Raw genomic sequence first — 144,179 nt, 5'->3', positions numbered from 1 at the left:
AAGGAAAGAAAAAGCTTGTGATTTGAAGGAAAGATGTGCAGGTATTGTCCATAGCTATACTTTGAGGCACTTGCTATAATTAATCTTTCTCTTCAAATCAGTACTATTGTCCTCGGCCTCACAACAGCTGATAGAGAAATAACTGATCAGCAGAATTTGCAGAGTATTTGTACACACAGATCTTCTGTTCTGACAGAATTTCACTGATGACGGGAGTAGCTGGTAGATTTCACAGAAGGCAATGATGTTTTGGTGAAATCAAAACAGTGATAGTTTTGCCCTTTGATTAGATAATGTTGATCTTATCTAAAAAAAGTCCAAAAGGAACCTTGAGGCCGATATACTACAAAATCCCAGAATAATGCAAGATCATGTAATTCCTTTTATAAATTGCTGAAACTCTGACAAAATATTTAAACTTTGCCCCTGGATCTTTTACCAAAATCCTACTTGGCAGTCTCAAGTTTGTGGTTAAAAACCTTCTTCTAATTTCCAGTCTTAGTACTGTCACAGCTAAATTACGACTTTCTTGTTTCACCACTGTCCTTCAGTTTAAACACCTGTATTATCTTCCTGGTGTTGAATGAAAAAATACCCTGAAGATATTTTTGTAAAGAATATCTCAACCTTTGATTCATTAAAAAAATCCAGTTGCTGTCACTTGTTTTATAAAAGGCTTTTATTCTTCTGATCTTCCTAGCACACTTGCTGTGCTTGTGTCCCATTCTAAATCCTTCTTCCCCGGACATGGACAGCTACTGTTATACATGGAGCCCTACCAATGGGTCGTATAAAGGCACTATTATTTCATTCCCTCTTAGCAGATATATCCTTCCTTGCCTATTTTACAGACACATCACATGATCAGGGTTTCCTGTGACTATCCAGCGTACACAAGTTTTCCTCCTGTCTTTCTCAACAGATGAGCTCCCAAGTTTATAACAGAGATTCTAGTTATTGGTTCCTAAGTGTATGACCTTATGTTTTGCACTTTTGAATTCCTTCCTGTTTCTATTACTTGGGGCCTCAAGGTCATTCAACTTTTGTGCTAATCCCTTCCTTATCCGGCTCAAATGCTGGTTTCCCGTAAAGGCTGTCCTGAAGTACGATTATACTTTGGTTTAAGTCCTATATGTTTCTTTGCTCTCATTTCCCATTAACCATCCTGTCTTTGCCCTTATGTTCAGTATAATTGCTCTTACTAAGAAGGAAAGCAAAATATTAATCTGGTCTGGGACTATATTTTGATTCTCTTTAAACTGTACCTAGTCGTCACAGCACAGCATAGTCATTCTTTACTCCTTGACCTCTTCTCCCACACAGATACAGGTCTGGCAAATATGCTATTGGTTTTAACTTTTTTTTTTTCTTTAAAGATACAGCTCAGTTTAGCTTTCAAAAATCTGTAATTTATCTCAGTATATCTTGGCTTTCTAGGCAGAGCTCTCTTTACTGACCTTTTCGCTCTATGATTAATTTTTAATATGCCCCCCTCAGGCTTCAAGACCTTTCTTCAATTTTTTGCTTACCTACAAGCTCCAGACAGCTTTCACACAGGCAAACACAAGACTTGTGCTTCTCACCAGTTTCCTTCAACCCTCAGTTCAGCAGAGACCCGCATCAATGCAAGTCACAGGCAGCATTCGTGACTGCTGTGTTTCAACAGACCTTCCTGAGAGTCATGAGAGTCCATGTGATGCACAAAGGATGTTGACATGTATTTGCAGGGTGACTTCCCATGAGAGCCTGCTCTAACAATAGTTTGGGGATTTGCAGGTGTAAGATTTCAGAAACAACAGGACCAGAGCAAGGGGAAAATAAGCTCCGGGAAACCCTGGTCAGGGCAACCTGAATGATTTTGCAGATCTACTAGTGAAAAGCAGGCTACTGAACTGCAGATGGGAACTCCTTTGTATGGCACAGGGTAAGGTAATTAAGGCAGCGTGCAACCCAGGTTTCTGCTATTCCTATTGATTCCAGTTTCATCTGTTGTGTGAACACTTTAAGACTACTCATTTTATTGTTAAAACATTATATAACTATTTCAGTGTTTTCTTCCCCTGACCTCATCTATTTCTAGCTGGGTAAGACACAATCAGTAAATGCATTGCTCTTATTCTCATTAATATTAGGACACATTTTCACCATGATGTCTCTTCTCTTACTCTTCAGTACTTATTCTACTGGTACACCTCCATTGATGTGATCTTCCTTCAGCTGTGCACTAAACCTATGTGTGAATTTACACAAGTTTCTTCCAAGTGTATCCTACCTCTTTTAAAGACCTTTCTATTGATAGTTCCATTCTTAATACTAGATGGCCCATTCTCCAAGTGCTCAGGCAGACAAGATTTCCTGGTCAATTAATATCTCCCACTTGTTCACCATTCCAACACCTTTACTTACACAGAATGGTCAAGGTTGGACGGGACCTCTGGAGGTCATCTAATCCAACACGCCTGCTCAAGCAGGGGCACCTAGAGCCAGTTGCCCAGGACCATGCCCAGACAGCTTTTGAATATCTCTAAGAACGAAGACTCCACAACCTCCCTGGGAAACCTATGCCAGTGCTCAGTCACCCTCACAGTGAAAAGTTATTTCTTCATGTTCAGAGGGAACCTCCTGTGTTTCGGTGTGTGCCCATTGCCTCTTGTCATGGAACTGGGCACCACTGAAAACAGCCTGGCTTTGTCCTCTTTGCATCCTCCCTTCAGGCATTTGTAGATATTAATAAGATCCTCCTTGAACCTTTATGCTCCAGTCCTTTAATGACCTTAGTGGCTCTTCATTGGACTCGCTCCAGTATGTCTGTGTTTCTCTTGTATTGGGGAGCCCAGAACTGGGCCCAACACTCCAGGTGTGGTTTCACAAGTGCTGAGCAGAGGGGAAGGATCGCTTCCCTCCACTTGCTGACAACACTCCTTCTAATGCCCCCCAAGACACCATCAGCCTTCTTGCCACAGGAGCACATTGCTGGCTTGTGTATTCATCGTATCATGTACTTGTCACTAAAACTATCTGCAGTTCCTGATGCATTCCTATAAATTATTTGGGACACTTTCTGAATTGTCTCAGTTGCATTAACTATTGCTTTTATAACATTCCCACTCTTCTTCCCCGCACCCCCCCCCCCCCCCCCGGCTTTTCAATTATCTCCTCAGTGTCTGTCTAATAACTTTATTCCTGTCCATTGTGACATTCTTCTCTTTTTTCCAATGTCCCAATGTCCATTCTTCTCTTTTTCCCAATGGATATTTCCTCTTGCTGAATAACTTTGTGATATATGTCCCACTATCTTTTTAATTGCAGCCAATCTTGGTTAAACTTTTTTAAAAATTGGTTCTTCCTTTTTTAAACTTCAGTAGTTCTTCATTAATACTCTTTCCACACTTTTTAAAATCAGCATTTTAAATTTAATAGAATGACTAAGAGTCCAGCATCATCCACATTCTTTGCAATGCCTGGCTGAGTCCAAGTATTAGGTGTAGAATACCTTCTGAATTAATTTGACTGTGCTAGAAGAAAGCAACATTATCTTTACTTCCTGAATATTTTCCTTGCCAGCTATTGTTTCCCAGATGGTCTTAGTCATTTTAATGTCACATGATATATGCTTTGCTTTCTCCCAGTCTTTATTTGATGTTTTTTCAACACTCTGTGTTCCCTCTTTTACCTTAATCACAACATTAAGCCTTCAGCATCCAAACCACTAACCTTTCTTTCACATGAAAAAACACCAATATATAATATATGAATTGCCACAGCAGATGAAACCAATGGTCTATTTCTTCCACTGTCTTTTCTTTGAAGTGAGAGAATACCAAACGTTTCAGAAAAGAAAAAAAAGTTAAATAAATGCCTACAATGGCTTGCAATAGAACATTATTGAATATTTTCTTCCAGTGCAGGAAGTTACAGATGGATAATGATTTGAAGCATGAAGGTATGCATCCTATTGTAATACATATATTGTATTTTATCAAGTGTAATTGCAGAAATCCTTAACAGGTGTAAAAATCCTCCTGAAAGCCCTGCTCTGCTCTGTAACATCTTGTGCCAGGGAGCTTCAGAGCTCAGTGTGCAGACGGTGGTTCCCAAAGTCTCGTCCATATACCGCTGGGGTCTGTGAGGCAAGGGCCCAGGGTCTGCAGCACGTCTGCAGTCAGCCTGTGCTCTCTCACAAGTGGTTATACAGGGCTCCGGTGAGCCAGGAGAAATTCCTACATGTTTGGCTTTTATCAGTGGTGCCAAACTATGCCTGTAAACACATTCTTACCCTTATTATTTTTGAATGCAATATTTAAAAGGAAAATCTTTTAGATGTTCCTATGCCCTTCTATTGTGAAATAATTCACACATTCAAGCAATCTCCTTCCAAATTATTGACTATTGTAAATGCTTGTCTTGTCAAATCTTGTTCTTTCATAGAAAAATCATTCCAGGTCTCTTATCATTCAAATTGCCTTCTGCTGGATCTTTTCAATACAAGTGACCAAAAGTAATGCAGTATTATAGGTAAACAGTAAAGTTATAATGTTTAATTGCAGAATTAACTGTTGACAGACATTTGTAATGTATCTTGTTTATTTTTCTGTACATCATGGCACAATAAACAGTTATTTTCAGTTTCAGTCAGTGGAAGAAAATTTGCTAGGCCTTTTCCTGAGTGGCTGTATTCAATGTAGAAGCCATCAGCAACTCTGATAACTTGAAATCATCCCTTCCACTATCACTGACCCTGAATTTTATTTTTGGAAATTAATCTATTACTGAGTTGCCAAATTACCTATGTAGCTTAGTTTCTGTAACAATGTTTATAATAACCTATATAATCTGCATGGTTCCCACTTTTGCTTAAATAAAGTCTTCACTGAATTTTAGAAATTCTGTAGTGAGGTCCAATCAGATAGGAAAGAAATATTAATTGTGTGTGAAATTATGAGATTTAATACAGACAATTTTTTTAAAAAAAGTTCATAGATTATGTAGCTTGGATTCTCTGCTACAGGCTCATGAGTCACACCAAAACCACCAACAATCTTTCCCAATGCAGGACAAGTCTTAAAATGCTGGCACATTCTATAAGTTCCTTAACAGCTTTTTCAGATACCACATGGTCCTCCGTGTAAGACAAGTTGGAAACGTTGTCTGTGAAACTAGTATCTTTTCTCAGGGAGAACAGTAAAAATAACTCAGGAGCTAAATTTATGCCTATAGTTTTTGCTACAAGTTATGCTCCAGAGCAGGAAGGGTCTAATGAGGACTCTGACAATGAAAGGGATATACATATACACTTTAACATAAAACCAGATCTATGTGATCTAATCGGCTATTGCCAGTAAGTATTTGGGCTGCTATACAGTGCCTGTGAAATTATCCATAAATTACAAAAGTTCACAGTGGAAGTGCGTTATTATTGGTTTGTATTCATGTTGAGTAGCTGCTTAAAATGTTTGTTATCCATTTAATCAGGAAGCAAACCTCCCTCCTGATCTGTGAATTACTCACTGGTCAAATGCCAAATCACCATCAAGAGCCAACAGTAAATAACCTACATGATTAGCTTTTAGCATTTTAGGGAGTGGGTTTTGATCTCAAACGATGAGTACCATATGCCTCATTGCCTTGTATGATTCCTGGAGTGCTTTTCAGAAATTAGCATTACATTATATTTTTATGACACAATTACTTTCTCTATTTTTATTCCTACATTTTGGATATCTGAACTTTACTGCGTAATATGCAGAACATAGAGAACAGAGAGATATATCTAGTTCGTTACTGCATCTCTGTAAACAGCCAGCATGGGTGCTTTAGGAGGAACATAAGAGCAAGGCAACCATATATACTCCTATATATAATTTCCCTGGTTTTGGCAATCTGTGACTCATGGACTTCCTCAGGCATGAGAGATATGTTTGTGTTTGATATCTTTTGATATTTTTTCCCTCTGTGAATTTGTCAACTCACTTTTTGAGCCCCAAACAACTCTTGTCATCTAAACAGCCACATGATGGTGAGTTTCATGGCTAAAATATGACCTAAATATCTCCATTTGGTTTGCTTTATTTTTTTGGGTTCTTTTGTTTTCTGTTTGTTTGTTTGTTTGAACTTGCCAGTGTGTTATAAGAGAGCTGTTGAGTCCTCACAGGTATCACAGCGTTTATTTGCAGAAGTGAAAGTGTATGCTTGCACTTTTTTGAAGGCCTAAGAAATCATGAAAAGCAGATGGGAGAAGCCTGAATTGCTGCTTGTTGAGTAAAAGTTAAGTCAAGTAGCAATTCCAGGATCATGCAGAAAGGATGACTGGACTTGCAAGACAAAGTATGTTTTCTGAGGGTCTGTGGAAGATTTCTTTTCAGGTTTGCAGGCTCCACATTTTTACCATGTGAACGATAATGCAATCAAAGCTCAAAGGAAAAAGGAAACAACTCTAGCCACTTTAGCAGATGACTGGTATACAATTAAGGGATGTATACAACATGAAAGCTTCATGCTAGATATGTGTTACTTTAAATGCATGTTACATATCCTTGGGTTTTTTTCCTGGAAATTAGCAAGATATCTAACTATTTGTCCAGATACTGTAACTGCTGCTGGTTATAAAGGTCTGTTTTTTTATTGTTTGTTGGGTGTTTTTTTCTTTTCCTGGGTGGAGTCTGCCATTCTCTTCTGACTGTAAAGAAACTATTCAGGCTGAGTGGACACTTTAAAGGTTGAGAAAAAAAATCTATATAAATTCAGAAGCATATGTCTTTACAAATGCAAAAAAATATTAAAAAGTAATTAGTTTGTACTAAGCTTTAAAAATCCTAGCTGCATCAGTAAATAAGGAAATTTGTTTAAGGAACACCAGTAAATCTATTGCTTGATAATTCTGTTAAAGGAATGCTGAAAGTATTTTCAAAAGCAATGCAGTTTGCACTTGCAGTCTTACCAACAAATTAATAAATAGAAATATTACTTTGGTGCAATGCATTTCCCTCTTGCAAAATCAAAAAAGGTTAAAACTGTGCTTTGTGTTTTATCAGTGACAGATGCTGATGTGAACAAGTAAAATGTAATAGCTGTATATGTATTTTTACTTCACTCCCTTCCCACTATATCCACGCAACAGCTCTTAAAATTCAGGTTGAATGCCTCATAAACTAGCATATTAAGTAACCAAGCCACCAAAATAATATAGGAAACTGTTCTTAGTAAAAGATATTTTCATAACAACAATTTAAAACAGAAGAACAGAAATAAGGACCAAACCCTTTACTAAGCTAATAGGCTCTTTATCAAAGGCTCTTTGCTCTTTTCTCTTGCTCAGAAGTTCTCTACATGGTTATATATACTAGACAGGGAAAGAAGGCAGTAAGAAATCTCTTGTTTGCTGAGCAGTATTCATGATGACTATACAACAAGATTTGGGCTTCAGAAAAAATTGCACTGAAAAATCAGTGGCTGTATTTAAAACTGTGGCTTATGTCACCTTCTTGAAAAGCATACTACACTGTTAGTGGACAAAATCATGAACAACAGCAAACAACAACCATTCATGCAGAGTACATTTACCTACTGCAAGGTGCAAGGGAGAGAAAACTGAGAAAAGGGCAGTCATATGCAAATTGCTTCTATACCCCAGTACCAACACAAACATGAAAATATTATGAACCTTTGAGCAAAACTGGGAAATGCACAAATGCTGCATTAGTCAAAGAGAGGCTGACGAAAAGTTTTGAAGCAACTGCAAGATTTTTTGTATGAGAAACACTATCTAATTTTCTTCCCAAGCTTGTATTCTGCGATGCCTGTGCTACATTGGAGTCTGTACTGCCAATTCCTTTCTCGTGTTCTGCAATACCACATCCCAGTGTGGCTGCCTGGCTGGCTCTGTCATCTACCACTAATCCCAACCGAGAGATAGTGCCTCAGTACAAGAGATGATGTGATGCTACATCATGCGTGACATTATACACAGCCAGGGGACTTGGGGGACCCTGTGTTCACCTGATTGTACTGATGCAAAACCCACTGTGTGCAGTTTTATACAGAGCATCTCTGGGAAAGTGAGAGCACTATAGTATCAGTAAGTGCAATTGCTTTTCTGGGAAAGTTTTTTTTTCTCAGATACAGCAATTAAATGCAACATGTCTTCACAATATTCACTTTTCCACATCAGTTTTTGAGCTGATTCAAGGAAATTAAGGTTTACTTATAATGCCACATGCCATAAAACGTCATATCATCACAATATTTCAGCCTCTGAGATATCACTGCTACCTCCTGCGGAACCCTGGTGAAAACGTGCTCACGCTTATATTTAACACCTCTAGCACCTGAAAAGTTTATTTTTTCAGTGTAGGCAGCATTTTGTATGTAGTTTCTTATTTTATGAATGCTAGTTTTGTGGTTGCACCACTGTGGGGCTGTGGCTGCAGTGGTGATTACTGTTTGTCTTCACTGTCCAGTGTGTCTTTTTTACCACTTATACAAGCAGCCTGATGTTGTGGTGGGGATAGCAGCCAAAGGGTAGAATGTAAAATCAAATATACAGAAGGCGATTCTGTGCAACTGCTTCTTAACATATTAACCTATAATTAGCCAAGAGCCACTAAGCTACAGAAGGGAAGTTTGAAACAGAGCATTGAGTCAGCTGGAAAGGATAGTTCATAGCTCCAATAACCTCTCTAAAAAAGTTCACCTTTCCCTTCATGCAAGCACTGAAATCTTTTGTTTTGCAAACCATTTCCTCTTGTATACCTACACACCCACATATCTCAGCAATACTTAGCTACCTTTTCCTGGTGTGAGCTACTTTTATGCCTCACTCTCAGTCTGTTTTGATTTGGATTACAACTGTAAAGCTACTGATGGTGCTTGAGCTCAACCTCTGAGTGGCAAAAGTGTGTACATCCCTTCCACAGATAACCTTCAGGGTTATGTTGCAGCTTTTCTAAGAACAAGGGATTCTTACTTGCAAATTATCTTTTGTGTGCTCTTTCCTTTCAGACTTAGGTGCCAGCAAGCCATGGTGAACCTGGCAGCCATTGGAATCATAACTTATCAGTATCTATGTGACAGATGTCATACTGCTAAAATTTCCTATCACCTTCATCTAGGCCATATGATTCAAGCCAAGAAAAAAGTAGCAATCATTCACCTGTACTCTTCTGCATTATAGCACTATGAAGAATTAGCCAAGTCTTTGTCAATACTGGAAGAAATTATGTCATTTGAATTGCTCACTGCATAAGGGAAGCTATCAGAAAACCGAAAGAAGTTTGTGGAGTGAGGTGCTTTCACATTTTTTTCATTAAGTATTTTCTAAAGGAAATTGTGGATGTTACAATCTACTGTTGATTATAGCGGTATGTAGTGGGTTTGCATGGCAAGGTTTTGGTATCAGGGAGGCTACAGGAGTGGCTTCTGTAAGAAGGTGCTAAGTTTCCCCTGTGTCCAGTGGAGCCAGTGCCAGCCAGCTCCAAGATGGACCCACCACTGGCCAAGGCCATCAGCAGCGGTGGTGGTGGTTGTGCCTCTGGGATAATGTATTTAAGAAGGGGGGGAAAAGATCTGTGCAACAAAACTGCAGCTGAGGAGAGAAGTGGTAGAATATGTGAGAGAAGCGACTCTGCAGACACCCAGGTCAGTGCAGAAGGAGGCAGGAGGGGCTCTGGGGCTGGAGCAGAGGTTCCCCTGCAGCCCATGGTGAAGCCCATGGGGAGGCAGGCTGTCCTGCAGCACATGGAGGTCCATGGTGGGGCAGATCTCCACCTGCAGCCCATGGAGGACCCCACACCAGAGCAGGTGGATGCCTGAAAGAGGCTGCGACCCCGTGGGAAGCCCAGGCTGGAGCAGGTTTGTTGGCAGGACTTGTGACCCCATGGGAGACCCACGCTGGAGCGGTCTGTTCCTGAAGGACTGCATCCCATGGAAGGGACCTAGTTTGGAGCAGTTTATGAAGAACTACAGCCCATGGGAAGGACTCACGTTAGAGAAGTTCATGCAGAGCTGTCTCCTGTGGGAGGGACCCCACACTGGAGCAGGGGAAGAGTGTGAGGAGGAAGGGGCAGCAGAAGCAACCTGTGATGAACTGACTGTAATCCCCCATTCCCCGTTCCCCTTATCTGCTCAGGGGGAGGAGGCAGAGAAACTGGGAATTAAGGTAATCCCAGGAAAAAGGGAGGGGTGAGGGGAAGGTTTTTTTAAGTTTTGATTTTTACTTCTCATTATCCTACTCTGATTTGAATGGTAATAAATTAATTTCCCCAAGTTCAGTCTGTTTTGCCCGTGACAGTAATAGCTGAGGGATCTCCCTGTCCTTATCTCGACCCAGGAGCCTTTTGTTGTATTTTCTGTCCCCTGTCCAGCAGAGGAGGGGAGTGACAGAGTGGCTTTGGGGGGCACCTGGCATCCAGCCAGGGTCAACCCACCATGTGGTAAGACTGAAAGTGCTAGAAATTAGTCCCCTGGCAATGTAAAGAAGATGAGGAACTGACACAAAGTACAAAAAATACTGGCATTCACTTGAAACCATTACTCAGTGAAGGCAAATTTACAAGAAATGTAGCAGTCAGGAAGAAATGTGGACGGAGGTTTGCAGGTAAGAGAAGTTTGGAGGTATCGCCAGGAAACTGTCCCATGGGGAATCTGGCTAAAACAAGAACTACAGTTAAAATGTCTTTGTGAATACTCTGTTTAAGGAGATCTGGCTATTTGTAGAGACATGAAGAGGTTATTCACGCTGCCTAACTTCAGGCACCTAAACTAGGAGTCTGACCTCCTGTATAGTCAGTGCAGGCTTCTTTAGAACACTGGTCAAGATGAGGAGGTTAACTTTGATGATCAAAGTCATCTTCATAATAGATGTATTTGTCATAACTGGTGAAATAGGGAAATTTAGCCTTATTTAGCTACCTGTCTCAAGTGTTCTCAGTTAGTTGTGAATAATCTCTATCAGATGCTGTCACATGAACAGTCAGCCCATTTGCTCATGAAGCAGAAACCACATTCCAGCTGTGACCATTTGACATAGTATTAGCAACATGTGTTCTGAAATTGTCACTTTGATTTGCATAATTAACAAATGGATTATTTGTGTTATTACTGATAACTAAGTCTAAATTAGGTTATTGAAATAAATTGACTCCGCTTTGTGAGGAGAGTGACAACCATGCTTCCCTAATGAAAACATTAATATGTAATGAAAGGACAGAATAAGATTTAATTAAAAAGTTATATAAAGGAAGACAGAATGAAAAGGCAGAGAAGTAGCACCAACTAATAAATGCAAATGAGGTGTCTTATTCAACACTCCAGGAAGGAACAGTGGCAGACAGTGACAGTGTTCCTTTTATTTTAAACTACAAAGAATTACCAACTATAGTACAGCCCTGACCTGGAGGAAAATATTCTTGAAGGTATGAAAAGAAGATGATGATGCAAAATCAGAGTTCTATGTTAGATTGTTTAAAAGATGGCAAATTATAAATCCAGGTTCTATTAATAGTTTTCTGATAACTACAATTAATTCTCCAAAAACAAGTATCTCTCTGAAACTATATCTGCATAGATCTAAGATAGTCTTTTAAGTGAGGATTATCTCATTAATGAAATATTATTACAGATTTTCTTTTAATAGGGGAAAAAAAATTGAGATGCATTGAAATCAGTTTCCACACCAGGAGAACTTGGCTTAAAAATAATGACATTTAATTCATCACGGGTTGTTTTCATCAGCCTTTTCTCACCAGTGCATCCATTTACCTGTGAAACATCAACAATTCTTTTAGTGGATTTAAAGGCTAACCAAAGAATTTTCTTCTATCCATCTTGTTTTCCAAGCTTAATAAGAAATCTATGGATTTTCTTCAAAGAAAAATCATCTTTGAAATAGGTACAATTAAATGGCACACCTGGAACTCAAAGCAGTAGAAATATTATAACAACCATACCAGTTTGTTACTATAGATGTAAGATCACTGAAGATGCTTTCAGAGAATGAAAACATCTGAAAAAAACCCCAATGCAGACTAAATTTTTTCCATTCCTTACAGAAGTCTGATGGTGCTTGCTGTTGTTTTTCACTTACTGATATTCCATAGTATGTCTAATAACAGAAATCAAAAGTCAAGAATATCAAAGCCAGGTTCCATATTATATTCTGTAGCCTAGTGAGAAACTGAAGAGATGGGTCTCAGTCAAGCAGGCAAAGAGAATTGGCATGACATGAGAACGTGGCGACACTTGAGAGACACAGTGTTATCTGTCAGAAGCTACATCCCTTCCCTACATGCTATGCAGCTTCTACTTCTGTTTATTAACTATTTTGTAGCAGTGATATTAAACTGATACTGTACTGCATTGCATCTTGAAGAGTAAAGACAAAAGTAGACATTTAAAAAAAATACAGGCACTTGCCATTTAACAATTGAACTTTTTGTAAAATTGTCATCTGTGTAACAGGACCCAGCTGTCTTCTGTCTTTGCTATATTTGGCATTTATAACTGGAGAAGACATGTTTTTCTGAGACTCATTCAATGGTATTAGCCTGAATTACCATGTCAGGTTGGTGGAGAAGGAGGGAAGGACAGTGGGGAGAAGATGATAAAGGCAAGGAAAGTGAAAATATAGACAGGGAAAAAAATGCCTGCCCTGTTCCACAAATGAAAGGAAAAGGACAGTGAGAATAAGAAAAGCAACAGGGAAGAAGAGTTCAGGCTCAGAAAAGAACAAGAAAGCTGTGAAATGAAGAGGACTGAGAGAAATCATTCTGGCAGGCAACAAATGGCTGAAACAATATTGTGGTGAGCAAATTGTGGAAAATATATTTAAAGGGCTAACTGAAGAAAAATACAGAATTTGATAAAATGTGATTGTAAGTTCACAAAATATGGGATATAGTATTAAATACTGCACAAAATTAATTTTGTTTTCAATACATTCTAGTTAAACTTCGTGAATTCCTTGTACATGGTATGTAACTGTTCATAAGCTATTTACACAAGCCCTCTGGAAATGCTTTAAAATGTATCAGTCCCGATTAGACATTTTTTAGACTCTATCAAGAATAGATGGTTGTTCACAAGATGTGAACTGCCAGATGGCCTTCTTGAGGGTTCCCCAGGACAACTGGATACTTTCCACTCTGACAGGAGATGTGTGCATCTTGCCTTGGCTTGTGTTACCAGATATACCATGAAATTAGGGAAATCACTAGAGGTCCCAGGCCTGGTTTGAAGAATATCTGCAGTCCAAGAAAGGATACAGGCTTCCCAAAAATATTTGGGAGTAGCAGCTTATATGGAAGGAAAGACTGGGAGCAGGCATGAAGATACCTCTAAGAACTGGCAAAGGCACTGTACCGAGAACAGCAGCCTGGCGACGAATGGAAGTTGGATAAGCAGTTGGATATGGGAATTGTGAAATATAACAGAAATATTTTCACTTGGATATTTTAAATCACCCTTCTACACATGAAATATATATTATAATTAAAGATTCTTATAAAAACGCTTTAAAATTGGAAGGACTTCAACCTTTAGTTTCTTACAGCAGTCTCTATAGATATTACCAATGCCAAACCATCTTTCCTGCTTTTAACACTGTTTCCTTTAGGTGCCTTTGTCCCTTAAACTGTCTTAAATGTTGGAAGAAACTGCTTTCCTAGCAGTTTTTAAAGAAATATGCTATTTATTATACATCTGGAAATAATGCATTATATAGCTCCCAAAGACCATTTTTTTCTAATTTATATTGTGGGAACCTTAGAAATTTCAGTTATTTTTATCATGATAAGTTAAGTATAGATGTGAGTCTTGCTGACAGGTCATTTTTCAAAACCTTATATGACAGTGAACGGGTGGTCCTGATGTCAGGAAGTGATTGTGAAGGGGAAACCTGGCTGAGAGGAGAAAGCACATAGAGTTAAAATTTGCCCAGTGTCAGGTGGGTCACCACATTAATGCTGTGTGGCTTTTTATTATGGTAATATTATTTTGATTATGTGGCATGCTATCATTCATACATAGTGATTCAGTTGTAAAGTCATGTGTTATGAAATAGTTACAGGAAAAAAATGCCACAATACATAAAAAATGTCATCTACAAGTTTTCACCGAAACCACAAGGATCAGGTTTCACAATCTTCCTAAAAAAACTTTCAACCTCTGAAAATTGTCTGAGCATATTTACCCCAGGCATAAGCATCTTTTAATGAACCCCCCCTATTATGCACCCTGACAACTTTGCACATAAGTGGCAGTATTTTGCCATTTCACTGTTTTTCAAAGTGCTATGGTGAGATTATTTAAAAAAACCCCAAACCTGCTGCACACTTACCAGATTTGTTATAGAATACAGAATATATTACAAACACCCAAATATTCAACTATTAAAACCTTACTTTCCTAATGCAAGATCAGACACCAGAAATTATGTGCTACTGACAAGCAACAGCAGAGAACACAAACACAGCAGTATTTTGATTTGCTAACTGCAAAGGACACATGAACTGTCATCAGTATTTGAGGAGTAAGTCCTTTTTGCCTCCATTACTGAGTTGATATGATTTGCGCAGAGGAAATGAAGGAATCAAAATCTCCCCTTTCTACCCGTGCGCTCACATGTGGGGAAGTTACAGGTCTAGTTCATTAGTGATAATGGCAGCAGACTGTGACACCTTCCCCATGTAGCACAAGTGTCCATCTCACTGACCCCCAGATATACATCTCAATTGCACCATCACACCATGCAGGCCACAGACTCCTTGGCATCCTCTTTGATGTGGGCCAAAAGCCCCTGAGGAAGCCTTCTAAGTATTTGTGCCCTGCAAGATTCAGACTGTGATTCCAGCAGTCCTCCTGCATTTTGAACATTTCACACCTCCTCTGTAGGCAGTGTATTTCTCGCATGGTACAGACTAATTAAAATGAAGCCACATCAAATTTCTTTTCCAAAGGAAGCAAGCTCTGAGTAAACATTGTTACTTCCACTTGCCTGCATTGAATTTATAGCATCCTCAGGAGGACCAGTTGCAAAAGACCACATGGCTCATGAAGTTTATTCTCAGATTGGTCAGGTACTACTGCAAATATGCCAAGACCCCAAAGCTCTCATCTACCCAGTGCCTGTCCCTTTTCCCCCCTTTTTTTTTTCAAGGCAAGAAGGAACTGTGGTGTGAAAATATTGCAGTCCATACCCTCTGTAACTGTCTTGTTTGCATATATAAATATTGCTTCTTTAAGAAAAAACAGACACTGGCACCAGTGTAAGAATGTATGTTTTAATATTTGTGCACATACAGATAACAGTCTGTTTAGAGCAAGAAGGCTGAAGAACAGGCACACACAACTGGCACAAAAGGGGAGCTGACCTTTCAGTATTTACCCTGGTGGTGTTTTCAATGGCACCTACTCGGCTGACGTTGGCGACGCTGTTTTGGAAAGCGCCAATAGACTTCAAATCCGAAAGCTTCTCTGCAAAACATTTACTATATTGCTTGCTTGAACTTCCTTTTCTGGGGCCCCACATTCTGTAAGCAATTAATTATGTTTTATAACATAAGCATTCAGAGAACAGGTCAGTGTTTTGATGTGTATAACCTGCACCCCTTTAAAGGTGCTATTCCTTCAAAGCAGCAACTCAAATCCTCACATACCCTCCTTTAGCTGTAGCTGTAGCTGTGTGGTTTTGCCATCCACTGCAGCAGCTGTGGATGCAGCATATTCTCCAGACCTTGGCAGCTGTGCTCTGTTTTAACTCTGTTTTTCCTCTGGATCAGAGGAAAGAGATTTGGAATTACTGGATGCAGAACAGCAGGGTGTGGAAGACTGATGATACAGGAGATTCCTAGGAAAAAGGAGTTCTCTATAAACATCGCTTTATATTTTTCAGCCACCTGTATACCCATGCCCATGCTGCTGCCAAATGTAGAATTTTTTGATGCATAACCCATGCTACAGAAGCAAAAAGGTGGTAAATAAATGGTACATCTACTTAGAAATATGTGCTCGGTTTTTCTGAGAGGTAAGGTAGGAAGTTAGGGAATTGTAAAGAGATTGCTCCTGAGGAGGAGTCAGAAGTCTCTATACGAGGCGGGTAAGTAAATGCAATAACAAAGTTGAAGAGACAGAAAATAAAGGGCTGGGTCTTGCTGTGAGAGAGAGGGAGGGGAGGGTCTGGTTGCTTGTTGGTGGAAGGACACAGTAGAAGTGTAGAGGGAGGGGGGAAGTGTGGGACTGGGACAGAAGGAAGCAGAGAGGAGAATTTGGTACTTGCCTGATCTCATTCAATCAACGTTTGACACCATTAAGTTTAAAGAAGAAATGGGGGAAGAACAGTGCTTCCTGCACAGCCTGCACTCCAGGCACAGAGCTGGAAGCTGCTGCTGCTGGTGAAGGTGGCAGCCCGTCCACATCACATTATCCTTGTGACAGTCTTACTCTTCTATGATCATATCTGTCTCTCCTTGATACAACCAAATGTGCCATATGGATCAATTCCCCAAGCCACCATTGCCTCAAAAAGAGATATGGCATCACAGACCTTTTCCTGATACTGGAAAATATTTTACCCAGTGTGAGGAATGGAGTATTTAGAGGTGCTAACAGTCAAGGCTATGCACTGAATTGTAAATGACTGGCAAATAAGCTATTAATTAAAATAGAAATTGATTCCATCTTATGGGATTTAAGGAGAAATAAGATTCTCACAAGGTCTCTTCTGAGTGCTCTTTTAGTACAGCTAAAGGCAGTATTTTAATTTTCAAATAATCCAACCCTATAATTAAAGTTACATTTTTGCCACAAATTTTAAAATATTAATGAAACTTGAATAAGTCTGGCTGAAGTGCTCCCGGGCAAAATACAGAAATATGCTAATAAGCACCTTCTTCAAAGATCTGCTTATGAAAGAGCCATATTCAAACTGACAAAGTTCATTGCTTTCATTGTCCTTTGTAATTAGAATTAAATCTTCCTTTATGAATCAATTTTTAAAGCATTCCTTTCTTTCATGTGCTTGTGAAATCATATACTTGATTACATTTATCTGGAAATCTACAGGAAATATAATATAGTAAAAATTTATAATCTTCAAATCTTTGTTTTAAACATTTTGTTGATTCTTGCCATCTAGAACAAGTTGCTATTGAAGACTGAGGTGATATGTAGGTGACATAAATAAATAAGTGGATCACAACTGTCCATGCTGGTATAATTTATAAAGACCTGTTTTGCACAGCAGGGTATGAGTAATTTTTATGGAAGAAAAAAAATTACTAACAACCTTTAATAGAAGAATTAGCATGCTTAGTCATGCCAACGTAAAATCAGAATTAAATATTCTTACTGATCCTTGAACAGCGCTGTTTCAGTGTTCCAATTGTACTATAGGGATGTGGATAAAGGTAATTTCACCTGACCTTTAGGCCATGGTATCACGAGATATTAAATGACTCCCAGCACCAACTCAGATTTGTAATAGCTAAATAATACAGTTTTCCTGTCTGATCTATATGCCTGTAGTTCAGATTTGTTCTGGAGGGAAAAAACCAAAACAAAACCAAAAAACAACCAAAAAAGAACCCCTGAGGTAACTGTTCAAGATGTTATTCTGTGTTAGCTAAAACTACCCTGTCCTCTAGGTGTACTAGCTGTACCACAGGCATGCTGTCCTCCACTGTTCCTTTGGTTCCTTTGCTTTCTGGTGCTCCTGGGGGCTTCTGCCCCCCAGATCCCTTGAAAGCATCAATCCTTTCTCTAGGGGAATGCAGCCTGTGGTCAGTGGAATTATGATGCCTCTGTCTGATTCTGCCCACATTAAAAAGGCATGGGATTCAGCCCAAGCAAGGCCAGAGACTTGTAAATCATTCTGTATTTCACTGCAGGTTCTGACATCGCACATCTGTACCTAGGCAGAAGTGCTGGATGTACCAGATCTCTAGGAGGAAGGTTGCTGCCACGGAGCTGCTTACTAGGGTGGCATGGATGGTATGAGATAGTACAGATACTGATGCAGATGATTCTGTAGTGGCACAAGACCATGCTTCTCAGATGAAAATTCTGTACCAGTGTCACTGTCATCCTTGTTCTCTTCCAGTCATAAGAAGCTTGGTGTAAGTAAGCAGACCTGTTCTTCTCCTCCACCTCTCATCCTCAGCATGGTGCACAGCTTTTAAGCCCCAGGAGGATGTGGGAAACAGAAGCTAAGTTCAAAATAGGGGTACAGTCATGACAGAGGTTGTCCCAGGGTGAAAATGGGTTTCTTAGAGCTAGATTGCTCCAGGCCAGTCAAGACATCTGAAGTCTTCTGGTTATGCTGCAGGAAACTGTGAGTAAAGAAGAAAAGCAGCCTGTGTAGAAGCAGTTCCATAGGTCCCTTTTCATATGTGTTTGATTTAAAAAACAAACAATTGTGTACATAACAGGCACAAACCGGACCCAAGCATTTCTGTCAGCAGGAAAGGCAAACCTTTATGCCTTGCACCATTTCTAGCTCTGAGGCCAGGGCAGTACTACTTCCTATACTTCTCATCCCCATAACCAGCTGTACATCACTTACAAGAGCTCTGAACCTGCAGGATTTGGACTACTGAATTGCTAACGGTTCAAGGTACATCACAGCACTGGCCATACCAGTGCTATGTAACTCACTGCAGTTCTCAGCTGCTTCTTTTCTCAGAGTTGGGACCTTCTAGTTTTGCAGGGTGATAGTGCTGCTGAAATCTGATGATTTCATTTGAAATTATGGTTTGTCACTATCTGCCTTACTGAAACTGAGAAGGATAAATGCAGCAAACATTAATAGGACATCAAGTCTGATATCAATGCATCTCTGCCTTCCTTCCAGTAAGCAAAGTGCATATTTCATATACAGTCATTCAATAAAGGCTAGTCTGGAATTTAATGGTGATGTAATATATAGAATCCAAAGTTGATGTCTTCTAGATACCAATAGTATCTTCTTCACTGTCAGTGGGACTGCTAGTTTGTTCAGTGGCCAAAGTAGCTCAGCACAGATGCCTGTATCATTTTTCTCAATCAGTAGCTATCTCTTCACCATTGTAGAGTGATGTACTGTCACCAGTCATTGCTCTCCTTATGTATCCAAACACTTTTAATAGGGAGTAGAGATGAGGCCCTGCAGATACCATCACTGGTAAAGCATATTTGCAGACTGCATGTGCCACAGCTGTGCACGGTTTGAACTGCACAAGCCATGCTGGAAACCTACAAAGTCTACAAAACTCTCGCCACCAAATTAATGATTGACCCATCCCTGTGGGTCTGGTGATATAACAGGTGACCAGCTGGAGGGAACAAGGTTACCAGTTGTGCCAAGATGTCTCCAGGAGGCAGAAGTAGGCTCTGCTCCCCCACTGTGACTAAGTTTGGCTGTAGGTTAGAGGCATGGAAACCTCGGTACCTGTGTTGCTAAAACAGCACAGGGGCTGGAAGATTAGGGGTGGAGGTGGTGGGGCCCCATTCTGGCATCACACCCAGGTGCTGTTGTGACCTTGATGCTCTAACAGAAGATGGGACAGTGCAAACATAGAGGCCCACTGGAAAGAGTTGTCATCCCTCTGTGTCTTTTGCAGAGCCCCAAGGTGGGGGCCAAGTCTCTCCCTGGCAGACCAGACAGACAGCTGATAGTCAGTCGGTCAGTGCCTCAATGGTGAGTGGAGGTGCTGATGACACAATGGTGAGGGAAGCACCTCTGCAGCCTCCCCAGCCAAGAGCTCCACAACTGGAGGAACAGCAGAGGAGTTGTTCCCTGCAGCACTCTGTGCCTCTGTAGCCAGCTCTGTCTCCTGGGCCATAGCCACTGGCCCACAGGTTACCTTCTCAGGTGCTTCAAGACTTTTCCCACCTTACTGAAGAATGTGCTAGGTCCATGATTTAAACTCGCTGGTCTTGTCCTTTCCCCCAAGATAACTGGCTGGGGGTCTGGACTGAGCCATGTGACAAGGTATAAAGAGAAAGGATCAGAAGGCAGGGGAAGGAAGGAAATGGTGTACCCCCTAGCAATGATCCTCTTCCACGCCAGCCACAGTTTCCCCTAGTTTGCTGTTAAAGAACCCTGTGTGGCTTTGTCATCTCCAGTCTGCTTTGCTGGGTGTAATGGGAAGGGTGTAGGTGTTTGATTTCACACCTGGGTGGGCTTTTTGGATAATGTTATAAAGGAAAGGTGACATTCAGCTGAAGTGAGTCAACAGTAATGATGTAGTCAATGCTACCCACAGTCTGGGGCACCAAAGCTGCTCCTTGCCACACCAAAGGGCTGTCCGTCCTGAGGTGCTCTCAACAGCCAGAACAAATACCACCAAGATGCTCTTGCAGAACAGTTCACTGGGTAGAGGGATCTCTCATTGACAAAGAAGGGTGTCAAAGAATGTTTCTATTCCTCTGTCATGCTGTGTGCTGCTACTGGTATTTGGATGATGTTTTGCTGGCAGCAAGTGGGCATGTGGTAGAAGGTATTGTATTTGCACACCTGTGGGAGAGGGCTGGGCAGTGAAACTGGCCTAGTGAGGCTAGAAAAGGGAAGAAGAAAGGCAGCACAAGGGAGAGAGAAAAGGCAGAAGAGGGGGTGAAGACTACCTATAACCACAGAGACTCGAAGGGGATATACTATACACTGAGATTGCCTTCTCCACTGCTACCAGGGTGTTACTTCCCAATGCAAACAGACCACCTCCTACATCTTAGAGAACTATCACCATAGCTGCCAGCCCCATCCTTTCTGCAATGTCTGTGTGGGTCTCAGGTTGGGGCAAGACAACACGATCAGTAAGGGTAAAAATTTGCCTTAAAACCACTGGCACATACAAACAAACAAAATTACCTAGATTTGCTCCAGGGGAGCAAAAGAGCAAGGTGAAGCATGGGGGGAGCACGACAGAAGCCAAAAGGCAGGACTTTTCTCTGTCCTTCCCCTTTCAAGGTAGGGTAAACTGAGGAGTCTAGGTGTAGCAGGAGATACCGTTCCTGGCAACAGTGACAGTGGCTGCAGCAGTTCAGGTGGTAAATGCTTGACCGTGTCCTCAGCCCCTGTGAGGAAGCAGGGTTTTCCACTTCTGTGCTGCTGTGGCCAGCATGCCCTGCCATGAATGCAGGCAGTGGGGCAGGGCTTGTTCTTCTGCCCTGGCTGGCCTCTGCTGGGCTGCAGCTCCATCTGCCAGGGGAACAGAGAGCAGAAAGCGGCCAGCTCACCTGCATGCCCTGCGCAGCCTCCTCTGGGGCCTACCTTGGAGACAGGGCTCTGGTCTTGATGGGCCATTAGTCTCACCCAGCAGGGCACTCTCTATGTCCTTCATTTATTCTTACTATTCAAAGATCTCCTATGCTTTGATTTAGATGTTCAGAAGAAAAAAAAAAAAATTGCTTCCAACTGCCTCAACTTTGCATAGCGCCTCTGTGGTACTGTTACTGTGCCAGCCAGCTCAGACAAACAACTGGGATGCCTGGGGAGATGGAATTTACTCCTGGGGCGGGGGCAACCAGACCAAACAATCTCCAGCAGTTTCATTGGAAAGGTCTTGGTTCAGGGACATACTTCTGCATAAATTCTCATTTTCAAATATTTTTCTCCTTTTTTATTTTGACTCCTTACTGTAAATCATATGTTGATAAAGATGTTACTTTTAACAGTGGTGCTGAAAAAATACTAATAGTCCTACCTCACTTTAGAAAGGCTGATACGACTAAGTCAAGCCATTTCTTTTCCAGAGAGTAAGCAAGGAACTAATGACTCTCACAAGGTCAAACTGGACAGGACTGCACCATTGCAATTAAACTGTTAAACCATCGAGCCACTGCAATGTTAAATGCTCTGTTCTAACTGGCAAGAAGGGATTCAGACTTTGGTTTGCTCCCTCATACATGCAGAGCAAATGATTCATACATATAAATTTATAATCGTCAGTCACATTTCATAAAAAAACAATAAGAAAAAGACATGTCATTTAGTACTAGGTTTTGTTCAGGAGTTATGATGACAAAATCTACCTATCTTGGAATAAAAGGTGGTTTTGGGGCATAATGCTTCAATCTTGTCTGCTGCAACACTGAGCACAGAACAACATTTAACTAAGTTAATTTTATGGGACAAATAGTTGGAGACAATAAAAACCACCAACAAAGTTCTCAGTCCTATTCCAAATCAATCATCAGCAAAGAGACTTAGAACAAAGTGTTTCTTTGCTTAAGGCTTGAATTTGTTGAAGCTGCCTGTTTATATCTGTTCAGGAAGGAAAAAAACAGCATGGTCATAAGTCCCCTATTCCCCCAGAACAGAAAAATGGTGTGAGCTTGGCAGTGAGCAGAAACAGCAGACTAAATCAACAAGAATATATAATGGTACTGTACACCTGCCCCAATTATCACTTTATTTCAAATACATTAAATGTAAATATTGTTCTTCAGTGTGATTTCATTTTTCCAGAAGTGCCCTCATTACTGGGTTACAAAAGTGTTACTACACATCTTCCTGGCTCAAGGTATACTTGATTATTTTGTGAAATAGAAGTGACAAAGAATGCCATCCTGACTTACTGCAATGTACAGGCTGGGGGAACTAATCAAGGACAATCAAGTTCATATTCCTTTAGAGAGCGGTGGAAATGCAAACGTACTCTTTCAGATGCTGGCTGTTTATCACTTGTGGTACTGTGTAAAAGAAAGGGGAGTATGTATTTGTCTTTTGTTATATTTTATGAATGGCCATACTGAAACAATGAGTGTATGGACTAATATCTAAATGTCAGAGACTGTTTCTGTGAGAGTCCAATTGTTCTCCATTTCAAGAGGTTTTTTTGTTTGGTAAACAAAATACTTTTTGATCTTTGTATGCTTAAGAGTAAAAGGGAGCAAATTCACCAGGTTTGTAACAAACAACAGTTCAGAAATCAGAATGATTTCCTGTATCTTTATTTTAAAAAGTATCTTCAAAGTATTTAAAATTATTTTTCTGAATGATAACCTGCTTTCCATTCACCTCAGCTCCCCAGTGGCCTGCAGCTCTGACATTTCTCCATTGGTTAAAATCTTTCTTGGTTTTCATATTAGTTGCAGAATGTTAACTGCTGATAACTTTTGTTCATCGTTGATCTTGGACAAAATCAAACTAAATCCCAAACTGTTCTTAATCTCAATTAGAAGCAAAGTAGCAGCTCCCCTTAACAGAAATAATTGCTTCCCATTACTATAAATATACGAGAATGACTTTTGCAAAGTAATACAATGATAATATAGTTCTGTCCTCATGAAATCATTGTATTTAAATTTTAAAATGAGACTTTTTAAACTAGTAATGTAAAAGTAAAATCTTCATGCCATCTATTCATAACAACTATAAAAAATTAGGTTCAAGTAATTGTTCTAAAATAATTGCATGACTTTATTTCATATATTTCGTGTATCTTTATAGCCCATTTTATATTTGACTACTTTTACAGACCTTTGTGATTGCTTTTTCAGTCACTTGTGGGAAGTAGCTGCTGAGGATGGTGCAGAAAAACACCTCTGCCAATTTTGCTCTTCATCATAGTGATGGATAATACATGATGATAATGATGGCTTCTTTTTCCAAAGGACTGGAACTGTGGAGTGCTATGAATACCTTTGTTAAGTGCTGTTCTTTCAAATATTTTTCTGAGAGACAGAACGGGAAACCATGAATTTTGTGAACTCTGCTAGTGAAATACCAAAAGCAACGGATATAAAATTTTCTCTATGATGGTACAGCATCTAAAGATGACCAATGCTTGAATGAACAGCATGTTGCACAAACTGTACTAGAAAATGCATAATGATGGCTGTTGATAAAAGGAAATGCTTGGAAATGCTATCAGGTTCATGCAAAATGCCCAGGCAGTTGTATAACTTTTGACAGATGATATGGGATCTTTACGCATCTTTGGGAAAGCTATAGCCCGTTGCTTTTTTGTTGAGTTCTGTCTCTGAATTACCAATATAGCTGTGCTGCTCATGAATAAAACAGTTCACAAGGTCCTCAACAATGGATGTGGGCAAGATATTTTTGGCTGAAGGAGTCAATCTATCAAAAGATCTTGCAACACTGGGATAATTTTGTTTTGGACAAAGGTTTCCCACTACACCCAGAATAGCATAAATACCAACACCCATCATCTCTTTACTTCAATTGTTGTCCTTTCGAGAAGCCTTTTGTGACAGTTTTTTAAACCTGACTAAGCAGAAAATCAAAAAATTGTAGGGGCACTTTGGGCAAAAACTCAAAGCAAGACTTTGAACACAGTTCCTCCATTTTAGCCACCAACCTGCAGATGGACATATTTACCTTTTCTAGCTCTATGTCTATTTAATTGTAAAATGGAACAGATTAAACAGGAGTCACCAAAAGCAAAATCAAATCAGACCACTCAGCAACATGGTGGACATATTAGATCTCAGCAAAGGAGCGTTCAAGAGCCTGCTCCACAGCAGGAAGATTAAATTTGAAAACTGGTCTTCCACCTTACAGACATGTCTCCTGGAAAGTTTCCTTGGCTGTTTTTGTGGGAGTCTGGAGCAATTTGCCACATGGTTAGGACAGATAGGCAGAGAGAAGCCTGATTATGAAAGTCACTGGAGCTTACATGCCTGACAGCAGGTTTGTGAAATGTGCTGTAACATACACCTCCAGCGGTTGAACTTCGGGTATACAGCCGGTTTTTCTGGCCAAAAATATTCCCATGATTATTAGTTGCCTATCAGACCAGGCAACAACTAAACACTAGTTGTAGGTCTAAGTTTTGTAGGAAGGGGGAAAAAAAAGAAGAACAACAAAAAAAAGGCAACAGCATCCTGTAATGGATCAGACTTTTTAATAGTTTGTTTTGGTCAGTGCAGTGCTGTGATACTGTAATGTCAAGCAGCAAACCAGCAGGTATATTAACTAGAGATGTGTAAAATCAACAGAAAGATGGCCTGGATTTTTCTTTTTCCTTCTGTTTGCAATTAAAAGCCAAGCACTTGTAGTTTAGAAGAATTGCTAAATATATGTTTATATGTATTAAAGTATTTTTTTCTGTCTTTCTTACTTGGTGATGTCACTCTTTCTTAACCCAATTATCCACACATGGGGGCCCTGTGTATTATTTCTGTTAGGAAAACAAATTGATGATGAAGTAAAATAACTTTCATTCAGACCCTTGTTTATTTACAAAGACTGCTGGAATTCTGTCTCCTCAACCCCAGGAAGACTCAAACAGCAGAAGGTACTCTTTCCCTTAAACTTTAAATCATTTTCTAGCCAAAGTGTAGGCAAAACATCTTCCTTTCTATGATTTTCTTAGTACCATATTCTCAGTGTTCATCCAGTTTGCACTTGGTGACCCCTTACTAATTTATTTCAAGTGTTGGGTGCTTTTTTTTCAATTACTGTTGTTGTTGCTCCAGCTATTCAGAAAACAGTTACTGAATCTGTCTTTCTGCATATGCCCTTTCTGCATGTGCCTTTGGGAAGGAAGAATACTTAGGTTTAGTTTCAGGAGATGTAATAGTGCTTAACTGTTTGTTGTAACAATTTTAAATTATGGATGGCAGTTATATCCTCAGTGTCAGAGGATTTAAACCAATCCAGAACAACAAAAAAGGAAAAAAGGGTCTCCTCCAAGCTGATTAAGACAACAGATCAGGGCAATTATGTTCAATTACATACACAAAATGAGCACATAGGTCAAAATATCATTTGTTGAAGTCACAACACTTTTACATGGTCACAAAACGTACAGCCATAAACCATACACAAAGGACATAGTCGCAGAGTGTAAAGGATTTATTCACTTGCTGATAAATTAATTGATAACAAAAACCCCTTAATTTCAATGAGGCCTATCTCTTCTTGTGTTAGTAAACCTGCATTACAATACAATAAGGTCTTCAATCTGACAAAGACCAAATATGATCAAGTGCTAAGAAGTATGCTGAATACTCAAAACGAACAATGGAAGGTGACATTTGATCCATATTCTGTTTGAAGCCCAGCAGATGTCCAGTGCTGACAGAAAAGGGCGGCTACTGTGCTTTCCAGGGATTGATGGGAACCCCATGAATTTCTTCACTCCTGAATTTTTCAGTTTCTTGCGTGCAACCATTAACAGCTATAACAGCAAACCATTTCTGCTGCTGTATAATGGAGTAGCACTTGTGCCTGTATACAGAATAAATGGCTCGGTATGACATATATTCTTTACTAGGTGATGATGGTGAAGCTGTGCCTTCATGGTATAGAGCCTACATCTTGGCCTACAGAGGTCTAAAAAGGATGGAAGTCCATGTAGCAAGACAAATGGGATGTGAGTGTTACAAAAATCCAGATCTGTTGTGTAGACTCCAGCAAGTTCCTTTGTTTCCTTTCCCTTCCTTCAAAATCTTTAGGATGGCCAGACCATACATAAGTAAAGCTCATTCTTCCATACCAAAATTTACAGATGTTAAGGCATCCTGGTGCATAAACCCTGAAAAAAATTGTGTCTAGTCTGTGTATCCAGCTGCAGAGTGCATTTTACCTCACACAGTTTTGCTAGGAAAAGTTTGGTGCCCAATACTTGGGTGCAGAAGACTAATTCCCAGCATTGCAAAGCGAAAGTCATAAAGATCAACCAATATAGCACATAACAATTTTTTGCATATCACAGTGCGTAAGTAGCAGGGTAGCTAGGTATGGCATCCTGCAAGACAGGTTAGTTTCAAAGTCTTTATGTAAATTACAAATAAAACTGAGAAAGAGAGTACAATAAGAAGCAGTGTGTTACTTGCACAGCATTGTTTCTCTTGGGCCCATGAAGTTTGGAAGCATTTGTAGAGCCAGTCTGAAGCCAGCTGGATTCTGATGAATTTTAACCTCAGCCTCACAGTTTCTGAAAATGAAAATACAGAAAACCTTTGCAGGCTGGTACAGCAGTCCTGTGAAGACTGGAAGCTGGTCAATCCTGCTGTTACCTCAATGTACCAAATTATACTAAATAAATGAAACATTGTCCCAATCTGCTTGCATTAAAAAAAAAAAAAAAAAAACAAACCAAAAACAACCCACAAACAAAAAAACCACTAACAACCCAAACTAAAAAAAAAAAAAAAAAACAACAAACATGCTAGAGGCCTTTGATGGAAATACAGCCAAAAAGTACGTATCTGATGCCTAGTCTTGCTGGAAACAGAAACGAGTGGTTACAAGCTTTTGAATTCTACCTCGTAAAGGAAGTCTCGTGTGGCTGGTCTGCGTCCCTAATGGCATTCCTGTCCCGGTACCTCCAGCCACACTCACGTGTCCCGGACTTATGCGGTGCTCGTGTGTGAACACCCAGCTTTTTCTCTTTGCCTTGTCTCAGCAGGGGCGGGCTGGCTTAGCATCCCCTCGCCAGCCACCCACGGATTGGGGCGGCAGGGGACGGGACCCCCTCGGCCTCCTCCGGCCGACGGCTTTTGCCGGACCGAGGCCAGCCTCTGGCGGAGGCTGCGGTCCCAGCCGGGCCGCGCTGCCCGCGGGCTCCAGGCACCGCCCGGGGCGCTGGTGCCGACTCCGCCGCCCCCGGGCGAGGACGGGAGTTGCGGCTGCGGCTGCGGGCGGGGGTGCGGGTGCGGGTGCCGGGGCCGGGCGCGGTGCCCGGAGCGCGGCGCGTCCCGCCCCGCGGGGGTGCCGGGGAGGGGTGTCCGCCGCACGTCACCGCCGCCCGCGATAAATGCCCGGCGGGGCGGGAGCCAGGAGGAGAAGCGTGGAGCTCCTCGGGGCGGCGGCGCTCTCGGCGGCAGCCCCTTGCCGCGGCTCCGCTGCTGGACACGTCCGCCCCCGCCGCGCCGCCCCCAGCGCTCCCGCCCGGCGCAGCGAGCGGGGCGAGGCCGCGCCTGCAACCCCCGGTCCCGGCCCCGACGCGGGCCTGGCGAGGAGGTGGGCGGCGGAGCGGAGCTGGCTCGGAGGGCGGAGGCGGCCGCCGCCGGAGCGGTAAGGGCGTGGGTGGGGGCTCCGCGCAGCATCCTCCTCGCGGCGGGGGCCGGGCGGGGGGCGGCGGCACCCGGGCACCGGGGAGCGGGTCCCCGCGGAGAGCGGGGCCGGGGCCGGGCCGCCGGCTGCGGGCGGCGCGCTGGAGGGCGCCGGTTCTGCCCCCTTGGCGGCTTTGTGCTTCCCGGCCGGCGGCGGGAGTCGCGCCTCTCGCCCGGGGTGAGGCGGTGCCCCCGGCTCTCTGCCTGACGCCCTCGGTCGTGTATTGGGCAGTGTCGGGCTGTTGTATTCTTGCAAGCGGCACTACTTTTCCTGAGAGTTCTCTGTGCTTTCCTTTGTTTGGCGAATGCAGTAACCCCACCGCCCCCCGTTTTCCTGTCCTGGTTGAATACCTTTAGTTTTACTAGTTTTTTGGAAATCAGAAACCAAAAGCTTTAATCAAAGGCGTGGTTTGAAATGCACCAAGAGGGGATATTTCATACCAACTTTACTGTGTCTTTCAGTTCACATTTTGGCAACGAGTGCAGGCCTTTTAACTTTTTTTGCTCTTGAATTCCAATACTAATACCGGGAGGTCTTATCTACAGTCTAATCTTCCTCGGTGCCTGGCTCCCTTTAGGCAGATGTGAACAGCCTGCTTTCTGGCGTGCAGGCAGTGACCTGTGCCTGCCTGTGTGCCATATACAACCACTTGAACAAACTCAAGTTAGTAAGGGTGATATAAGCTATCATCCCAGATCAATAGGTTATACTTGCTGGAGTAAAAAATGTTGCGCCCTGGTTTCTCACCCTAAAACAACAGTGGCAAACTGTACAAACTACAGGTTTTGTTGCATAATAAGCTCATACAGGCCAGTACCTCAACCTCCAAATTACATCGCTCTCTCTTATGCATTTGCAGCCAACAAACCTGGAAGACAGACTTTGCCTTGGAGCTAACTCCTGAGCGTTTTGAGATCATTCATCATGAAGTATGTAGTACAGGAATGGCTCAGAGTAACTACCTTGCTGTTCATAGCTCAAGCAGTTTCTGCAATGGCTCTTCCCAATGCCACGCGCTTAGAGGAACTTTTGGAAAAGTACATGGATGAAGATGGTGAGTGGTGGATCGCCAAGCAGAGAGGGAAAAGGGCTATCACAGACAGTGATATGCAAAGTATCTTGGATCTTCATAATAAATTACGGGGTCAGGTGTATCCACCAGCTTCCAATATGGAATATATGGTAAGGAAAAACTGATAGTGACATGCAGAAAGAAATGTTCTTAGTATAGTTACTGTCACTTTATAAACAAGCATACTTTGAGTCTAGCTTGTTTGTTTTCTCATTTAAGGCACTTGTTACTTGTTTATCTTTTTTTTTATACAGGGGTGAACTGTGAGATAAAAATGCCTGTTTGTGGTCCAAATCAAGTGTCATGTTCTACTGATATTAACAGGTTTAATCTCTCGCAGCTTTTCAGAATTTAAGTGGCAATTCCTTAGTATTGGGGGCCAATTTCCAAAACTGCATTACGCAAAATAGTTGATTATGGCCTAAGGAGTTACCATCTAAGAAGAGTACTGAACTATGAAGTTTTAAAATAACATGGATTGTCTCCCATGCTTCTAGGTTGGATGGAATTTCTCAGCAAAGTGAGGCCTCTCTAACAAGAAAGTCTATTTAAGTTGGCATGTGTTACTGGTGTCCTGTATGTTTCCTGTGTTTAACAGATTAATAATGTAATACATAATTTCTGTTGGTGTTTTTGCCTTAAGAAGCCTCAATATTTGGTTTGTAATTAGTAGCCTTAAATCTCCCATGGTTTTGAACTTTGATTTTGTGCCATAGTTCAAGGTTAACTCTGTGTCTCCTTGCTAATTAGATCAAATCAGGTCATAAGAGCTTTTAAGAAGTCTAGAAGTCTGACAAGAATATGCAACTTTTCTCCTGTATTCTTGTTTCTGCAGAAAAACTCAAACCTTTTTCTTGTGTCCACACTGTGTACTTTTTATTTGTCTTTCCAAACACCAGAGAAATAGCATTACTGTAGGTTGGGTTATCTATACCAAATATTACACAGGTTTCCTGACACCTTCCATTGTAAGGTCATGACAGAGGATCATATTAATACATTTCAAGATGCAGGTGTCTTTTCCAGTTTGGAGTGATGCCTCTCGGCTTGGAGATCTGATTGAACTGAGCATGTGTCCTGGAGAAACCATGCTTGTTTAAATCATGAATAAAAGTAGTTTAGCTTAAGTTTACTTATACGAGCATTGCTATATTAGACTAAGAGCTATCAGAGAATTAATTATCACATTTCATCTCCAAAAAAAGGGATGATAATGTCTAAAACCCTTTTAACCCTTTCAGTTACAATTTTCTGCACATATCCTTAAACTTTGTTTTGTTGTGACTTTTTCAGACCTTGTTACAATGAGAATAGGGAAGACTATTTTTTTCGTATGTTAAAATACCACAAAACTTTTTCCTGAGATTCTGCAAAAGGGTAGCTTTGTTTCTTAGTTATGTGCCTTTTCCTGTTCCTAATCCCCTCTACATTTGCCTGTGTTATATATCCTGGAAAAAAAGAATCTGGATGTACTCAACAGAGTTAGATTTTTGACATATATATTCTTCAAAGATTCCTCCTGCACTGCACACACTTTGGCTGAGACTTTGTGCTAGGTCTACATCTGGAACAAGTTTTGTTGTTGTTGTTGTTCTTTCTGTGCTCTCCAATGACCCCTGACCCAGACTACAAGTAGCATGGAAAAGAGATGCCCTGATTTTAAGGTCAAGGAGATATTCTTATGTCCTGTTACTCGGAATGGGACAGCAGCTTTCAAGAGAGTGGGATTCAGTTTTGGCCTAGTATCCAAGTGAATCAGGGATTGGGGTGGGTAAGAGTTTGGGATTTGTGAATGTAGAGGGTCTGGTCAAAGGGGTGGATACATATTCAGAGATGGGGACCCATGAGAAGGGCATGGAGAGATGCTGAGAATCTGGTCAAGAAGGTGTTGAGAAATCATTTGTGTGGAGGGGAAGGGCATGTGATGAATAGATGTGGTTAGGGGAAGAACTGTGACTCTCTGGGCAGAGAAATAATTGGGAGCAAGAGTTTATGGAGGGAGGTTAAGAGCACAGAAATTTGCTAAGAGGCTATTTAAAAAGACTAAACCTGGGAGTGAGTGGGAAGGGAGGTTGTACCTGGAGGAAGCAGGCAGGAGTCAGTATTGGGAACCGAGACAAGATGGTTTAGGAGACCATGGGAGCCCTCCAGCCCTCGGTTGCCTGAACAGAAGGAAGAACTGACTGGATTTCTGATTGTTTGAACATATATTTTTATGATACAGTTTGTGATTATGTGATTGGCCACCTTCTTTTCTATATGAGGTGTCAAAGGAATCAGGGCTGTTTTATTGCTTAATAAGAGTGAAATTAGAGTACAAAATTGTAAATGTGGTGTTGAGCCACAGACTGAATAGTGAAGAAGAAATGATACGTTATTAAGGAAGCATGATTTTTTTTGTGCAAAGGGATTCCTTTTGAAAAACTATTATCTGGTCATTATCATAATGCATATGTGCAAGAAATAAAATGGAGAGATAAACATTCTATCATTTCATAACTTCTAACAGATACAGCTGTCTTTTTGACCATAATTAAAACAAATGCCTGTTTTGATACTTACATATTTTTCTAGGTGCATATTAATAATAGGATGGGCAAGTTCTGCTTTTGCAGATAAAGAAATAAGAACTCATATATCTGGTTTTCCAAGGGTCTGTGACCTTTGGATCAGTTTTGTGAATGAAAAAAAAACTCAAACACCCAAGTACTGATAAAATTAAAACTGTACTTGACTATGTTTGGTAAAATAAAGGATGGGGATAAATAGGGATGTTGAATTAAAAAAAAAAAAAAGTTTCAGCAGATAGACCCATACCACTAAAAAAAATCCTTGCAATATGATACCAAAGGTGAGTTCCAGTGCTTCAGAATAGGGAAACAGTCCCTTTAAATGTTTGCCTGATGCTTAGTGAGCTAGATAAGTACAGCTGAAATACTTTTGTCTACTTTTGAGGTGCTTTATTAGTATAGACATGCCGGCAAAAAAATCACCTGCTATGGTCACAGTCATGTCACTGTAAGCTGCCCCTTGTACTAGTAAAACCTTCCCTTGTAAACAGAGCTAGCTCTGCTTGTGCAGGTGAAGTTTTATGTCTTACTGAATGTGAATGAAGGTGATCAAGGTCCAGGTGCCTCACTGGTACACCCGTCTCTCTAGAAGTCTGTCATAGAGCTGAGAAGTTTTAAGATCTCCAAGAGTGCTTGGAGCTGGGAGAAGGGTGTGTGGGGGCTGTGTGCTCTCATTGCACTGTTGGTGTGCAGCAGCTAAGCTAACCTAACAGGCGGCTGTGGCTGAAATGCCTCTGTCCTGCTCCTGCCACTGGCAGTATCTGAGTTGATAATGCGAGTCATCCATGTATTTAAAGAATCGGATTTAAATTTTTTAAAATGAATTTAAAAACTTTTTTCCCAGTCTGAGCCATGAAACTGGCTCCCTACCTGGCTGAATCAGCTGAGTAGCAGTGCTGATAAAAAGAGGGTGGGAATGCATAGCTATGGAGTAGGAGGGATGAAGAACCACACTTTGGGTAGGAGATACTGGTTATGTGCCTTCTTTCCAAAGTCCAGACTTAACTTTAAGTGAACCACAGGGCTAATGCCACATTTTGCTTCAAGCTGTGCAGAGGAGAAAAGCTTCTGAGAATGGTCTCCAGCATATAAGATCTTGGAAAATATATAAGGAAAATTAAAAGGTTGAATTACTGATTTTCTATATACTGTCCCTTTACGCGTTGAAAAAGTGTGCTGGGCTATCACAGTTCAGAGACCTAAATTTACTAGCTGCAGCAAGATTCACAGTAGGCTGGTCTAATGAACAGAATGTTCTCATGGTTGTCTGGCTGAACTTACCAGATGAAAAGTTCATCTTCCCAAGCACTGTGGCTCTGGTGGTGAGCAGTAATGGATTCCTAGGGTAAGAGAGTAAGAATAGAGCATGTGAAAAGAGAAAGTGCTGCAATGAAACTCCCCAGCTTCCAGCAAACAGCAGCTTAGGGATTTCCAAAATAGGCTGTTGTACTTTTTGTGTCCAGTAGTCTCAGATGGAATTTTCTTTTATGAATGTGAATGCTTTTGAGTCCATTTGTATTTTCTGAATCCATGGCATCATTGCAGAGCGCTATAATTTTAACCACACGCTATGTGAAAAAGTACTCTTTTTGCTTTTTTAAAAGGATCTGAAAAAAATCCTGTTCTTTTATTTGACGTCTTGTTTTTCTTTACTGTGAGAAAAAAACTTCCTCAGTGGTCACATCTTTGAGCTGAAGAGTTCTGCTCCTCTTTCTTGGAAACAGTTCTATCTGAAGAGCTATTCCATTTTGTTTTCCTTCTCTATCTGCTGTGGTTCTACTGTTTTCCTTTTAATTCAAAGGGAACAAACCGAACTGTTGACAGGTATGGCATACTGCAGCACTGCAACTTGATATAGTTGTGGGTTGTTGGGGGGTTTGTTTTTGGGTTTTTTTTGATTCCTAGTATTTTCCAACATTCTTTTACTTTTTGACTGTGGCTAAACTAAAGATGACATTTTCATAGAGCTATTCACGATGACTCCAAGATCTTTCCAATGTTCTAAGAGGACGCCATTTACTACAGTACATTGTAGTCGGCTGTAATCTCCAGCAATGTCCTCATTATTTTGCCTGTGTTCACATTGAATGCTATCTGTTATTTTGTCTTTCAGTTACTTAGTGTTAGTGAGTTTCTTATCTCCTGTCTTTTATTTTCCTGTCTTGTTTTTAACTACCTTAAATAGTAAATACCATTTTTCATTCCCTGTTCTTGAGTTATTGTGAAGAAGGTATATAGCAGAGGACCATGGGCGCATCTTCCAGAGAGTTTGAAAACTGATTTCATATTCTTAAATCTAGTTTTTGTCTTTCATTTTTTTCTTTATCTCATGATACCTTAATTTTACTCATTTATTAATTTTAAATAACTTAGGAACTTTGTAGAAAGCTTAATTGTACTTAACCATTTTCCATATGTTGTTGACACCTTCAAAGTCCAATATATTGGAGGAATTAGAATTATCCATATATTTAATGTTCTTTAATTTGTCCTATGAAATCATACCAATGGAAGTCAGGTTTTAGTCAGCAGTTTCTCAGGATCTACTGGAAGCGTTTTGAAATATTAACACCCACATGCTATTTTTTGTTACTGTGGTAACGAGGCCATTTTAAGAGAGGTTTGTACCACACAGTAATTCAGAAGTTTCATGATCAAGTTCATCCAGATCCTTGAAGGCTATTGTCTGGTCCTGGAAATTTGAGACTGTTAATATTTTCAGTTTCATCTAATGTTTCTCAAGTCTGATATAGATCCTTTTACTTGCCTTCTGTCTCTTTCTCCATATAGAAGGATTCTGGTGTGAGAACTTGCATTAAAATTCTCTGTAGGGAGCAGTAGTTCAAGAAATTCAGTTAACTCCACCGTGGCTTTATATGACCTTATGACTGCATGTCAGATCATTATTTCCTAGACATCTTCAATGCTGAGAGAGTTTTTGAATTGTCATCATTATGACTTAAATAGAAAAAATAATCTTCCTTGGGGTTGTGATGAACAGTTTGGTATGAAAATTTATGGCAGATGCAAGCTGTGTGTATTGTTTATCCTGCCATATGCTGCACATGGTTGTTTCCTAGGAAAAAAAAAAGGAGTAAGGTACATTTTCATTTTGGTGTGTACAAGAATTTAACAGCATTGGAAAGAAAGCAGAGAGGGATGACGTTTCCCTGCTGCCCTTCCAAAGCACCCAAACAATGCTTATCAGAGCACTGTATAAAATGCCATGTTTTCAACATTTCCCACCCTGGGCCATTGACACCCGTGTGGCCTTCACATCAGGTATGCACTTGGGGCACATCTGTATGGAAGAGACATCTGAGCTAGTACTGAAAACTGAAGCCAACTGGTGCTGGCATAGTCAGGTCTGACCAGAGCAGTGTGCTGTTGTGGCTCTGCAGCTGCTGTGTGTCCCTGCGTACTCCTTCATGATGCTGGAGCTGCCTGTGCCCGCCCAGCCTTGGCAAAGACCTCGTCTTTTAAGACAAAAATGTGAACCATCATGCTTTGTCTTATGCTTGTCCATGTATGTAATAATCTTGGTATATATATATTAGGCAGTACCTTCTTTCTGTGGTTAAAATTGTTATTTGGTGGATTGACTTTGCACAATTTTATGCACTCTACTTGCCATCAGTCCAACCCTTAAAAAGTATCATACAAAAGACTGTGACCAAATCAGGAAATCAGTACATTGGTTTGGTGTGGATTGATGTGGAAGGCCTTATTCTTTGTTATTCCATTAGAAAGCGTTTTATTGCGTTATTAATACATTCTTACCAGATTGTAAAACTTGAAGAACTTGTTTTAGGCACCATAACCCTGCAACTTCCTAACCTCTTGGTCTTTTTTTTTGTAAGCATCATTTGTGTATCATGGACTGAATTTTCAAAAACTTTTTATATCCCCAGTAATTTCATTGGCAGCATTGCACCTTAATAAATCTGAACATATTAATGAAAACTGAGAAACTGAGAATTTTTTTATGATTATCATGGTCAACACTTTAAAAATAGTCATTATTATTTGGATAGTGGAAATTTTTAGTTCCTTTCTATTCCAAACAGTTGTACTCTGCAAAAGTAAAGGACACTGCAAAAGGAAAGGACCCACCAAGAGCAATATTTACAAAAAACATTTTGATTAATGAATTGATAATGGATTCCATTTTAAACCATTCCTCTAGTGTTCATTCCTTGATTTCATACGTATTTTCCCAAACAAATGAGTAAGTCAAATAGGTCATGTGAGATCCTCATTCCATGCATGTCCCGTTGCTGTACTGAAGGTGTTCAGGTTCCCAGCTTGATAGACAGCGATGCATCTCAACCTGGTATTTCTTGGCACCTAGCCACACACTGCATTTTGTAATTGCTGTAATTGGAGAACATGAGTGTCCTCTAGGGAAAGGAAGTCTTTGCTTATTTATTTTTAGTTTTCCTTTTCACTAGGTCCTGGCAATAAATGCAAACTTGGGATGTCACTGCAAAGCACGTGCCTAGCTTATGTCAAGTTTTATTTTGCAAACTTGTGAAGAAAATAGTCTTCTAGAGATCCTCTTTAAAAAGTTCCGATTAGAATAAATTATTTTGTGTATCTGCATGATTGTTAGGGACAATTACGGATGTGTATCTGGCAGCAGTATTAGATCCATATTTTGTTCACAGGGGGGAAAAAACCCCACATCTATTCTTTGTGTTGGTATAATAGCTCTGAAGGTCTTAGTTTGAAAACCTTGATACTGATGTGCTGAAGGTGTTGATAACCATGGCTTCTATGGGGCCTTGTATTTTGGGAGGCTTGAAGGTTTCCCACCCCGTTTCAGTAACTTCATGGAGACTTCAGAAGAGGAAAATTAAGAACAACTCTAAGTATTTATCAATTTCTTAATTTTTCCTCAGGCAAATTCTTGCTGTTTTTAAATACAAATCGTTGGACTTTGCATCATATGAACCCACTAGTGGATAGAGCTTTTTCATGGATAATAGTAAAACATTGTTCATGTCATGATAGAGACTGAATAGGGATTGAAATAAATTTTTGGCTGTTTTGTGATGCTTTTAGATTCTATGATCTGCATAAGTCGGGATGTAGCAGTTTCTCTCTCTATGCATATCTGTCAGCTCCCAGCTGAGGTTTTTTGTCTGTAATATACTTAGGAGAATTGAAACAGCATTAGGAAACATAAAGGAAAGCCTTGTGGTGGACTTACACATTTTGGTGAATTTTACTGTGCTGGAAAGTGCCCTGTTAAATTTCCTAGACCTTTCTGACAGAACTTTTTCATGTCTCTGTTTAGTGTATCTTGTCCGTTTTGCCAAAACTCTTCAGGGACTCTTGGTTAAAAACAATTCCCATTCCCTTTGAGCAGAGAACTTCGGTTTGTGGAATCCCTTAAGTGGCTGGAGAGCACTTTGGGTGCCAAGAACAGAGCAGCTCTTTTCAGAGTGAACCTGCCTGCCTTCCCTCTGATTTTCCACTTTTCTGCTCCACTTCAAAGGCTGGTGGAAGTGCTTCAGCTCCTTTGCCTGTGCTCAAAGGCTCCTGACACTGCATCAAAGAACACAGTGACATTGACTTATCCTCTTATTCTCTCTGGCAGTTTTAGCAAAGGATTGTGCAATGTGAAGTGGCCAAGAAAGCAAGTGGATAAGTCTATGGTATGACTTCTATTGATGTAATGCCAACAACAACTAAGCAACTCCAAGTAAAGAAACTGAAAGCGGAAAGTAGCAGAAAGGCTCACTGTCTCAAAATTTAAGGGAGCCTTCCCAAAGTAAAATGATTAACAATACAGGACAGATGCTGTTCACCTTTTATTTTTGCTATCAGAGAACTTCTTCATCCCCCATATCAAAAATTTTATTAAAAATTAATCAGTAGTAGCAGAATCAAAGTGTAAATACAAAACAGCAACTAAACACAGAAAGAATCAATGAGATTTATAAAAGTAACTCCATGTAGACTGTCATCTTCATGATATCCACCTTGGAATCTTCTTTAACTTCAGCTGTTTTTTTAATTGAGAAAAAAGTATTTCTCTTAGCATAATTTCATTGAAATGCTAGATATGAATTTATCCTGTTATCTGTAAATATAGTCCTCAACCTTAGATTTGGCATAAGTAGAGTGACTGTCATAGTTAGAAGAGTGTGATTTCTTTACCTTGAGGTTAACAGAGCACTGACACAGGCTGCCCAGAGAGGCTGTGAAGTATCTTTCCCTGGAGACATTCAAAACCCACCTGGACGTGACTCTGTGCAACCTGCTCAGGCGAACTTGGTTTAGCAGGGGTTGGACTAGATGGTCTCCAGAGGTCCCTTCCAACCCTGACCATTCTGTGGCTCTGTGAGTCATTGAGACGACGATCCTCTGTTGATACAGAGGACAATTTTTATTTTATTATGAAGGAAGATAATTTGTTAAAATGAGGCTGTTTCACTCATTAAATCCAGAATTTTGGCTGCCTATATACATATCACAGTATATATGTCCTTATTTCCTTGTCGGATCTGCAAATGGTCAGGAAATCCTTTAATGCATTTTTCAGCTCTCTTTTTTTTTAGATTATATTTAAACATGTTTCTAACAGTAGTGCCAAGTCATATATTGTCAGTTGGCAGTCTCCGGCAGTAAGTTCAGTTCACTTGCGTCAAATCAGAGTGGCCGTATTTTAAAAGCATTCACTGTGACATGTATTTGAGATACTGCAGTTAATTCCACTTCAAAGTCCAGGAAATTCTGTAGCATCTCTGAAACTGCTGTATGAAAGCAATCAGTTACAGCTAGTTTATTGTGGTAGTCACTATTAGGATTTGCAGTAAGGGCCTGTACTCTGGTTAATTTGTAATTAGCTATAAATATTTATTAATACTATTTGTAATGAATGTGTGTCATTCATAATTTGACAATGGACAAAATGCAGAAATCAAGATCAGCTTTTACACTGTTGCGTCTCTTCCATTCATGTCAGAATATAGAATTGAACACATGATTTTTAGTCATGTTCTAATAGAAAGTCTTTATGCACTGCCTTTAAAAAGTAGCAGAGTAAATACACTGTTTCAGAACACCCTGGCAAGCTGAATATTCCAGCAAGATTTTTTTTAACATGCTTAGAGTACATACAGAATTAAATGTGATTAGTCATGTCTGCTGGTTCCTATTCCTGGTTTTACTTTTTGAACACAAAAAGCTCAAACACATGAAACTGTAATAGGGAGATACTTCCAAATATTGGTGCAATTTGTTCAGTGTCTGGGAACAATATTTTTGGCCTCATACTGCTTTCCTGTTTCCAGGCAAAAGCCACAGTTTTCCTGCTTTTTACTCTTTTCCAAAAGAGTAGCTGAAACCTCGAGCTCTGTTCAGGAATCTCTGCCCAGTTTAAAGCTCTATAAACTCCAGTCTACCGCATGGTAGCATGTAAGGTCCTTACCATTTCATTTCTAGACAGGTAGTGGCTCTCCAATGGAAACTGGATGCCTAACTTTCTTGGTAATGAAAAGTATAACAATTTTAACTATCATCTTTCTTTGTGCTTAAAAGATATATCACTACTAGTTAGTATGGTTGGGTTTGTATTTTCAAGGAGAGTTGTCTGGTTTTTCAGTACTCCTCAGTTTTTGTGGTCACTCTGCTGTATGCTGTGAGGGACCTTGGGCTAGTATGGAGGCCACATTTTTTTCAGACTCAAATAACTGAAGGTAAGCATCTCAGTTGTGTGCAAGTTACTGATTTTTCAGATGTGCTAGTTATCATTATTTTCCATGGACTTCCTTCAGCAGCCTTGGTACAGATGAAAGTGCCTCACCTAAGTGTAACTGAAAGCCAAGCCAATGAAAACTGCCTATGTCTGTTTGTCAGGAAGAGATGATGTCAAACCAATGTATTTTACTTTTTTTTTTTACGACCCAGTAACTATCCAGCATAATGTATCAGAGGGAAGTAGCTGGTGTGATATTTTTGACTCTGGAAATTTTTTTACACTCTCCACCCCAAGGTTTTTGTGAGTGAAAATTGACAGAAGCTCTCTGTTGAACTGCCAGAAGACTGAACGTGGTGATGCTGTTGGAGCTCACCCCTTTTTGATTAAGCACTTAGGTTATGACTTGTGTGAGCAAAGAATGCACTTGAAAACTGCAGAATACATTGATGTGGGCACAGGTTGGGGTTGGTTTAGACAACACGATCAAAACAGAAGAACTTGACAGATGGAAGTAATGGCCTGAAATCCACATGATGAACTTGAACTGCAAGGTATGGAATAAATCAAACAGGTAAAATACAAGAAATAAAATGTAGAGGTAACACTGCAATAAAAAAGGTGCAGGAGTTGCACTGAGTTAAAAAATAGTATGAGGCAGCAGCCTTTGAAAGGAGACTTGTCTGTGTGAAAGTGGTGAGACCTTGTCTGAAATGCAATGTCCAGATTCGGTCATTTTTTAAGAATGGTCTAGCCATTCTAGGAGGAATGAAAGAGATTAATGGGATTGATTATAAACACAGAATATGTGATTTATGAGGAGGATTGAAGGAATAAAGCAGCTGAATTTGTTTAATCTGGGAAATAAATAAAGGTTGTTACAGGAAAGAGAGTGATTTCTTTTTTCTTGGCAATAAAACATCATCCAGCATTGCAGGGCCAGTGGTTTAGGTTGCATACCAAGAAAATCCTCTTGACTCTTGCAGTCAGAAAACTGTAAAAGAAAATGACAGTAAATATTACTCTGAAACTACTGTTACTGGTTTTAATTTAAAGAAAAGGTTGATAATACACAGATATTTGATTCTGGCTCAGTGGAAGCAGCTAGATACACTACAGTGAAGATCAGTCTCTTTAAGTCATGTTCAGCTGTACCTTTGTTTCATTCTCTGCTGCTGCCATGCAGTGGGTTTCTAGTTCTTAACTGTATTTCTGGCTTATTTGCTTATGGCATTTCTCATTCTGTGTTTCATCTTTCCTTTTTTTTTCCTTCTCCGTGTCATTAGCCTTAAAGAATACAGTGGATTCTATTAAAAAGTAAATAAATACCCATACTGTACTGTGGTATTTACTTTACCACTCTCTCCCTATATTTAGAATGTATACAGCAATGAGGTATTTATACTATGCCATGGTAAATGTTTACTTTCAGTGGTGCCCACTGTACTTACTTTTCCATCCTTACTGAGCTTAAATTTTAGCTTTTTTTTTCTTTCCATATAGTCCCATTCCATATGATTTTTTTTTCTGCTTTCCTGTGTCTATGAAAATCTCTCCAATCACTGAATTATTTTTTTTTTTTTTTTACGGGAAAATGTTTTTTGAGCTACTGGGCTTACCAGCTCTATTGCAATACCGATTGGTATAATTGTTAGACTCACTTGTGCTGGTCTACCTTGGGTGAGAAGGAACTCTTTTGATTTAACATCCACACAACACAAATAGTTGGATTCATCTCACCAAACTTTCAATGTCTGGGGTGTAGATGTCTGCATTTGAGCCAGTTGCCTTTATAATTAGTAGAGAAAAATGAGAATTTTCAACACACAGTTTATCTCAAAGGTGGGTAGCTAATTTTACCTCCCTCTCTATAGATGCTTATTTGTCTATGTAACTGCAAAGGTAATTTAGGTAATTGGCTCAAACGTAGGTATCTGCTTTGAGGCTGTTTAATTTCAGGGGAGGCTAATCCCATGCCGTGTGATTAACTGGGCTGTTTAGGAATTGCAGTTTAAGCTGCAGTATTGTCACTGAAACATCAGCTTCTCCATAAGCAGAACACTGGTTTCAGTCTACACAATACTCAAACCCCATGTTGACAGAGGTTAAATACCACAATTTGTAGTCCAGTCTGTAAAGTTAAACTGGTGTTAGTTGTGGTTTATTTTAATATGATAATTTGTAAACCAGAAGCATTCAGAAGAGTCGTATTACATGCAGCATACCTTCTGCAAATCTTGTAAACTTCTGCGGTAGAAGAAGAGTCAGCATGTGGAGACAATAACTGCTACCACCATTCAGTTTGATCTGTCACCTGGGTTTTAGCTTCAGATAGTCTGGTGTCTGTGGAACATTTGTGAAACACTGATAGTGCCGTTATCTGTGTGAATGTATTTGATGGTGCGCTAGGTTTTAACAGGATACTGATGAAGGCAATGCCTGTGTTGGCAAGTAGTGTGGCGCAATAGGAGCGGGTTTGTAGAGCAGAAGAACTGGTGCTGAGGATCTGACATTAATGCTTTCTGCTTTTCGGGGTTTTTATTTTGAACTAGGTCTAATCTGTGTGGACTGAGTACCAGTGAACAACTGCAAAGTGTTAGATGCACTCCTGGAGCACAATTCCTGGTATTTTATCTGGGAAGTATCCAGTTTGTACTTCAAGAGTGCGCTGTGATATGCAGTAAGTGGGAGTGATCAGAACTTTCATCATCAAAAGTATATTCCAGATCTAAATTAAAAAAGATCCCTAATCCACTTGAGTTCTGTTATGGTGGTATTGCAACCCAGTCTAAAAGATCAGCGTCATTTCCTGACTGCTGGCTTCATGAAAGGGAATGTTTTAGATAGTAGATCTATGTGAACTCTAAGAAATACAGCAGAAATAGCATAAATAATTATCATACTCGGATGATATGCAAGTTGTTTTCCAAAGCTGAAACAGGAAGACACTAAATAAAAGTATACAACCCTACTGAGACTGTAAGGCTGAAGTATGTAGAGTTAAATGTTTTCTTCTCTTACAGTAAAAAATAGATGCTTGCAGGGCTGGAAGTTTAGCCAATGCTCCTGCTGTAAATGGTGGCTCAAATACAAGTTTGAAATAGCAGTTTTACTGTGTAGGTGTACTGTTATGGATAGCAAAAGCATCTGAGCTATAGACCATGCCACCTTGTCAGTAGTAGACTACTCAGAGTAGATGATGAAATAAAAGATAGAGTAGCACTGAGCCTTGAACTAAGGGTTTGTGTGTGGGGGTAAATTACACCAATGGAGGAACATGCTTCACGGTGATGATACATAAGAAGTTAATGTAGACCATTTCTGTCACAGAGGAGGATATGTGAGTAAAAGGGAAGTTGTTATGCCATTAACTTTTTACAGGGAAAGATAGGTTTTCTTGGATCGCTACGAAGAAAGATGTGTCCTCTTGGATGGCTAAGAAGCTGGTTTCCAGTGTCTAGATCTTCTGTTCTGAATGTATATGTTTCATTAGAAGAAAAGATTGTTTGTTGTAGAGAGGGGTATTCGTCGTGTTTGCATAACTTTTAGGAAGGGTACGTTTAGCAAGGTTAAAAGCTTAATCAAGATAATATCTAAAGTATTGAATGAAGCACTTGCTTGAGGAAGTCTACCTTGCAGAATGTTGATCTTGAATGTCAGTAAACTCAATATTAGCTGTTCTTCTTTTGTTGTTTTTTGGTCCTCTCCTTCTGAATTTGGAAGTTCTTATGTCAAAATCTGATGCACAATGAGCATCTCTGAAATTACAGTCGGTGTCACTATGCTATCACTCAGCAATCTCTGCCAAACATTTCAGTTTTTCATTTTATTCAACAGAGCACAGACAACCTCTTGTGAACATCACAAAAAACCCCAAACAAACAACCAACAATTAGAATAATAAAAAACACCATTTGTTTCTATAGAGGAAGGTCTGAATTAATGAATCTTCACCACTTGGAACTAGACCAGTAGGCAATGACGGGTGAGGGAGGAACATCATCCTTTGCCTTCGTAAGAACCTAGATGTCTGAAGTCACTTGTTGCTGCGGTTGTCAAGGAGCGTGTGTGTACTCTACACTCGAGCTGTAATCTGTCAGCATAATGGCACCCAAACCCCCCTTCCTGTTCGCACCATTTAATGTACCAGACATCTGAATCAGCTGCATGAATGCGAAGAAATATATGCCTGTATGCTCACAGAGCAAATGTAGACTTGTGGTGATACCACCATCTGTAGCTTAATCAAAATAGTAGGTTTTTTTAATTATAATTCATCCTTAAAGCAGATGTGAAGAAAAGTCTAAGAAAAATGTCAAAGAGATTAAAAACTAGATACAGATTGAAAGATAAGAGATAATGTCTTTCTGGTTGAGGCCAGGTCCATAAACTTGTAAAACTTGGTACATGACTTGTAAAAGCCATGTATGTGACTTGTAAGATAGTTGAAGTCTGTAGACTGCAGTTGTAAAGAAGGTAATTTGTTAGATACAAACAGTTATCTGTGAAAACTGAAATTAGGAAGGATTCAATGCCTAAGTATAGTAAAGTCAAGTGTTAAAACAGTGGGATCAAGTTTTCACAGACTGAAATTTCACATCTTAAAGGGCAGTCACTCATTTTCTGTAGCTTTGGTGCACAGTTTTTTATGTATGCAGAAGGTTAGAAAGCACTGAACCAAAGGCCATCTTGAAAGTTTCACTCTTGGAAATGTAGTTTATGAGGCAGAAAGCTGTTTTGTTATGATAACCCCGTATTCAGTAGTATCATGGAAGAAACTATGGCACTGAAGACATAATGGCACACAAAATGGTACAGCATATACCATGTTCTTAGACTTGAATATGCGCTGATTTATGCCTGCCTTGCTCTCTTATGTCCAAACCCGAAGAGTACAACATGCATTTCTCAAGCCAGGTGCAGATGTGAATGAGATGGAGGGAAGGAGAGGTACATAACTTGGTAGCTGCAACCACTTTGATATTATGACTACTGATGGATGAGAGGGCAATAAAACCTCTTTAGTTTCTCCCCATCTCTGCAGTAGTACTGTGTCTTCCCATTGTTAGGTGACATCTTTTGATCTTTATAATTAGCATCACTGAGTGATCTTCTCTTGGAAGTAACATTTAGAAAGTAGAAGGAGATTTTTCAATTTAAGACATACTAGCAGCTCCTTTTGCATTTTTTTGCTACTCAGCGGAGTTCTGGAGGTGGTGTGTGTTTGTGTGTGGAATCAAGGAGGTTTGTGTTGCTGAGCAGTTGGTGATATGTTCAGTGTCTACCTGTCTGTCTCAGTGTAGGAAGCCAACCCTGATGATGATCCCTTATCCAAAAGGTAGACCACATGTAGTTTTCCCACAATGTGAGCAATACTTTTTCTCGATAGACAGGTTGAATTACCTTGCACATAGTACCACACAATTGCCAGTCAAAATGTTTGTCAGAGCTGGGAATCGGCTGCCTAGTTGCAGCTTCTTGTGCTCCCATCAGCACCCTGCACTTACCAAAGAAACCTGGTAGTGCAAAGTCATTGAAAGCTGGTAATGTCAGCGCATGAAGCAGGGAACTCACAGATGAGGAATCAGGTGCTGCATGTATCTACATTTCAGAAGACCAGATTCACCCTTTTTATGAAAAGAAACAACTTCCTGTTTTTAAGTAATGATGTTTGAAGGGTTTATTTATTATCAGCAAGCAAAAGGATCATTGCCTATAGCTACACAGAGATTTCTTTTAAACTTTTTCTGTACCACTTATTTCAAAGAGTTGTTTTAGAAACGTCCTTGGTTTAAATATGTAAAATACAAGCTGATGATGAATGTTGTGGAAGAACATTTTCAGTTAAGTTTAAAGCATCAGAACTATGTCAGCCTAGTGTACATTTCGGTAGCCAGATTTTAGTATCAGTAATGATATTGTGGTTAAGGTATGAGAAATATCTACATTGGTAGGATGTGAAATACCTATGTTGCTGTGACTTCATATTCTTTCATTTTTATTCTGGCTTTTTTTAAAAGAAGCCAAGCACCCTGGCATTTTAAAGATTCACTAATTAGTTCTACATTTGTTTGAAGGTCCTCATTGCGTAACTTGCTCTGAGTGGACATTTTAATGTGGTTTTGGAAACCCTTCCTTATACATTTGCTTTCCTGCTGTTATCTTTTTGCTTTACTGTTTTAAGGAGGAAAGGAACACTAGGAGAACAAAAACCTTTTAAATTTTATTGAATGAAACATGAAAACCTGTGTATGTATCTTTGTATGCGGATGTGCTTTCATTGTTGGAAGCCAAAAGCTTGCCATCATGTAAGTGAAACAAGGGAATGGTATTAAGAGCACAAGAATAAATTCCTATTCTAGTGAGGAGGTAGTTTTTATATACTTACAGAGATTATTTTATGTTTGTTTCATTTACCCTGCTATATGAGCAAACACAGAGCAAATATGGTAAAATGCATCATATTTGGAACTAGTCTGACTGTATTGGTAGAAAATACTTTAAAATTAAGTTACTTAATCCTTAAAAATCAGATACACATTTATTCTTCATGTAACCTTAATCAGAACAATTAATTTAGAAGGGAGATTTGGATCACCTATTTTAACTACTGGAAGAGAAGGATGAAAATCAAGGTGTCATCACTAGTGTAAAGTAGCTTTTTCCTGTTCTTGGTGCAGTCTCTGAAGCAATGATTAGGCATGTTGGCAAAGCAGTAGAAAACCTTTTGAATCGTTTAAATTACAGCTACATGTAACTGTACAAATGACATTTAAAAGTACCTTCAAGCTAATTTATGTTAACTGTGATATGGGATTGCAGTCTGTCAGATTTCTTTTACAAGTTTTTCATTTGTTTTCAGAAATTTTATACCTGTTCATAACATTATTAACACGTGTGTAAATTTTTTTTTGCATCACTCTGGAGTAGTCAGATATAAATTCAAGATAAAATTTTCCAAAGAATTGCATCAGGGATTAGGATATGTTTCCCCTTTTTTATTAAACATCATTAGAGTGATTGTGTTGTGTTGCTTCTGCCTTGGTAAGGGCTGGAGACCCAAGTAACTGTGACTTCTAATCCCTTCTACCTCTTTTTTTTTTTTTTTTTTTTACTGGCTCTAGGAGGTTAGCACTGTTTTACTGCCTTTTTTTGCCTTTGGAAGTCACTGGCAATCAAGAAGGTAACTTGGTTCTCTAGGAAATTCTTTACAACTGGGTCATTGGGTAATTTTTTCTAGGATATTTCCTAAATTTGATGTAATTTAAGACAGGTTTTATTGTAATTCTAACTTCTATTACAGACACTTCAGAAGTGGTGGCTTGGATGAGTAAATGAGACAGTTGGATGATGAGTACTGCAATTAAAGAGATTGTGTCCTGTGTGCAATTTACACTTGATGGACTTTTTACATCTGAATATGTATGCTTTTGGTATTTACTCCATCACCCCCCAAAACAATACTTAATTAAAATGAAGAAGAAATTAAGCTATATCCTGGTAATCTGCTTGGTGTGCTTCCATCCTGTGGACTGCAGTTTGGCACTGAGACACCTGAAGTAGCTTTGAAATAACTGACTCCATTAGCAACAATTGTCATTGTATATTTAAGCACATTTGAACTGAAACATAGCCTTGATGAAGAAGCAGCAGTGTTAAGTTGCACTTTAGGCTGATATTTTTTCATGATCTTTTCTCATCCAAAAAAATCCTGGATCAAACTAAATGTTGGGTGTCAGGATAACAGGCAGCATTTTCTGACAACAAACTGTGCTAGGTATGTGCATGATATCCATGCTAGGTAGTTTTTATATTTGGCTTTAAAAATAAAGGGTTTCAGTGTTAGAGGTTGAGGAACAAATGTATGAGTCCTTTCCTGTGTGGCACACAGGGAGAATTTTGTGGACAGCTGGCTGTTCTGGAGTCACTTCATTGTGTGATACATGCATTGAGGAGAAAAGCAAGACATGCCACATCATTTGCTGCAAACCCAATATATATATATATGCAGGTGTTTTGACATCCAATTCATGTCTCACAACATGTTGAAGTTGGGATTATCTGTTAATTGATCAGCCTACTGTGTGCTTGGGTTATGCAGTATGATTGGGTGAATTCAATCTTTACGCAGCAGCAAGTAAATAGTTGAGTGTTTTGCTTTGATATTTTGTAGTGTATTTTTTCTAAAAAGATACCTGTCTCTTAATTTTTGTATCTAAATTCTGATATAGGAGACAGTTCCCATGAGATATTATCACAGACATTTTACAAAGGTACTGAAATGTGAATTACTCAGGTTTTAAGTCATATTCTTTCTCTGGTGTCATAAAGATTAGATTGCTAAAGCTGTTATTAGAGAACAGTTGATAACTGAAAAAATGATGTAAAAATATTTTTATATAAAAAATTACCATGGCTAATTAAAGCAATTTATCTCATGATGCTAAAAAATTACTTTCTTAGTACATTTTAAAGATTTCTTATTTCTTTGACACTAATAAACAGTTGTCTAGCCTGTTGGTCCTAACTAGATTACTTTTAAATTTTGATTAGAGAAAGGAAAATTGAAAAATTTCAATTAAAACAAAATTCTGCTTTAATCCTCTGTTGGAGAATTACATTTATTGGCTTTCAATGAAAACTGCCAAAAATTGTGATTAGCTGAGCTCTAACAACCCCATTACTTTATTCCTTCCTCTTCCTCTTTCCTGTATGCCATAAACTGATGACTCTGTGGAGTTTCTGTCATTAGACCTGTCATTATGATTGATATGGAAGGGCAGTGACCAAGGAAGGCTGATGCTGTCACTGTCTTAGAGGACTCCAGAGCAGAATCGTAAATGAATCTGCTCCAAGGAAAGTGCACTATGATGGGGCTCACTTCACTATAAGCAATAATAAATAAAAACCCTGGAAAGCACCAACGGGGCAGATTTAAACTCTGTAACGTAAGAAGAAATAGGGTGATTACCTCATGATGAGCCTTAAGCTATGACCTCTTTCCCTTAACTAATTCTTCAGATTCCTGCCTGAGATAATCTTGGACACATAAACCCTTTCTTAAAGAGAGTGGAGTTGGCTCCCTGGCTTATAAACCAACTTTTCCTGGATTTAGGAGTGACTGTGCAGTGGGCAAAAATATCCAAACACACAAAGCTCCTCATAGCTATAACTGTCTTCTGTGCTATGCTTCCTGCAAAGAGCTGTGCTGCGTCCTATCTGCTCAGCCATGAAGATTATTTCTTTGCTGCAGCTAAGCTTGTGGCCAAGAAACTGGGAATTGTGCTCATCTCTGGCTAGGTAAGCAGTGGGGAGTAAAGACAGTATTTTATACTGTGGATGAAGGCAGAGAAATTGTTAAGGAAGAAGGAATTTTTTGAAGACCATATCCAATCTCAACAGTACCTTGGAGTGTGAGTGTTCATCTGTCAGGAGGATTAATGATGAATTTAAGTTTTTCATCAAAAAGGATATTTTTGCAGAGTTCTGGATGGCTCTGTCATGCATAGCCATCATCACTCTTTAAAAGAAAATTTTGTTAAAGATTACGTCATGAGCTTGAGGAATAGATTCAAGCAGGTACTACTGACGGGCTAGCTCTGATCTTCAAAAAATTCATTATTTCAGTTAAAATAGCTGCATAATGTATTTTGAAACTTGCGTGAAATAAAAACCAACACAACAACTGTACAATTACTTTAACCATGACAGCTGTTTTAAGAGTTGAAAATGTGGGCAGATCCTTTACAAGAGAATGTATTGTGGGGTTCTGAGGCTCATAGGTTCATAAGAGCTACAAGACATTTTAGCTGGCTTTAGAGGCAGGAAGCTCTAAAAGTGATCAGGTGCCTCCATTTCGATCTAGCATAAGTCCAATTTACTCTAAATCTGTATGCCGGAATCCAGTTGGTAAAACCGTTCTTAACAAAAATTATTTGAGAAATATATTAACTTTACAACTTGTTCATATTCAGAGCTAATTCTAAGTATGAGCTGACTTAATGTCGCACACTATATGCAACAAACTATGGTGGCTTTTATTTTAAAATGTTATGGTCTCATGATTCCATTGTAGAATGATGAAGCAATTGTATGACAATTTATAAGAACAAAACATACATGTGGAAGAAGTGTGTTAATCTTTGTTTTCTATAATGGGTACAATTGGAAGAAGAGCTGTTTATGATAATGTGACAAGAAAATGGAAGAGGAAAAGATTTTACAAACTGTCATATAAAACTTCCTGACTTAAGATTAGAATATTTTCTTATGGCTATTAAAGAATGCTATGGCTTATGACACTGAAATACTGGCCCAGTAGGGTAAATAGAAAATCCCTACTGTTTCCTAAAGTCAGTGGGGTTTGTATCCATATGAGGGTTAAAAGCTTTATTGTGTCATTATTATATTGTTAGAGTAATTCTGTCAAAATAAATGTTACATTTTGGGAGTCAAAATGTACCCTATAAATTTTTTACTTGCCGATGATATTCATAATAACAGACAAAATGGAATTCAATGCTCTGAAGAAGAGAACCAAGAACAGATGTTCTAGGATTAAGTTGATATTAACATCTTTGCATAATCATGGTCTTGCATAACCAAGGACATATTTGTTTTTAATGAGTAATTTGATTAGACGGTGAAAACTCCATGTCAAGATCAATAGAAAAATAAATTCTAGCATGTGGAATTTGTCTGTTATATTTGAGTATTCTTTGGCTGTGTTAAGGAGTTTTTTACGTTTAATCTGTGCCAAAAATTTTTAGACATGATCTCCAGTGTCTGCATGGGAATTTGGGCTTAGAAATACTGGATTACTGTTATTTATATAACACAGGCTCACTCTAAGAAACTTAGTCTGAATTTATGGTGAAATAATTGAGGCTGTATCAAGAAATGTGTTTCCTTCCTGGAAATATTTTGAGTTTCCCAACCTGAGCCTTGGTATCAGAGAGTCAGGTATCTGGAAACAATTTCTGCAACTATCGGAAGACTGAGAAAGTCAAGCAGCGGTATGGTTACTTTGTACAAGAGGGACCACTTCGAGCAAACCCCAGCTTAGCGCAGTAAAAACTGTGCATACACAGTATGGTATAATTTATTTCAAGAAGAATAGGTTTTACTATGCTTTTGAAAGGAAGAAACTTGCATTTGCATTTCAGGTACAAGCCTATTCTTCCATGTCCCTTAAGAATAAAAAATAAATATAAACAGTTGTGGTAAACAATAATTCACATTCTTTTTCTTTAACTTGTCCTAAGCCTGACTGTTACTTACATGAGTGCCTATTTTTTTGCCAGCCTAGCCATAAAATCAATGAAGGACAACCTTACTCTAAGTTTTCATATTTTGTGTTTTCACTGTGTAAGATTTCAGAAAAAGCTGATTATAGAAAAGGGAGAGAAAGTATCTTTCATTTCAGATAAACTATTGGTTTAGAGGAAGTAAAGCCTTATGTTGGAAGTATGTTGGATAATACTCTTTTGGCTAAGAAAAGTGCCTATTACTAAAAGGAAATCTCACAAGACAGAAAATGCACTTAATTTAGCTTGGGCAGTTGAACTAAGCCTTTCGGTTTCATATTTGTGCTTTATTCACTGCAGCATGGCTGCACATGCTTCTAAAGGGAACACTGTGATGGGATTAAAACTTTTTTCCCCCTTGTTGAAAACGTGTTGTTTTTTTCTTGTGTAACACAAATGGAGTATACAATTGTCAAGTTTCACTTTTTTCTTCAGTCTTCTGCCCTGGTAACCGAAGCTTTAAAAATGGGCAATCCTTTTTTTTTTTTCTTTTAAGTAGTATGAGAGAGACACACCAAATATTTCTAAGAAGATGTCCCTGTATTTTCTTTCAAATTTCAGACATGGGACACAGAACTGGAGAGATCTGCAGAGTCATGGGCTGAAACCTGTCTATGGGAGCATGGGCCTGCAAGCCTTCTTCCGTCCATTGGACAGAATTTGGGGGCACACTGGGGAAGGTAGTTTAAGATACTGTTTTATAATATATATGTTTGGGTGGTTTTTTTTAATCTAACAAAATTTGCTTAACGGAAGAATGATAGAAGCTACAGCTTTTGAATGATCTAATAGACTACCACTGGCTTTCATAGGTACAGACCTCCAACATTTCATGTCCAAGCATGGTATGATGAAGTGAGAGATTTCACTTATCCCCATCCTCACGAATGCAACCCATATTGTCCTTACAAATGCTCGGGTCCTGTTTGTACACATTACACACAGGTATGTAGATGGATTTGGTTTTTGTCAGCTATGGAAAAAAACCAGTCAAGACTCCAGTTAGGTTGCTATATGACATGTAGAATGTGTTAATCTTGCAGTTTATACCATAGCACTGAAGGACAAAAGGGGCATGTTGTTGTTAGACCCCATAGTTACAAGCATTGGATATTGGTGACATAGAGTAGGGTTGTCATGCAAATCTTCAGATTTCATCCTCATATATATCACTTCCTTACCAGGAATAAGGTAAAAACTCAACAAAGCTGAGTGTAAAACTTCAGTATTACTGCTCAGTGTACTTTGAATAATCCAGTCTCTGTGCTGGCATGCTGAAGAAACAGCACATTTTTTTAAAAAAAAAGTTTTCTTAAGAGAATTCCTCGGATCAAAAAACAGTTTTTAACATGTTGCTTGAAGTTCAGTGAGATTTTGAAATTGCATAAGAATTAATTTATTTGGTGCTTCTGAAATCTGTGTATCTAGCCTGAATTTTTCCAGGGGGAAACCAGTCTACATTTCAGTGAAACCATGTTCCACGTATAAAAATCCAAAATCCACGTATAATTTTCTATATAATATTAGAAAACTTCAAAATGATTGATATTTAAACATTTGTTTTCTGTTTACTAGCATACTTTACAATTGTATCTAATGTTAAGACAGAATTAACTCCATATTCTTATTTACCATTTCTGTAAAAATACCTGTAATTACACTTGCCTATTACACGCGAGATCCACAATACATGTAAATATTGCGGTGCTGATTTTTCACAGTACATCTCTTGTTCAACTCTGAAATCCTGCTGGAACTAGACAGTTGGCTTATCTTGAATTAGTATAAGTTTACCACCTGTCATATTTTCTAATTTGAATGTTCCAGCCTTTGTCATTCAGTTTATTTTGAGATCTGCAATGAAATTTTTTTCAACAGATGAATAAAGGAACACAGGCACCTTAGACTACGATGACATGGAAGCATATTCGTTTAAAATCCATTACTTGAGTGTTCTCGGTATATCAGGGTTTTGTGAAGTTTTATAGTTACCTCCTTTCACTGCTGACAAATATCTGTCCTCTCAGTCTAACCTAGCTAAACCCTCTGGGTCCTTAGGTTGTGCTGAGAACTAGGAACTGATGCACAGGAACCTAACTGCTTCTAACTCATGATTATCTGTTAATTGTAATCCCAAGAATCAGTTCTTCAGGCCACGTTTTGTAAATCTTTTACTACACTGTCAAGTACATGCTTAGACCATTTATATAAAATTAAAGCCATATCTTTCGTATTAAGGTAAAGCTTTTCTTTCTAATAGGAGTATGACCACATGGCCTTTTGACAGTTGTAATTAGTTCACTTCAACCCATTTATAATGGAGGGGAATATAACATCACTTTCATTACTTGAGTTTTGTATGTTGAAGTTTGGAGACAGTTTTGATTTCATGTTAATCAGCTTTGGTTTTCTCAAATCTTTTTCTTTCCTTTTCCATAGGTTGTTTGGGCTACAAGTAGCAGAATTGGTTGTGCAATTAATTTGTGTCATAACATGAACATCTGGGGGCAGATATGGCCGAAAGCAGTCTATCTTGTATGCAATTATTCTCCTAAGTAAGTAGGCTGACACCCAAAAATGTCTTGAGGGGGTAAGATACTTTATAATAATACAGGAAATAATCTGAAAGGTAATCAGTCTGGGTTTTCTACTTTGTACTGTTACAAAGTAAAGCATTGTTCCCAGGGCAGCCTTGGCTGCACAAATACTCTTGTGATTTTCTAGAGCTTCAGTTTTCTCGCTTGTGTTTTAGAATACAACATCAGAGATCTTTGTTGTAGTGTGGTATTTGCCCCCAAAATAAATGCATCTCCCCATTGTGGCTTTAAGGAATGTGTGACACTGAAGCCCACGGTTAAGATCAAATTCTATAGTATACTCCATTTAGGAGAGCAGAGCCTGTTCTCATATAATGGAAAAATTTAGTCTTAGATTTTGCAGCAGCTTACAGCTGTACTTCAATTTTTGCTTCATGGACTTTTCAATTACTTCTTGTGCATTTGGTATAGCATCATTGGATCATTCAGGTTGGAAAAGACCTTTAAGATCATTGAGTCCAGCCACTAACCCAGCACTGCCAAGTCTGCCACTAAACCGTGTCCCTAAGTGCCACATCTACACGTCGTTCTAGGGACGGTGACTCAACCACTTCCCTGGGCAGCCTGTTCCAATGCTTGATAACCCTTCTGGTGAAATTTTTTCCCAAAATCTAATATAAAAGAAATTTCCTGATATCTAATCTAAACCTCCCCTGGTGCAACTTGAGGTCATTTCCTCTCATCACTTCTTACTTGGAATATCAAAATAAAGTTACAGAATAAGTGTCTGCTAGTTTTCATCATTTATTTGTCCACATGTTAAATGCTGTTTAATGTTTATATGTTCATTTATTAAGGGGTATTTCACTAATTTATTAATTTATTTTGTGTAAAGGGGGAACTGGTGGGGTCATGCTCCTTATAAACCCGGCCGCCCATGTTCCGCATGTCCTCCTAGTTTTGGAGGAGGTTGCAGAGAAAATCTTTGTTACAGAGGTATGTACTATTTCAACAGTACATCTATAAATGGGAAATGTAACCTTTCTTTTGCTTTCTTTCTGCATTATGCTTCAACATAGTGGGATAGAATATATTATGCATGTGCCCAAAGACCTGGTAGGGGCCCACTTTGCTGAAATGAAGGAGATCGTGTACCTGTGATACATGAGGCTGAGCCTCGCCAGAGGGAGTGGAGCGTACTGAACTCCTGCTGATTTGAGTGCTGTTTGAGGGCTTTTGGTACACAAAGATGTAGACTGTTGCCGTGTGCTATTTGTATGTCTTTCTGTAACTAGTGGACATCTACACAGTCATTTGTTTGTTGGGAAACATCTCAGTGACATATTCATGTGCTTTACTATAGGAACAATCAAGAACAAGACTAGAAGACATTATTAATTAAACAAAATGTCAGCTAGGATAATTATTAACTTATTACAATTTTTGTAATGCTATTCATGCTTCCAGCATTGACACACAGCATGTTATGAAGCTGCTATTTCTTTGTAGTTTTCTTTGTGTACAAGTAATTTTGCAATTTTTTTTAATAACTTTAGAAAGTTCATATGGACTGTAAAAGCGGCACGAGTGTGCCCAAATACCTTCCTTGTGGTTCTCGGTTAAGTAAGAAATGTAGATTCAGTCATGAATATTTCAAAATTATTTTCATTATGTTTGTATAAAAGGACCTCATTTTCAGATATGTTTTTCTGAAATCAGCTTCCTTAATTACCAGTTATCTGTGAACTTGGTAAAATACTTCCAGTGTATAATAGAAGTATCAGCTTTCTTCTGTTGGTTTTCTGATGTCATAAAGATACTAAACCAGTAATGTTAAGAGCAGTTTCATACCTCAGTTGCACTGCCTGTGCTAGAAAAAAAAAATCTACCTTTTGTCAGCATCAGAAACATACTTGAGATGTATTATTAATCTTGAAGTCTTCATCTCATGAAGTACTGGAAAGTTTCCCGTGCTTTCTTGCTTTTATTCATCCACTATTTTATGAGAACAAAGCCATGTTACCAAAACATGGTAAAGGATTTACAGTCCACCAACACTGATTTTTTTTTTTTCTGAGATATTATATTTTTGCCCATTTTCTGAAACAGAGGATTCAGAAAGGCCTTATTCTCCCCACGAACCAGAAGAGGAAACCAATGAGATTGAACGGCAGCGATCCAAAGCCCAGGATGCAACGGCACAAAGTCGGCCAAGAACTCATTCACCTTCAGGCTCCACAGGCAGTGATGACAGTGAGAAAAATGAAGTAATAAGCACACAGCAAATGTGTAAGGAATTTACGTGATTTGCAAGTGGTCAACAAATTTTAATTATATAGTATCAAATTCATTGCAGTGAAATTGCTTTTTGCTTGTTTTAGCTCAGATTGTTTCATGTGAAGTAAGGCTAAGAGATCAGTGCAAAGGAACAACTTGCAATAGGTATGGTAAATTTTACAGTTGTCATTCTGAGATTATTCTAAAAGGCTATATTTGTATGTGAGCTGGAATTTTTCTCTTTTTGTAATCCCAGGATTTAAAACCAAGTTGTATTTTATTTTCTTAGGTATGAATGTCCTGCTGGCTGTTTGGATAGTAAAGCCAAAGTTATTGGCAGTGTACATTATGAAATGGTAAATGTTTTAAAATCAGATTTTATACCAAGAGAATGTTCAATAAAATGTCTTTTCCGTTGGAATACTAGTTAAAATCGTATTAAGAAGAGATTTTGAAGAAATCAGTATTCACCAAAAATAAAAGCTTACCCCAAATGTTTAAGATAGCATCAGATGATCTACATTTGAATCTGCTGTTCTGCATGTACTGTCTGAATGGACTTCATACTACTTACACATGCACAGCAGTAGAATTTTCATGTCCACATGTGAAGGTGTGACTTAAGGAGAAATACTGCAATTTGTGGATACACTCAGAAATTGTTTCAGTAAGGTAGGCCTACTTGTGTGAGCTTAATGCTAACTGAAAATAAATTATTTTTTCTGTAGAACTGAAAAACAATATAGGAAGTAACAGCTACTGTAAACAAATAAACTGTAAATGAGTATAGTTTTATCTCTGAGCAAGGCAAAGTGGCGTTTTCTTTGTTTGAAATAATACCTATATAGACCACATCACACTTAATAGACTACCAAGTTTTTGATGACACATTGTAATTAAAACCTATTTTTTTCCACAAATAGATTATATTGTAAAATTGTGACTTTGTCTAACATGGAATTGCTTTTCCTGCTCTTCTTTTCAGCAATCCAGTATTTGTAAAGCTGCCATACATTATGGCATCCTAGACAATGAAGGTGGTTGGGTTGACGTCACTAGGCAAGGAAGGAAAAATTACTTTATCAAGTCTTACAGAAATGGTGTTCAGTCAATTGGGTAAGTTTTCTTAAGATTAAAATTAATGGAATGTTTTTCACTTGATTCTTTTTATTTCACACAAAATATACCACAGAAATAACATTTTATTCATACTTCTGATCATAAAGAATATGAAAATTCTGTAACAATGCATGTGCATATGCAGGTATTGTATCCATTCTGAAACTTTACCCAGTGTTTAATGATGGACAGAAGAGTGGCACAGTAATGATTTGAAAGAAGGGGAAATAATTTACAAAATCACTTGGGCTTAGTAAGTAAAATTAAAAAAAATTAAAATAAGTAAATTAGTATTTTTAGTTAAATAATCTCAATATTTGGAGTATTCAATTAATTAATTTTTCAGTGTATATATTTATTGTGGAAAACTAGTGAATACTGGCACTGAAGTAGATTGTTGTACATGTTTTCAACAAAACTGGTAATATTTCCAGGATTGAACCATGGACACAGCAATCTATGACAGGTAACAGGGCAATAATCTTAGTTTGTGTTTGGAAGTGACCCACTCGTACTGTGCATACGAACAATATCAACCAAGTAGAAAATACACCTCTTCCTATATGTTTGATAGTTTCATCACAATTACACAATTTACATTATAATATTTTACGCCAATATTTTGTACAATTTCTGCATTGGCCAGTGATGGAATAATAGTGCATATTGTGGAAACTTCATGTGAAGGTTTGGATGCTTGCCCTAAGATTGGTATGTGATAACAGATCCAAATGCCTGTTGACATGCTAAAAGAAAAAAACATTAAAACAGTGCATAAAAGTGGAGAATACTTGACTGTTTCCATATGTAATTATTCAATGATAGAGCAACATCAATATTGATATGTTTGAATATAAGACTATATTAGTATTTTCAAATAAATGTGTTTTGCGGAGCTGTATGTTGCTGTCCTTATTTCTGTCTATATTTAGTATATTTATAATAGCAGTATGTGTGTAACAGTTAATGTAGGAGTAATACTGAACTGAAAGAACATAGAATTTTGCTGAGTGATGTATTTGGCTCAGGTGTGAACCCAAGGATAAAGAGATAGGTAATTGGTACAGGCTGTGTTCTCACTCTGTGCTGTGCATGCCACCTGCTACACCACTTGTCATAGTTTCTCTTTTCAGCAGATTTACCTAACCCAGAACAGAGAGAAACACTGACCAGGTAGACTAAATTCAATGAATCTGGGTAGCACTTAAGGCATTGATATCAATTTGTTCCTTTGGGTCATCTGATGATCTGACTGTGGTTTAAGTTACCCCTCCTAAAAATGAAGATGCAGACAAATATCTCTAAAGCCAGCTTTCTAACAAACATAGGAGTAGTTAAACTGTAGAAAGTTTTCGGACTAGAGGGAACTGATTTCCTGTCACTTGAAATCTCTGTGTTTCTGTGCCATATGAGACATAACTATGAGTGTCCAGTCTACAGAGTGTGTTTAGGACCTGTCTTCTGAGAATTGGAATTCAGAGTGAGGTATTAACACTTGGTTTTCTTACTATGGGCATGGGTAACTGTATCATTGCTGAACAGTAATGGCCAATGGGTTTGGTTTTGTGATTCAGAGGTTGTAAAAAAAAAAAAAAGTTATGTTATAGAGAAAAGACTTAAAGGACCAAATCTATACCTTCCAATCTACAACCAATATTTGAAGAAACTCCTGTCAATTATGTGTGTGTGCAGGTGACATAATTGTTCATTAACATCGTATAGTATTTCGGACATCACCTTTCAGAGTGAATTTACAACATATTGTGATCAGACATCAGCTTCATAAGTCAGTCTATAAAAATCAAAGTCTTTGGGCTAAATAAAGATGATTTACCAAAGTTTCAATCTTCATAAGGTCCATCAATAAGGCTAAGGATACCTTGCAGCTACCTGACTCACCAGTGTCTAGATGGAGCCTTGCATAAACTACGTACCTATTGAATGAACAGATGAAATGCAGCGCATCTCACTCAAGTGCATATTGCAAAACAGAAAGACAGAAAATGGAATGTCAGTGCAACATACAGCAAACTTCCTAATCTTCAGCTCCTTTGATTTATAAACAAAATTGCTAATACAGATGTTTTTTCACCTGGTGCATTTTTGTCATGAGTAGGGAATAGGGAATAATTTCCTTGGATTTTTTTAAAATAGTAAATAACTTCATGAGTGCCAAAAGGATCATTGGCCTCTTTGTTACAGATGAAAAATGCTAGTCTCAGAGCCATATCCAATGAATTAAAAGAGGAGGAAAATAGGTGATAGAGAGGAATAAAATAGAAGAGTTGATCAATTGCAATGTAACAACAGAATGCATATACCTGACTTCATATAATAAGAAACGGATACATCTGGGTACCGTATGATTACCAAGAAACGCAGACTTTTACATGTTATACTGGCTTTTTAGTGATACTGGTCATAATTTAACATGGATACAAGATACAAAAGTGAAATAAGTGAAATTTTTCAAAAAGGCTGCCAGGAGAAACTCTTTTCAGTGTTGGAGCTGTTTGTAGGAAGGAATCTTTAGGGGGAAGTGGATGATCTCTTCTGGTATGTGGATGCTTCTGAGCAAGCACAGGTTTTGGTTGCTGCATTTTGAGGGACAAATTGCATGATTTGTTCCTAACACACTTACTCCGTAGTGAATTTAATTACTGAAAGAGTTTACCACGCACACCTGTTTCTCAAACAGGTTCACTGGGACTGCAAAGTAAATGTGTCATTGCAATAGATTCACAGCTGGGGAGAGGGGATGCCGTGAGTAAAAATTTGTTTGGGGATAACGCCTTGAGTTTATTTCTAGATTCTCTAATAAAAATTCGTGTAGCTAAAAGAAATCACTGAGAGATGTTATTTACTGATTATTTCTATTGTTTCTTCTTCAGAAAATACCAGTCTGCTAACTCCTTCACTGTGTCTAAAGTAACAGGTTAGCATTTGTTTCTTATAAACCCAGTACTACTTTGAGTTGTTTCTTCTCAATAGCACACATTTATTTGTTTCTGTTTTACTTTTCAGTTCAAGCTATCACCTGTGAAACAACAGTGGAACAACTTTGCCCATTTAAAAAACCAGCCTCACACTGTCCAAGGTAAAATTCTTTGACTTTTATTAATCTAAAGTGCTGCCATATTTCCTGTCAGTTACTAATTATCTGTAGTTGTCATTGATGAAGGTGACAGCAGTAGCTGGAAAAGTGAAGTGAGAAATGTTTTACTGGTATTTCAGTCTTTGATCTAAGTAGAAGGCCAGGTAGGTAAAGATGATCTACAGGCTTTTTCATTATGAGAATCTCACTTTCTTTTACCCATACAGATAGATCCCTTGGCAAATCTTAGTGAAATCATTGTTAGTTAGACTATAGACTATGAAGAAAAATGCATTTTTATTTTTCATTGTCCACTACTGTATGTATGCATCTTGGGCAAAATACACTTTATTTAAGTTTATTTACTAGTAAAACAGATACAATAAAAGAATATGGTACAGATAACTTTCGTATAAGTTATTGACTTGTTTTTTCTGGAGTTTTCTGGAATTCTGGAGGACAGAGTGAGCAAATACGTTTGCAAAAACATTGAAGTATGTATGGTTAAGGTAAGGTAGGGTGTGGTCCGCAGGTCAGTTAACAGCTTTAAATATATGGGCCATTTCTCTGAAGCCTGCATTTTAACCCTTTGAAAGGAGCCTGTGCCACAATATTTTGAGGAAGGAAATTGGTAACAGTTCTTAAAACCATAGATGAGTCAAAGGTAAATACACTGCAGCATGATTTACCGCAAACTGAGCTGGAGATATCCACAAGATTACTTTCATAGCAATCCTACAGCCAATGCAGGAAGCAAGTACAAAGCCAGAACTGTTAGGAAAACATCCCTTCATGTAGCACTTGGGTCCGTGGACTTGTTTGGTGTTAGGTTATAACTTCTGGCTTTCTAGCTGGAAGATGTGAACTAAGCGAAGGAGTGGAATGCAGAAATGGATGGGAACAATCTCATACTTCTTTTTTTTCTCTCTTCATTATGAAAAAATAAAACTAGCTGTATTAAGAGAAAAAAAGGGTCTGTATTTAAGAAAATTTAAAAATGAAAATAAGGTTAAAAATGACTGATTAATTCTGATGCAGCAACATAACATCACAACAGCAGTGATTCATTCAAGATACTGTGCATGCTTTTAAATCTGAAAATGTAGTCTCGGGAGTTACAAGCAGTAGTCAGCTATGGTATTGATTGCACAACCTCATTTTTTCCTCTCATGCCCTAATCATAAATCAGCAGGTCTTCAAAAGGCCTCTTTGACATCTTGCTTCCTTCAGACAAAAGTCTCTTTCCTAGCTGCATCAGCCTGTTTGAATTACCCATCTGGTACAACTGTAGCATGCCCAAGTGGTGTGACATGCTGAGTATTGATTGGAACATGGATAGCATCCCGGACAAGAACGCTTGCCCAGGGCTGCCCCGTGTAGGGTGTCTTCAAAGCCATTAGGGCATGACCCATTTTATAAATGAAACGGCCCAGAATAGACCTAGAGGTGACTGACACTTCTTCCTTGTAGCATATTGCAATTACCAAATAAGATGCTTGACACCTTCTATACTACTGTTAGCTTCCCACATGGTTTTCTGTGCATCTTGGAGCTGTAGCAGCCATGAATCACAGAGAGTTTTTCTCAAAGGCTAACAAAACGCAGTTGAATAAAGACAATCTGTTTCAGTGGCTTTCTGATCTCCTAGTATCAGCTAGGAATCTCATTACTTTCCAGAGTCTTTCATTTCAGCCACAGATGCCAAGTGCTGACCCTCACTGTAAGTTTCTAAATTGGCTTGCATCACCAGGTCATCAGGATCATAGCAGGTCCTCATTCAGATCTGCCTCCTGAGAAGGCATTCAGCTGTATGGTTTGTTCAGGGTGGTGTAGAAACATAATAATATGAGAGTAAAGAGTCTTTCTCACTGGCTTTTCCAGTGGTCTCACATTCATTGAACAAGAATACCATCTGCTTATCCGAAGGGAAGAAGACCAGACCTGTTGCAACAACTTACATCAGTAATGCTTTCACTCATTTTGTCAAAGCCTTAAAAACTGACAGCCTTTTAGTATCGGTATAGACTCATATGTATGCATCATCTACTTGATTTATACTCGATAATGCTGATGCTGAATATGATATAGTAATACTCTGATACCATTTTTCCTAACTGTGTGCGATTTATTTTTGATATTCCAGGGTGTATTGTCCTCACAACTGTATGCAGGCAAATCCGCACTATGCTCGTGTAATTGGAACACGAATTTATTCTGATGTAAGTATGGTAATTTACTTTGCATTATATCATGAAATACAAATTCTGTGAAAACCTATAACATATAGTAAGATATAATATAGATATCCAGTTTTTCTCTATATGCTGATGTTTTACAGTCTTTTGAAAAGTTCTTTTTCAGAGGCTCCCATTTAAATTAGTAGTACTCGGCTGCTAAAGATACAGAAAGTTATTTGAAAACTTGGTGAAAACTTCAATAGGCTCAGGGCCCATATTTTCAATTTTTTATCAAAATTCCCACAGATTTCTTCTGTATTCACAGTGTATTCTCATTTAAACCCTTGCTCTTTAGATCCTGATGCCACCATAACTTGTGACAGATTAAACTAAACAGAAAAAATTATTCTGAAAATAAATGTCCACAGTCTCTTTATTTTTGATATTTCTTATCTGTGTAGATAGCTAAATATTTGCAGCAGGATTTTGATATATTTGTGTAAAGTATCTCACATTGTCATATTATTTTAACAGACTGCTGTTGGGGTGGGGGGTGGTGTTGCTTTGTTTCCTAGTCAGCTTTCTTTTCCTGTCTTTTCTACATCATGTTTAGTTCTGAAGTGGGTAAAAAGGATGAAGAGAGAGTTCTTCTTTATCCTCTCCTTTGTCATCTCTCTATGGAGAAGCTAGGATGCTGGCAACCAGCTGGGTCAGATGACTGTTTTTACTACTTATCAGCACATGGAAATGTGTGAAAATAATACGCAAATATTTACTCATCATTATTTTGAAACTAACTAATACCCATCAGATTCCCTGAGTAACCTGTCCTGAAAATACTCTTGTCTGTAAGTAGTGTTGCATGTGTGAGAGGTACTTCCAGTTCAGGCAGGTAATTGATTTGTGCATGAGTTCTTCATGTGTCTAAGAAGGGCAGTGAAAATAGGTTCAATGAAAGTCCGTTTCAATTTTCTTTCAGTTCTACGATTGCAAGCAAAACCAACATTTCTCAGTGAGTTAGAAAAGACTTTTCTGTAGGAGAAAGAACAATTTCTGTTTAACTCACACGGGAGATCATCCCAGAATATGTATTTGCTTTGATTGGAGAAGTCCCAGATAACTTTAATTAATATTATAGGGCTATGCTTTAAAATTATTTTAGTTGTACCATCTCATTATTCATCTCCATTGTATAGAAATGTGTGCAGCCATACTGCTTTTAGGAAAAAATGGACATAAATACAGGTAAGAAACCAGGGATGGGAGTCTTCTTAGCAACTTCAGGTGCTGTCAGGGTAGGTATCTACTATCTACAACAGCATATAGTTGTAAAGGAGATAAATAGGCATCTGCAGAGTGGAATTCATTTGACCTTTTCAGTGTCCACCTCCGTATGAGATGAATTGCCTATACAGAGATGTCTATTCCTCTCCATTTCCTGCAGAAGGGTCCTAGGGCATCTAGCTCAGATGTAGACAGATATGTCCTACCTATATTTGTACAGATGTTCCCATCAATGGTATCAGCATTATGCGATTTTCTACAGTGTTCCTTTGATGCTAACCTTTAAATTATTTTATAACTAAGATACTTTAAATTGATATTTTCACTAAATAATAGGATTGGTTATTTTGTGCATTATAGTGTAGTTTCAGGTGAAGTATTTATAGAGAATAACCCCTTTTGCAATTTTTCATGTATTCACAGGCAAATTTTTTCATAGATACAGATAATTCATTTGGCTACTTCTCATAGCAAAATGTATTTGAAATTGCAGTTCATGATCTACTTGGCTGATTCCACAAATCAGATGGGGCTTTTGTGACATTGTGCAAATTCTTTCATTTCCAGAATGCATATATATGTATATGGATGTATGCATATATGCACATGACTGTTTACTTGCACTACGGCTTAGGCCACTTCCATTCAATAAATTAAGAAGATTTTGTAGAAATATTAAGAAGATTTTGTAGAAATATTAAGAAGAAAAAGCAAATAGCATTAATAGATGCCACTAATGCAAAAAATACATGTTTACAAAACCATTTTTGTAGTATTCATGAGAATCTAGTTAAACCGTTCCTCTTCTGGCTTTGATCTGATCAGACGTTCATTCTTAAACTCATTTCATATTTTACGGTGGTATCTTTTCCTCCCTGATCCTGAGAAAGGTTATTCTCTGGTTTATCAGTAGTGCCCCAGAATTTTTACTCTTTTTTTTCTTCCCATTCTTTTTTTCCTTTGATGTTGCAATGACTATCCCTAACTCAATTGAAACAAAACTCCCCATTATTTCATCCACCGTTCCTCCAGTCTGCTAGCTATTGTTTCTTTGTCTGTGGCAGATAAATCACAGCCATGGTTCATACAGCCAACATCTATAAACTTGTGTTTGTGTTCATGTAATACCCATCCCTCTGTGCTCTATACCTTCTATTTTTCAGTTGATCTCCTTTTGTTTCACTTGTCTTGTTGATGTCCTTTTGTTTCACTTGTCTTGAGGTAGATTGCAACAAAAGCATCTCTTATTCTGAGTTTATGGTACAATTAGTTTCTTTTCTGAAGAGAGCTATTATGGTGTGAATAAGAACTATAGTATGTGGTGTTCTCAGCAGAGAGAAATAGAAATATAAATTACTCATTCTTTATATGGACCAAACGCATTGCTACCTTTATGCTTTGTCTCCCTGGTGGCCCCACTGCTGAGAGTTTCCACCTGGTAATGCTTTGTCTTCTTGGCAGACCAGGAAAAAAAGAAAGTTTCCTTCTACCTCGTGCTGAAGAGTTGGTTCCACCTTTCAACTTTGGTTTTGTCTAAAACTTTTTGAGTCTTATTTCTGGAATTTCAGAATCATGTGATATTGACAAAGCATTTTAACAATATATGTATTTTTAAAACACTTTCCAATATGACCTCATTTATGAAATAAAAATCTTCCCAAGAACTGAACCATGTCAGGACCAATGTGATTGTCTGAACTCTGTTGGAGATGATGTTGCAGTACCAGCCTGGACAGAGATTGTCCTTTGTTGTTGCTGTTAGTCCCTGGCTTATCAAGGTACCAAAATAACAAACATTTTCGTAGAAGGAGAAGCTACGATAGTTCAGCTGAAAATTCGTTCACCTGCAGATTTTTTTGGTAACGTTTTATTTTAATGGACACACATTAGATGTGTATATGATAGAAGTTCTTAACTACATTCCAGTTGTCTTATAAGAATTTCTGAAGAGTTTAAGGTTTATATTTATCCTGTTGTTTTCACAGTAGGCAGCATTTTGCCAAAGACAATCTCTTACCGGTAGTGACTACATTATGGGTGTTGATTGAGCAATTCTAGAAAAAACCTGAGACTCCTTTTGGGGGCTAGAAAGGAACAAAGGTCTTTTATCTAAAGAATTTGATGGAGTTGTATAATTTCATGCCATGTGAGGACTTTGGCTATATTAATTTTTCCTTTCAGTAACCATATATGGAAATATATCCCTAATACTATAATATAATAATATAACCTAATATAATGTATCCCTAATATCCCTAATACAATTCTGCAAAATTACTCATAATTTTCTGCTGTGGTAAAATATAAACAATGCAATGTAAAAAAGCTATTAAATAGTTCTATAATCCTGTGATGGTGAGGGAGAGACATTTGTGGTTAAAATGCCTTTGTAGAGTACTGCTGTGCTGTGGTAGATACTTGGTATTTTTCCGAGTAGCTGAAAAGGGAAAATAATTAAGCAACCTGGTATTCAGATCCTATGACCTGTTAAATAGTAATGAATTTTGGAGGGTTCAAAGCACAGCAAAAAGCAGGGTCATATAATGCTGTATGAAATGTTTATGTTAACTTAAAAATACTGCCTTATATATCCTTTGGAATGAGTTAATGAAAATTAAGAAACAAACACAAATCTCTGATGAAGACTTCCAGAAAGTGGCATAAGTCTGCTTATGTAAAATACTGATAATATGCTGAAATTTGTGATAGATCTGAGTGTTAAATCCTGTTCTGCTTAAATCAACAGGACGTTCACCTTAGCAGTTCAAGGAAGTGTGGTCAGAATGGCATAATATTATTAAGTATAGGAAATATTGTGGTATCAGTACTGGAATCTGATTTCATTTAGGTGAAGATTGCCAAGCCAATGAGAAGTTCTTGAAAGCTCAAAGCAGATAATACTTTATCAAAAAAATTATATTCCACATATATTGATAAAACTATATGCTTTTATTCATCTCTATTCTTACAAGCTAGTTCATAGTTAGGATTTTATACTCCTTTAATTGTTTATATATTTAAAAAGTATGCACATTTGTTCTCCAGTCTCATCTGGAAAACAGCATTAGAATATCAGGTTATTTTTCATCTGACAATAGCCTCTGGGTTGGCCTCATCAACCCCATTCTTCTGACCTCACCTTTTTCACATCTCCTGTATAAGCTTCTTGCCTTTAGCTTTAAAAACGTTTTGTGTTAGCCTAGCTGTACTTCATTGATCCAGAAACGAACTGTGGTATCAACCCTGTCAATGAACCCATCCTTTACTGGAGATAGTTTCCAACAAGTAGTCAGCCTCCTCTGTCAAAGTTTTCATCCTTTGACTTTTCCTTCCTTTTAAACTTGACTAGAAACTTCCAAATGACATTGGAACAACTAGTAATAGCTACCTTCAAATGTAATTATGAAGGTAACTACCTATCTCATGACGTACACAAAATGTAGCATTTTGTTTACTATTACAGAGGTGAAAAGCTTTGATATTTCTTTTCCCCAATTATACTTATAGCTTTTTTTTATGTCTCCAATGTGAACTGAAACAAAGTTGCTATATTATGTTACTAATAATTAATAGCGTTCTTCTAGTTCTTCACTGTAGTTAATTGCTTGTAAACCTCATCTTTTGTTTCTTTAGACTGTTATCCTGTATTGCAGAAGGTATTTTTCCCCCTGTATGTTTGAAATTGCACATGATGAGTCTGTTCTTGAGTTACTCTCATAGTGTGAGTACATAAAGGATGCTATAATTCTAAAAATAAGGGAACTGCTGGTGTTCAGGATATAATAAAAGTCTTTCAGCCTTGGAAGGAGGAGAAAAAGTACAGATGAACATAAATGACATCCCTTCTGGCATGTTCAAAAACTGCAGCCAGCAGTTTAAAAAAAAAAAAAACCCTAAACCATCTTTGCAAAAGATTCTTTGCATAAACAATTTCAAATCTTTACTCCTAGGAATATTGTAACATTAAAAGACAAACTATAAACAGTGAAACTGGCAAGTTCTGTGCTTGGAATGAGAGTAGGAAAATCATTGCTATTTTAAATTTGTGATTTTATAATATTGAGATTACAGAATAACTATGGTAACAGATATAAATTATTCCCATTATAACTGGAAGAAATGCAATTCTTGTTTAAATAGTGGTCTGTGTGACCAGCTATTGATATTTCTGTTGGCTATGTCTTTAAGATTGGATGTGGAGAGACCTATTTCAGTGAAGACTTTTTCCACAAAACAAGTTGGCTGTAAGTGGAGATTCACTGTAGCTGGAAGTACATTTTGCTGTGCTGTGTATTGAAGATAAGGACCTACATTCTTGAGTGTCTAAGAAGTTTCATTCTTTTGGCGATTAATTTTTTAAATGCTGAAAGAATAGTAGATGACTGCAAGTTTACATCAATTATTTAGAAGAACATTATCAAGATTGTCACTGAGCAATCCTTCTGTGGATATTATTTATGCTACATAGGTTCATGAGAGGAATTAGTGGCCAGAGAATGTAGGTTTCGGTCAGATGAAACTGCTGTTAACTTCAGAGAGAATTTTCACAGGATCATAGAGTCATAGAATACTACGTTGAAAGGGACCTCAAGGATCATCTGGTCCAACCTTTCTAGGCAAAAGCATGGTCTAGACTAGATGGCCCAGCACCTTGTCCGGCTGAATCTTAAAAGTGTCCAGTGTTGGAGAATCCACTACTTCCCTGGGGAAATTATTTTAATGGCTGATTGTTAGTGTGAAAAATTTTCCTCTTGTGTTCTGTCGAAATCTCCCCAGGAGTAACTTGTACCCATTATCCCTCATCTTTCCTATGTGACTCCTTGTAAAAAGAGAGTCTCCATCTTTTTTGTAGCCACCCTTTAAATACTTAATTGTGGTAAGATCTCCCCTAAGCCGTCTTTTCTCAAAGCTGAACAAGTTCTCTCAGCCTTTCCTCATATGGCAGGTTCCCAGTCCTTTGATCATCTTTGTGGCCCTTCCCTGGACCCTCTTCAGCCTGTCTATGTCTTTTTTGTATATTGGGGACCAAAACTGAACACAGTATTCCAGCTGTGGCCTGACGACTGCTGAGCAGAGTGGGATAACGACTTCTTTATCTCTACTGGTGATGTCCTTGTTGATGAAACCCAGCATCCTGTCAGTTTTCTTCGCTGCAGCAGCACACTTCACTCCTATTGAGATTGTTGTCCACCAGGACCCCCAGGTCTCTATTCCAGAAAGCTGCATTGCATTCCAGCTGGGGAGATCCCAGTCAGTGCTGCACTCCTGGATTATGTTTTCCCAGGTGCAAGACCTTACACTTGTCCTTGTTGAACGTCATAAGGTTCTTGTTAGCTCACTCTTTCAGCCTTCCGGCAGGGTGGCTCTCCTTTCCAAAGTGTCTAATTCCTCACTCATTTTGGTATCATCAGCAAACTTCATCAGGGTACACTTGATCCCATCATCCAGATCACTTACAAAGATATTAAACAGCATTGGATTCAATATCAATCCCTGGGGGTCCCCACTTGTGGCAAGTTTCCAGTTTGAAGAGGAGCTGTTTACCACCACCCTCTGGGTGCAGGCAGCCATCCAGTTCCCCACCTGCTGCACAGACCACTTGTCTAGACCATAATGCGGCAGCTTCTCTAGGAGGAGGCTGTGGGAAACTGTTAGCGAAAGCCTTGGAGAAATCCAGGTAGACAATGTCCACCCCTCACCCTACATCAACTGAGCAGGTTACTTTGTCATAGAAGGTGGTCAGGTTTGTCAAGCATGATTTGCCCTTGGTGAATCCATGCTGACTTTTCCCAATCACACGCTGCATTTGATTTGTGATAGCCCCCAAGAGGATTTGTTGCGTAACTTTCCCAGGGTCTGAAGTAAGACTGATGGTTCTGTAATTTCCTGGATCCTCCATTAAGCCTTTCTTGTAGACGGGAGTGATATTAGCTTTCTTCCTGTCATCTGGTATGTCCCCCTGATCTTTGTGACTTCTCAAAGATTATGGAGAGCGGCCTCACGATGATAGCGGTTAGCTCTCTTAACACCCTCTGGTGGATATTGTCAGGGCTCATCGATTGGTAGCGGTCAAACTCCTTTAATAGTTCACATGCCAACTCCTCCTTCATTGACAGTGAGTCTGTGTTTGTGTCTGCCTGGATTTTTGTTCTTTAAGGCCTGGGGTCTAACAGTGCTGTGTAATTTTGGCTGTGTAAAGTCTATGGAATTAGATCTTGATTTAAAAATTCTTCTTTTGAAGCAATTGGAGAGTCTTCACCTTCTGACTCTATTTCCTCACTCAGAGTGGAGGAGCTAAAGCCATTAGTCTGCCATTAATCATCTGTCATATCCAGGGAATGATTTTAGACCTCTGTCTCCTGTTTGATGCTCACATTATGCCTTTAATCTAATTAGCTTTTAGTATTTGCCATGCCTGGATAGGAAATTGTGATGTTCCCTTTGAACGTGGATCATTTCACTGCTGTTTGAGGTCTTGCACCTAGAGATGGAAGTACTGCATCTATCCCTCATCTTTGGGGTAGGACATCATCCTAGAAATGTATGAGTGCATGTGCCTTTGCTGTTCTACAGTTCCCCTGTTTGGCTCTGGCTGGAGATTGAACTGAATCTCCTGATCTATAATTGACTAAAGTTTGGGTTTTACTACCTCTGCTTTTGAAGTGAAGGCTGATAGAGCCTTTCATTTTGAAAGGCTCAAGAATTCAAACAGGTTCTTTGACCTGAAATAACCTGAAATAAATAATTTTGGGGTCATGGCGCAGGAGATCTTTGAAGAGGTGGTGTCTGTATTCCTATAGAGTGGCCTAATCCCTATGAAAAGAATTCAAATACTGTAAGATTAATAAAACTAGTCATGCGTTAAATATAATTACTGTATGTTTTCTAGAACTTGGTTCAAATGTCTGTATTAGTTTTCTTTTAAACAATTTTGAAATGAAAGGATGAATGAAAACTAATCTTTTCCTTGTTCTTTCTTAGATATCCAGTATCTGCCGGGCAGCAGTACATGCTGGTGTAGTCCGCAACCAGGGTGGTTATGTTGATGTCATGCCAGTAGACAAAAGGAAGGTGTACATTGCTTCCTTTCAAAATGGGATATACTCAGAAAGGTACAGAGCCCAATTTCAAAGATTACACCCTTCACCTCTAATAAGATTTACAGTGCCTTGCACTGTGTCTGTTTGTACCTGGGGCAGTGCTAGAAGCCAAACAAATAGACCAATATATATGGGTGATTTACAGAGCTTGTGTAACAGCTGTGGTGACTTTGGAGAAGCTGTGGTACCAGAGCTGCCTGCCTCCTCTAAGCTCATAAATCATTACTCTAAAAAGCTGCTTATGAAATAAAATAACTCTCTTGTTTACTTTGCTGGTTCTGTTGCAACTAACACAATATTTGATAAGAAAATTCCCTTTGCTTTCTTTGGGATTTTTTAAAAATTACATTATTGATTTATTCCGTCCAAGTGAGAGGTTCTGCAATATGCGGGTACTTGTAGCTGGTGCAGGTTCATTGGTTCATGATGAAATGTTCATTACTGATTGACAAGATATCAAGCCAGTGAACCTGGATCATAAATAGTGTTCACAAACTTGAAAATTCACAACTGTTAAAACATATTTTTAAAATTTTTTTAATGGTTTGATTTTTTAAACTTTTTCTGAAAGACATGGATATGCTTTGAAATTTCATTTAGCTGTATTCAGTGTATTCATGTGTTCTATGATGATAACAAATGGCTGAATGTTGCAGATTAAATTTAATCCCTGAAAGAATTCTCCAGGTTCTAAAGGAAGAGGAAAAATTACCTTAAAAAAATCTTGTTCCAGTCTTTTAGTCCTGCAAATGTTTGTTACCTCTAAAACCATAGGCTTTTCAATAAATTTGACTGGGAAAAACCTCCAAAAGTTTCTGTAGAGAACTTGGAAGTAGGAAAAGTTAGAGTATTTTTTTCTTATTTTTAATTAGGCGTGGGGGTATGTCTTGCCTCTTTCCTTCAAACCTTTCAACATACCTGGAAACTTGTAAAATACAGATTTCCTTTGCTTAGTGGATGGATTAATTTACATATTCTTTGGCCTTTCCCCATGACCACCCAGTTTCTTCAGAAAGAGTGCTTCCTGACTGATACTTTTGTTCCCCATATAGATCTGCTCACTGACTAGAGGTAGAACCAGGAAGAGTGTTGAAAATGTAATCATTATTTCTCTTTTACCGTGGTAAAGTATGGAAGGACAGCAGTCTGGAAAAGAGTCCCATGCAAGTTATCTGTGAAGCAGATGACCAGTTGTAGCGCCATCGTAGGCAACCTGCTTCATTGTGCCCACCCTTAATTTCACCTCCACGTCCCTTTCCTTCCCAGATACGCCTCAGGCAGGGTTTGCAAAAGAGAAGACAATGGGGCCATTAAATATGACATCCTAGTGCAGTTCATAAGACAAAAATATTTATTCTAACAAAATTTCATTGCAGTTGGGTATTTTTGTTTCATTTCTTTTGAAGCCAGATATTGATCCATTCAGAAAGCATTTCCTCTGTTTTTGTAAAATATGAATTCTCTTTAGAAATCTATTCATTAGCATACAAGCAACTAACAAACAAGTGATCTGCTGTGCGTGCAAGTTCTGTCCAAATATAGTTATTAGAAGAGCGAGCATAAGATGCATGCTTTCTCTTTTTCCTAAAAACTTTTTCTACTATTTTGCTTCAACAGAGCTTTCTTCTTTAAACCAGAATCCCTCATCACAAAGGATTACTTGATTTTTTTTATTGTATGATATGTTCCTAATAAGCTGCTTGGAAGAAAAATTGATCTGAAGTTTTATGTAATTTTTATTTCTAACAGTTTTTTTTTAAAAAAAAGTCTAGTTAGTTATGAGTAGACACAAGAAATGTTGCAGGATCCTAGAATTGTGTTTAACAGTTCAAAGAAGTTGTCATTGGACTGTTGCAGCCTTAAAAATAACATCAAGAATGTTTTTATGTTTCAGTTTACAGAATCCTCCAGGAAGCAAGGCATTCAGAGTATTTGCTGTTGTTTGAGTCTAGCAAGTAAAATGTAAAACAGGCAAGTGAAACGATAGCACTTGGAAGAGAATAATAAAGGCCATTTCTTATAATTCCTAAAATGTGTATAAAGCTGTAACATTACTGTACAGAAGATGTATACTGCTTTCCACCAAAAAGTTTAAATTACATATATATCTTAATGAAAAAATCTGTAAAAGTAAACATGGGAGAAAAATTCATTTGAAAATCTATAATGATATATAACAGTATTTTGAATCCTGTGTTAAATATTGCTATATTTTCTTAGCAGTTACTCCTATACAGTTAATTCAAAGCTCATAAATGTTCTTTGTTTTCTTCATCTGAATATGTTATTGTATGGTGCTTTATATATGCCACTAACAGTAACCTTAAAACTAGACCATAGGGAGGCCTGGATTTTTATTTCCAGTGTACATAAAAGAAGCCATCCTAATAATTCAATAAAATAAATCATGCCTTAAAGTGAAATTACAATAGATATAACTTCTTGATGATTTGCAGTAGCATTAGCCATGCAAGCATAAATTAAGAGCTAGACTGTTTTTAATTTCATACTAATCATAACACGTACAAATACATATTTTGAAATAAAATAGAAAATTTAAAATATAGGGAAGTCCTGGGTCATATTAGCATGTTTTCCTCTAATTTAAGAGACTGGGCAATTTATGTTTATTATTTCTTAAATATGTTGATGAAATGTTTATTGGATGCTGCTAAGCTCTTTAGTTTGAATAACCAATTCATTATGGCCTAGTCCTTCACAGATATCCAGCTGTCTTGGGATGGGTGAGTGAGAGATAGACGTATGTAACTTTGAAGGGTCTGATAAAATTTTTGTATTGAGTAGTGGAGTAACCTGAAATTAAGGAATAAGCCATCAGTTCTGCAATGTAATTCTGCACATACTCATGCTTTATTTTTGCCATGTGACTCCTTCAATTTACCTAAATTGGTTTTCAGCAAAAGTGTAGACTTGTAAACATACATAAAAATTTGCAAGCTTGAGACCTTAAGCTGTACATGGTATCCATATACTATACATCAATTACATTAATATGAGGGTAAATGTTTAAAAAAAACCTTAAAGAAAATGGTAACAAAGGTTAACTTTGCTCCTCATGACCTGGCAAATACTCCTGCAGGCCAGGAAGTATAGTGGTACGGAGCCCAGTGACAAGTATGTCATTTGTTGCTTCACTATTTTTAAAAATTCATTTATGGTGAACAGCCTTGTGCATTAATTTTACCATATTATGGTATATGAAGAACATGTAGTGGTGATACTATGTTTCTTTCTATGAAAAGTGTATTGGTGCTTTAAGACTGAAAAGCTGTTAAAACTTTATTTTTGGTATATTTTGTTTCTGTTGTTGAATTTATTTCCTTCCAACTTGTAAACTTACTTGTATTCTTCATATTTCAGAATACTCTATTCTTCCTTCCATTTTGCTACATGTACTACCTCATGTAGTTAGGCAAGCTTTGTTAGTTTTTTTAATCTGTTTTGAATAAAATTAATTTACATCGTAAGAGTACCTTTGACAGCCTTTATTTTTTAATTGTTTGCCCTGCCTCAAGAAGACAAAAATAACAGCCACACAAAATTTCCATTTGTTTTTTTGTTTTTTTTTTTTTTCTTACTGACCTAAACATTGCAAGTGTAGAACCAAGCAGTAGACAATAGTCTGAGGTCTAAAAGCTGTAAAGGCAATTAAAGCACACAGCTTCCATTAATTGCTTTGGGAGTTTTATGAATAAATCTTATGGTCTTTTTTTTTAAGTTCTGACCAGGGTCTTTGGGAACAGATTGCTGCCTCATTTTAATGGGGCATTCTGTGTCAGGAAGTGATTGCAAAACAGCCACTACCTTTTATTCAGTACAACTCTTTGCTGTTGTGATAAATGTGTTCTAGTGTGAACGTTCCTAGCTACATTTGTTGGAAACAAGCAGATTTTTGTATTACACATTCTTTTTTTCACTCATAAGACTAATGGCCAACTTGGGAGTGCCATTTGGGAAATCTTTTTAATTGATGAGGGAGACAAAGAGTGTTTGATGTATAACCCCTTTTTTTGCAGGTGGTGGCAGGGGCCATTGAAAGAAGCTTTATATAGATTTTGCAAATACCAGCATTAACCATTTTTCAGAGTTGAAACCAAAGTGCAAATAGAATTTGACTGTGATGCGTCTCCAAGTCACTTAAAGGCTTGAGATGGACTTGCACCGCCTTTCCTTAAAAGCACCAAAACAGCAGCACTTTCTGTGTTTCTAGCCTGGCAATACCTACAGCTGGGGTTATCAGAACATATAGCGGAACTGCTGAGGGAGACATTTGAAACAAAACAGTGTGAATGCAACAGTAGTGTTCCTTTGCATACAGGTGAGATGTTTTCATGCAGCCTGGCCTTGCCATCCAGCAGCTATGTCCCCTGCCAGGCCCATGGTCCCCAGCAGTGGTGTCAGGAGCCCATGGGAAGCCTACTGGGTGCTGCACAGGCTGGGTGGTGAGCTAGCTCCCTGCTGTGCTGAGCAGGCAGTAGGGCGCACCCCTTCCCTTGGGCAGTGCAGAGCCTGGGGTGAGGGGGAGGACAAGATGGTTGCACCTTCAGCCATAACCACAGCTTCCTCACTTTGAGTAGATGGGTGACTGAGGTCCCATGTGGAAACAGCTGCCACACCAAATTTCTGTCTTTTTCTTCCATTTGTTCGTGATGACTTTTTTGTTCTTCTGTGTATCTTTGCTTCCTCTCCTCACTTTCATCTGTAAAGCCCAGCCTACATTTGCTGGGAGTTCCTGTGCAAGGGGGCAAAGGTGGACCCTTGGTTTCATAACAACAACGTTAGTCCTTGGTGGAAGGAGAAGTGGGGGCTATCTCCAGGGTGTGTGAATGGTTGCTGTGAGCAGCTCTACTAACCAACAAGTTAGCAGGCAAGAAGAAAGGGAGGTAAGTAACTTTCTCCTCATCTTCCGTTGGACAAATTTTGGAGTCCTGTTGCTTTTCCACATGCAATGATTCTATCATGTTATAAATATTCCAGCTAACATCGGCTTTTTGAGAAATTATCTTCTGTATTTACTGTAAGTAATTAGTCAGTGAGTAGGCATTTCCAAGCATCTGTGGAGTGGGAGCTACACATCGGTATTTTTGTCCGCACCAGAGGCAACTCTATGTCAAATGGTCACAACTAATTAACGGAAAGCCCAAATGAGTAACTAGCAATATCAGAGAACTCTTTATAGCCTCATGAAAAAAAATATAAAAGAGAGTCAGCTTTTAAATGCTGAAGAAATGTTTGGTTAACGGAACAGTTACAAAACTATGCTCTCAACTTGAAATAAAAAAGAAAAAAGGGATAATCCATTAGAAAGTAAAGCTTAATTCATGCTAGTCATAATATTTAGCTTGCTTCCAGGAAAGACCTATAAGTAGCCAACAAGAATTACTACAACTGATACACCACAATCTTCTGCAAAAAAAAAAAAAAAAAAAAAAAAAAAAAAGAGCTGTTTTAGGACTTTGATACATGCCATTTATAATTTTGAAAGGGTTAAAATATCAAGAAATGTAAACCCACTAAATACAGAAAGGCCCTTAAAAGCATGTGTGAAGCAGGGTAGAGTACATTTGAACCTTTTTGCATAGTGCTGTGGTATTTCCCTTGCTCCATGAGGAATCTTTTTAAAAGAAAAGCATAGGGATCATTTGGAGAGAAGTCAAATGTTTGTCAAGCATAGTTCACTTGCCTGGTGAGCTTTTTAGTAAGGATCAATTAAGGCATTTCTCTGCAACGCTGCATCCCTTCCATCTGGAGCAGCTATTTTCATAACTAAACAAGAGCTGGTACAAAATAAATTGGCCAGACTCAAACAGATAATTCTTTAACAGTCTCCTGTGATTTTGATAGCTTTATAAGGATACTTTAGTTACAGGGAGCTGGGGACCCATACTCATGTCAGCAGACAGCTCATAGTACTAGCTGGACATAAACTAAGGAAACTAAAAAATCCTAAATTTTGTGGATACTGAGGTATTTTAGACAGTTTACAGACTTCCTTGTGTCTGATTTCTGCATAGGGGACAGTCTGATCTAGAAATTATACATGAAGTATTTTTAGAGCCAAGCCTGATACACATGTTGGGGTAATCTATGTCAGTTTACAGGTTTTTGACTGATGAAGTACTTGGTTTCAGGTTTTATGTAAATGTCAGACTGTCAGCTGTGTAGGGATTCTCAGTGGATTTAAAAGAAGAAAACATCACTTTTCTGTATGTATTGATACATGTGCTTAGGGAAATGCACTGCACTTCACTTCATATGGCAGCTATGTAACCAAGTTACTCACATAAACAGTGTCTTCTGTGTGGCAATTGCTTTTGAAGTGTGTTTTGAATTTGGCTGAAAACTCAGATAACCCATTTTCCTGTGAATACACAAGGGAAGGTTTATTTCCTGCAGTTTCTGTAGTCATACAAAGGGTCAGGTTTAGTAACATAAATATTTGGACGTTACAAAGATTTTTCATACAGTGCAATATTCTGTTTGGAAATTTATATAAATACTGTATGAAATACTGTACTGTCACACTTCTATGTCTTAAGGCTTTTTATAGCATCTGTGGAACTCTAGGGAATTATACAAGGAATGAAGAGCCTGAAGAGTTTTGTTTCATTCAGTGTATAATATGCATCTTAGAGAGCTTTAGATATACAAATGATACCATATTTCAGTATTCAGAAAATTGCTATATAAAGACATGCATTGTGCATATGGGAAAAGAAGCCATGCTGTCAGCCTTAGCTTGAGCATGTCTTTGCTTTCAGGAATAAATGATTGGAATAGTATTTTATATATGGTCACTATTGATATTACTGATATTGTTATTAAGTTAGAAGTCCTTGTAATGTACTGGGTGGCTGTGAAGATACAATAAAATGTGATTCCTGCTTCATAGGATGATATCAACATAGGATGATAATGTGACACCTGAAATTTGCCACCAGCTGTTCAATGACCTGTGTTACATGTCTTGTTTATCTTAGCCTGTTTGCTAGGAGGCAGATGCCTACATCATTGAACCATCATAGCACTTTGCAAAAAGTACTAATAATGAGTCTTAAATTTTCAGAAGCTAGCAAAATCCCCCCAGTCAGATGAGCTCAATATAGTAAGGCACAGGAAAATACGAGATCAAAAGAGGGAAGTAAAGAACATGCAGGCAAAATGGCCAGTCATGATGCTCCATATCTTACTATCTCACATTGTTTTCTGTAATAATTACCCTAATTATTCAATTCAGTATGTGCCCCCAGTGCTGTATCTTTTTTTTTTTTTTTTTTTTGGCTTTACTAACAATGGGGTAAGGCTAGAAGCAAAGTTACTGGTTAAGAACTGAGATACAGTGGCCAAGCAACAGGAATACCGTATCTTTTAATATACACACAAAAGACTTCAGTTGCCAATGGCAAGAACTCTTGGACTTTTGAATGCCCTAATTTTATTTAAAACATAGGCATTATAACAAAATCAGAATGTCAGCACACACTGTTTCACAAGAAATTTAGTTGTTCAAAGAATTCACGTATATTTCAGCTGAACAGAAATTACCATAGCTAAACCCAGCAATATTAACAGTAATCTCTTTGAAACTGTATTTAATATAAAGACTGCTTATGCAGTTTAACAAACTTTAATTAGTGTGTTTGCAGTTATTTCTGAATGAATGTTGTTTATAAGACAATATCCTTATTAGGAATATCATCTTAGAATAAGTACAAGAACTTGCATTAGATTTGCTTGCATATCTTTTTGGAATTACTTCCAAAGGCTGAGAGACTCCTAAGAATTTGTAGTAATAGTAATTACTTTTAGGATGCTCAAGAAATAAAAAGTGCTGGGAGGTAATAAGACTTCCAAACTTAAACTACAGTTTGAAAAATGAGTACTTCAGTTGCTTAATTATTCACTTAGGCTTGTTTATATGCAATGTAAATAGCAAGCTGGCATTGAATTCTCATAAATTGCTGCTACTGTACATCTCAAAGATAAATTAGAAACAGTTGTTAAATAAATCTCCCTGTAGTCCATTCAATCTTCATTCCTTATTTATCTGTTGAAATCCATGTTTCTTGTTGATAGTGGGTGGTTTTTTTCCTAATGAAAGATCATGTCTTCTGAATAAGCATTTCTTTTATTGTGTCAGAACGACTCCCAAGACCTTTGGGGCTGCAGGCTGCTCTAAGCACAGAAACAGAGCAATCATTTTATGCAAAAGGACTTAGGCTCAGATTCTGGATTTAGCCCAGTTCAGTACACAAAGAAGTACATTGTATGAACTGATTTAGTGCTTGCTGTACTGGAGGTGATAGTCCTACTCTGGCACAGCTGTAACCGAGCCAAGGAATTGTGTTTGAAATGCTCCGAGACCCTTTCTCTTAACCAGTAATAATTGTGGGGTAAATTAGATTGGTTTGCAATTTTAAATAAAAGAAATAACTAAACATTGTTTTGGTGGCTTGCTCATAAAGACTTGCCCTTCTTCTGATTGAGAGTTTAAGCATGTTACACCAAATATGTGCAGATCATGCAGATCATACAGTTGCAGTGATTTTTTTATTATTTTTTTTTTGCTTGGCACTGTTGAAACAATTCATATGTAGAAGCTTCTGCTCCAGCAGCTTCAAAGCCCACATAATTTTAGAGCAGTTTTCTAAAAGTTGTAAGGCAATTCTCTTTGTAATTTGTTACTATTTTGTAGTTTGTTTTTGTCATATGTAAAGATTTGTCCTAGAAGTGAGGAAGTCACACCTTGAATGAGATGCACTGTTACTTCTACTACACAATAAAAATAGCAAACTTTGATTTAGGATTCTATTCTGCTAATGCTTCAGTTCAATTTGTAGTTTTCATTACACTCCCTGGAGAAGCACAGTATAATCAAAACACCTAAAATATACTTTAGGAAAACCACCATCTCTACCATGGTCTCTCAGAAGACATTCAGCTCTTACTTCTCTCACATCAGTACAGCACATAAACAGCAACTCAGAACCACTCCTACAAAAATTGCAGTCTATGACTCCCCAGAAGGCTGAGTTTCCAACCCAACTTCTTATTTAACACTAGTCAAAAGCATAGGTAAAGGACTCGATGTCTCTTGTAGCATACTGAATAACTTAACATCTGTAGTCTGTGAAAGAATCAGGCTTTAACAAGAAGGGTGAGAGTAATTTGCAGCTGAATGCTAGAATGGCTGAAGTCTCGGAGAATATGAGAAATGCCTCTTACAGGAAAGTAGGGCACTTTGATGTATTAGAGACTTACATCTTACAACTTATGTGCCTGTATCATATGACCCATGAATAGAACTGGTAGATGCTGCCACAATACAAAGAATAAATCTTAATAAAGGTTGATCTGAGTACTTTAAAACTGGTTACTATCCCAAACCAAATAGCCTTCAAATAACATTTCAAAGCTCATTGTTTTTCTTCAGTGTGTCAAAATAGGCAAATACCAAGATCAATGGGGCTGAAAAGGAAAATGTGTCTGTAATTTGACTGGTAGATGAATAAGATCTTGCTGAGGTATACTGATGCACGAAAATCTGATGCAGATTTTAAGGTTCATTCACAAGCACCCAAACTTTCTGTAAACAATTTTCCAATAAGTTTTGTTCTTTGTGCAAACAAATCAATTAAATGCACATCCATTTGAGTTAATTTACCTATTTTGTACGACTGGCAGAGGCTGCTGATTTGAGTTTTTGCAAATATGGCTCCAAAGTTGTTTAGTGGTTTAGTTAATTAGTGTATTAATGATAACTGTAAGGTGAAATAAGAAATATTCCTCATGGTGTTTCAGAAATACCTCTTTATGCCTTGAAACTGCTTGTAATACAGAGCTACACCTCTCAGTATCCTCTAAGGAAATAAAAACTGTTGGGGAACTGTTACCTTGTGGAACTGCTCTAAGAGTCTGGAGGTGATAGATCATGAAGGTCCAATTCTTCAGAAAAGTATCCGCTAAACAGATTAGTTAACAAGTATGTCTTATGATGTCTTCTGAACAGAACAATCATCAATTTTCTCTTAATTTCTAGAGCTAGATATTTAATTATTTAAATTTGTAGATATAAAGTTTCTAACCCATAATTTTATTTTGAATGAATTACCAATAACTTAAAAATGAACTTACATTCCTGTAGTCTGTTCAACTCAAAAATCTGTTTGCTTGTTTCTTCCAGTCTTTAGTTCACTGCATATCTCTACCAATTCATTGTCTCCAGACATATGTATTCCTGGACAGCAATGAGTTAGGATTGAAAATCTAGAGAATATGCATTGGTAAAAAGGCATAAACGATGCAGTAATATGTGAGTTATCCTCACAGTGCAAGGAAGATAACCTGCTCATCAGGAATGCAGTTTGTGTCTCCAAAAAGCCCATGTAAAGCAAATAGCTTCCCTTCAACCTACTGACTCAATTGTATGTGTAAGCTGAAAGACTTATTCAGTACAACTTCTGGGTTTGACCCTGGAGTTACTAAAAGTATCTGCACAGTTGAAGTTGCTACCCAACTCTCACTCTCATAACTTATGCCTAGTGACAGAAGTGACTGTGAAATAGAGTTAGTATCTCTCCTCCCACCTAACCCAGCTGCTTTGAGTCTCAGCAAGAGCATAAATGCCTCTTTTCCTTCCTAGTCAAAGGTGGGAGTTACAAAGAAAGAGAAAATCTTGAGAGGATGTCTGTGGTGATACTGCACTGCACAGCGGGGCTGGAGGGATGGCAGACGCCTTGCAGGGCTCTGTCACTGGAAATGCTCATGTGAAATCACAGAGAGGAGAGGGAGGGAGGGAATCCTGCCATACCATGAGCATGTGCAAGGAAGTGTGATAACAAAAGCATCTTCAACACAGTAACAATATTGACAACAGACAGGTTTTGTGCACCAGGAAATTTAGCAAACTCTATTATGAAGCAGGCATGCTGTTTAGTGTTAGATATAATGCTGCAAATTTGATAAATGAAAGGTTGAGTTATCTTTTTCAGTTAAACTGGTGTAAATCATTTGACAGAATAATCCCACCAATATCTGTGATGTTCCTCAAAAACTGGAATAAGGATAGCTTTGATATTCCTAATCATTAAAATGCTTCTGAAAGAAACAAGTTGTTCACCAACTTATGACATCATAAAAAAATGTTAGCTGTGTCAGTGTTTTGAATGGTTTTAGTGGAAAAAGGATCAGCATTGCCTGTTCTGAATAATGTCTTATGTTGGTACTAGGTGCTTTAATAAGAAGAGAGCTTTATAAAAAGGTATCTACAAAAAGATGTCCCCATTTCATTGGGGCATTGAAATGTAGCGTGATCACAGAATGGCTGAGGTTGGACGGGACCTCTGGAGGTCATCTGGTCTAACCTCCCTGCTCAAGCAGGTTCACCTATAGCAGGCTGCTCAGGACCATGTCCAGACAGTCTTCTAGTATCTCCAAGGATGGAGACTCCACAACCTCCCTGGGCAACCTGTGCCAGTGCTCAGTCACCCTCACAGTGAAGTGTGTTTCCTGATTTTCAACGGATCTTTCTTTGTCCCGGTTTGTGCCCATTGTTTCTTGTCCTGTCTCTGGGCACCACTGAAAAGATCCTGGCCCCATCCTCTTTGCACCCTATTAATGCCAATAGACATTAATAAGATCCCCCGAGCCTTCTCTTTTCCAGGCTGAACAGACCCAGCTCTCTCAGCCTTTCCTCACAGGAGACATGCTCCAGTCCCTTCATCATCTTGTGGCCCTTTGTTGGACTCTCTTCAGTATGTCCATGTCTGTCCTATACTGGGGAGCCTAGAACTGGACATGGTGCTCCAGGTGTGGCCTCAGCAGTGCTGAGTAGAGGGGAAGGATACCTCCTTCAACCTGCTGGCAATGCAATCTCTGCCTAATGCAGCCCAGGGTACAACAAGCCTTCTTTGCCACAGGTGCACTGCTGGTGCATGTTCAACTTGATGTCCACCAAGACCCCTAGGTCCATTTCTTCCAAGCTGCTTTCCAGCTGTGTGGCACCCAGCATATACTGGTGCACAGACTTGTTCCTCTTCAGTTGCAGGGCTTTGCACTTCTTGTTGAACTTCATAGGATTCCTATAAGCCCATTTGTTCAGCCTGTTGAGGTCCCTCTGGATGGAAGCACAACCTTCTGGCATCTCAGCCACTCCTCCCAGTTTTGTGTCATAGCAAATGCCAAGGGTATACTCTCCTCCTTCATGCAGATCATTAATGAAGATGCTAAGCAGGCTTGGAGGCAGTATAGACCCCTGGAGTACACCAATAGTTACTGGCCTCCAACTAGACTGTGCCACTGATTATCATTCTCTGGGTGCAGCCATTCAGCCAGTTTTTAATTTACCTCACTGTCTGCTTATCAAAGCCATAATTCATTTGCTTCTTTGTGAGGATCTTGAGGGAGACAGTGTTATCTATTGACAGAAAGTATCCTTTTTATGCCTTGCCTCTAGTGCTTTGTACTAGTCTGCAATCTGCTCAAACAGTGGCTGCAGGATCAGGAAGTTTAACGCAGGGATTAGTAGGGATTAGTTGATGTTTCTCATTCTTTAGGTGGCGGCAGTCTACAGATACTGACAAACACTATTCTTGATATTATTTTCAGTCATACTTTCATACTATTCTCCATAAAAAAACTTTCAGTCTGTCCTGGTTTTGGCTGGGATAGAGTTAATTTTCTTCTTAGTAGCTGGTACAGTGCTGTGTTTTGGATTTAGTATGAAAATAATGTTGATAGCACACTGTTGTTTTAGTTGTTGCTAAGTAGTGCTTATTCTAAATCAAGGGCTTTTCAAGTTTCCCATTCTTTGCCAGTGAGGAGGTGCACAAGAAGCTGGGAGGGATCAGGGCCAGGACAGCTGACCTGAACTAGCCAAAGGGATATTCCATCCCGTGGAACGTTTCTCAGTATATAAACAGTGGGGAGTTGGCCAGGGCCAGCTGATAACTGCTCAGGGACTGGCTGGGCATCGGTCAGCAGGTGGTGAGCAATTACATTGTACATCACTTGTGTTTTTTTCCCCTGGGTTTTATTCCTCTCTTTTTCTCTCTCCTTTTAATTGCAATTATTATTATTACTATTACTACATTTTAATTTATTTCCATTATTAATTTTTTATCTCACCTCATGAGTTTTAGCTTTTTTCTGATTCTCTTCCTTATCCTGATGGGGGAGGTGGAGGAAGTGAGCAAGTGGCTGCATGGTACTTTGTTGCTGGGGGGGGTTGAACCATAACACAGTCTCATCATATGACTCTTCAAGCTAGGTATATGCCTGTCGCTTTTATCTAGCTCTAAACAATGTCCCAAATTTCTACTGCCAAGGGCACAAAAAAACCCACCGGGGAACATGTTCTTTACAAAATGGGACAGTCTGCTGAAAGTGATGACCTATTTTGCTATTTTTGATGGGTATTATTCAGTCTTGTAATTACTGGCAGACCTTTTCAGACCTATTCAGAACTATTCATGCCTGTTTACATTAGCTGAAGTCTCGACTCAGAAGATTTAATGCAAAAGTGGGAGGCCTTGCAAGACTACAAGATAAGATAATAGTCTGCAAAAACCAAACCTTTTCTGCATTAGATCCATAAACAAACCAAAGTGATTTGAGTGTGATGAATGAACTAATGTAAGAAAATGTTCTTTGAATTCACTGGAACAGCTCTGTGCGGAACGGAGGAAGTGAAGCATTCAGGATTAGAAATGTTTGAGGAAGTGGCATGAATTATAGAACAGTCAAAACAATGGGAGATTATTTCACAGGAAAAAATACCAACAAAGAGGTATACAGATTATTCAAAATGCTTCTTTTAGAGGCAGATCATTTGCTTCTCTATCACAGAAGAATGGCTGGCTCTCATTTTACTTCAAACAGCCTGAGTGGGACTGTTTATAATTCCATGAGTAGGCTTAGTCTCCTCAGATCTTGCTCCTTTCCCTCTGTTACACACATTTTCTCAACAGCCGTATCCCCATATGTTTTTTGGGGTGCTATGCTATCATCCCGTTGGGTATATCCCTTTGGATGCCAGCTTTTTACACAGCAAACCTACTAATCTTGGTACCTCCTACTTCTGTGGATAACATTAGTATGCCAGGACACAGGAAGACCTTCCAAGCAAGGTAGAATTTACTTTACCCAAAGAAACAGAGCAGACGTAGGAATGGTCTTGTTGCAAGAGGCCTCTTTGCCCAAGATAGCCTTGAGCTTGGCATTCCCTGCCTTCTCTTATGTGGACTAGTCCTCAAACTTGGCATGCCTGAACCTTCTGGGGATGGAAGTTACAGTTTCGCTGGCATTCAGATAATCTCTGTGCTTGACATGGCTGACAGTTCCCTTGACCTCTTTCTGCCAGGGCGTTTATGCCTGGGCATAATGAACAGGGTTTATTTGTTTAAGGGACACAGCTTCAGTAAAACAAAATCTGCTAAATTTACTGTCATGTGAAAGAAGTAACTCCCTGTAATAGCCTATTGTTCTAGCTGCCTTTTTGATGCATAGTTGAAACCTCTCTATCCCTGAAGCTTTTGCTTCATTTTCCACTTTGGCAAAAAATATTACTCAAGAAAAATATCACCATTTAATCACAGTGTTTTTTAAAAGCTCAGGCCAGATTTTCAGCTGGTGTTAATCAGGGCAGCTATCTTGACTTCATGGAAAAATTGCTAATTTACACAAGCTGATGGTATAGCATATGTTCTTGAAAAACAAACAGAAAATAAACATTGGCAAAGCTTCTTAAAAGGACAGCTAATTTGGATTCCTAGTCTGTCAGCTCCATAAACTTACACAACAGAGCATACATGATTTCCTGTTTCCAGGCTCCTTTCCTGGTCAACAACACAAAATGGTAATGCAGGAAGCAAACAAAACTCTCTTTAAATTGATGGCATTTTTTAAAAAATGCTACTATTGAAATGTTTCATATATACCTGGTTATGCAATGGAGAATATCTCTTCCAGCATGAAGATTTCAGAAAACAAAGCAGAAGAGAATTGGATTTGCTACATGGATGGGACAGAAACTGTAGCCTGCACCACAAAGCTTCTTTACTGTCATTAATTTTCATTGACTGTGAGAGAGGAGCTCTTCTGGCAACCCCTGCAGTGCCCCCAGCACCCAGCCTATTTATGCAGGCTGAATGCAACACAGAGCCAGAATTTAACCTAAGCGCAGTAAAAATAATGGATATTATAAAAAGCCATCTGTTTAGAGTAATGTCAGGCAAACCAATACGTACTTGTTTTTATAGACATAGGGAACTCACATTGAGTCAGTTCTAGATGATATTTTGCCTGGCCCCAAAAGTGTCCCAAATCCCATGGGAGTGCTCTGATTTTTTCTCTGCATCTAGTGAATATTTATGGGGACTGAACAAGGATGTCTTTAAATTAGTTGTGTGGATTTACTCACTGCTAGTATTAGGTGGAATATAGATTACATCCTATGATTATATATGGCGTTGCAAAACCTAAACCTTATCATTAGCACTGCTTCAGGAACACTCAGAGGACAAAATACACACACATCCTGTTTCCTCTTAATCAGGACAAAAATCCAATGATGCAAAGGTTCCAAAGTGAACCTTAATGAAACAACAATGGTGGGGGTTTTTTATTAAATATGTACTCATATATATTTGTTGGTATATCACAACCTGTACATTTAGGGACACATTTTCTAAAAAGTCTGATTTCTGGACTACAGGGTTAAAAACTACAGGTAAGGGCATAATATCAGAATGAAATAACACCTAATACACCTAGCCCTTTAGAAAATCTGTACCTTGTAGAAGGCACTAGATGAGATCAGAGGTCTTTTGTAAACCTAGTCATTATAATACATCCTTCTGGGAAAAAAATAGCTACACCAAATCACGAACACATTTAAACCACAGTAATGAAACTAACAATGTGATAGTCACATTTTTTCCTGTTCATTTCCATGAGCCTTTCTTGTTTGTACAATTTTTATTTGTAATAGCAATCCAGTATATATATATCTATGCAGAAAATATTTAGGAGTGGGGAAAGGAGGAGGATAAGAGGAAAAGAGAGAAAAGGATCTATATTTTTTATATACTGACATCATTATTTGTATATTAAAATCTGTGTGGCAACTGTTGCACTTTATATTTTTGTGAATTGCCCATAAACTGATCATGATTTTCTGTAACTGTGGTTGTTGCTCTCAGGAATTCTTCTGGTGTTTTGTGAACAAATTTTGGTCTTTCTGTTTTTTCAGACCCTTCACTTTACTTTGCAACTACCTTTCAGAGACAACAGAAAATGAGAATAGGGAGGAGTCCTGAATACTGCTGTACATACATGAGTAACCTTCACAGAAGGCTGACCTAATACTTGAGGTGAATTTTTATTTCTCCATTTACAAAGGTCAGGAAAATGCAGTATGCCGGTGGAACTCTAGCTAACACGTGTCATCAGGAGTTGTCTCACACCGCATTGTAACACCTGGCACGTGTGGCTTAGAAGAAAAGAGCACTCCACATCTCCCTAAGAACTGCTGCGTGGGACAGGGCTACATAGCCAGAAGGCCACTTTCATAGGACTCTTCTCAGCTGGGAACAGCGGGGCTGTGGTTATGCCGGTCACCCTGAACACCAGACAGAAACAGTGTTACAAGGAAATAGGGAAGTTACAATCCAAAGATGAACAAAGTAGTTGACAGATTGAGAGACAGATGTGCCAAAATGGAAAGAAAAAAAATTATTATGGTTCTCTATGGGTTTGGTCAGTTTCAGGAGGCTGTTTATTAATTTCATGAAACTGAAAGACTGTCAGTCTTTTCCTGTGGCTCTCACAGATGGCTTTTATGCAAAATTTTACCTTTGGACATTGTTTTTTTGAGCGCAACCTGCAGCTGGGAACCTGCCTCCCCTTTCTCTTTGTTTTTTTTGAATTTTTTCTTATTCCTTTCCTTCTGTTGCAGAATTTCATGAAACCTAATACTTAAGGTAGCTTAATGCAACCTAACACATGAGGTAGTTTAACACTTCTCTTAAGGATTACTGATTTTCCTCACCTGACTTCAGAAATGTTGCAGATTCTTGGGAATGGATGAGCAGAGCCATTTAATCAGACTGTAAATAAAATATGCTAGCAATTGGCCTGGCATTTACTTCTTGAAATAAAACAATTGACCACTGTAAAAAAAAAAAAATAATTACATATATATATATATATACTGTTGTCTGCTGAGCTGGTTTTCAAATCTCAGTAATAACTTTGTACATGGAATACTAAAGTTCATACAAGTGCTATTAACCATCACATTTCACAGATGAGATGGGAAGGGACCTCTGGAGGTCATCTGGTCCACCCCTCCTGCTCAAGCAGGGTCACCTAGAGCCAGTCACCCAGGACTATGTCCAGATGGCTTCAGAATATCTCCAAGGATGGAAACTCCTCAACTTCTAAGGGCAACCTGTGTCAGTGCTCAGTCAATTAATGCAGACATACAATAGAAAACAATGTAGGCAGGACACCACCATTTTGAAGAGGAAACAGCATTATAAAATATTCTGAGGTACTAGTTGGTTTCTGGGGAAGCACCCTCAATTACAAGACCTTTCTTTTATTTCCTAACTGTACCAAAGTAGGCTGCACAAATCCAAGGATGTCATACAGTTGACATAAATAAAGCAAGATGGAAATAAGACATTAAAATCTGAAGGCAAAGCAAAGATGACATTTGTGATATTTTTGTCCAGTTTATGACTCATTTTCTCCCTATTTGGGGGTTGGCCAAAAATTTGACTCTTTTTTTTATCTTGAAAAATAAACCTGTAATTTTTAGTATGTCCTTTGCTATTAACATAATTTCCTTTCCCCCTGCCATTGTCTAATATTTTAGTTCTTCTTTCATTTATTGTTCAAACTTTCCCAATGCTGCTATAACAAGATGAAAGACCTTCTTTAATACCAAAAATACACATACACATTAACCCACTGAACTTTCCTGACTCTACTGGTGGCAACCTCTCCAGGAAGTTGTCTCATGTTCCTTAACTATGGCCTCCACACCCTTAAAAAAATCTAATTAAACTGATTTGGATTTCTTTTGTTGTTTCTTTTGTTGTTTGTGGTTTGTTTGTTTGTTTTGTCTTTGTTTTCCTTCAGATACTTTCCAGCACATCCTTTTAAATTATTCCCAGGATTCTTACTTCCATATTTAAGGAAAGTATATAGTTTCAATTTCCTGTGAATTGATTTGCTGCCACTGAAGCCTTTCAGTGGCCATATGGAGCAGGATAACATGTTTTTGTTTTCTGACTGCCTTCCCCTTACTGGATTTGAAAAATGGTTATATAGTTACCTTTTTGATGGACTACTGAGAAGGAAAGGGAATTAGTAGAGAGACTGCAAAATATCTGAAATATCTCTTTTTATACCTTTTTTTTTTTTTTTTTTTTTTTTTTAGCAGGAGGAACTTGGGGGAATGACTTAAAGCATTTTTCTTGAAGGGGTTGCAGTGTTTTGAGTCAAATGATCCACTCAGTGAGTCTGAAGTTTCCTGTAACATACTAAGAATTTAGAGCAGAAAGTCTTATGTTACAGTTACACTGAATTTCTTGTGGCTGGGTGAGAGAAAGTTTGTGATGAAATTGTCCATAATCTTTGCCTGTGTGGGAACCCTTTTAAAACAGCTCTGCCTTGTATTTACTGGGGCAAAACTTGGCAAGAATCTGGAGGGGAGAATTCAGTTCAAGGCACCACCACATACTCTGGCTGGTTGGTTCTCCCCCATGTATCCCATCCATTTTTGTGCTTTTATCACAGGACTGATACCAGCCAGACAAAATAATCTGAGTAAAGGAAGGGAGTTATTCTTGTATTTCTGCCTTCTCTGACATTGCCTGATTCTGCAGCATGCCCTGGAAAGACAAATGGAATTTATAAGCCCAAGCTTAGATTTTTATACTGCCAGAAAGACAATGCAGTTGCAAACAGGCTGCTTGGTACAGTGCAGATGCAGCCTGTTGATGTGTGTCGGTGTGAATACAGAGCACTTAGGTCTTCATTCATTTGGGGTAGGCTGAGGCTTTTTGAATCATGATAATTTACATAATTGCAGCATTATTCCAGTTTGGAGGTTTAGTTTGGTTCATGATGCTGATCCTACACTTACAAACAATACTTGGAACTGGTAGTTTTCATGTGTTGATTCTTGTAAATTTTATCCTTTGATTGCTGATATCTGGCTGTTGCCTTAGAATTTTGTTTCCTGGAGTCATATGAATCTGAAAAATTCATAGTTCACGTAATGAAAAAAGTTGGCACAAGAAGACATTGCAATAATGATCTGCCCTTTTGGATGAGTATAAATGATAAAAATCTAACAGATGTTATAGATCAGTCTGCCCATTGAGTGTCTTATTTTTCTTTTCTTTTCGACAGAGTACCAGTTTTCACAGGAGTGAGCAGCGTAAATTAGGTCCTATAAATTCAACTAGAGATTCCTGTCTAGAGAATACAAAAACTCTATCACAAGTTTTTGTATTCATTACTCAGAATATGACTATTATGATTTATTTGGTTGCATTGTCTTTTTCATATTGATGATGAAAATAAGTATAGGAAAATACCCTACATTTCACATTAGTGGATCCTCAATGGAGCACAGCCATAATACACTCTACACAATTTAAGCAGTAAGGTAGCCCACAGAAAGCTCACAATCCAGGATTTAAAAGTAAAGTAGCCTTGTAGAGAAATAAAGAGGTATGGAGCTTTCTAATAGCTCGTAGGATCCCTTTCAAGAATCCTTTTCAATTTGCTTTTAATATAGAGCTATGTGAACACTTCCAATGTTTTCATGCAAGTATATATCTGAATAATTGTTAATCTCTTAGAGAAAAAAACTGTTCTTCTTGAGAAGCAAGTAGGAACTCATAATCCATTTTGAAATAGAATTTACTTCTTTTCCTTTCCATTACTGACTATATTCCCATGCTGACATTTGCTTTTCTGAAAATATCAAAAAAAAAGACAGAGTCTTTTGCCCACATCTTATTGTTTAACACCCTCAATATTTGGAGGCCCCTGAACGGGTAGTTTAAATTGCATATGAATATTTCTATCCCCATAGGCAGTGTTTCCTTTTTTATTCAGATGTATAAGCAATCCAATTTAATTTCGATTTTTGTTGCCAGGCTCAGTGAAAAATAGAATCAAAACTGTGTGGTATACACAGCAAAAATAACAAAACCAGCCTTGTTAATATGAGAGGTAAAAGCAAATAAGCATATCTGAATGTAGGCACTATTATTTGTCAGCACAGAAAGATGTACCTTTAATGATGTTTGAGGGGGAAAAAAAAGTATAGTTGCCTTTGTAATAAACTCTAAGAAATCCTTGAATTTTATACAGAACAAAAAGGAATCTGCAGCTGCTGTATAAACCTATGGTTGCTATTTAAAAAGAAAAGTTATTGAAGTCAAAAGAGCAGTTTGATTGGAACTTGTCTGAGCAAACTTCTGTGGGCTATACAACAATACATTTATATTGATGTGTTTGAACTACTGATATCTCAATATAAAGCTCCCACCCTTACCCAAGAAAGAGATTAATATTTTTGGCATAATTCAAATTGCCTTCAATAACTTTGAAAGCAATACCTTTAAAGATGTATGGATGGGAATAAGTACGCCTATCAGGTGTGTCATTTGAAGACACTCCTCTTATGTTAGCATAACTCCCCCAGTTAGAAAAGACACCCTGAGCTAGTGGTGGACGAAAAGATTGTCACTGGTGTTCACCAGTCCCTTCTATCAAATCAGTAGGAGTTTATCAACATCTGGACTTTTAGACTGTTGGGCACGCTGCAGCCTAGAAGGTCCCTCAGCCGAGGGGACTGGGGGCAGCAGGGGCTCCCAGGGGTGGCAGGGCAAGGCCTGGAAACCAGCCGTGAGCAGGGCAGCTGTGGGGCACAGGGACAGCCCCAGCTTTAGTCATGGGGCACCTCCCTGGGGTGGGCTGAGGCCAGGCTGGGCTGTGGGCCTGCAGGTGGGCCTGGCTCAGCAGGGCTCATGGCTGACCTGGTCGGCACTGTGGGGGAGCTGGAGACAGGCCCTACTGTGTGACTTCTTGTCAGGTGTTATCAGATTGGACATGGCGATAGTGTGGTTACAAAGCTTCTTGCCCCGTGCCAGCTTTTATCCTGTAGGATCCCAGCATAGCTGCAATGATTTTGAAGCTATCTACAAAAAATTCACAGCTGTGTGATGGTGCCCTAAAGGCTACAGTGAGATGGAGAACTACAAAAAGGCAACAAGCTGATGGGTAGCTGCAGCAGTTTCAAAATCATTTTTTAAAGCTGAATGAAACATTTTTCTGCCACAAGAAAGTTTTTAATAAAGATTATTCAGTAAAATTAACTGGTGCTTTTGGAGATTTACTTTTCCCATTCTGTCTGTCATGGCTTCTACGGATCATCATTTTACAACAAAGTCCCCTGAAAAGTCTTTCTGTTCTGCAACTGTCAAGTATGTTGTTAAAATTTGCATACACTTCACACAAGACTAAGAAAATATTTCCATATATAAAGCTACACTTCCTTTCTGTCTTCATTCTATCTATGCCCTAGCCTCATATGTCTTATGACAGTAAAAATAGGGAGGATGCATATCATGACAAAAATTTGGTAGTCCTGTTTTCCAGATTGCATTATGCCATAAGAGATGCAATTACTTATTTTAATGTAAAAATGTGAAGTATTACACTGCGCTGTTCTTCAGGAAAACCAGTTCCTGTCAGTGTCATGTTCAACTAGCAGAAGAGGTTTCATTTTTCAAATGCTCGTTGAGTCCTTCCTCAATGTACAGTTTTTCTTCTTGGTAAAGTTACTCAAAAAATGATTTTATCCTTTTTGTTCTGGTCTTTAAAGCAAACCCCTTTACTCCTCATGAATCTTCCATAAAAGAAGCTATCAAATGACATTGAAGCAAATGGGAGACAAATTAGAGACTTAACCAATAGTTATTTCTTTCGCATCTTTGGTACTTAAAACATACCCTATATAGTTAAGCAGGCATTCAGTTGTGTTCAGCTCTATTGCTTTGTGCTTCCTAACAAGACAGCTACTGAAAAATCATTGAAATTCCTGTCAGAACCATAGCCCTTTACAAACGTGGAGCTTTACACTAAGCATTTAACATGATCTGGAAAGAAGAGTCAATAATATTGTCACATACATTCATTTTGTTATAGTAGGGTTTGCTATTACCCATGAAACACATAATTAAGAACCATTTTTCATAAGTAAATCTCCTTGCAGTCTAGCAAATAAGAAGCATACTTACTGATTACTGTGTCCAGTCCCTGTTTTGGAGAACTTTTAGAGACTAATGCCAAGCATGCAAAACCTGTTGGTAAGACCCGTTTGTCATATGGGTTTATTTAGAAGTCTTGAACATGCTTCTTATTTAATGGGCAAGGTCTTTGGGAGTTAGTTAATAGTACAGCAGTTACTGCATTTAGTTCAAATATTTTTCAGTAGTCCAGTATGGCAGTCTCATTGCTAAATTGGCCCTTTAAACAGTGATGTAAATACTTGGGGTAGGCACAATTGTGGGGAGTTTATTCCTCTGAGACTTTTTTGTGGTGAGTTAACACTAGTTGATGGAAACACAGCAGCTGAGAAGCTGATCCTTGTTTTTGAGCAAGACACTGACATCAATTTAAACTCATAAGGAAAGGTACAGAATGTTACATTTTCTAATGGAAATGTCTAAAAACATGGGGGTTCTTTTTGAATTTTAATTTTTATGAGAAAATTAATAAAGAATAAGTAAATCTAAATAAACATTTATTTTTCTTTTATTTTTGTAATGTATTTATTTTTAAAATTTATTTATCATGATTCAACTGCAGTAGACAGCTAAACATTCCACAGTCGTTCACTTGCTTCTGTCCAGTGGGATGAGGGAGAGAATCAGAAGAGGAAAATGAGATAGCTCGTGGGCTGAGATAAAGACAGTTGAATTGGTAAAGCAAAAGCTGCATGTGCAAGCAAAGCAAAATAACGGATTCTTTTGCTACTTCCCATTGGCAGGCAGGTGTTTATCCACCTCCAGGAAAGTAGGGCTCCATCATGCATAACCTTTACTTGGAAAGACAAATGCACACACTGAACATTTCCCTTTCCTCTTTCTTCCCCCAGCTTTTATTGCTGAGCATGATGTCATATGGTATGGAATATCCCTTTGGTCAGCTGGGGCCAGCTGTCTCAGTTGTTTTGCCTCCCAGCTTCTTGTGCACCCCCAGCCTGCTCACAGAGGGGAGCTCGGAGAAGCAGAAAAGGCCCCGAGAATGTGTGAGCACTGCTCAGCAATACTGAAAACATCCCTGTGTTATCAAAGCTATTTTCATCACAAATCAAAAATGTAAGCCCATAGACGCTACTATGAAGAAATTTAGCTCTATCTCAGCCAAAACCAGCACATTCTCCACCCCTTATTCCATACCGTTTGTGTCATGCTCAGGTCCCATGCTATCCAATACAACCTTATTAACCACCATCTCCCTTCCTGTCCTTTGATATATACATAGATATCACTCTCTTGTCTATAGATCAGCACTGTGAAATATCTGTAAAATGTCAGTAAAATGCCCATTGAGAGCTTTTTTTAGTCCATGACTTTGGGCCCCACCTCTTATGGTTGTCACTCAAGTTGTCACCAAAATTCCTGCCCAGGAGACAGTAGAACCTGACCACCACAACAGATTCTTCTCTATCCATGCAAAAAGAACAAATAGTCTTAATCTCTCAGACCTGTTTTTCACACTTGATTATGGAGTTGATTATAGAAGTATGCTGGCTCTCCATAATGAATTATTCAGACAAAGGCACTTCCAAAGCACACCGAAACAAAAATGCTACTCTAACAGGAAACCCCACATCTCTCTGTGGGAAGAATGAAAGAGCAAATGACACAAAACAGAGGTTAACCATAGCAGATGCTGATTATACTGTTCAATGCACAACTGGAAGACATTGGGGTGCAACTGACAGGGCATCATTGTAGAACCTGTTTGAAACAGAACAGAAATAAAAGAACTAATCAGGTAGAATTCAAATTTCTTAGACACACAGAGAAGATGACTGAGAGGAATTGCTTATTTTGTGGGTTTTGTGTAATTTTGTTCAGAAACCACCCTTGAACACTAACCATCATTGTTTATGACTCACGCTTTGCCATGCATTTTTTAATAGCCTCTGCTCTCATTTTGTCAACAGCTTCATTTAGTAGCTGCCTCATTACTTTTCAAATTACAGGAGAAAGTAATTCAATTTAATGAAAGCTACTAGCACTTTGAAGTCAATATTGATAGAAAGCTGCAGGGGAAAACTAGCTAAATTTAATAAAAGCAGCAGTTTCTAAATTAAGCTCTATGGCATCTATGCTTTTAAATTGTGTTATGCTTATTGTAGATGTAAAATCAAAGATGTTTTTCAAGTACACACCTGGATGCCAGCTCTGGAATAGAAAAATTCTGAACAAGGCACAGCAGTGTTGGTTTTTCTGGGTGAAGATTCGAGATGGGTTTTAGTTCATCTGTAAAACTCATATTTCATAATAGCATAATTGCTAGTACAAAAGGCCAAAGATGCCTCCAGGTGAAATTCACCCCTGTTTAGACACCAAGTGTAAAGATTGTATCTCTTGCACGGCTGGGCTTAATAAGCAATACAATCAACTGCAGTCCTTTTATTGTCCCTTGAACAAAGGTGAGCAGTGTTAGCAGAATTCACTTCATTGCAGTTCTTGAACATTTTGATTGGAGAGGACAATCAAACCAGGAAGCTTTGCCTTTGCCCCTTGCCCTTTTTATAATAATGAAATGTATACTAAAACATCATTGAATTCTTATTCATTCCATAAGAGGAATGAAAGGACTCCTTCATGAATCTACTTTGCCCCTTCACATGCTGTGGCTAAGGTTAACAGATATAACAAATATTATGATTCAATGCCCAACACTGACAATTTTACAAAAGCAATCTTCCACACCATTTTATGTATTTCTTTGACTATAGGCAAAGAGATTCTAGGGTAGGAAAGAAAAGTTATAAGAAATAACCTTTTTAAACTCCTATTTATTTAAGGGGCCACTGTGAGACTTAACTACATTGCTCTGCATATGTCTCAGCATAAATCCTTGCCTAGTGACTTCTTGCATGCCTCTTTATATGCTTTTTTATATATATATATATAAAAAGGTAAACCAGGTTTTCATTTCAAAACATTTTTTCTTACTTGTGGATGGGAGACAGGGAGGAATCCTTTGGCTTCTGTCATTATTTCATCTCTGTTTCTGGCATTTTTATACCACCTGTTTCTTGGGAAAGTGCCTTTGCCTCTTATTTTGTACTGCTGGTAAAGACTGATAAGTTCCATTCTTAAACTACAAGCAGTTCTTTTCTGTATTTTCTTTGGAAGATTTATCATATATTTTAAATAAGTGTGTTGCAGAATCAATTTATATTTAGATTTGTGCATGAAATTCACCCTTATCTACAAGGGTGTGAGTGTCCAAAGGAACTTATATTTTATTATCAGTTCTTAGGTGGGTCCTGAGTGTTTCTTTGGTCTTAGACTAATTTGGCATAGTGATGAATGTGGACATAATTATAAGAAACCAATTCCTTTTGTATATCTACACCCTTGTACAAATTTTCTGTACAGATGAATGATAATATTGACTTAAATTTCATTGTTAACTATTATTATGTGACAAATATTTATACTAAAAACTGTTCACAGTTTTGACCATGTAAGAAAAAAATGCATTGTAACTAAAAAGAATGTGTTTAAAAATCTGATGTATGATGTGGGTGTTATTTTCATATTAGAACGGTCTCCACATTTGTCTTCATATACATGTAACAGAGAAACAATTCAGAGAACTGCAATTCATTCTGAACTATTTTTCACAGGTCCTGATTGCCTCTTATTTAATTTCCTAAAGATAGTTTTTTGGTTATTTTGGGCATAAAATAATTTGAAAACCCCAACAATTGTATCAAGCCATATGTTTCATATTAACTTTGAAAACACACTTAATAACCCCAGTAAAAAAAAATACATATGTCAAGACTTTTACAATCAGCTAGCCAAATGGCAATTTAATTAGTCTTTAGGTTGTTGGCTTGAGAATGGTATTCATTTGATTTAGTATTACAGTTACAAAGTTACGCTATTTCGGTTGTCCAAAAAGATGTATTGGGCTGTACCATTTTATTTCTTTGGATAGTCAGAACAAGAACATGAAAAAAACCTTAGTCTGGCGAAATATAGGTGCATTGAAGAACGCTGTACATCCATGTAACCAATGGAACAGGCAAATCAGTGTGAACTGCACATGCATTTTCTTAGAACACCTGTACCAACATAATATGAAACTGCAAGAGCAATGTGAGATACTCCCTTTGAAAGTTTGTCTTATGTATATATGTGGTGCATATAATTTGTGACTTTATTGGAAGGTTGTTTCAGTCAAAATACTCAGGGTTTGAGGCTTCTTTTCTCTCAGTATCTGAACAAGGAAGGTGAAGCTAGCTCAGATACTACAGGTAAAATGCAGAATTACATTTGAATTGTAATGAAAGGTGTAAGCAAAAGGGCTTAACAGGTTTCTCTAATGTTTGAAGTCTCCTTTAAAATTGTCCATTACTAATTTCCTCTGACACAATACTGACATTTTCCCCTGTACCTTTTCCCACACATTTGTTTCTCAACTCAGACCCTGTTGTCTGGCTGTCAGGGAAAGGCAATCATTATGCCAAGCAAATCCTCTCTTTCCTTGTGCACTGAGCAAATCTGTGACAGACAAATGCTTCAGGACATCTGTATTAAAGTTGCGACGAGCCAGAGCAGGAAAGAGTGGAGAAATGTTCAAATTTGTCTGAAAGAACAAGTAGATATGAGATTTGGATTTTACCTTTCTAAGCAGTTATTTTTAACACTTCAAAATAAGATTAATATAATATAACTGATAATAACATGGATGAGCATCAAAGAACAAGTCCTTAAAAAGGTCCATTAATTTTCCACACGTGGGAGATGATCCAAATTAGTGATTAATTAAATATCCAATTAAATTCCTCTGGAGCAGTAAAGTAGATAGTTCCAGTGACCCTGACTGCTACTGGCAAGCTCAGGAGAAAATCTTCCATGAGAGATCACAGAAGAATATGAGTCTCCAGAGCTCACAGATGGATGAGCTAAACCTGTTGGCTGGCTTTCATGGTTTTGATATTCAAGAATAGATTTATTAATTGTTCATAGTGTATCTGTTACTAAAAATTTAATTTTGAGGAAGATACATGGAAACCTAATATCTTCCTCTGGATCCCAGTGTCCCCATTTGCTAGCAGCTGGGCATACAGTTTCCCCAGGCTGCAGCGATCCCAGTGTCCCCATTTGCTAGCAGCTGGGCATACAGTTTCCCCAGGCTGCAGCCCCACTCCAGTTTCTGGTACTTAGACCTCCTCTCACACATGTCCTCATGCACACTGTGGGTACCTCTGGTAACTGGCCTTAGACACTGGAGCTACCCATTAGGCAGCCTTGGATTCCCTGGCCTTCAGTTGCACACACACACACACGTGCGCACGTGCGTGCACATGGGTCTTTCAGTTGACTCCCAGACCCACAGTCTCTCCAGCAGCTGCCTTGGACCAGCTACTCCCTCCTGTAGTGCTTCAGCCTACCTTCCCAGCCTCCTTTCCTACTTGCCAGCAAGTGCAGCATGTCTCACTGGTGATCACACTCTGACACGTGTACACCACAATGCACACACACACCACTTTTTCCAGTTACTGACACCCTAGACACATGGACCTAAACCAGCTTGATCTCTCTCTTCTCCCACCTTTTGTTCCCCACCTAACCATCCTCTAATATGCCTTGTATAATCCCAAAACGCTCTTCCTGCATGTCATAAAATGTCCCGCATCCCACCAGGTCTCTTGTAACCCCCCATAGATATAGAGTGCTCTGGAGATCCTTTTGGTTGACTGCTGGTGCTGGGTGTCCCCCCTGCCCATGGGGTTCAGTCTTCCCTGGGACAGCTCAAAGGAGGGTGGGCAGTTGCTTGCCTCTCTGACACAGTTATTGGGATTCCCCCACCTGCTTCTGCGCCTCAGGGATCCTCTGTCTGTGTGGAGGTGGGCCTTTAAGCACATTACCTAACACTGGTTATTTGAAAATATGTTATATAAATGAAAATACATGTAATTCTGAATTAATTGCTACAGAATATCATCTGCCTTCTGAGATGGCTTCTGACAAAATACAATTTGGACACACAGCTGAGATTAAACCAGAGATCAATCTCAGTCACTTGTATATGTTTTCTAGTATACTTAGCCCATACCTTTAACAGCTTCCTGTAGAACAACTTATTTTTGGGTATTTTTCCTCTTATCCTTTCCTTTCTTGTTTTGTTCAGCTGGAAGAACGTAATGCCCATGTACTGCTCATTGTATATATAGGAAACATATCACACAGAATCAGTAACATCAAAATTAAAAAAAAAAATTAAAATGGACTTTAGGAGTTGATTCAGCTGTATATTTGTGCTTAGGGTGGAAAGACACAACAGAAAGCAAAAAGGAGGAACTGATCAGTGACTTCACATATGAAAAATTGCTTGATGTTCCTGAATCTGAATTTCCTCAAAATGTCCTACATACTACTTTGTGTCTAATACTTTTAAAAATATTTAGCAAGTATATTTCACTAAAGTATTTTGATAATCATACCTGAGAATATCAATACTGCTACTTACCTTTTTTTGTGTGGCAACCTTGAGCTTAAGAGACCTCAAAATGTTCTGCAAATGAGATTATTAGTAAAGCACCCATATTAAAGTGTAATGCAGAAGGAAACAGTGCAATTAGGACTAGAACCACGTTTCCTGAGTCCTTGTCTATTATGCTATTCTCTAAAGTTCGGCTAGTTTCACATGCTAGTATAAGGCTCTGTATGTCCTATTATTTATGTATGATTGAGTGTCATATTGCCCACCTAGAAATTTCAGGGACCAGAAAAGTGGTATGGTAGTGAAAGGTTTCCTTTCAACCCACCCTTTTTCCATGTTTAATCTATCTGAAATATATTAAATTAATTTTAATTATTTACTTTTAGCTAATAATGCTGGAGCATTTTGTTAATATTTAAAGTTTTTTCAATTTATTCTTTTAACAATTGCTTATGTTTTCAAGCATAAATTACCTTCTTTCACATTTTTAATACCTTAGATGCCATTGTTGCTATAAAGCAATGTAGCTGATTATTTTCATATGGATTTGCTTATTTAATCCTCCATTGAAGGTATGGCAAAGGTACATGATTAAGAGAGACAAATTCCTCTCACTTCCTTGCTTGATGCAACAGTTCAGGCAGAAATTTTCCTGGATGGGTGATCTGCCAAATGCTTCTGCTCTTCAGAAGAATGTGTTGGCAAATCTTGGCTTACTCTATACAAATATGTTCTGGCTTGTTTTACTTCATGGAAATATGTCCCATGTTTGATGAAAAGGCCTTTGGCGCACCCTTTAAGACAGTGCTCTACACTCTATCCAGTATGTGATTGGTAAGATTTCTTTCTGGATTATACATGTGACAAGCTGAGAGTTTGTTCTCCACTATGCTTTCAGAGAATAGCTGTACACTACATTTTCCTCAGTCTGCCTTTCAGCTCCCTTCCCCCAGTAAACTCTTTTTTTAAATGTAGCTCATTAGTGAGATTCTCTTTATTACCCTCGTCCCACAAACAGGCTTTTCTGGTGTAAGGGGGAGTTGAATTTAATTTTGGTGGAAGGAACAGGAATCAAACAGATTTGAGAGGCAGATAGGACAGGGAAAAAGACTTCCCAAAGCTGGCATGCCACTGTCAAAGACTAAGCATGTAATGCCACCTGGAATTATTCAGGAAAGTTAAGGTATAAACCTTAATCTCGTGCATTTATTCTCACACTAACAGAGGTGTCAGTTACTAGGCTGTGCTAGGAAGCACCCTGTATGAGAACTCAGTACATTTCAGGACTAGAACACTCAGTATTATTTCCTGAATTTAAAAAATAAACAAACAAAGAAGAACTCTGTTAGCTCTTTCTTATTTATTTTTACACGTCCTAATAGAAGCCTTTTCATAAGCAACAGAAGAATCAAAAGCCAGTAAAATGGAAAAAGGTTTCATCAGTGAATCAAGGAGCGCTGTCATACAATGGAGCGTTTGAAAACTGTCCTTTGACACTTCTATTCAATAAGGTCTTCACTGACAGAAGAAAAGTTAGTCTGGATGATATTTAAAATAATTAGAACTTTTACTGTTTTCAGAAGATATTTATTCATCTGATGAGTTTTGGGGGTTAAAACAACAGTAAACTATGTCCGCCTTTCACATCTATACGTGCAGGGAGAATAAATGGTCATGCCATTTGAAGCTGCTGTTTGCCTTTTTCAGTCATCTGGCAAATCCTCTTCTAAACTGAGTTGATATGGTGGCTTCAGTCTACTCCATTATCTGTGTTTTTCCATTCAGGATCTCCTCTAATTTATGACACCATTTAATAATCAGTCTCTATTAGGAACAATAATTTTACTGTGTGCTGCCAACTGTACACAAGGTCTTATGCAAGCTGTCTGCTGTTATCTCTGCGCGACTAGATGCCTTCCATTAGTCATTCTATTCCTGTTCAAGGAATAATCATCAATTGTAAAAACTTGCATTTTTAGACCAGAAGACTACTAAAGGCTTTAACTGCTTAATTTCTTGATCATTTTATCCAATCAGATATGTGAAAGCATTTAATAGCACAAAACAGCACAAAAATGATGAATTAAAATAGTGTACTCTGTCATTTTTGGGTGGGCATGATGCATTATGCCACCAAGGATTTTGCACTTACACTTAAAGTGTTTAGCACCTCCAACTTAGGAAAACAGGGTCGAACACACCACTTACACAATTTAAGGAAATTGCAAAAGTCAGCAAACTTATGATAGTTTACACCCTCTGGATTTGTTGCGTGATTTGTCTCATTAGAAGGATCGGGACACATCTAGATCAGTGTTGCTTCCTGCCGTAATGGGCCCTTAGTTTTACCAATCTGGGATCAAAGTATTGTACAAGATGCTGGACTGAGGTTTCAAATAATTTTCAGTCAAATATTAGTAAAAAAAAACCCCCAAATTAGGAACTAAGTCAAAATTAAGAACTGAATGATAGCTCTTGAAAAAGAGAGATGCTTTCTTAAGAAAAATATTTGTTGTGTTTAATGACTGCAGATTGTTTTCATACACAGACCTGGCTAGCTGGATTTGAGGAACTGGAAAAAGCAGAGCATTTGCTATCCTCATTAAGAAAGCCATTAAATAATTGGAGTCTATATTCTGCTTGTCCTTACACTGTGAAGAACTACCTCATGTCCGATGTCTTAGACACGAACCAGATAATCTTTATAATAATTATGTATTGGATGAAATTAAGCTGACCCAAACTTAGGCATCTATATGTAGACTTCTACATGAATGCCAGATCCCATTATCCCATTACAGTCAATACAGCACTCATAATAGTTTAATAGAGCGAAAAAAACAATTTAGTTCAACTCAAATGCACACCCTCTAGCCTGTTCCCAAGGAGTCTAATCATTCACCTTTTGTGACACTTACGGTACACTGGGCTCCTTGAGCATCATGAGGTAGAGGGCCTGCCACAACTCCTGTGTCTAATATACCACTATGTCCATTATATTGTTACATATGATGTAAACTATAGAAGTAATATAAGCTATTACATACCAAAGGGTGTACTCTACTAAAAGTCTATTTTTACTGGTGTAGCTAGTGTGGGACCAGGTCATGGGCTCTAGCACTGCTGTGCCTAATAGTTGGTAGGACATCTTTGGACACTGCCTTGGCAAAATTTTGGTAATAGCATCTAGAGATTACTCCAAATGAGCCATGAGAATAAGTCTGCCCTGTCTTTTGAGAGGAAAACACAGATTTAGAAACCATGAAACTATTTGTACTCGGGCTGTGATGTGCAACACGTCCTCCGTGCTAGAGATTTCACCCTGGGTTCATGTTTAGTTTACTATTAAAAATGTTGCATTTGTGTCTCATCTTTTTGAATTCAGATTTAGAAGTTCATTGAGGATGATCTAATCATAATGTCATCTTCTTCTAGGTGTTCCAGGTTATTAAATGAAAAGCCTTGAATCGATATGGAGGAAAACCACATTAGTAAGGTCAGGATCCTTGTAGTGTCTGAGTAGAGGAAGGACCAGTCACCTATTAGAGGATTTTGGAATAAAAATTTAGTCATGTGTAGTGAAAATTATTAATGCCCTAAACAAAATTATGTACTAATCTATACTATTGTCAGCTTCCATAGGAAAACCTGTCTGGAGCTTTAAGGTGCTTTAGGCTTTCTAAACTAGCCTAAAGAAACATATTAGGGTAAGTTTCTAGCTTTATGTACCTGAATTTACATATTTTTTTAAATATCAGAAAAAAAAATATGTTTATATCACAGATTGGTGTACTCTGGTTTTGAAAGCTTGAACATAGCAAATTTCATCTAAGCCTTCCTTATGCTTTGTTTCGCTGATTGAGTCATTACTATATATAACACAAAGAACTTACCTGGAGCTTTTGCCAAGATATAATTCTGAACAGTCCCTGCTGAATTTGCATTTAACAAATCATCGTGACAGCAATCTAGTTAAGACATGATGCAATGACATGTGTGCTTTCTTTCAGATATTCCGCCACTTAGGTATTTCTCTGAAGATTGGACCTATTGCTAATGCATCTAGGGTCCTCTGAAGACAGTCTAGGATTGTTATTAACAAAAAAACCCCACTGGATTATAATTTTTCTAAACAAGAAATCTGGCTAGGGACACTAATGTACTTTTTCACTGAAATTACTTCAGTTTTACTGTTTTTCAATAATTAAGACATCCAAGTGTTTTGACCACAGACTCCCATCAGTCCCTGCTCCACCCTTCATACTATTTCTCATGAGTTATCATGCAGTCAACTTTTTAACTAAAAATATGATAAACCTAACACGGGTTGTGTATTAGTCATTCAGCAGTTGACTTGTGCCATATGGCGTTAGATTAACCTGCAAAGCCTTCATAGGTTAACCATATGAAGCAGTTTTTCTGTTACTATTTTATAGGCATGGCATTCAGGGTGTTGAGCTGTACTACTAGAAAATCTAGTTGGCATTTTGGAATGTTTCACAACTTTTTCAGAGAAGCTGGCTTTCAACAAACCTACAATAATCTCTTTAAGGGACCATTATCTGACTCCAAATAAATTGAATTGGATATTTGCCAATCACATTTTAGTAGCAATAATGAAATGTTACAATTCCTAGTAATTAATTGAAATGCGTCCTGGGTCTAGGTAATTTTGCAAGACAATAGGAATTCAGCTGCAACAGATAGAGCTTTAGCTGTTTCCTCTGAACCCTCAGAAAACCGGTAGACATCCTGAATGAAATTCCAGTGTTACAAATAGATCATATCTAATTATTAATTCAGTGACTGAGTTAGGTGTATTACTGTCTGGAGCTGATCTGTGAAATAACTTTGTCTGTTTATGGGAAGCTTTGTTTTGTAACCTGTGATGTAGTGCCAGGCCTTGGCATGGAAGTGTGATCCTGATGCAGGCATGATGATGTGTTTATCTACCTATGAAAGGAGATAGTCCCAGACAGGCACAGCTCTAACTCTGTGAATACATTTTAATAAGGGTTTATTTCATATTAACTCTGGTCAGTGACTTCATCAATGAGAAGTATTTGTGCAATTCTGTGTTCTTTCTTGATTGTTTTGTCTTTATTTAAATAATAATAATAAAATCTTGCCATATTTTATAAATCTTCTACTTAAATCAGGCAGATATAAATATACTTGTCTCTGGTTTGTAAATAAAAAGGTAAACTATATGAGAGAAACACACAAATTATCTTAGGCTGAACATTAGTTTGTTTTACATAATTTCAGAGAATAATAATTGTCTGGAAAAAATATGAGACTGTATTAATATGCATTACATATTCTATTTCCATTTCCTTTCCTCTAAATATTAATTAATATTAATTACATATCAGGAAATATCACTAAGAAATTAAGTATTACTACTAGAGGGAGCTGCTAAGGACTAGCTTTTTGAAAGTATTTGTATGACTAGTTCTTAGGTAAGTGTTTAACTTCTATTGTTTCATTTGGAAATAGGCACCGTATGTAGGTGTTAGAACTCTAAGCGTCACTGAGATTGAAGGCCTTTTCCAGTTTATCTAGCAAGCTCATTGCAGACCCTGGACATGTATTGTATTCCTATCATATGAGTTAATCACTAGAACTGCTTTGCACACCAAATACTGAAAAACAGCTGCATGTAACAAACCCATGTGCATCTCTAGAGCATACAACATGTTCATCATGCTGTCTCATGGATATTTTGAGAGGATCATTCTCAAATAGCTTTTCCATTCCATTTAAAAATGTTTCTTACAGTCCAGGTCCTGTCCCAGAAAAGTACTGCCAGAATGATTTTCTGGTGTCAATAAATTAATGATAATTTCCCAGGACACACAAGAAATTTAATTTTGCTAGAATCATTTAGGAGCAGCGTTGTAATGTGCTGTGTATGTAGCAATTAGGAGCCCTGAGGCAACCAAGGGGAAAAAAAACCAACCACCCAATCTTGAAAAAGAAAAAAAAAATTGCTTAGAGAAGACTTTGTGCACACAGCAAGAACAGTGGGAGCTGAAGCAGAAACACTCCCCAAGCTGCAGAGACCAGCTCTGAGTAGCTTGACACCCAACCGAAGCTCTTTCAGCATGGTATTAATTAGCAACTCACTTAAGTAACAATGTACATGCTAGAAGCATTACATCATCTGAACTTGTCACTGGCTGTTGGGCAAATAGCTGTGAGGACCGGATACTATTGCATTACAATTTTTTTGAGTCCTTTCATAAAATCCCAGGCGTGGATTTAACAGGGAAGCTAATGGGTTTTAGCTCCTTCTCCCCCTCCACCCTACCTCCTTTCCTCATTAAGAACACTGTTCCAGCGTACATCGAGTGTCAGGTGATGAAGGAAGTGGTGGCATCTAGTTCTGCATACAAATACCAAATTCTTTCCCATTTTCCTTGAAGCTAATAAAAGAGTCCCACTGAAGCAAATGGGAGTTACATAATAATCTTATACTCTGAAAGACCAATTATTCTAGACAATGAGCAATCATAAAATTATCAGTTCATCAGCGTTTACACACATACTTGCCTTTAAGCAAGGGCATAAATACATTTCATTTTCTAATCCATTTAAGCAGGCATTTTTAAGACACTGAACTTCAACATAATCTTTAGACTCAAAGGTACCTTGCTGACCAGGTGCTTTGACAAACATTAATGTGTTTGCCTCCTGCAGACTTTCAAAAAAGACATCCTGCTTCAGAGAAGATCTATTGAAACAAAAATGTAAATATAAAGTCTTTAAAATAGCTTTGTGCATTCAGTTAATGTGTTCATGGCATGACTATGATTTACTAGGTTCGACAGGAAGCTGCAAATGATCTTAGGTTGGTATAGCCTGTCTGGTTTTTTTTTCTTTCTCCCCGCCACTCCGTGAAACTATCCTTACATTTGCTCTATCAGTACAGAAGTTTGCAACTTCATACTGAGAAATCCAGAAGGGTCATCTAGCATTTAACAGTGATGTAGCTAGGAGTACTTTCTTTAGAAAATGCTGCTTCAAAAGATTGCAAGAGGAAAAGCACCACATCTGATGTCTATGGAATATGAAGCACTGTGATGGAGTTACCCCGGATTCTGCGAGGGGAAGTAATTTTCTGGAAAGTCTGTAGTATAATGATGATGATGTGAAAAAGCTATGGGCCTTTGTTAAGTAAAGAGCATTCAGAAACCCCACCTGTGTTTGTACCTGGTTAAGAAGTAAAATGTAATTCTGCAAAGGGATTCAGGTGACTGTGCAAAAATATTGGGGAAGACGATAACAACCTGACTCTAGCTTCAAATCATGAATGTTTCAGTGTGGAGCTTCCTTGCGATAAAAGAGGTTTGAAGTATGAGATGTGCATTGGCAGAGATCTAAAGCTAAGATCAGACCTGTAAAGAAAACAATATACATTTGACGTAAACTTGAAAACAATCTTGTAATTATCTTTTAGGACCAAATTTAGGACTTTTTATCTGAACTGACAGCTCTGGCAAGACCAATGCAGTGAAGAAGAGACCTTGGATGTTGGAAAATAACATTTATTCTGGAACATTTTTACAAGAGGTTTGCAACTTAATTGCTTGAACATCCAAGCTAATTCAAATAACTTCCAAAAAAACCCACCAAAACCAAACCAAACACAACAGAATTTTTCTTTTTGCTTCTTGCATTTATTTCCTCAAAGAATAAAAAACTTAAATAATTTATTGCTTAAAAAAACCTCAGACCATGTTTTGCCTTTGTAGCTCTTAACTGATCTAAAAAAACCCGCAGAAACTTTAGATGAACTAGTTTATTGTTATGGTTCAGGAGGTATATTTTTTCCAAACAGCAATTTTCAAGCCCTTACAACTTTCTGGAAAGGTTATTCTTTGGGCTGAAATTCATCATGTTTATTTCAGTGTGCAGCCATTTCAGCAAGTATTCAGCAGAATGTCAGGTGGATGTGTATTATCACATTTGAATATCACATAGCACATTGAAACAAATGACTCCATGCATTCATATCAATTTGGAATCAAGCAAGCTTTTTATTTTTTTTACTTGCTGGATTTATCTCTTTTTTAACATCTTAATATTGCACACACTCAAAAGACACATAGAATGCTTTTCCATTTTATGTGCAATTACTCACCACAGTTTTTAAGAGCAAGAGAATTCTGTGCAAATAATATGTTAATGCAACATTAATCATGAGATGTGTTGAGAACTTAAACAGCCCAAGTCAGAAATTTATCAACCAAATTATAATTCTCACAGCAATGTTAAGTTAGCATATTATGCATATGTGAGACATAAATAAAAGAAGGTACAGTTTATAGAGATATAAAGTACTACATATAAACAAGATGATGACTTATTTAAAATTAGAGGTCCTGATGCATCTATAATTTATCTTGGATTAGTTACAGCTGCTTTGGGAACCATAACATTGAAATTTGTGATTTCTGTCTGATTGCTTTCTCATGATAGCACACATAATGCAAACTTTCCCCAAATTATTCTATGCTACAAACTTCTCTGAAAATATTTTTTTTATGGGTTTATCAAATGATGGATGATAAATAATAAATTACTCTGGAAAATCTTTTCCTTAATTTTTATGTGCATATTACATTAAATAAAAATTCTGCAAGACTTGGAGAATAAATTTAACCCCCCAGTCATTCATCATGTAAAATGGTATCTAAAAATAAAGATTTAAATGGCTCATTAGGGAAAATTGAGAATATTTAAGATAATGTTTTAGAGTAACGTGCACTTTATTCCTAGAATCTCTGTTCCCACATACACTTACTCACTGGCTTTGACCAAAATCATGGTAATAACAGTTACTAGTTTGGGAGGAAATGAACAGTGCAAAGAAAGTATAACTGAAAAATTTTCTGAGATGCTAATGCATTTAGGGCTCTCCATGTCACTGAAATGAGCTTGTGATTAATTATTACTTAGATGGAGCAGTCTCCGTTTAGGAACTATATTTCCTTGAGTTCATTGTCAGTTTCTAGCTCAGTAAGGGCCACATTGCTATGATAATGTCAGGAACTGAGTACTTTAATATATTTTGAGAAAGAATGGCAAAAATTACAGATCCTCCAGATCTGTTCGTGTGCACAATTAATGAAAACAACCAAAAAAGCTAAAAAGATAATCAGAGGGTTTTCATTTTTTTTCCTTTATTGGCTATCTTACTTTTGAAATATTATTGATTAAACTAATTTATTTCATAACCTTGGTTTCTGGATTCTTTATTTTGTGTAAGCAATTCATAATCAAACAAATGAAAAGAGATGAGACCGATAATGGAGAGAATAATTTTTGCCAAAAATTAACAGTAATTTGTTTGCTTTAAAAAGGCCTATAAATGCAGTAATTTTGGAAGAATAATAGGAAAGTTCTGTTTATGCAAGTGATACTTGCTTAGGACAATGTAGTAATAACATATAAAAGATGATCGCTTTTTATTATTTCTTCTTTAGGGGGATTATTTGAATGGCATTGAATAGGATTCTTGCCTGTTGTTATTGTTGGGTTTTATTTTCATCTTTCAGTTTAAAGTGGGCCTGAAGGAAAAATTGTTTAACCCATCCAGTTTCTGTGGTTTAAATATTTGCCAAATGTCCAGCCAACACTTCCTGGCTTGCTCTAATAGCACTCAGCATCCCCTGGAGCTTTTCATCCATTTACTAACTAAATCTGGATTTGACTGCTTAGCCACCATGGTTAGATAAAACACTTTAATTGTGTGACCATAGACTATTTTGAATGTAACTTCCATATAAAAAGTAAGTGGGACTATGACTGTGAAAGCTTTAAAATAATAAATTGTAATGGGGAAAAATACTTAATGTTGGAACGTTTAATGGTAATTTGAAAGTAAACACCAGTAAGGTTTAGCAAAAAACAAATGAATAGTAATTGAAAACACAGATACGGGAAATTTTCAGTGTATGTTTCTCTTAACAGTTGGGTGGGTTTTTTCACAACTATTGTGTGCATGAGAAGATTTATTAAATTATACATGGGGCTAAAAATTTTTTAGCTATGGATTTACAATTTGGTGACACAAAACTTCGAACAGAAAGTGAAAACATACTTGCAGCTACTCTGAAAGTTAGTGGAGAGAAATGGAAAAGAAAATGTTATAAAAAAAAAGGAGTATCAAGGGCACATTTCTTCTTTCTTTGAAACCATGTAAATACTGACATATCCATTCGATCTTGTTTACAGGGTGTATTTCCAAACTGTAGTAAAACTTTCTTTTTTCTAGTTTTGATCTATATTATCCTGTTTGCTGGTGTCCACTTCCAAATAGAGTTAATTATTGAAGTTAGAGCTGTCAAGACCATTGAAGAATTGCAGTGTAACCCCCTTCTGTTTGAAACATAGCTGATCTAGGCAGAGGATAGAATTCAGATGCTGCCTGCTGCACAGTCAGGCTTAGATGCAACCATCAAGGTCTTGAAGAAATGAATTCTACACAGTGCACTAGGATAATTTTTTTTTCAAAACTGCATTGTGCTTGCTGCTGATCCCCTAGCCATCTTTCACTTGTATGACAAATGCACCAGAAGACTTGGTTAGACTTAGACTCTGGACTTTTTTTTTTTCTGGAATAAACTTGAAAGGTATATTTTGCTAGATTTTGGCCTACAGTGATGCAGTTGTAAGATTGCTTCTAGTCTCTTATTTCTACCATTATGAATATGATACTCACAACATAAAATTATTCACAAGATTTCAGCAGTTTTGGAGTAAGTATTTTGAAAATGGACACAAACCCCTAGCCATGGTGTGAATCCTTGTCTAGTCCATACTCCCTCCCTAAGGCAAGGTAGATTATATCTAAGACATAAGTAAACATCTTACGACAGAGATATTGCAATATCCCTGACCTGTCTCTGCCTGTGCTCAGCTTTTCCATCTCTTTGAGGTTTTGTGGGCTTTTTTGCATTGTTCAATCTCCCCTGTTAGTTTAAGTCTATTACCTATTATTTCCAATGAACATGGAAAATAATAAATGTCTTTCCTTTCTGTGGTGACCACATTGTTATTTGAAGATATTTCTCATCTCTCTTCTATGCCTTTTGTTCTTAAACTATGTCTTTATTTATTTACTGTATTTTCTAGGCAAATAATCATTCTTCTAGAGTTTTTCTGCTGGTGCTCCAAACTTAACTCCACTTTGAGTCTCTTATCTCCAGTGAATACTTCACAATTTTAATGATGTAGATTTGATGTCTGAAATAAATATATTATTCTTTATAGAATTTAGTTAATAATTTTTTCACAATGGGTATAGTACTGATGCCTCACATTCATTCTAAACCCCCTCCTGATCACTGTCTACCAGCTTGTTTCTTATTGTATGTTATTCAGCTGATCATTCCAGTGCAGAGGTAGCATTTTGTTCTCTGGTCGAACTGAATCCTGTCTTTTTCAAGCCAGTTCTGTTGAGGTAAATGAATTCTAACCCTGACTTGCCAAATGCTTGTGGGTTGTCCCCGCATGGCATTTTTTGTAAATTGAAAAAATATTCTCTGTATTTCATCATCTATGTCCCTAATGAAAAATAAATTGCACACAGCACAATCAGCTCTGGAATGATACTGAAGATATCCTTCTAGTTTGATAGTAAAGTTCTTCCAATGAATTGTTTACAATTCAAAAACGGGACAGTCTCTGGAAGATGTAAGGTTAGCTGCATTCGTTATTGCCACAGAATCCTGTGCTTTGCATGACGGCTATACAACTGGGTCTTGCTTATTTTATTTTATTGATTTCATGAATAGTAGTGGACTGTCTGCCGTATCTAAGGTGCCTTTGATCTTTCCTCATGTCATTGTTTCATGAAAGAAAATAATTCTCATATAACTTTTGAATACATGTGGCAAATTTTGATATGGGTTGGAATTTTCTTTAGAAAACAGATTTTACAAAGTTCATTGATGATATATTCAGACAGGCCACTGCTAACTCAGCTGGTTTCATTTAACATAGCCTGTGGAGGAAAAAAAGCAAATGTTGAAGAATATTTAAACAAAGCTTGAGGATTATTAAATAAAAGTAGAAATAACTGGGTCCCAGTTGTGGAATAAATACCAAGTCTTAAAATTCTGAAGTGAATATTCTGTTTTCAGGGTTTTGTGGTATACTACAGATCCTTGTGATTAGGGCTGGAAATGTATCCTTTCTCACAGGCTGCATAATCACAAAGGCCAGCTTTACACCTGTTTAAAATTTTGAAAATATAGTATTAAAAAGGCAGCTTGAGAAGTTAGGAAATGAGAGACTAGAAGATTTTCTTTTGCGATCTGCCAAACTTTTAGTGACAAAATTGAGAAGCTCCAAATATAGCACTACTTGCTGAGTTACGGCTGAGTTATAAACCAAAAGATTTAGTTTTTGAACTTAACATGGTACCTCTCAAGAAAGTGCTATAATAGAGCATTGTACTTTAACAAATGAATTTGTACTTTAAGAAGAGAAAAGTTGCAGATCTGGAAATGCATTCTTAAAGTAATTCAAATAACCCAAGTATTTGCTTTGCAGAAAGTGCATGCATATTGCTATCAGAAAGTAACATTTTATAGTCATTTTGCAATGAAGTAAATGAGTGTCAAAAAGCGCCATGCTGCAGGGAGTAGAGTCTATGGAAAACAAGAAAGAGAATTTGCTAAGGCTAACCAATTTTGTTTATGCTGGCAAGCTTGCATATAAACCCAAAATATTTTTGTTTATCTTTAGGGTCTTAAACAGGTCAAATTTTATGTTCTTAAATTACTTTATGCATATTTGCAAAATTTGCTCGTGAACTCTGCAAGGGCTAGGTGTGTTTACAGTAAAGTTATTTTGTACGTAAACATGCACATACATAGCAAGTAGAATAGTAAGTAGATGTCCCTGAGCTTAATCTCAAAAGTATGCCAAAAATTTGTTGCATTACATTTTTATATACCTAGGTTGTCTTCTTCCATGTATGGACTCTTTATAATAGAGCTTTAAACATTCTTTTAGTTCTAAGTATGGGAAATTTATTTGAGTTTGGAAGGAAGATTAGAGCACGTAGTGACATGTAACAAAGCCTCTTATTCATTTTTGGGCTACCTCTGCCATGTCTGTCTGAAAACATTCACAGCATTATTTCAAGTTGTCGATTAAGCCATGTACAAAACACCAAATGGTGAACTTTTAAGGGGCTGTAAGGCTTTTTCTCTTCTTGATCACTCATTTAGAGGTTGAGAAATTTCTTGCCTACTTTAGAATTGTATAATTGATTTTTCATTTTGAGCAGTGCACAATTAATATTGTAAGATTAGCTGTATAGCTGACTTTCATTTCTCTTTTCTGTATTGTTAATGTCTCTCTCTGCTGCTGTGAGTTTAGTCTGAATTGTGAATATTTCAGTATCTAGCTTTCAATGAACAAATCAGCACATTGTTAAAAACTTTCTGATGATACTAACAGTCAATACTACTGACTGAACTTAAAAGAATGCGTTATTTTTAGGCCAAGTTATTTGGTTTTGGGCCAGAAATATTTTGGAAGCATTCCAAGAAATCAGAAATGCCAGACACTTAAAATTCCAGTATCTCAAATAGGAAACAAGTAACAGCAGATCATTTTTAAAAGCATCTCGGAAACTGCTGTTCCCTTGGAAAAACTAGAAGAATTTGGATATCAGAATCAGATATATAATGGGATGGTAGTATTAAATGTAGCCAGGAAGACGTCAATGCCCTTCCAGATTTAGACATTTTACTTGTTGCACTTCCATTAGAAAGTAGCATAAGCCCCCTGCATTCATACCACATATACACATTTTTTTCTTTCATGAGTCCACATCCTGAGCTTAACTGGCCAAAACTGCCACTGAAATCAGAACTAGATCCAAGACCTTTCTTTTTAATATGAAGGAATTCGTTTCTCTTTGGCACACAGATACAAGCATGCATATTCCAAGTTTTGCATATATTCCTCTGTATTATATGTGTAAGAATTCCCTATTCTTTTAAACATGGTGTCCTACTGATACAACATGGCCTACTTGACATAAATAGATAGGACGTGTCACCACATGATGCGTCACTGTGGACATAGGAACAGATGTGCTGTTCAGAAATCCGTGGTTAAAATGTCTGTAATATGTGATTAAAGAAATATTTATTTTTCAAAAGTAAAAGATTTACTCCCCACAAAAATGTTGCTGTGGTAAAGTTCATGTCTTTCAGTACTTTATGCTTTTAATAACTATGGTGAATATTGTACCATAAAGCTCCCTTTGGTTAAACTGTATTGGAATCATGGTAGTATCTTATCTTTCAAAAAATTAAAGCAACCAAAATATATTTAAGACACCTGTGTAATCATTTGAGCCTGGTTACAGCCTTTCCTTAGGAAAATCTTCCTCCAAAGATAAGGCGAACTTTGAGCAGAAACTGTGGAATGACGTTTAAGAGGTACACTTAGATTCCTAAGGAAACTTTAGTCTATTGCTTTCTAAAAAGAAAAAGAAAAAAATCCTGTGTGTTTTCAGCAAGTAAATGTTTTTGCAGGATCTAAACAGCACAAAGGGATTTTCACACTGATTTTCTTTAATACTCCAAAGTCATTTTATTTCATCCACTGAATTTGAAAATGAAGAAAACATTCACTGTTAAGGAGAAGCCAGGATCATAAAATATAAGTGATATAGTCTAAACCTTTGATTTATTGATAATAAATGATGACTTCCATGTACTTTATAAACTCATGTTTCTTGAGAAAAAATGCAATCCTTGCTTATTGATATGTGTTTTCTCTATTACCCATAAGTAAAATTGTTGCTTAAACGTGGTTCATGGTAGAGTAAATAGTGGTTTATCTAACTATGCTTAATTTTGGAAATATATGAAAGGACTAAATTAGAAGGGTAAAGAAGCTAAAAAAGAGATCACACCTGTTGGAGGAAGAATATTGAACAATCCCCAAGTGATTATAAAGAATTATTTTTTTTTTTCATTTAGGGTTATTAAGACCTTACTTTCTGTTCTCTTTGCTGTTTTGCACAGAAATACCAAAATACAGATACATGGTTTGTGACAATAGGAGTGAAGAGATGTGACCAGGTCATGATGGCAAATACTATGTTCCAAGTTTGACAAGACCTAATATAAAATAGTTATAGAGATTTATGATTCAGAGTGCTGTGCCCTAACATTGCTGGAAACAAAAGAGTTTTTACATCCTTTGCCACAATGCCTGTTAAGTCCTGAACAATGGAATTGTCTTGCTTGGCAGGCAGAACAGACAATCTGAGTTGTCTTCGCTCAGGAATGAAATTGAATGTTTCTTGCTGTGAGGAGTTTTTCATTTACTCCATTGTTCAGACTGCACTGATTCAGACAAATTGGTTGTCTCTGTAGTAACAGATCCATGCCAAGGGATGACAGAAGTTAAGTCATCTGTGATTAAGATTCAGCCAGTTTTGAACACTGAGTAGTTTCTGGAGGTACTCAGTTGAACTTCTGGAGGCACCATAGCTACTGAAATACAGAGGGTAGGCAGTAGACTTCTTAATAGTACTGGTATGAAATGGGATTAATTTTCTTTCTGTAATAAAAATTTTTGCCATGTGGCTTTAATTTATGAAACCATACACAAATTCCTGGATATGTATTCTTTCTTCTACATCCAAACTTTTCAGTTACGCATAGCCAGATATTGGTCAAATGACCTTAAGCTTTGCACTTAGACAAGGTATTTTCTAAAGATGGTCTTAGGATTCATTAACTCTATAAATCATTAGCATTATAAGGATTGACCTGTGAGGCTTATTCCACCTTTAACCCAAAGCTTAATATATTTTTCCTTTACAGTCTGTTTAGTTTGTTCTAATATGTGTGTTTTCTTCCTAAGCATGCACTTTAAACAATGATTGTTACATGAATACAATGAATGTAAAGGTTTCATGTTGTATGTTTGTTTAAAAACAATTTAGGTTGCCTAGATGTGGATTTTGACATTACAAGAAGCACACCCTTGATTTTTTTCCATTCAGGTAGCAGGGCTAGGGACAGTCAATGTAAGCTTTCCGTAGTCATATTTTTCTTAGCAACCTTCTGTGGACCAACTGTGGTCCAGGGGATTTCCCAAGGGACTCTAGGCTGTAGTTTGAAAACCATTTATTTTAGAAGCTGAGAGATTGGGCCTACACAGAACTTTAAAAGAAGGCTTTAAGAGGATGGTATTATTTTTCTGGTGAAAGGGCATCATACCTTTCCTTAGGAAGAAAGAGGAGGAAGAACAACACTCTCTGGTAATATTCCTTGTTATGCATAAAAATATGTAATACCGTCACTAAACTTTTACTATATGACTGATATTGAGTACTGATGCTTTATCTTTTTTGGGGGGGTTTTTTGTTTGTTTTATTTTTAACCTATAGAATAATTCTGCCTTCTTTGAGCAGACAAAAAGAAAATGTAACTCAAAATACAAGAAAACATGGAAATGGTGTTAAATCTTGGAATCTGAAAATTAGAAAAAAATTGAAGTTAGAAATTAGAAGTAGAAATTAGAAAAAAAATAGAAATGGGAGAAAATCACATATCTAGACCTCAGGTCAATAATTTAACATTTTGTTTTCACTGTTCATCCATCTTTTAATGAGCATAATTGTTGTAGTTGTTGGAAAAATAGAGGACAACGTGGAACAGAAAAGCTGAGCTCTTTCTTCAATTAGTGAAAACGTGTCACCAAAGTTTTTTGGAAATAGAATTACAAAATCTTACTAGCTCTAGAACAGGTAACTCACAGAGATTTTGGAAACTTTAAGTATGATTGAAAAATTCTGTGAACCCTGTGGGTGTATGACTTTTCCTCCAGAAAATTCAGACATTAGAGATATGCAAGGGAAAAAAAGGGCTTTTGGAAGGTAACTGAATGTCTTCAGCAGGTTCAATAAGTTGTCTAGAGAAAAGTCTGAATGACTGGTAGATTTCTTCTCATCCTCATCTCAGAGCAGGGCTTTTTAAACCTTTTTGTTTCAACAATTGTCTAACCTTTCCAGAAAACCCCACATATAATCTTTTGCAGAATTGTAGCTTTTTTTTTTATTTTACAGCTAAAAAATGAGTTAATTTTTGAATTTATTTACATAATTTTTTCTTGACTTGCTTGCATCCTGAGTGTAAATGTGTGATTTCATTGTCATTCCTCAGATAACCCTCTGAAACATTGAGAACCAGAAGTTATTCAGAGAGCATACTTTGAGAACTATCCTTGAAGAACTGGAAAAAAAGAATTTATCTGTTCCAATAACCCTTCCTTCTGTGTTGACACACAGCTAAAGAAAGAAACAAACAACTCAGCATACCCTGGCAGCATGTCTTTTTCCAAGTTCATTCTCACAGCTGGAGAGGCTGAGCAATTGATTTTGGGGAAGACAGCAATACAATTTAATTAAAGAATTTTTCAGATCCTTTGTTAATTAAAATTATGTAGGCAGTGAAAGTTAAGAGTGTGTTAAGGATTAAATTGTTACTGATATAAGGAGGCTTCAGTCATAAGCTTAAAAACAACTGTGCAAAGGGAAAGTTTCAGAAGTCTGCACTATTTTATTAGCAATTAAAGACAGAAGAAATTGAAAGCTTTTCTTTTCTCTGCTAAACATTAAACAAAAATCACCTGCCAATATGACTAATACTCTAAAAGTGCCTAGAAAAGCATGGGTTGAGCGCGTGGTCACTTTTGCGTGTTTTTTCTGTCCTGCAGTTTATAGGTTACTAAAACAGTTATAACAGGTACAGAAAACAGTGGCAGCTACCACATGATAATTTTGGTTACTGTCCCAAGTTCTGAACATCCCGTTTAGCTTTCAGAAAAAGAGATTGACTATCTTAAAAAAAAAAAACAAAACAAAACACCTCAGGTACAGCTACAAGGAAATTTTTTTTTACCATATAAATGTAATCAAATTATATAAAAGTTATCACATGCAATTCAGAACTAAGCTTCTAAGTTAAGCAATCAGAAGATGTGAAATTAGGAAAATAAACTGGTTTATAACCTTGTCTCTGTGATATATTTCAAACCAGCCTTATACAGTTATTTGCTTTGCTTCAATGAGAAATTTGACCCTGCTTAGCAAAAAATTATGTTCTTTAGCCCATCTGTTTCAAGGGCTAGAGACATTACAATGTGACCTAGTGTGTAACTGATTTTTTTCCTTCAAGGTGCCAGAATGAAATAGACCTGCCTCCTCCCACATAGACCTTTAAGATAGTGCTGTCAGCATCCTCAGGATGCAGTTTTTATCTTGTAACTGCTCATTAAATGAATGCCTGTTCCTGGGAAACTCAAACTCTACTGACCTCTTTAAGCTTTTGTTCAGATTATAATCACTAAATTCATTCATTCAGGAAAAATAGCATGTGACATATGAGAATAATTGCAATTAACCAACAGAGCTTTAATTTGGATTATCTAAGACTGAAATACTGAATGAGTGATCAATCCCTGGTGGGGAAATTCTCATCAAATAAGTGTGAAGTATAGTTGAATAATGAATAAGTCAGGGAAATTACACTTAACTAATGAACACTAGCTGAACAGAAAAATATGTTCAGTATGTGAGACAGTAAATAATTAATTTGGGAAAATGGATGTTTAAGGATGTCTGAATATTTCTAAACACAAACACTGTCCTGCTGGGCCTTGTTAGAAGACCCCATCTCCAAAGCAAATATTCATCTCACCCCTTCTTTAAAATAATTTTCAGCACATTTATATTATACTCAATCTAATAAAGTTTATTGTCTTTATTCAGTCTGACCATATTCTTTTAATGATAATTAAAATTGATTGTGGAGAGGAAATCTGTCAGACAGACAACTATAAATTTGAGACTAAAATACTCTTTTTGTGTTAGAAGATTTGGTACAATAGATACAAGACATTTTCTTGTGCTTGGAAAAGATGGTAACTTTGGAACAGAAAGTTAGGATTTTTAGACAGTCTATGGCAGAAAAAGCATTGCATATAGTAATAAGACTTTGTCCTTTTGCATATGTTGAGTTCCTTACATTTCTGTTGGTGTAAATGCTCTCCCATCAAGATCACAACACGAAAAAAATGGACCTCAGCTTCTCTCAGAAGTTCATGAGGTTCCCACATTCAAAAATAGGCCACCTTGGCCTAACATCACTTCTTTGGCCAGCAATTGTTTATTTTATTTCTGAGTTCATAACACAAAGAATTCATCATGGAAAAGAAATTTTGCTCTTCTCATTACCACCAGTTTGTGAACATAATTAGTACTGATTCCTGCTAACTATGCAGTGCTTATTTATGCTTATAAACTGCTTATAAGTATTCTTACCAGTCTTTTGATTTAAAAAAACCCCAATTAGTCCAAGTAGCCTGAATCTGCTACCAAATGGTTTTACTTAAAGGTAAGATTCATCTCTTCTCAAGCAAAGAAATGCATCTCAACTGTTGCAGTTGTACCGTGTGGGTCAAGACAAGGGCAGTCATTGTGGTTATAGGCAGACATACTTTCTTTGAGGCGTGGAGATCTGCCCTCTGGGACTACATTTTGTGATGAAGGACAAAGATGGTGAATGAGTGGGAGAGATCATTGGTTGTTGCTCCCACGGAAGTGCAGATAATTTACCAGGCATCCAAGTACTTCTTGAATGATCTGTGTTCCAGGTCATATGTCCAGGGCAAGGTGAAGACCACACCACCATAAAACATTCTTATCTTGTGACTTAGTCTGTAGAAGAAAACAAATCCCTAAAGAATTTGCATGAGACAGACTACTGTTGTAAGTATCTGGCTGCAAGGAGATCGCTTAGACTTGCTCAGCTGCCAAGCACCCAAAAGCAGCAAGTTTGGAATTAAATTACATGAAAGAAACTACTGAGTACTTAAGAAATACTTTTCAAATTAAAGGTTCAAATACATTTGGAGTGCTCAAACACTTGTAAAGGAGATTTGCTTGAATGTGACTCTTGAATGCTGCCAGGCTCTTGCTTCTGAATACCTTGTCCCGACTCCTTGTAGTATCCAAGGAAGGGCAGCACTTTCAGGGAAAAAACCCACAACCAACCACCAATTGCTATTGTTTGATTACAGTTATCCATCTGGCACAGGTTATGTGCTTTCAGCACTCACTCCCTGCTTTTTTATGGGTGCCAAGTTCTCACCAGACCTGTGTAATCCCTTCACAGGGGTACAGTCTTTCCTTACCATGTCATTGTAGGAGAAAATCTCTTACTTTCAAAACAGAACTATTTTAAATGCAATGGAAATAGGTAAAAATAAGATTATATTAGTACTTGAAGTAGTGCTTATTGATAACTCAGATGAAGACAATGCAGCTGTACAGTGCACCTCTTCAGTGCCAAATCATCTTTTATCATTATTCATTAAAAAACCAGGTGGTACCAGTTACTTGAAACAGACGTCATTAGGGTCTTTAGTTTAGTAGGGTACACATATATGCTAAAATTAAAACCCAGTGCTCTGTTTATTCCTGCTGTTCATGAAGCCATCAATAAACTCGCAACAACATGGTCTCTCTAGTAATGTTCCAATGTCAGCTGCTCCTGTGGCCAACTTTAACCTACTGTGAATGGGTTTCATTTAGTTTCCCCATCCTCTGTATACAGTAGGCTGACTATCCAGGAACCATATTTTATTTTCAGCTTGAGTTTCTTTTCCACTGAAAATAAAATACAAAAATGTATTCATCCCTCTGGGTTCCAGTGTTAACATGCTTTAAAATAATACAATATTTTGCATTTATATAATATCAAGCAGAGTGCTTTGCAGAATCTAATACAGAGGTACTTCTTTACAACTCTCTGAAGAACAGCCAGTAAGTTGAAAACCAAGAACTGTTTAATTGGGCACAGTAATCCTATACAATAGTTCCACTCATTGCATCCCACACTAATGGGGGGAGTATGAAGTCTTAAAACAAATGAGTCGTATGGAAAAATACTGTATCCTCTGGGGGGTGCTAAATCTACAGGACTATGAATAAAGGGCAAGGTGCTGTGGTAATAACAAGTATAATGTATTTCAGGCTCATACCTCAGAGTCCTTCCCTGTGAGCCCCATTCCTGTTGGTTTTCTCCTTTCACTGTGCATTATTTAGGCATTTCTTGCTTTTTGTTTTCTGGGACCGGTTCTTTCAGCTTTAGACAGTCAGGTCTTTATAGCCTGTTTCATGTAGGGGTGGTTCCTGCCTCCTAACTCTCCCTTTGAACTAGTAAGAATTATTGTGCACATAAAGCATTCCCTTCCTTGTAGGTTTAAGAGAGGTATGTTCTCATAGCAGGTCTGACTTTTGCCTCGGATTACGAAAAATAAATACAGAAATTAGAACAATAGCTTGAGGAGGCTGGGGTAGCAAACAGTACAAACTTGCACTATGAATCCTGTCTCAGGTGGCAGCTACAAATAGCAGGCTGTGATGTGGAAAGATACACCATACAAGGAAAATAAGATCATATCTCTGGTATAGATGTGCATAACTCCCATGTTTTGTTGTGGTTTTGCCTTAGTTCTGTCATGACTATTGTATCTTTTCAACGCCAATAACTATGAAATGCAGCCTGTGCCCACACCTTGCACCACTTGTCCTAAACAGCAGGTCTTCTTAGTGTTGATGGGAGGAGTTTTAAAAATCACAGAAACGGTAAGTACTCCATGGTATCTGGTGTTTACCGAAAGATACTTGGTGGACAAGCTGATGGTGTCAGCAGACACATGAGCTGTGAGAGCTGGTGTGAGGAGGGGCAGGGTGTGAGGGGCTGAGACCTGGGGTGACCAGGGAAAACTCTTCAATGTGCAGGGCTGTCTGTAAAGCTACTAGAGCAAAGGAAGATTTCTGAGGATGACTTCTGCTAGCACTGACTCCTTACCTGTGCATCTGTTCGTCACCATCCTTAACCTTCTGCGGCCCAACAGGCAGAGGGAAAGGAGAGACAGAGGAACAGACACTGCAGCTGCCAGGCCAAATGCCGTTGCAATCTTTCATGGCTACAAGGTGCAGTGGCAGAAATTCCTGCTGAGTACATGACAGGATAAGCAGGATGTAAGAATAAGGAAGGGCTCCCAGATTCTTGCTGTCATACAAGCACCTGGCAGGCCAGCACATGTTACAGAAGCAGGGCATGGTTTAGGAAGAGCAGCTGTTCCTGATACTGGAACAGTGCTCCTGACAGGGATAGCAAAATACGCCCATGGCAACAAATCCAGTGTCAGGGTAGTGCAAGCAACTTCTTAGTCTTAGTGATTAGTGCATGTGTCTGAAGGATAGGACATTTCTATATTGATCCTTAATAGCCATTTTCCCCTGGCTATGACAAAAAGCACTCAGCTGCAGAAGCACAAGGGCAGGTCATACCTATCCAATACCAGGGAAAACCACAGCTTCTTGACTGATTCAAAGAACACGCTGCTCGCAATCACTTATGCCACTTCCTATGGCACCCTCCTACACTCAAGTGTATCTAAAGGTGGTATGTTTTCCATGTGCCTCTGACTCTCATCACCTCTTGGCTAAGGAACCTTGTCCTCTGTATTTACACTGTTTCATCCTCATTAGATAAGAAAGCTTATTGCATTTTACCTTGGCATTATCAGTCACAGATCTGAATGATCTCTGATCCCACTGTCCATTGAGAAATCTACCAAATGACAGAGTAAATTCAGGAAATCAGCAGGCATACTTGGTAAAATACTGAGAAATATAAAACCACAGGACTGATTTAGACAAGCTGTATCAGAAATTATACTTTTATTGCCAGGGAGGAAGTGGTAATGAAGATTAATGGCTCTGAATCTCATGAACAGTTAATTAAGCGAAATTTTCTCTACACACTATGGTACACGAACATCAATATGACTAACTTTGCCAACTTTTAAACAAATGGCTTCAGTCTTTTTCTACCTATTGAAGAGTAGTACAACAAGGATTTTTTTACCTAATTTTATCAAGCTAAATGCACACTGCTGTGTATTATCATTTTTAGTGTTTATATTTCGATCATTAATGTGGTCGCTAAGGATGACAGCAAGATCCTATAGACAAAACCAATTTTTATCACTCATTGATATGAGATAGATGGGAACAATAGTATGTGTTTCAATAGAATAAACAAAGTCTGGCAGAAAGGACACAATTTAAAGTTGTTTTCATTGCATTAAAAAGTCTTGTCTACAGATTTTGTTTAAAACAAGTTCAATGTGCTTTACATAGAGGTAAGAATTCTCTGCAGTAGTTTGGAGCCATAAGCATTTTTTAGTTCCTTCTGTTCAGTAACATCACCTATTGATACTGTCATTTATGAGGGAGAGGAGAGAAAAATTCAGTATATTTGTATGCAACCTAAAATTTAAGTTGACAAAAAGTTCTGGCAAAATCTCTGATGGAAACTGATAAAACAACAGCAAAACTTTTTACCCCAAAATTTTCATGGAAATCTGTATAACTAATTTTCAAAATGAAATGTATATGGTAAAAATGTTGGACATCTGATTTTTTAACCTTTGATTCCAGAAATCAAAGTTTATTCTACTATGCATTTCACTGTGAAAAAGGTGACTCAACATCTGTCCTTTCCAGACCCTTTTGATAGAGTAACTAACAATGGCATACCATGGTGACAACCTGTTTCTAAAGCCAGCTTGCAGCTATGCTTGGGAATGACCATGGCTGGGACTATAAATGATACATCGAGTATTCTGGGAAGACAACATAAACAATGGGTCTGAGCTCTTGCAGACTTTTCTTTTTCTTTTTGCCTTTTTCCAAGTGATTTGAAAAAAAAAAAAAAAGACATATTCTACATTTGGCAGCTGAATTTCCTTTCTCCTTTTTCTTCCATCACAAAATATGTTGTCCTACATCTCTCATATTTAATTTGCATCTCAAATCATTGTGTTAATTCCTTATACCAGTGAATTACTAAATCAGTTTTGATTGCTTTTTGTTGTTTGTTCATTTTCAATGATTTTAGAAAAGTGGCCTGGTGAAAACAAATGCCACATCTTTGGTGTATTTTTATTTTAATCTGATTCATTCTTCTTCATTTTTTTTCATCTATTTCTTTCATTGAAAAAATCATAGGAAAAAGCAATGAAGCTTGATGATGTATTTATATATTTTTTAACTTAAAAAAATTTACAAAAGATCTCAGTTATAAAAACACAGCTCATTATAAAAAAACTCCTTTATTTTGAACTACATTTCCACCATTTGTAGTAAGAAATTCTTAGATAGAATGCATCGAGAGAACTTCTGTTAAGTCTTTGGAAATACATCTAGTGACTTCAGCTTTGATTCTTTACAGAATGTGTAATGGCTCTTGCTGGAGATAAAGTGGAGAAAAAAATGAAAAAAAATCTTTCTAATGCTTAACAATATTCAGCCTGACTTCAGGGGATAAAAATATTTTCTTTTCTACCTGTGGAAAATTTTAATACCTTGAAGATTAATACTAAAGCTTTGCTAAATTCTCTTCTGTGTTTTCTACTGGCATATCTGAGATTAAATTTTCATGGCTAGAGGGATAATGACATTTGCAATTGGAACATTGGGTTGGACATGTCTTATGGGGACAGCAAAAACTTATGCAGAGTTCCGCGTAGAGAAATTGAAACACCAAGGAAACTTTTAATTAGATTTTTTTATTTTTTACTTTTTAGTCTGTGTATTTTTTTAGGATACATACAAAGGCTGGCTAACATGAAAACCTGAGTATTTTAACTGCATCTGTAAATGCAATCCCTATAAAAGTTTGTCCACTCTGAAATTCTGGTAATTGGTTAAAATTCAGAACGATTGCTTGGAAGAAGAAATGGGACTCCAGAGCCTGACTTCTCACATTAATGCGCCACTCACCATGTGATTCACTCCGCTCTTCCTTGAATCCCTTCCTGTGGTAGTATAATTCTGACAAGAAGAGTGGAGCATCAGCCCAGCCTGGAACAGCCTACAGATAGGCAGTGACACTGTGTGTTGGTGATGTGACTGGATTTTCCTCATAAGAACTGAGTATTCTTACTGCACACACATCCTGAGGTAGGCCTTATGCGGAGGAGGCCAACAACATCAATGTTATTTCTTCTACTTATGATTCAAAGAAAGTGGGTGGAAGCATTTCACTAGGCAAGGAATCCAGCCTATTCCCAAATTTTATTGTGTCCAGAGGACACACAAACCATTCCGGGTAGTCAGGCTGGGGAAAGTCTCATTTTTGGGCCCTAGCTAGGCTTAGCCCTCTGAACAAAGCAGAGAATTCTTCAGAATAGGTGCTTCCAGTTGTTCACAGATGTTGGCACACACGAAATCTTATAGTTAGAAAAAAAGGAAAAAGAAAAAACATTCCTGCAGGTTCAGGTAGTGCTGAAAAGACTTTTTCTGATCCGTGTTTGGATTTAAACACTTTGTTCCACCTAAACTGCACATTAGAGACCTTTGCTTGGACCAGTTCCTTACCCATTCGCACCAAGTCTAGCAGTGTAGCTGAGCAGGTTGATGAGAGCTGCCCTTGGGCTGGTGTCCCCAGCCAGCACCCAAATGGCATCTCCACAGCAAGTGCAAGCTGCAGTGGAATAAACGGATATGGAGTACAGAAGGTCTGTGATTTGAACCTAAGATCTCAGGGTAAATTTGCAAGGATTTAGCTGTGAAAATATGTCTTTCATGTAAAATTATCTTGGTGTGGAGCATGGGCCTGGGTCTTGAACAGGGTTACCAGTATTTTAACACATCCACATACAAAATACAAACTAGATGGGCTTGCCTTCCTAAGCCAATGAGTACCTGAAGAATTCAGTCATTTATTTTAATGTCTGCATGTTTTGAAAAAGTGATTTCTATACATAGGGAAAGGATAAGGAGACATCCAAAGTACAGAATGAAAACTATGTAGAAGTTTTGTCTGTATCCATTCGCATAGTTGCATAGAGTTAAAGTTTTCCTATTGGGGTTGACGGTAACTACAGTTTGGCAGGCTAAATACAAAGGTTGGTGTAACTTTGGTTGTTTACAGCATTTAATGTTGAATGATAGTATATTTATCTGATTTCCATCAAAAGTTTTCAATGATAAGGAATTTCTGAGTTGTTCTGATGCAGCAACTGGGACACACGCCAAGCAGAGATTAGATATACCTGGTTTACATGAGTTTCTCAGAATTATTTGAAAATACATAATAGTGAAAACATCAGAACATCATGGCATATAAATATTCTGTTTAGGCTTCTGTTGCAAAATACAAACTGAAAATCGTGCATGGATCTTTTATACTGAAATTTAATTCCATCTCTTTTAAAGGTAAAGCCACCCCACCATTCTCCTAAACCATTTTGCTTTCTTTGATGTCATGTCATTATTATCCTATAGGAAAGCCTTCCACCATCAGATGCCAATGCAACATTCATCTGTGCTGTGTATCACTGTGATAGTTGTGCTTGTAGTATGAAAGCCCAAGATAAAAGAAACAATATAAAGTACGAAAAAGACTTATTAATTGCTCAGCCTATACTCACAGGGACCTCAGTGAGGAAGGGTTTGCTCTCTGTAAGACCCCATTGGCAGTCTCCATTTGTGTTCTCCTCAATAAATTGAAAGTTCTTTGAAACTGTGCATGTCATGGGACTGCATAATCTCCATGACTTTGATTTCTCGATATTACATTGCTTCACCTAGATCTTACCTACCTGTGCAACAGTAAAAGGCTAGTCAAATGAGCCTAACTCTGCAATTACAGTCAACAATACCAGAAATGTCAAAAGAGAAATCTGAAAAATAAAAATGAGGAAAGCATATATAAAAAATTATAATAGCCAGCTTTTTCTTTGTTTTCTAAATTCTATTTTCCACTTCATCTTACCACTGTCTTTTTCAATGCTGTAGCAATAATTATTGCTTCTGAATGCTGTGGTGGGGAGAACAAAGAAGAAAAAGAAGGTGGAAGAAAATTATGAGTCTTGGAACTTGGAGAAAAATGTGGAAAGAAAGTCAGGAAAATTGCATCCTTACCCTTTCCCTCCCTTCCCTTCCCTGGAAATCATTTGTCCTTCTCTTTTGCTACTTAATGCCTTTTATTCCCCCAACATTGCCCTCCCTGCCCTCCTGCCCCCTTTTTCTTTCCTACTCCAAAAACTTCATATAGAAGGACAAAGACATTTCAACAAAGGGAAGGATTTCATGCTCTAAGAGATCATTCTTCTATTTTGTATATTTTTCAATCAACATTCAGCATTTTCTTTAGTGTCTACCTGCCAGGTGGTCTTTCTTTTCTAACCTGTTTAATCATGTATGACAGTTTATTGGATGAATGCTTTTGCCTTTCCAATGAGGTGCTCTGACTTCATATTTCAATCTTCATATCTCTTGTAAGCTCTCTCCAGTGATTGATTAAACCACATATATATTTATGGCCTACATAAATGATAACTTATTATAACATTCTAAGTATCTCAGGCATGCAAAACCAAGGGTGAAATTCTGGCCTCACAACAGCAAAACTCATCATTTCTGAGGGGCTGAGATTTCACCCCAAGGATGAAGAGAAATTATTTATGGTGGCACTGGGGAATATAACTATGAATAATTTGGTGAAATTAAGATGGAATAAATTCCTGTTGGTGAGATATATTTTGTCAGGGATCAGTATATCAAGGGAAGTAATGGAAGATCTATAGATTCAGACATTTTAAACTAGCTTTGAAGAAGGACTAGATAGTAATGCAGTGAGAAACTTACTTAATGGATTGCTTAATAGATTCAAACTCTCTCCAGTTCTTATAGTTCAAAAGAGCTTTTATCACTGCCTGATTATCCCTTTTCAATTAATTTTCCTAATAAAATAAAGCTCATAGTCTGCCTGATGCATTTTTGTATGTGCCTGTTTGGAATTAAGCAATGAGATTGAATCCTATTTGAGAGAGGGGGTTAGGGATTTAAAAGTTCAAGACTCACTATAGCCATTGTGGAAAGAGGCAGCCAGATAAAAGATGACAGGCACAATTAATAGCCTTGATGAAAACATAAGAGATCAGAGAATCCATATGGCAGAGAAATTCCAGTAGCCAAGTTTCATTCCATATTCACAGAATTTTTTCAAAATATCCTTTGTGTTGCTAAATGCCTTAAGGACTGACAAAATAAAAAAAAAAGAAAACATTTTAAGACTACAAATTCAGGATCATGCATTTAAGCTTGCTAGTAAGAATTCATGCTGTAAACTGGGACCTTCTCTGTTAGAAACAATATAACAGAAAAATGGCCCAGATGCATCAGCTGATATGGCTATGAGAGATCAGAGTCGTGTAGAAGGGAACTGCAATTCTAGGATATATTATTTAACTTGTTTTTAGTAGAGAAACTTCTGCCCTTCTTTTGTCATAAAATGTCAAAAAGCTATCAAACTCTTGTGGAGTCTGTTAAGGTCAGATCTCACTCAGACTTGCCAGAACTGAACAGCTCTTATGAATTATCAAAACCTACATCCAATCTGGCCATGTTTCCCAGTGCTAGTCCTATACTAGCTATTCAGAGCAAACAAAAACTGAATCTGTATTTTGCCAATACATTTTTAATGATTTCCTGTCATATTGGATGTCCTTTCCTTGTAGTCTAAGACACTTTTGTGCAGTAGACTCAGCAATGAAAACAAGTAATTTCCTGTCCCAGATTAAATGCATTATTCTACTGAAAATGCTTCAGAAGAGTGAGTTCTGCTCATACTTATCTCACAGAGGCTTTTGGCCTTCCGAAATTTAGGTTTGTTGTGTACTGCTCAATATATATTAATGTAATGTGGAGGAGTGTGGGGGTAGAAATCAACAAAATCAATTAAAACATAGAAAAATCTGCCAGAAACAGGATGGTTTATTATTCACAGCAAACAATGTGACTTGGAACAACTCAGGAAGACAGTTAACACACTGATTCTCCATGGTATAAATGTACCCTATCATGGACAAAGGCCACCAGCTGAAGTTATGTCTGCTTCTCTTTTCTTTCCCTGATCTCTCAAGAAGTAGAGTTCAGACTTCTCTTTTCCATATATTTACAGCCACCAATATAACAAAGCATGAAAAAGTAAACCTTGGATTATATGAGGTATCACCAGAAGAGATAGGTGTGTCACTGATAATTACTTCTGTGGCTTTTGGGTCTGGCTCCTAATGAGTAACAAATGAAATGTTTACCATCACTTCTTTGTGATTTTCATGAATCAGTGCTATTAGTAGAAAAGGGCAGCTGTTTACCAGCCTTTCTAAAGGCTGTGACTCATAAATACTGTCACAGTAGATTTCTCTCATTTCTCTAGTTCTGCCCACCATCTAACCACACACTAGATAAAACTGTTTGATGTCTGACATTCCTTATTACTTGTTTCCTTTCTGATAAACAAAGGCAGGCAGTTAAAAAAAAAAAAAATGTTTGTAATGTATTACATAGAATGTAAGGGGAAGTTTATGAGCACACTTAATTTGTATGGGGTCCTCTGATTTACATTAATTTCTAGCTGAAGTCAACTTTGACTGGAATATATTTACCCCTGATGAAAGAAGCAGTTGAGGTTCTACTCTTTTGTTGTCTTCCAGGAAGTTTCTTGGCATTTCAGTACAGGTCAGGGCAGTCAACACTTCAGTTGCACTGTCCCTCATCCCAACCTGGAACCAAACAAAATATGCTCAAAGACAGCTTTTTTTCCAACAACGGTTCAGAACGGGAAGGGTTAAATACAGATTTAATTGGACAGAAACATATATCTATGCCATTTGTGAAGAAAAAAATGATAGGAACAAGTGTGGTTCAGGAACGGTTTAAATACAAAGGTGGGATACAAACTCTAGTGGGACCTAATTTTGTGGGCTAAGGGACATACATACTGGATTTGGCAGAGAACATTAAAAAGAAACCTTTCTGATTCTTGACCTAATCTGCACTATTCTAAGGCATAAATTGAACTTCAGTTGTAAAAACCCATCATCTGTAGAATTTTCCTCTTATAATTCCATGTTCCATACAAATGCTTTTCCTGTTAACTCAGAGCATTTTAGAACTTTCTGATTGCATTTCCCCACTCAGAAAACAATGCCATAATTTAGCCTTTTTATGCAGTTTAGACAATAATTCTTTGAGTCTGTGAAATAAAGATATGGCAGTTTCTGTAGTCCATGGCACAAATAATGTGGATGCAAAGTCTCCAGATTCCTTGATTTTCCAGATTGGAAGATCGAATACTTAACACATTTATGCAGGTTAAACAGGTTTCTGACTGGCATATATGGAAAAAAACAGAGACTTGCATTAGCACCTTTCCATCCTAAGCCAGGTTGCTAAAATATTGTAATGTTTCCTTAGCTGGAAGGTAAGTATCTTCCACAATAGTCTTATCACCCTCAAAAATTCAGCAGATTTAGGTAGTTTTTTACAGGAAAATTACAGATAATTAGGAGATAAAAGATTTCTATAGCTAAAGGAGGAGAAAAGAGGAAAAAATATTAAAACCAGTCAAAATACCATGCACTAAATTTGTACTTTTCCGAAGCAAAATTGTGCAGAAGTATCTCACTTATTTTTTTTCCCTCTGGCTTGAGCATGAGATGGGACAGAAATATTTTAGTTTTAGGGCTGTTCTCTGCCTTATCTAGTAGAATAGGCTAGGCAGCATGAAATAACAGCAGAAAATGGAAGCTTCTGAGCAAATAAGAGAGAATATTTTTTTCACATCTGTGGAACTCCTTGCAACAGGACACTGCTTATAGATTTGTAAAGCCACCAGACAAATTACAGAAGAGAAATCTCTTGACATCCGCTACATATCAAGATACCACTTTGCTTCAAAAAGATCATATTAAGGGTCAGCAACGCTCTGTGGAAGCACCAGCATATCCTTGTCTTGCTCAAACTCTCCCCTGGGCTTCTGCTACTGGCCTGTATCAGAGAAAAGATGCAGTGTATGCCTCTGGCCTCTAACAATTCTTGCAAATGCTTTTATGTTCTTCGTTTCTTCCCTTGTCATCTCCCCAATAATGCTGGTGAAGTTTTGCTCTGTAATTATCTTAACATACTGTCACCTGCACAAACACAAAATAAAACATTTTCCAAGAACACTAAGACCTTTTCAGGAAAATAAATAAATAAATAAATATAATAATATAAATTAAACTTCAATCAGGAACTTGGAATTTAAGTTTGCCTGATGTTCAAAACTTCATATATTGATCCTTAGACCAGTATCAGAAACAAAGGAATAAACAATTGTTCATTGTTCTCATTCTTCAAGGTATGATAAGGAAGGGAAAAGTGCACGGTGGTTTAATGTGCCTTGTACAATACTTTTCTCCTGTAAAGATGAGAGCACAGGATTTCTGATTTCCAGATAATAAGGGCTATATCGTTGATTCATACCAAATGAAAGTTGATACACTTTCTCCCTAATAACTTTCTTGGTAAAGAAAGAATTTTAAAGATTAAATAATTAGAATTGTGGAGGATCCCATCAAAGTCAGATATTTTTTATCATGCCAGCACCATAAAGTTCTCATCAATCATCAAAACCTGATTTCAACCCAAGACAGTTTCCAAACTCTAATCCTAGGCCAGCAAACTACAAATAACTGCTGTTATATTTTAATATGGACTTTGGATATGAAACATGAACATATGCTTCCTTTGCAGTCTTTGATAATTTTATATTGTAGTCTTAGCATTTTCAGAAAAAGAAAAAAAAATCCTGGTTTTCATTCATTGTGTTATTGCACAAGAATGTAATGTGTTGTCAGGTCCCCATTTGTACACGTCCCACAAGCAGCTTTTCAGCCTCCAGAAATTCCTCAGAGCTCAGATTGCACAGCCCATTATGCACTGACATAGGAAGGTCACTGGAGAATCTGAGTCACTGAAGACATAGAATAAGTTAAGAAAATAAGGTTGTTATACTCCTCCGAGTAACTGTGTTTTAAAATGAGTGTCAATAGGACCCTATCTTAAAATACTTTAAGAAAAGCTAAAATGAACAAACGAAAAAAGTGAACCTCTTCAAATCCATACTGATGTAAGCACGACCTTTTATAAGCAGTAGAGACAATCAGAGTGTTTCTCTTCACACCTTTCTGGTTTCACAGAGATATTGTTCACTCCTCCTTCTTCTTTTACTTCCTCAAAGAAATACATTACTTGCATATAGGCTGATCTAACTCCCATGGTTCTCCATGGAAGTTAGACTAAATCTACATAACCCAGGAACAATGAAAAATTGTCTAGGATAATGCATGATTTGATGTCAGAAGAAATTAGACCCCTTAATCTTTCTTTCGGTTCAGACATTAGTCTGTTTTGATGGCTAGGATTTCTCAAGTCCTTCTGGCAATGAACTACTGACATTTCTTCCATGTTCCTTCTTTGTTGCAGTGTCAAACATCAGACAAGTGTTGTTCTGCTTTGGGTTGGTTTCTTGCATCTTGTAGTTTCTGAAGGTTGACTTTTTTGCATGCAAGGAAAATCAAGGTCCTAATACAAAAAGTGAATGCTGTATGTTCTGCTTCCAGTCTGCACTATGTCTGTTGTCCCTAGTGACTCCTACTGTTTGAGCATATCTTTGAAGTGTATGACTTGCACTACAGAATTTGCAGGCTCAACATCAAGAACATACTGCAGAGTATTTCCTGTTTCAATATTTCTTTGTTGAAAATTATGTCTGGCATGCATACAATCTAGACAAAGGCTGGAAATGGAAGAGAAGGAAGGAAATTATAAAGTAACCAATGCCTGAAAAATCTGCAGAAGTCTCAATTTTTTATACCGCACATAGAAAATACGAGATATGTGTTCCTTCACTTCATTGCTGTATTGGTACCGCTGACAACAATAACCACAGGAACCTCAGAAAACAAATGGAAAGTCTAGAATTTCTATGAATAAACTTTGGAAAAAAACCCCAACCTGTGGAGATACAACCATGTGTGCGTGCATATAGTCATGTTGGAAATACTTTGATCTTAAAGTAGGGGATTTTTTACTAGACTGTGTGTCCCTAACCATACTGCTATGTAAGTAAAACTTTAATTGAAAGGCAGCCTTGGTGAAAATGGATATTTCCCTTCTAGAGTGACTCCCCTGAGACCTGGGGCTTATTCGAGAGTTTTAAATTCCAGATGAGGAATATTTTACTTTGACCTACTAGAGCAGTGTGTTGAGAATAATTTCCTTCTATTACTATATTTCACATAAAACAGGCAGTGCTGTCATTTTTTTAACTTTGCAGGACTGATTTAAAAATTTGTGTTTTAATAAACTATCAGTATGCTAAAACACTATCATTGCTACTACTACACTAGTGACAGTTGCCTTTGTCTGACTTCACCCAAGTGAGACTTATGTGGGGAAGAAAGATTTCTGCCTGTTTAGGGAATGAAGGATTTTGCTTCTGTTATTAAAACGTCATTTATAGACAGCTATAAATGTACACATCATTTTACAAATGTGGTATAAGATACATTCCTTGCCCTGAAGTGCTTATAGTCTAAGACAGGAAAAAGATAAATGAAGACCAGACTTGGGAAAACAATTTACACAGATTGTGGTGTAAGGAACAAGAATGAGGTGGGTAGGAAGGGAAAATTTTTAGAACTGCTCTTTATTGAAGGCCAGACCTTATGAAAGATGGAGGTGGTGATAAAGATTTGGAGACTGACTCAGTGCACAGTCTGAGCAGTGACACATACTTCTATCTGAGTAAAAGGGAGAACAAAAGTGGAAACTGGAGGAGACAGAAGGAGCATAAAATAAAAGGCCTGGGAAGAACACAGACAGGGATTGAGAATGGCAGACCTCGGGGTCTTGGTCAGGGTCATTTTATGCTGCCTTGTGCCCATGACAACATCACATAGTGGGTTTGTTCTGAATATTAACTAGGCAAGTGTCAAAGTATTTTTCCAGCTTGACACTAGAAATTGAGATGAAAGTGTTCCTTACAATGTCAGCACTGCTTATTTCTTTACCAGACAATTTATTTCAATACGTGTGACTTAATTTTTCCGTAAGACACATAATCATTCTCATCATGGGTGTGTGTTTTCCTCCCATCACTGCTGGCTCTGACTTTAAAACCCTCTGCTGAAACTCCTCTTTAATGAGGCTGAACCCAGAAATCAGGGTGCAACCTTTACTGCTTCAATCCAAAGATACATTCTAGCAACTCTTCTAAGCCTTGCTCTTGTCAGTCAGCCTCAGTCTTTGGATCCAGATTAATAATGAGCTCTGGAGGATTCAACATCAAGAACATTTAATTTTCTCAGTGGCACAATCTGCCCCAATTCTAGTGCAAGTATTGACGCCTTATTCCAAAAATGTTTTGTTCTCATTCTGGAGGCCCCACACAGGGAATCCTTGAGCTGTGTCCACCTGTGGCATTCTGCAGCTACATTGCAGAGGCATCTGTCTAAGCTCAGCACCCAGCAGTACTCTGAGTATGTGCTGTCCACCATCATTGTTATCCAAGCGTTAATCTGTACATCGTATTATCAGATAGGTAAATGTAGGCCCCTTATATAGTCCACAAAGTAGGCAGGCAATTTCTCAGGAGCTGAGAATCACAGGGTCACAGAACAGTCAAGGTTGGACGGGACCTCTGGACAGCATCTAGTCCAACGCCCTGCTAAAGGAGGTTCACTGAGCAGGTTGCACAGTCACGTCCAGGTGGGTTTTGAGTGATTCTGGAGAAGGAGACTCCACAGCCTCTCTGTGCAGCCTGTTCCAGTGCTCTATCACCCTGAAAGTAAAGACATTTTTCCTCACATGAAGGTGGAACCTCCTGCGTTGCAGTTTGTGCCCATTGTCCCTTGTCCTGTCGCTGGGCATCACCGAAAAGAGCCCAGCCCTGTCCTCTTGACACCCACCCTTGAGATATTTGCAGACATTTGTAAGATCCCCTCTCAGTCTTCTCCAGGCTGAACAAGCCCAGCTCTCTCAGCCTTTTCTTAGCTTCTGGAGGAAAACAGTTCTTTCCAGGGACTATGGATATAGTTGAGGCTCCCTAACTTAGACACATACCCCAAATGCAGATAACCTGTTGGCATGAATACCCTGCTGCAGTGTGAAACAGCCAGACCTGTCATGCCTTTCTTTTCTGCCTGTTTGTAATAACTTTCTGCATAACTAGTAAGACATTATGTTTATACTTTATTAGTGTTATTACAGTTTTATGAATTTATGAATGAGATATTTACTGACAATGTAGAAAATGTAAGATTCCTACATGCCTAATGTGCTATAAAAAGTTATGTTTAAGCAAAAAAATATGCTTATTCATGTAGCTGGAATATAAGCAGGGTATTTGAAAGGTAAGTCTAGACATTTTTGCAAACTGTTAAAGAAACATACAAGTAAAAATATTGACTTTGGAATGCAAATGGCCTTTGAAGAAAGTTAACCTGGAAATTATCTTAAGGAACAAAACTGAATCTGCAACCACAAATATAGATTTTTATTTTTTTAACCCATTCAATTCAATTAACCAATTCAATTAATACTTTTTAGCTGTGGTACAAAGTTAAGAACAGTAATCAGGAAAGGAAGGTTTATAACTTGTTTTCCTATTTAAACCGATATTCAAGACACTCTGTTTTCCCTTTCCTTTCTGGAAGCAATAGTTAGACACAATGTCCAAAACCATGTTCCAGTTTCATTTTTCAGACTCACAGCTTGACATTTAACATAAGAACCTGACCAAAATCTATGAGATTCTATCACTGATTTTGAATACTTTATTTCTCTGAATCAAACTTTTTGGGTTTTGTAAAAACACTATTGCTAAGGGTAACAATATTCCCATTTACTTTCTTTCCCATATTCCTGTTTTAGATTAATTTTTCAACTATCAAGAGCAATTGTTTTTCACAGAAGCCAAACTGAAAAATACAGGTTGCTAATTTTATGCGAGCTAATAATAAAATGATATACATTTTCCAAGTACAGAACCTTCGAGGTGTTTTCTTCCCTGGCATCTGATTTGTGTTTTTAAATCAGATTTGCCCAGCAAAACTAAATTATAAAACAAAGAGAAACAATTTTAAAAAAAGATAGACATGTAGTGTTTAACCTGGCTGTATTTCTCACTAGCAAGTAAATACTATTATAAAGAATTACTGTTTACATAGCTGACTCCAAAATGAAAACAAACTGACTCCTGTGAAACTGGCTGGGACATTAGTTACAGAATAATCACTGACTGTGACTTGAAAACACACAGAGTCTGGTTTTCCTCAAAGCAATTGGCTTTGTATTAACTTTATTTTACTCTTTCGTCTCCACTGTCTGTCAGATAACACAGCATGGAATTTCTGTAGTTCACTATTTAGTTGTTAGTAAAACAAAATATCTTCAAAGACAGCACCTTAAGGCTTGCATTATTTACAAGGTCTTCATACAAACTGCTGGATTACACAAACTGTCCCAAACTGATTCTACTTCTGCCAAATTGGTGGAACTATTATCTCAGCAGGGACTGTAAGGCAACATCACAGCCATCTCATCAAGGTAATTGCATGCAGTAGGTTTTCCTCAAATCAATTCTGATGGCAAGACTACTCAATTGTCTAAAAGAGTCAGATGCTAAAGGGTTACAGGCTATGGTGTACTAGCATAACTTGATCTCTTATCCAGAGACTAATTCTGGACACACCCAGGACAAACGATAGCATACAATTTGTGTGCTCATGTCTTTGCATTAAGGTAATCATTCCTGAGTAATAAACATTATATTGGTGGTAAATTAGCCTAAATGATGAATTTGCCTGCAAATCAGGCCTTTTGATATATCTGGAAACCACACTGGTTTATATTATAGGCACTGAAGAATTTGAGACCAAGTTTCCATTTCTATAACACAGTCACAGGGGAGACAAATCTGTGTAAGACTTGCCTTCTTACTCTCTATGATAGGCATAGAAGCCACACATTGCTGCTGTTTTAACACTTGAGCAAGAGAGTGAATCTAAAACAATCTTTTGTTGAGAGGCTGAGGGGCATCTTACCAGTGTGTAGAAATAGCTAATGGGAGAGTGTAAAGAACATGGAACCAGCTTTTTACAGTGGTGCCCAGTGACAGGAGAAGAGGCTATGGGCACAAACTGAAACACAGGAAATTTCACTTAAGTGTAGGAGAAAACTTTTTACTGTGAAAGTGGTTGAACCTTGGCATAGGTTACCTAGAGAGGTTGTGGAGTCCCTATCCTTGGAGATATGCAAAACACACCTGGACATGGCCCTGTAGATTCAGGAGCTGGAATCATATGGATGTACCCATAGTAGTAAATTGAATGCTTCAGGTAGCACTGGTACGCACTGTAGTTCAACAAGTACAGGATACTCTTTTTCCGTATTATTAAAATCCTGATATCTGAAGGAGGCTAGTCATGTTCAAACTACCCATTACTAATGGTCTTGACCCACACAGACCCTTGCCTTTGTTGTAAATTGCTCAGGAGACTGCCAGTTGGCAGGTCCAAAGGCACAACTCCTCTAATAACTTCACAATATAGGCAATGGGAATAAAAGGCTCTGTAAACCAAAAGGAGCCAATTTTGCAGTAAATACCTTGATTCGGGAGTTCAAGGCCTTGAACTCAATATAAGCATTAGGTGCTCTGTCCTTACACTTGTGAAAAAGTGTGTCTGAAGTCAATTTCTTGCTTGTTGAATACCCAGAGCTCCTCGGAAGCAAGAAACCCTCAAGAGAACATAAATGGGAGATGCATGGCTGTAGATAGGATGATAGGACTGACTTGGCATTAATGTACTGTAAAGAATTTCTTTGCTGGATTCACGAGTCTTTGGTGTCACCTTAATGTCTTCATTGAATCAGAACTGGTTTGGCAGTAAAACTGTCCCAGAATAAAAGGAAAAAATATCCTGTTTTGTTAGGGAAGTACTAAAATTGTTGCTGTTTTTATATCAGTCAAGTTTTCCTTTTTCATACAAAGACTCAATAGTTGCCACAGGAAGGCAGAAAATCTGGGAATAACTCTGACATACAAAACCTTCCAAGAATATGAAACATAGACTGAGATACAGATACAAAATCAAGGTGAAATATCTGCGGAAATAACAATGCAGTGAGGAATTTCTCCCCAGTTTCCTGAAGGCAGACCCAGTAAAGATTATAAAGTGATTACAGGTACTAGAATACTAGAGACCCAAAGATGAGGATGGTAAAACACATATCAGAAAGAAGAAAAAGCACAAATTGTGAATCACCCAAAAACTTAAATAATCTAGTATTCAGCAGCAAATCTAGACTAGGGGTTCTCAAATTTTCTGAAGCATAGCCTACAGCCTTCTACAGCTGTTGTGGAATGTGCAGTGACAGATGACTTTAGGTGAGAGCTGGTGGAAAAATCATCTTGTCTTTCTCCCATCCTAGAAAGGAAAGAAATTTCCTGCTCTCATCTTGGTGAAAGCAATGAAGAACGGCCTATGAAAAATAATGAAACCGTGACAAACACAACTCTAAGTTACTCCTGTGGGCCACCTCAGATGAACTGAAGGCTACGGTGAGCATAGCTTCAGACTTAGTGTCATACAGATTTTGTAGGCTGCAGAAGATCCAAGACTTTCTCTAGCTCCTGGGTATTCTTCCTGCCCAGAATTAGCTCCAAATGAACTCTGAAGGTACCGGCAACTTACCTTTCTTCATTATACACGTTATCTTTTCCTAGCTTCACAGGAGGTTCACCAAAGCTTACAAAGGGGAATGGGTCTAATACTGAGCATATGTGAATAATATATGGGCTGTGTATGACACTTAGGGTAGTGAGTTTCAGCTCATTCCAACTAAAAGGTTGAAGTAAAAATGCTTTATGTTTTGTTCATGTGAAGCAAAATTGAACATACTGAAAATGGAAACCATCATATTTCAGGGGCCCATGCTGCAGGCACTGTATTTCTAGTAGGTTTTATTTTAACAGTTTAGTTCTTATGAACTATTTCATAGTAACACAGAGAGTTGAACATTTAAATTAGCTTGAGATAGAGAAAACCACAGCTGAGCCTAAAACTGTACATTGGGCACTGCTGTAAGTGATGCATCTGCAATCTTTATGTGATAGTGCATTCTGATATTTCCTGTTCTAGATGAAGAAGATAAAGATTCTATATAAAGTGAAATTTGGAGTGAAGAAAATCTGTTTTTCAAATTACCCATAATAGCATAACACTTTAATTGATTGCACTTAAGATATTTTTGTTCCAAATGGAAAGCTATATCTTCTGAAAGATTCCTGTGTTACATTTTATACTTTGTGATTTAAACCCATTTGCCAAAATAAAAATGTATAAAACTATTTGTTCTATGCATTTTGTTTCCATTATTTGTCCTTTGTAGCACAAAAATAGAAGGAAGCAAAACATTCCTGTATTGTCTCTTGTATTCCAGGTATAAACAAGCCATTTTGCCATGTAAGTTCTTTTTGGACATTTTATGAGATTAAATTTTTTCTCAAGCATACTGATGACACACACTACACTACCTGATTAATCAAGGTTTCACTAATTTCATTCACTCAGGTTTTAGTCTAATTGAGATAAGAAGTTATCCTAAGTTTTAACCAGACAAGGATTGGATCTGTTTTTTCAAAGGATAAAGTCTGAGCACAATTTCTTCTTCCATCCTTTTCCAGGTCAGTTACAGTTATTTGGAGGCAAACAAAAAAACAAACAACTCCCCTCCCAACTACCGTACAGGCAGTTTCCCTTCTTCCGTCTCATTTTCCAGTGACATTTTGAGTGTCAGCTACTGGGAGCAAAATTTTATTCTGGTTTTGTTTTAGCTGGATTTGCAGTTGTTTCAGTCTCTGTGGGAGTGCTGCATTCCTATTTTACTGGACTGCCTGTGGAATATATGTGCAGCTGAAACACAAGAAAGGAATGTGGGTTTTTATGTTCCTTCTTCCTTTAGAAGCTGCAGAACAAAATACCTACAGAATCCCAAGTATCTACAACTGGCTGTTGCTCACCAACAATACCAAGGCACAGAATTAGTTAGTCCCCCAAATCCTCTGTAGATACGAGGGGCTATTCCCTCATAGATTCAACACTCTGTTCTGAGTTCATAGCAGATCACATCAACTGGATGTGTGCTGTGAACTACAAAACTGGTACTTCAGGGGTGTTGTTTTGGACTAAGTTCATTTGGCTAACAGGATGCAATAAATAATGCCTTTGAAGAGTATGGGAAAACTGATACCTAGCTCAATCCTATTGAAAACAATGAGGCGGGCAAGACTTCTACAAAGATTTTCTTTAAGTGGTAGGAATACTGGCATCCTCTGCTGTCTGAAGAAATCAAGACCATTCTAAGAAACTCTGAGCTCTGCTGTGCATATTGTGTTGTGTTTAATCACGCAGCCAGATTGCCTTCCGACATGCAGCACAGCTTTTCCTAAGTTCATTGAGAAATCAGATCTTCATTGCTTTACTCTATCACTATATTAGAAAATTCTGTGCTGAGGAATAGGTAAGGACAGACAGGCTGTGTCTAGATAAAGGTACCTAACTTAGGAGGACCTATTTGGGAAGAAGGTTCCTCATTCCTTTGGCAAGGCAATTCACAAGAGGAGCCTAATACCCTTCATTATAGTAAAGACCACTTCTTCTTGTACTCATTTAAGTATATTTCTGGCCAAGGTGATAATGTAGTATTTTCCTGGTATGGTTACTGGGTTAATAGAACCAGAGTTTAGGAAGCTGTGGTCAGTCAGCACTGCTCTGTCATGGATGTGCAATTCTTCTCAAACATGAAAGTTGTCCCTCTTTCAAAAACGTGTTATTATTGAATAACATTAAATGAATGGCATAAAAAAAAGATGTGACGTGCAGTAATCTTCTAAATCTGTTAAAACTCTGTGATTTTGTTATCTTATTGGTAGTGTGATTGAAGAGCTGAAAACACTAAACCTCAAAAACTGTTTTCATGAACAGATTTTCCTTATAGGAAATTCAGCTTGATTTTGAGGCAGTTTATAGAAGACATATTAGGAGAATGTTCTTTCAAAGACATTGTAAAGCATTTATCAGGAAAAGGTTTTGAGGGTCTTTTAGGGAGTTTCAACCTTGTGCTTTCAAATACCCTCTGCAAAATTGTTTTTGAGAGAATATGTAAGCATTACTTGAAAAAGATTATGTTCACCAAATTTGAACTATCATAGTATTGGCTTGCTGCGAATAGTCTGCAATAACTACAAGTCTTAAGTTATCTGTTCACTGCTGGATGCAACACTGTAAACTACACCCAGTGTAGTTCCACAGGAATTGTTTTATCTATTCCATACAATGTAATACTACAGAGTAGTGAAGGCTCAGGTGCTGGGCACACTGAGCACAGGCTAATGAATACTGTTCCTTTGGTCCCTGGGGGTTTGCTTTGCTATTGCTTCATTTTCCTTCACAGGCATCAATTTGATTTCAGATTCCTGTACGCTCAGGTGAAAAAATTCAAATAAATGGAGTACCTCCACCTGTGTGCTACATACAATGCAGAGCCCCTGTCGTGGTTTAACCTTGGCCAGCAACCAAGCATCACGCAGCCAGTTGTTGCTCCCCTCCACTCAGAGGGATGGAGAGGAGAATCGGAAAGGAATGTAGAAGTCAAGGTTGAGATAAGAACAATTTAATAATTTAAATAGAATAAAGAGGTAAGAACAACAATAATAATAACAATAACAATAACAATAATAATAATAACATAATGGAAAGGTGGGGGGAAAAGGGTAAAGCAAAAGCCGCGCACGCAAGCAAAGCAAAGCAAGGGATTCATTCACCACTTCCCGTGGGCAGGCAGGTGCTCAGCCATCCCCAGGGAAGCCGGGCTCCATCACGTGTAACAGTTACTCGGGAAGACAAACGCCATAATGCCAAATGTCCCCACCTTCCTTTTCTTCCCCCAGTTGATATACCCAGCATGACGTCATATGGTATGGAATACCTCCTTGGCTAGCTTGGGTCACCTGTCCTGGCTGTGTCCCCTTCCAAAGTCCCGTGCCCCCCCAGCCCTCTGGCTGGCAGGGCTCAAGGAACTGAAAAGTCCTTGATTTAGTATAAACGTCACCCAGCAACAACTAAAAACATCAGTGTCCTATCAACGTTGTTCTGACATCAGAGCCAAATCACAGCAAGTTCTGTACTAGCTACTAAGAAGAAAATAACTCTATCCCAGCTGAAACCAGAACAGCCCCAAAAACACAGCTGTGCTTTTTTAAATTGTGTGTGTGTCCACATAAGTTTTTAAAGGGATGATGTACAAGACTGCTTGTGAAAAAGATGAGACTAAATGAACACAGCATGCTGTTGATTTTAGGCTCCAAATTAGTGAGAAATTGCCAGGAAATTAATAGGGGATTCATTCTATAATGGTGGTTTGTTTGTATTTGCAAATGTTAAGCTTTTTGTGACAATAATATAACTCTCACACGTACTAGATTATAATGAAAAGGCAGTTATAATTTAAAAAAAAACACCATAGAGCATATAGCATAGACTGTATTTATTTTGCAGTTTCATACTTGTTTTATAATGAATTTGGAGGGGATGTATTTAATAGCACGTTGCAAACAGATATACAAAATGTGGCACACTAATGAAATCAAGAAAAATTTGTTCCAGTTCTGAACTGTGAGTAAAAAAGCATTAATGCACCATAACCATCTAAAGTTGAATATATTTTAACAGGCTTAATATTCAAGGACTCAAAATCAACAATGAGGGATTATACATGAAGCGAGAATTTAAATTACTGATTTTGAAAGTCTTTTGTCTCTGGAGAGATCCTAAGGGACTGCAGTCTGGCTCACATAGTGTCATTATCTGAGAAAGAGCCTGAGGGTAGAAAAAAAAATACAGACTGCTTAGTTGAGGAGAAAAATCTTTAAAACATTTCATAGGATCAAGTAGACAAATACCTTAGAGGAATTATTAAAATCAAAATATTTAGCAGGTAAGAAAAAGTGAAAGTATTATTATGAAATTGAAATTCTATTTTTGCAATAAGTGAGGAAAACAGCATTGACAAAGCAAGTAATTCTCTAAATATTGAGAAAGCACCTGACATAGTGTAGCATCAGAGATCAGTGTTTTTAAAAATCACTGTCAAAACAGAAGACATCTCATTAAGATGTAAATTGGTTAAAGGGCAATAACCATAAGTGTAGTTATTTTTCCTAAGATTGAGCAAAAGCAATGAAATACCACTGATGTCTGGGCTAGCCAAAAAGATGCTGAGTCCTTTTTTGTTAGAAGAAACTTTAAAGACAGAACCTTAGTAAAAAGACTTGATGGAACGGTAATTGGACCAGAGAGGTAAAGGTAATGCAGAACGAGTCAAACATTTTTTAGATGAAGACTAAAGATTAGAAATTACTATGATTTTTATTATTATAATTTCAGTAGTAATTATTATTATTTTTAAATTTATAATTATTATTATAATGTATTTTTTAGTCAGGATTGAGCTCTCTTTAAGACACAAGGTGATGTTAAAATGTTTCCAACACTGGTAACTCCAAAGGCAGATTGGCCAAGACTGCAGGTGAACACAATTACAGGTTCTGTGAACACAATTAATTTTCCTGTAGCACCAGGGAACAATTGAATTAAAAGCCAAGTTCCATCTCTGATACTTCCCACACTTTTCTGCACCTGGAATGAGATTCTTCTTTCCTATGGTATATTTTCCCTGTTCTTGTCTTTAAAACATTGAGTACAAGTATCTTGTGCTGCAGATAGGGGGAAGTATTTCTGTAAGTCACAGTGTTATGAAAAAATTGTGCGTATTTTAAATAGGGGGCAAGAGTGCTACAGTCTGAAGCAAATCCCCATGAAAATCAGGGTGGATCAGGATATGTTCTTAACTACAAATATTTTGTGTAAATTATAACAAGCTCAGAATTACTCTGATATACACTGAAAGTTGCTTCAGACTCTGGCATCCTAAAAACAAATCAACTGGCTTGCCTCTACCTCTTTTCATGTGCATCTCCCTCTGCCAAGTGTGCTTTCTGGATAAAATACATGTAAAAATCCATTTACTTTTCTTCTGATAAGGAAGAATACATGCAGACAGAGAAATGAATAATTTACAGTGTCCTCTCAGGGCTCAGAAATCACATGGATTACACCAGCAGTTACATTGGAGGTAATGCAAGCTGAGAAATATCAGCTGATACTACTGTCTTTGATAAGAGGGCATCTTACAACACACTCACAGAAAAGTGCAGAAAGGGCAACTGAACATTTAAAAATAAGTATGAGTTTAGGAGTTAAAATACTATCAAGCTTTCCATTCTGATTTTCCATTCTGAACAACAGACAATATCAAATGTCTTGAAGGCGGTTACCTTTAGAGCAAAGTACTACCAGCTGAGTCACTTATGCCTCTGATTCAGGTCTTCTTTTTCACCAAGATGAGATTTGCAGTTCTGTTTCCCTGAAATTTTGTGTTTTAATTCCTACTGTCTCCTTCCAGTATGCCAGGGTTCTTTCTAGTGGGAGCTTTCCCCTGAAGCCCAGAGCTAGCCCTAAAGTCCTACCTTTTTCTCAGTCATACTGGGAATGCTTTCAGAGGCCAGAGGCCCTGAAGTCATCTGTCATGAACCCATGCTTGTAACACTACCCAGACCTTTGTATTTACAGTGGGCAAGCAAAAGCATTTCAGAGAGGTTCGTTCAGTCCCATTGCATGTGGGTTGCATGCACTTGTTCTGTGGTTGCATGCAGACAGTGTTTGGGAAGTGGCTCTTACTATTTCCAGAGAGTAGTTGTTCATTTGTTCTTCTGAATGAACCCATTCATCAGCTTGAGTGACAACTGTCCAATCTCGGGAAATAAAAGTGTCACCTTTTTCAGTTACATCTTATTCTAAAGGCAATTCAAAGTGGCTATATCATATCTGACCCTGCTACCCAGCATAATGGAAAAAAAAAATACTTCTCAGTTACTTGTAATTCAATGTTCCCAACAGATGTATGCGCATAGTGGGTTTCTGGCAAGAGATTTTCATATCACAAATTCAAACAAATTTTGCTTCCCTTAAAAGCTTGATGGAATACCTCTG

At 37.8% G+C, this 144,179-nt stretch overlaps 1 protein-coding gene across 3 annotated transcripts; it reads left to right on the top strand.

The window, feature by feature from the left end:
- The first annotated feature begins 27,736 nt into the window (after positions 1–27,736).
- On the top strand, positions 27,737–73,720 carry CRISPLD1 (cysteine rich secretory protein LCCL domain containing 1). Of its 3 annotated transcripts, XM_056332227.1 has the most exons (15): positions 27,737–27,952; positions 28,851–29,173; positions 51,206–51,324; positions 51,457–51,589; positions 53,084–53,199; positions 54,077–54,177; positions 55,291–55,470; positions 55,563–55,623; positions 55,748–55,814; positions 56,444–56,574; positions 59,469–59,512; positions 59,602–59,674; positions 61,815–61,890; positions 70,114–70,244; positions 72,127–73,720. In XM_056332227.1, the coding sequence occupies exons 2-15, from the start codon at positions 28,916–28,918 to the stop codon at positions 72,176–72,178; spliced, it is 1,542 nt and encodes a 513-aa protein (XP_056188202.1). In that variant the 5' UTR covers positions 27,737–27,952; positions 28,851–28,915; the 3' UTR covers positions 72,179–73,720. The 3 variants fall into 3 exon arrangements, with proteins under 3 accessions (XP_056188202.1, XP_056188203.1, XP_056188204.1); XM_056332228.1 differs by lacking the exon at positions 27,737–27,952 and having other exon boundaries at positions 28,850–29,173; XM_056332229.1 differs by lacking the exons at positions 27,737–27,952; positions 72,127–73,720 and having other exon boundaries at positions 28,912–29,045; positions 70,114–70,498.
- Positions 73,721–144,179: the final 70,459 nt, after the last annotated feature.

The sequence above is a fragment of the Falco biarmicus genome, chromosome 3 (assembly GCF_023638135.1).
Source record: "Falco biarmicus isolate bFalBia1 chromosome 3, bFalBia1.pri, whole genome shotgun sequence".
In the NCBI taxonomy this organism is placed as follows: domain Eukaryota; kingdom Metazoa; phylum Chordata; class Aves; order Falconiformes; family Falconidae; genus Falco; species Falco biarmicus.
This window is presented reverse-complemented; position numbering and strand designations above follow the sequence as displayed.

Excerpts from the sequence above, each read along its gene's own strand:
- CRISPLD1 (XM_056332227.1), top strand. The coding sequence starts at position 28,916 with ATGAAGTATGTAGTACAGGAATGGCTCAGAGTAACTACCTTGCTGTTC. Across the intron at positions 55,815-56,443 it reads GCAGTGTACATTATGAAATG|CAATCCAGTATTTGTAAAGC; the intron begins GTAAATGTTTTA and ends TCTTCTTTTCAG. Across the intron at positions 61,891-70,113 it reads GAACACGAATTTATTCTGAT|ATATCCAGTATCTGCCGGGC; the intron begins GTAAGTATGGTA and ends GTTCTTTCTTAG.